This window comes from Coregonus lavaretus, assembly GCF_964263955.1.
Source record: "Coregonus lavaretus genome assembly, contig: SUPER_35_unloc_1, whole genome shotgun sequence".
Taxonomy (NCBI): domain Eukaryota; kingdom Metazoa; phylum Chordata; class Actinopteri; order Salmoniformes; family Salmonidae; genus Coregonus; species Coregonus lavaretus.
In genome coordinates this window covers 5344830-5479829 of record NW_028167181.1, presented here as the reverse complement: position 1 = coordinate 5479829, position 135000 = coordinate 5344830, and the positions used below count along the sequence as shown (strand labels likewise).

General features: G+C 43.6%; 4 protein-coding genes across 4 annotated transcripts in view; 3 read left to right on the top strand and 1 right to left on the bottom strand.

The window, feature by feature from the left end:
* cntln (centlein, centrosomal protein) overlaps window positions 1-15231 on the top strand; it is a 94416-nt gene extending 79185 nt beyond the window's left edge. The window contains exon 24 of the mRNA XM_084188483.1: window positions 14116-15231. Within this exon, the coding sequence (XP_084044609.1) occupies window positions 14116-14226 (111 nt within the window). The 3' untranslated portion in view covers window positions 14227-15231. The remainder of the gene's footprint in view (window positions 1-14115) is intronic.
* Window positions 15232-30353: 15122 nt separating this feature from the next.
* Window positions 30354-97819, top strand: sh3gl2a (SH3 domain containing GRB2 like 2a, endophilin A1). The gene is made up of 9 exons (XM_084188556.1): window positions 30354-30483; window positions 82198-82266; window positions 83907-83979; window positions 84375-84518; window positions 85138-85271; window positions 89377-89535; window positions 90732-90838; window positions 91328-91440; window positions 94796-97819. Exons 1-9 carry the CDS (start codon window positions 30439-30441, stop codon window positions 94987-94989), a joined length of 1038 nt encoding a protein of 345 aa, XP_084044682.1. The 5' UTR covers window positions 30354-30438; the 3' UTR covers window positions 94990-97819.
* A 24367-nt stretch (window positions 97820-122186) lies between these two features.
* foxe1 (forkhead box E1) lies at window positions 122187-124024 on the top strand. Its single transcript, XM_084188548.1, has one exon. The coding sequence runs from the start codon at window positions 122389-122391 to the stop codon at window positions 123469-123471; it is 1083 nt and encodes a 360-aa protein (XP_084044674.1). The 5' UTR covers window positions 122187-122388; the 3' UTR covers window positions 123472-124024.
* Window positions 124025-130001: 5977 nt separating this feature from the next.
* spag5 (sperm associated antigen 5) overlaps window positions 130002-135000 on the bottom strand; it is a 15570-nt gene continuing 10571 nt past the window's right edge. The window contains exons 14-21 of the mRNA XM_084188528.1: window positions 133800-134028; window positions 133193-133331; window positions 132596-132728; window positions 132199-132279; window positions 131864-132013; window positions 131485-131559; window positions 130557-130637; window positions 130002-130169 (exon numbers count right to left, since the gene is read on the bottom strand). Coding sequence (XP_084044654.1) covers window positions 130098-130169; window positions 130557-130637; window positions 131485-131559; window positions 131864-132013; window positions 132199-132279; window positions 132596-132728; window positions 133193-133331; window positions 133800-134028 — 960 coding nt within the window. The 3' untranslated portion in view covers window positions 130002-130097. The remainder of the gene's footprint in view (window positions 130170-130556; window positions 130638-131484; window positions 131560-131863; window positions 132014-132198; window positions 132280-132595; window positions 132729-133192; window positions 133332-133799; window positions 134029-135000) is intronic.

The window sequence follows — 135000 nt, the reverse complement described above, 5'->3', positions numbered from 1 at the left end:
TGTTTAACTATAGTGGGGACCAGAAGTCCCCACAAGAATAGTAAACGAACCAAAATTTGACCAACTGGGGACATTTTGTTAGTCCCCACGAGGTCAAATGCTATTTATAGGGGGTTAAGGTTAGAATTAGTGTTAGGATTAGGGGCTAGGGTTAGGGTTAAGGTTAGGTTTTTGGGTTAGGGTTAGGGTAAGAGTACGGGTTAGGGTTAGGGAAAATAGGATTTTGAATGGGACTGAATTGTGTGGGACTGAATTGTGTGTCCCCACAAGGTTAGCTGTACAACACTGTGTGTGTGTGTGTGTGCGTGTGCGCATGCGTTTTTTGTGCGGATCTATTGTATTTTTAGTGTTGGTGTGGTAGATGTGGTGTGTATGGGTGATGGTGTTTGAACGCTAGTGTGTTCATGTGAATACTTTAATAACACCACTCTCTACTGATAGCTACAGTACAAGCACACTTAGCTATTTCAAAGAAAAGTGTTCTGGTTATCTGCACAAGGCTAGATCTTTATTATCTTGTCACCCCTCACTACTGCCCCACACGTCCTCTCACAGACAAATGAAACATTGCATCTCATTTCCTCCTCTCTCTCTCCCCCTCTTTCCCTCTCTCTCTTTCCCCCTCTCTCGCTCCCTCTCCCTCTCTCTCGCTCTCTCTCTCTTTCTCTCCTCTCCACCGGTGGCTTTTAATGAAATAAAGCCAAATATCTCTCAGTAGAACGCCATCTTAGGCTCCTACACACACCTACCCAGCTCCACTGGTGTTCCCCTCCTCTCATAATAATTTACTAGCCAGGGGGCCCCAGCCCCACACCAGCCACTACACCCCCATGAATAACACAGCACTAAGATGTAGTGTCTGAAGATGTGCCCTGTGCCACAGGGTGTCTAGCCAATCACCAGCCCAGGGAGAATGGGGTTGAAATGGCCCAGGCCCATATTGATTTAATTGCCTTGGTTTATTTGTGGCATCCTAATTATTGACTGGAGCTGAGTTTAATGGGCCTGGCTTTATGAACACGGGGAAATGACTGCATATATGGGCTTCTGCCTCCCAAATGGCAGCCTATTCTCTATTTAGTGCACTACTTTTGGCCATTGCCCTATTGAACATAGGGAATAGGGTGTGATTTGGGATTTGTAATGGGCTTCAATCTGCAGTTTGTTTGGCCCATAATGAACTGCTCCCCGTCCTTCCCTAGATCATCTTTCTCACTCATTTTAAAGCTACATTCTGGAATTCGGAAAACAACAAAACAGAAGCCCTGTTGAATTGAAATGACCATTGAACAGAGTCCCAGATCACAGACTGTAGCTTTAACCTTCTACTCAACCCTCCCGACATCCAAAACAAAACATTGAAAAAGTCGTCGGCGCACTGCCCTTTACGATCGCCGATTGGGAGGACGCTCAGGTTTTACTAGAGGGTGGCGGAAGCTGGTGTGATATTGAGTCGTAATATTTACCCTTCAGTACCCTCGGGGGAGGTGTTTGGTTGTTATAGGCTCCGCACTGTGTCAACCCAGGGTCCATTAAGAGAAGATTAACTTAATAGCTTTACTGTAGTGTACTCTACATATCTGGGCCTGTACTTCAATCAAGGCCCCTTAGACAACAGTACTTTAACTGAGACTCAGCGATATGACGTTGCCACGAGCAGCACCGCAGATATGCAGATGAGCGCGATGCAAGACTTTGCTCTCACGCAGTCACACGGAGTATCTGCATGGGGCCGCTACACACTGCTACAACGTGATAGCTATGGGACAAAAACATCTGAGAAGTTTACGCCTCGATCACACCAACAGCGTCATTGTGCAAAATGGTACGCAGCATCATCTGGATATGTGTGCAACAAAAGTTCAACATTCACCTTCTGCTAACATTTCTGTCAAGCCGTCTACGCATACAGTTTGACGCATACGTTCGATAAATCCAACGTATGCACCACATAGAACGCACTGCAACTGCCTTTGCAACGCAATGCTGCAAGGCAAACGCAGCGTTCCATTGGAAATGAATGTACTTCTGGTGTACCAAAACGCATTGACGCTGCCGTTGTGATGGAGGCGTTAGCCTCGCGCTTCAATGCTCCTAGTTGTTGCGGAATTCGACCCAATATTCCTGTTTACTTGGTGCATGGCTGAGTCTACCTGTAAACATTGTTGTTTGTTGAGACTGTCATGTCACCCAGACTAGCGTCCTGTCCAGGGGGTGTACTTGTACATCAAGCTGCCTCACGCTACAGAAACAGGAGATAGACTAGCGTCCTTTCAAGGGGGTGTACTTGTACATCAAGCTGCCTCATGCTACAGAAACAGGAGAAACACGTCCTGTCCAGAGGGTGTACTTGTACATTGAGCTTCATCACGCTACAGAAACAGGAGATAGACTAGCGTCCAGAGGGTGTACTTTTACATCAAGCTGCCTCACGCTACAGAAACAGGAGATAGACTAGCGTCCTGTCCAGAGGGTGTACTGTACATCAAGCTGCCTCACGCTACAGAAACAGGAGATAGACTACCATCCTGTCCAGAGGGTGTACTTTTACATCAAGCTGCCTCACGCTACAGAAACAGGAGAAACGCGTCCTGTCCAGAGGGTGTACTTGTACATTAAGCTTCATCACGCTACAGAAACAGGAGATAGACTAGCATCCTGTCCAGGGGGTGTACTTGTACATCAAGCTGCCTCACACCAGAGAAACAGGAGAAACGCATCTTGTCCAGAGGGTGTACTTGTACATTAAGCTTCATCACGCTACAGAAACAGGAGACAGACTAGCGTCCTGTCCAGGGGGTGTACTGTAAATCAAGCTGCCTCACGCTAAAGAAACAGGATATAGACTAGCATCCTGTCCAGAGGGTGTACTTGTACATCAAGCTCCTCACGCTACAGAAACAGGAGATAGACTAGCATCTTGTCCAGGGGGTGTACTTGTACATCAAGCTGCCTCACACTACAGAAACAGGAGAAACGCATCCTGTCCAGAGGGTGTACTTGTACATTAAGCTTCATCACGCTACAGAAACAGGAGACAGACTAGCGTCCTGTCCAGGGGGTGTACTGTACATCAAGCTGCCTCACGCTACAGAAACAGGATATAGACTAGCATCCTGTCCAGAGGGTGTACTTTTACATCAAGCTGCCTCACGCTACAGAAACAGGAGATAGACTAGCGTCCTGTCCAGAGGGTGTACTGTACATCAAGCTGCCTCACGCTACAGAAACAGGAGATAGACTACCATCCTGTCCAGAGGGTGTACTTGTACATCAAGCTGCCTCACGCTACAGAAACAGGAGAAACGCGTCCTGTCCAGAGGGTGTACTTGTACATTAAGCTTCATCACGCTACAGAAACAGGAGATAGACTAGCATCCTGTCCAGGGGGTGTACTTGTACATCAAGCTGCCTCACACTACAGAAACAGGAGAAACGCATCTTGTCCAGAGGGTGTACTTGTACATTAAGCTTCATCACGCTACAGAAACAGGAGACAGACTAGCGTCCTGTCCAGGGGGTGTACTGTACATCAAGCTGCCTCACGCTACAGAAACAGGCTATAGACTAGCATCCTGTCCAGAGGGTGTACTTTTACATTAAGCTTCATCACGCTACAGAAACAGGAGATAGACTAGCATCCTGTCCAGGGGGTGTACTTGTACATCAAGCTGCCTCACACTACAGAAACAGGAGAAACGCATCCTGTCCAGAGGGTGTACTTGTACATTAAGCTTCATCACGCTACAGAAACAGGAGACAGACTAGCGTCCTGTCCAGGGGGTGTACTGTACATCAAGCTGCCTCACGCTACAGAAACAGGATATAGACTAGCATCCTGTCCAGAGGGTGTACTTTTACATCAAGCTGCCTCACGCTACAGAAACAGGAGATAGACTAGCGTCCTGTCCAGAGGGTGTACTTGTACATCAAGCTGCCTCACGCTACAGAAACAGGAGAAACGCGTCCTGTCCAGAGGGTGTACTTGTACATTAAGCTTCATCACGCTACAGAAACAGGAGATAGACTAGCATCCTGTCCAGAGGGTGTACTTGTACATCAAGCTGCCTCACACTACAGAAACAGGAGAAACGCATCTTGTCCAGAGGGTGTACTTGTACATTAAGCTTCATCACGCTACAGAAACAGGAGACAGACTAGCGTCCTGTCCAGGGGGTGTACTGTACATCAAGCTGCCTCACGCTACAGAAACAGGATATAGACTAGCATCCTGTCCAGAGGGTGTACTTTTACATCAAGCTGCCTCACGCTACAGAAACAGGAGATAGACTAGCGTCCTGTCCAGAGGGTGTACTGTACATCAAGCTGCCTCACGCTACAGAAACAGGAGATAGACTACCATCCTGTCCAGAGGGTGTACTTGTACATCAAGCTGCCTCACGCTACAGAAACAGGAGAAACGCGTCCTGTCCAGAGGGTGTACTTGTACATTAAGCTTCATCACGCTACAGAAACAGGAGATAGACTAGCATCCTGTCCAGGGGGTGTACTTGTACATCAAGCTGCCTCACACTACAGAAACAGGAGAAACGCATCTTGTCCAGAGGGTGTACTTGTACATTAAGCTTCATCACGCTACAGAAACAGGAGACAGACTAGCGTCCTGTCCAGGGGGTGTACTGTACATCAAGCTGCCTCACGCTACAGAAACAGGATATAGACTAGCATCCTATCCAGAGGGTGTACTTGTACATCAAGCTCCTCACGCTACAGAAACAGGAGATAGACTAGCATCTTGTCCAGGGGGTGTACTTGTACATCAAGCTGCCTCACACTACAGAAACAGGAGAAACGCATCCTGTCCAGAGGGTGTACTTGTACATTAAGCTTCATCACGCTACAGAAACAGGAGACAGACTAGTGTCCTGTCCAGGGGGTGTACTGTACATCAAGCTGCCTCACGCTACAGAAACAGGAGATAGACTAGCATCCTGTCCAGGGGGTGTACTTGTACATCAAGCTGCCTAACGCTACAGAAAACAGCAGACCGGCTCCTGCTCCTATGAACAGTTCCAGCTGACACAGGCCATGGCATGTGCAAGGCTACATACTAACATACTCAACCAACATCATTGTAACTTTTGAGTCAAGCACCGCCATGCCCAAACAACAATATTACCAACTTCTCTAACTTGTTTGTTTGTTTTCAACGCTGGCATAGCAATGGAGGATATCATCTGCAGTTATTCTGCAGTAATGACAAGGAACAGCGATGAGCTCCAGCTAGTGTTGTTCCTTCAGAAAGAAGTGACTCTAATTAAGCCTTGTTTAATGATTGGGCTAATTAAATCAGCAGTGACTGTGTTGTGTGAAGGGGGGGAATTCTCAGCCTTTGTACTGTAAATGTGTCACTGGGACTTGTTGGGGGGGGCGGGCAAGGCAGGGATTGGGGGGCCCTAGGGGAGGTGGGCGATGGGGTTTGTGTGACGAGGAGAGACCAAAGTAGACTATGACCTTCCTCTCTGTGTTTACAACTACTGTGATCACAAGCTACATAGTTTATTCATACAAAGACTCTGTACACTAATAGAGTTTGGATTGAGTTGGCCAGTCAAGATTATTCTGGAGCTGTATTACTTTATTTGCCTTAGTGATCTACACTGGCCGACATTGTTGAAGTAGGCACACAAAAGGGAATTGATGCTAAAGGGGACATTCTACATACAGTCGGCTGTTGGATAGGGCTTGGGCCTCATTGAGTAATGTTATCCTTTTATGATGGCTCATTGGATGATGTTAGCCTGTTATGATGGCTCATTGGATGAAGTTAGCCTGTTATGGTGGCTCATTGGATAATGTTATCCTGTTATGATGACTTATTGGATATTGTTGGCTTGTTATGATGGCTAATTGGATGATGTTAGCCTGTTATGGTGGCTCATTGGATAATGTTATCCTGTTATGATGACTTATTGGATATTGTTGGCTTGTTATGATGGCTCATTGGATGATGTTAGCCTCAGTGGAGGCTGCTGAGGGGAGGACGGCTCATAATAATGGCTGGAACGGAGCAAATGGAATGACATCAAACCATATGTTTGATGTTGTTGATACCATTCCACTATTCTGCTCCAGCCATTACCACGGGCCCATCCTACCCAATTAAGGTGCCACCAACCTCCTGTGGTTAGCCTGTTATAATGGCTTGTTGAGTAATGTTAGCCTGTTATAATGGCTCATTAAATAATGTTAGCCTGTTATAATGGCTCATTCCCCCCCCCCCCCCCCCCCCCCCCCCACTGGCTATAGGGTGAACGCACCAATTTGTGAGTCGCTCTGGCTAAGAGCGTCTGCTAAATGACGTTAATGTGCCCTTGAGCAAGGCACTTAACCCTAATTGCTCCTGTAAGTCGCTCTGGATAAGAGCGTCTGCTAAATGACTAAAATGTAAATGTAAAATGAGTAATGTTAGCATGTTATGATGGCTCATTGAGTTATGTTAGCCTGTTATGATGGCTTGTTGAGTTATGTTAGCCTGTTATGATGGCTCATTGAGTAATGTTAGCCTGTTATGAGGGATCATTGAGTAATGTTAGCCTGTTATGAGGGATCATTGCTGAAGAAAGTCAAACTTCTGTGAAACAGCACCATAACAGTCAAGTCATCATGATTTGTCATAGGATTACACACTTCAGTATACTGTACAGTATCGTATGTTTCTGCCAACAGGTATAAAAGGGTTTCAGCAGCGTTGCAGCATCCTTTTGTATGGATATAACCTTAGTATATTTATACCTGAATTGTGTCTGTGATGATCACCTCATTTCCACTCCTAATGAGTGAAAAACAAAGGCCTGCTGTAGCGTTCCTGAAGCGTTTAATCTGGGCTGTATTTAGGTCAGGTCTAACAACGCAGGTTGCACAGACCTGATGATGTTTCCCAACAACATATCAACTAACAAATAATAATAAATAAAGGAGAGATTTTTAATTACAGTATCTATGGCCCCAAGTGTCCAATTCCCTTTCATATCAGTCTCCCAGGGCTCTAAAGTGGAGAATAGAAAGTAACACGGCAACGAGACAGAGAAAGAGAGAGAGAACCGTAATTACCAAGGAGAAGAAGAATAGACTGCTTTGGTGATTTTTCTTATTTTTCTTCCTTTACTCACCTGAGCTGCCGATGAGTTTTTTCTTTTTTTAATCTGCATGTGACATATTCATTATCGGGATAATCAAATGCAGACTTTTTTTTAGTAGGTCTTGGGTGCTTTTGTGTGTTGTTGTTTTGTTCCTTGTTGTTTATTCCCCGTTTTGATAACTTTGATTTCAAACAAAAGTGAGCAGATCAAAGATCACAGTGTTTCCCTGTGATCATGTTAAGTAGCTCCTCTCTCATTCACTCAGCTCCTTCCTTTCCCCTCGGTGGCCTAGATTGGAGGCGGCTTATCGACCCTTTACAAGTGACGGTAAAACATATTGTACCATTTCAGTGGTGTATGGAAGTGGCCTGGAGAACAAGCACTGAATCTAAAGCATTTTTAAATCAATCAGTCCATCAATCAGTCAATCACATTTCTAAGAGGTAAAGATTTGATACATACAGATGTAGGATCTTAATTTGATCTTAATTTGATCACCCTGTTGCAAGAGAACTTTCCTGCAATGCAGCAAATAAAAAATGTGTTGTTACCGCTCCTTTTTCTCTGTCATCCCCTCCCTCTTCCCATTTCTATCTAGACAGCCACACTAACACCATGCATGTCTACCTCTACTCTCATTGGGCCTGGAAACCTGCTAACCTGTTCTGAGGGAGAACAAAAAGCGTCTGAATGATCGATCGGTTAAGGGAGGTGTTGTGTACGTAATGGCATCTAACGCACAATGGGAGCCCCGGTGTTGTACCGCGAACGGCTACCCCACCTCCAGCGGCGCCCCAGGCTCTGGAATAACAGTGTCATTTAATTGGTCTGGTAAAACCACCTTTACGTCACGCCCCTGGCCCCCTTGCATTGTCTCTCAACACACACACACGCACTCAACACACACACGCAGACTTTCAACGCGGATAGCTTAGCACGTCAGCGCTAACACACCAGGGCGTGTTAATGAAAACGTATCCAGACAATCGCTCTGGTCTGCGGGGCCTGTTGAATAGTGATGAGGGCTAGGGGGAAGGTGTCACAGGCTTTGGTTTTTCCATGTATATTTCGGGGTTGGAGGTTAGCATGTTGGGTGCACAGATTGGTGTCACCTCGTTAGTCAGTATGTGTTACACCTGTGCTGGCTTGTCATCGCGTTAGTCAGAAGCCGTTTCACCTGTGCTGGCCCAGGTGATATTTATGAGCGGCTGGCCCTGTGCTCCAGTTGTCTTGAGAGATGTGGAGGGTCAACACCTTTTGTTGGTGCTCCCTATTTGTGTTCTAAAAAAACGATCCTTTACCTGATCTTCCATGTTTTCATTTTGTTCCACTTTTTGGTTTGCTTCCTGTCTTTTAAGTTTGGTGTGGGGTTTGATTTTGTTTGCCTCTTCTTGGTCAAATTTAGGGGGCGCTCCTGGTGGATGTCTTTTCGGGCCCAGTTGTTGTTGTTCCCCAGCAAGAAACCAAAAATGGTCACTCAAACAGAAGGTGGAACTAACAAAGAGTCACTGACAGTGACCAAAACAGGTTCTAGGAGGGGCTGTGAAAAACACTCATGGGGGTGTCCACTGAAAACGTGCTAGCTGCCCCAGGGGCCCGGGCCCCTGTAAAGCAGCAGTTACATGGTAATGACAGGCCCTAACGGTCCCTCTGGTGCCATTAGAGAGAGCGTGTGTGTGTGTGTCACTCCAGGGCCTGTGTGTGCACCTGCCCCAGGTAGCAAAGTCTGTGTTTGATCTCACTGTCTGTCACAAATGTAACCCATGCGGCTGCTGAGGAACGTTCTGTGCAGAAGTACAGAGGCCCTTTTGACAGAATACAAACAGCATACAAACCAGATAGGTGACCTCTGTGAATAAGGAAGGTTGTGTTTATGTAGACTATGAGTTACACAGACTTACACCAGACTAGACTGAGGTACACTTCTCAATCAGTATGTTTACCTTTGTTACCTCCTCTCTCCCATAGCCCCGTGCTGTAGCATCTCTTAATACTATATTTGACTGTGTAGTTGTTTGTTTGCTTAGTTAGTGGCTGTACGTGTACTGTAGTTAGCTGATTAGAGCAGTGGTGAGGAGCTGAGCTGTAATTGTGACGTCTCAGCAGTGGGAGAGCAGGCTCAGAGGAGCAGGGAGACGTCTCAGCAGTGGGAGAGCAGGCTCAGAGGAGCAGGGAGACGTCTCAGCAGTGGGAGAGCAGGCTCAGAGGAGCAGGGAGACGTCTCAGCAGTGGGAGAGCAGGCTCAGAGGAGCAGGGAGACGTCTCAGCAGTGGGAGAGCAGGCTCAGAGGAGCAGAGAGACGTCTCAGCAGTGGGAGAGCAGGCTCAGAGGAGCAGGGAGACGTCTCAGCAGTGGGAGAGCAGGCTCAGAGGAGCAGGGAGACGTCTCAGCAGTGGGAGAGCAGGCTCAGAGGAGCAGAGCTCTGTTTGATGCACTCAGCACTGGGACCTTCTCCCTCTGGTCTACACAGGTGCACGCTGCACACACACACATAGAGAGACACACACATAGAGAGACACACACATAGAGAGACACACATATACACACATACACGTGCATGCATGTGCAAGGCACTTAACCCTAATTGCTCCTATAGGTCGCTCTGGATAAGAGCATTTGCTAAATGACGTAAATGTGTGAGTGAGTGAGTGAGTGACTGAGTGAGAAACAGCTTGAATGTGTAACTTGTGTATAATGCCCCCAGTAAACCACTTCAAATCACTTTCAAGATCACCTGGTTATCTGACCGTGAAGTAACGAGAACCTTTAAGCTACGGTACTTAGTGATCATCTGGTTTATAATCATATGTTTCATGGTTAAAGCATAGTACAATTTTTTATGAGTTTTAGAGCTAAGGCAGCTTCAGTCCACTACTTAAATCTGGCCACAGTGAGATTTTTTTTTTTAACTACAGGAATGAATAGGTTTCCCAGCGTTTCAGAGTGGATGCATAGAGTTGATGTGAATATTTATGTGTGATATATCTTCCTTTGATCGCCTGGGCCTGATTTCAATAAAGTCCTTGTGTCGGTTTTGAGAGGCAAGAGCAAAAACAAAATTAGCCGCAGCGCAGAGGTTAAGACTGCCCCCTCTCTCTCTCCCTCGCCCGCAGCAAGGAAACCACACACACAGTGGGAGAAACCCAAAATATTCCTCCACTGAGTGCAACTCTCATTAGTCTAAAATGTCTTCCTCTCCTTTCGTATCCAACACTGAATGTTCCCTCAGAGAGAATGCTGAGTAGCGGGACACCAGTATGTACCCTACATCGTCAAACATCTCATTTCAAAATCATGGGCATTAATATGGCATTGATGTTGGGCAATTAGGCCTGGCTCGCAGTCTGCGTTCCTATTCATCCCAAAGGTGTTCGATGGGGTTGAGGTCAGGGCTCTGTGCAGGCCAGTCAAGTTCTTCCACACCAATCTAGACAAACCATTTCTGTATGGACCTCGCTTTGTGCAAGGGGGCATTGTCATGCTGAAACAGGAAAGGGCCTTCCCCAAACTGTTGCCAAAAAGTTGGAGGCACTGAATCATCTAGAATGTAATTGTATGCCTAGCCCAACCCATGAAAAACAGCCCCAGACCATTATTCCTCCTCCACCAAACTTTACAGTTGCCACTATGCATTTGGGCAGGTAGTGTTCTCCTGGCATCCGCCAAACCCAGATTTGTCCGTCGGACTGCCAGATGGTGAAGCGTAATTCATCACTCCAGAGAACGCGATTCCACTGCTCCAGAGTCCAATGGCGGCGAGCTTTACACCACTACAGCTGACGCTTGTCATTGCGCATAATGATCTTAGGCTTGTGTGCAGCTGCTCAGCCATGGAAACCCATAACAAACAGTTATTGTGCTGACGTTGCTTCCAGAGGCAGTTTGGAACTCGTAGTGAGTGTTGCAACTGAGGACAGATAATTTTTACGCACTACATGCTTCAGCACTCGGCAGTCCCGTTGTGTGATATTGTGTGGCCTACCACTTCTCGGCTGAGCCGTTGTTGCTCCTAGACGTTTCCACTTCACAGTAACAGCCCTTACACTTGACCGGGGCAGCTCTAGCAAGGCAGAATTTGTGACGTACTGACTTGTTGGAAAGGTGGCATCCTATGACGGTGCCACGTTGAAAGTCAGAGCTCTTCAGTAAGGCCATTCTACTGCCAATGTTTGTCTATGGAGATTGCATGACTGTGTGCTCGATGTTATACACCTGTCAGCAATGGGTGTGGCTGAAATAGCCGAATCCACTAATTTGAAGGGGTGCCCACATACTTTTGTATATATAGTGTACCTCAGGACATCCTAAAATAACATACAGTGAGGGAAAAAAGTATTTGATCCCCTGCTGATTTTGTACGTTTGCCCACTGACAAAGAAATGATCAGTCTATAATTTTAATGGTAGGTTTATTTTAACAGTGAGAGACAGAATAACAACAACAAAAATCCAGAAAAACGCATGTCAAAAATGTTATAAATTGATTTGCATTTTAATGAGGGAAATAAGTATTTGACCCTCTCTCAATCAGAAAGATTTCTGGCTCCCAGGTGTCTTTTCTACAGGTAACGAGCTGAGATTAGGAGCACACTCTTAAAGGGAGTGCTCCTAATCTCAGTTTGTTACCTGTATAAAAGACACCTGTCCACAGAAGCAATCAATCAATCAGATTCCAAACTCTCCACCATGGCCAAGACCAAAGAGCTCTCCAAGGATGTCAGGGACAAGATTGTAGACCAACACAAGGCTGGAATGGGCTACAAGACCATCGCCAAGCAGCTTGGTGAGAAGGTGACAACAGTTGGTGCGATTATTCGCAAATGGAAGAAACACAAAATAACTGTCAATCTCCCTCGGCCTGGGACTTCATGCAAGATCTCACCTCGTGGAGTTGCAATGATCATGAGAACAGTGAGGAATCAGCCCAGAACTACACGGGATGATCTTGTCAATGATCTCACGGCAGCTGGGACTATAGTCACCAAGAAAACAATTGGTAACACACTACGACGTGAAGGACTGAAATCCTGCAGCGCCCACAAGGACCCCCTGCTCAAGAAAGCACAAATACAGGGCCGTCTGAAGTTTGCCAATGAACATCTGAATGATTCAGAGGAGAACTGGGTGAAAGTGTTGTGGTCAGATGAGACCAAAATCGAACTCTTTGGCATCAACTCAACTCGCCGTGTTTAGAGGAGGAGGAATGCTGCCTATGACCCCAAGAACACCATCCCCACCGTCAAACATGGAGGTGGAAACATTATGCTAAGGGAAGGACAACTTCACCACATCAAAGGGACGATGGACGGGCCATGTACCATAAAATTTTGGGTGAGAACCTCCTTCCCTCAGCCAGGGCATTGAAAATGGGTCGTGGATGGGTATTCCAGCATGACAATGACCCAAAACACACGGCCAAGGCAACAAAGGAGTGGCTCAAGAAGAATCACATTAAGGTCCTGGAGTGGCCTAGCCAGTCTCCAGACCTTAAACCCATAGAAAATCTGTGGAGGGAGCTGAAGGTTTGTGTTGCCAAACGTCAGCCTCGAAACCTTAATGACTTGGAGAAGATCTGCAAAGAGGAGTGGAACAAAATCCCTCCTGAGATGTGTGCAAACCTTGTGGCCAACTACAAGAAACGTCTGACCTCTGTGATTGCCAACAAGGGTTTTGCCACCAAGTACTAAGTCATGTTTTGCAGAGGGGTCAAATACTTATTTCCCTCATTAAAATGCAAATAAATTTATAACATTTTTGACATGCGTTTTTCTGGATATTTTTGTTATTCTGTCTCTCACTGTTCAAATAAACCTACCATTAAAATTATAGACTGATCATGTCTTTGTCAGTGGGCAAACGTACAAAATCAGCAGGGGATCAAATACTTTTTTTCCCTCACTGTAAAGTGCTCAGCTGTTCCTTTTACATTATTGAGAAAGTAATCTGTTTTTAAGAAATGCTTTGTGGAAAACACTAAACATGGACCAACCCCTCTCTACTGCCCCTCTCTGGCCCAACCCCTCTCTGCTGCTCCTCTCAGGCCCAACCCCTCTCTACTACCCCTCTCTGGCCCAACCCCTCTCTACTACCCCTCTCTGGCCCAACCCCTCTCTACTACCCCTCTCTGGCCCAACCCCTCTCTACTGCTCCTCTCTGGCCCAACCCCTCTCTACTGCTCATCTCAGGCCCAACCCCTCTCTACTGCTCATCTCAGGCCCAGCCTCTCTCTACTGCCCCTCTCTGGCCCAGCCTCTCTCTACTGCCCCTCTCTGGCCCAGCCTCTCTCTACTGCCCCTCTCTGGCCCAGCCTCTCTCTACTGCCCCTCTCTGGCCCAGCCTCTCTCTACTGCCCCTCTCTGGCCCAGCCTCTCTCTACTGCCCCTCTCTGGCCCAGCCTCTCTCTACTGCACCTCTCTGGCCCACCACCTCTCTCCTCTCTCTACTACCCCTCTCTGGCCCACCACCTCTCTCCTCTCTCTACTGCCCCTCTCTGGCCCACCTCCTCTCTCCTCTCTCTACTACCCCTCTCAGGCCCACCACCTCTCTCCTCTCTCTACTACCCCTCTCTGGCCCACCACCTCTCTCCTCTCTCTACTACCCCTCTCTGGCCCACCACCTCTCTCCTCTCTCTACTACCCCTCTCAGGCCCACCACCTCTCTCCTCTCTCTACTACCCCTCTCTGGCCCACCACCTCTCTCCTCTCTCTACTACCCCTCTCTGGCCCACCACCTCTCTCCTCTCTCTACTACCCCTCTCAGGCCCACCACCTCTCTCCTCTCTCTACTACCCCTCTCAGGCCCACCACCTCTCTCCTCTCTCTACTGTACCACAATAACTACAAAGCGGCCCTCTGAAAAGATGCCAAGTGTCAAAAAGCACACTTTTTTAACTGTTCTGTGTTTTTTTCTGTCTTCTTTCTTTCTTTCTTTCTTTCCTCTCTTTCTTTCTTTCTTTCTCTCTCTCTCTCTCTCTCTCTCTCTCTCTCCCTCCCCCTCCCCCTCTCCCTCCACAGATCCCCTCTGCTGCTCTCCTAATGGAGGTGCTGTGTGTGAAGATGAAGGAGAGGAAAGTGCTGACAGAAGCACTGGCCGCGCTCACAACACCAGTCAGCGAAATCGTCTGACTCCCACTCCGGGGCTGAGGGCTGCGGCTGGGAAAAACTGTCATCCTCTCACTCTCCTCCTCTTCTCTCTCCATCCCTCCTTCGTGCCCAGGCCTTTCTTTCTCAGTGGGGGCTGAGTTCGCCGAGTCGACCTGAAGTTACTCTGTGTGTGTGTGCGTGCGTTCGCATGCATGCGCACGTGTGTGAAGTTGCCTCCACGCCGCGCTTCCAGAACCAATATTTAGGAGAAAAGCGCTGTCGACTCACTCCGAGCCACTCGCTCACGCAGCGGTCTAGTGCCGTGCCGGGGCCCAGCCTTTGTAAATGAGCCCCCAACATCTGTGTTAGTGGTTAGCGCGCTCCATCTGCGAGACAGGGCCCTTTAGCGTCAGGCTAATTTACAGTACAGAGACAAACGCTCCCTCCCTTTCTCTCCCTTCTCCAAAAGCCATCCTGGGGTGATGATAACGTTATGCTTACGTTTTTACTTAAAGTTAGACATTAGTTTTTTATGGTTTTTTTATTTTTATATTTTCTGTAATTTATTGTGGATCTCAATGACCCCAGGGTGCTGGGAGTGGGACCTGACCCAACAGTGCAGACTCAACGAAAGAAAAAGTACACTCTTAAAGTAAGAAGCAGAGATACTCTCTCTCTTCTTAGGATATACTGGACTCTCAGAGCAAGTCCGCCACCTGCATTCCATTGACCATTTGGGCCGATTGGATTCCATTGTTCCTTTCACGTTTCAGTGACCAAATGCTCCAAATGTAAATTATATCATAAAATATGAATTTTGTGTGTTATGTTTGTTTGTTTTGTCTAGGTGTATTCTGAAATATGTTTTATTTCAGAATACTACTAGACATTTGTGTGTTCAGTTCAAACTGTACTTTGCAATAGGTAATTATGTTATATTGTTAATTGATTTGAAACTGATTTTAAATAAAAGTGTGTTGCCAATTGTTTTATTTATACACTATGGAGTCAAGATTATTGATATGTCACATTAAAGTTGTACTATGCAGAAATCTCTCTGCCATTTCCTGGTTGCTAAAACTAATTTCAGTTTATGTGACAAAATAAGCTAGTATAGTGTAGAGAATCATTGTAGCATCTAAACCGCTGTGAAATATATTTTCCAAAACCAAAACTATTGTTGTTTCAGCTGTTTGAAGCTGGTGTCCAAAAGACGCAAAAACAAAACTTCAGAACGGGAAGCATAGAACAGCGTGCACAGAACGGATCTACCGCTTCTTAGACTTGCTTTCAAGTAGAATGATAGATCTATAACTCATATTTCTGTTAATTTGATCAGGTTGCCCAAAAAGTTACATACTGCCACTTTAAAACAAATATTATTTTCTTGACGCTTCATGTGCTGCAATGTTTTCATGGCCAGAATGTACTGTTGGGTCAGCGGTTTACGTTAAGACCAAATCATTTGAATAGTTTTCATTTAACCGTTTTATATCCAGGCTAGTCTCGTTGAGATAAAAATATATTTTTAAAGCGAGACCTAGAACTGTAACTAACAGAAAGACAGTAGTGCATCCATACTATGTCCTGCCTTGTTGACAGTGATGGACCACGATGCAGTTCCTCTATTGGACGGTCGGAGGCGGGGCTCCCTGTCTCCCAGATGATTGACAGGCGACTGGCAGACCATCAGCATGGTTTCCGACGGTAACGAGCGACCCCCACTGTTGACTTCATTAACGAGGGTCTTCAGTGGGCCACAGACACACAGCCCAGTGGTAGAGGGGGAGCACCCTTGACATACCTCTCCAGACTTTTATGTTTCTCTCTTCCTCTTCTTTTATTATTCATTGTGAATATCAATCAGTGATCTGGGTCTCCTCTGTCCTTGAGCAGGAGTCTTACACCCGAGACCACCACACGTCTCCCTCTCTCGCTCTCTCTGATCATGTCTTCCTCTCCTCCTTTCTCATCCCTTTGTTTTACTTTATTCCTCCTCTCTCTTTTTTAAAAGTACAATTAACAACCTTGTGTAAAATCATCCGTTCATGAATTAACAAGAAGAAAATCTACTTTTTATCCCACCCCCCTTTCAAATATATGCTAATAATGTCGTTTCTTCCTTTATCTTTCTATAATAAAGGGTGGATTAGCCCAGGACTGTTTCTCTGGCAACTCAGGGACCAATTTAGCTGCGATCCAGGGGAGCACTAGGCCCCAGTGGTTAATTACCATTCATTAACATAGTTTGCATCTTTTCTTCTCCGTCGAATACCCAGGAGCGAGCTATTGTCAATATTTGTCCCATATAAATTTGTGCTTGGTTTCTCTCCCCAGTCACTGTCCTCTGGCGTAATGCTGCTAATGACAAACATTAATAACTCTGAGAAATCCAGTGTGCAGTGGGGATACAAGAACAGAGGAAGGAGGAGAGGGGGTACATGTAGCGTCGCACAAATTAGTATGGAGCCCCCTTTTATTCTCTCTCTCTCCATCTTTTAATGCATAGTCAACATGTTTGCTTATACCCGTGCCATCCGGCCCTGCCTGCTTGACACTCAGCATCTATTTATGTGACATATTCAAATGACTACCCAGAAACCCCTTGGGTTTAATTAACCTGGCCTTGGCTCTCTGTGCTCCCCCAACCCCCCCAGTGAAGACATTAAGAGATCCTGAATACACCCTTGCCTGCCCCTGTGCTAGCCCCCATACCACATACACGTCCGCACGCTCCCCCCATCCTTCGCTCTATAGGAATGGAGAATTAGAGCCATCCACTTGTCTTTTTTTCCCCTCCCTCTCTCTCTTTCTCTGTCTTCCTCCCCTCTTTCTCTCTCTTGTACAACTCTCATTAAGGGCAGGTCTCCGAGGGGAATTACTTTGATCAGTAGTTCCAGTTGCAAAGTTTTCCCTCTTCTTTCTCTTTCTTTTAGTCCTCCCGACGTGATCAACTCTGTGGCATTTTTTTTCTTTATTTAATCCTCCTGTCACAGTTATTTTTTGTGCAGAGCTTTCCTCTGGGGTTGCTCCTATCCTGGAGGGGGCCAGGGTCAGGAGTTGACTGGGAGGCCGATCAATGATAGGGGTGGAGGGGTGGAGAAGTGTGGTAGTGTCTCGGGGCCACCCCTGGTGTGATTCTGAAAGCCCCCATACGTCACTTGGGTGGGGAGCGCCGGGAGAGAGCAAGGGGGCCAAGGAGTACAAAGACAGAGGTGGATCTCAGCTGCCAATCGCCGCAGCCTCCAGCCCATCACAATTAGCCCTTTTCCTCCCTCTCCCCATTCTCTGCCTCCCTCTCCTCCTCTCTTCCTCCCTCTCCCCCTCTCTTCCTCCCTCTCCCCCTCTCTTCCTCCCTCTCCTCCTCTCTTCCTCTTCTCTTCCTCCCTCCCTCTCCCCCTCTCTTCCTCCCTCTCCCCCTCTCTTCCTCCCTCTCCCCCTCTTCCTCCCTCTCCTCCTCTCTTCCTCTTCTCTTCCTCCCTCCCTCTCCTCCTCTCTTCCTCCCTCTCCTCCTCTCTTCCTCCCTCTCCTCTTCTCTTCCTCCCTCTCCTCCTCTCTTCCTCCCTCTCCTCCTCTCTTCCTCTTCTCTTCTTCCCTCTCCTCCTCTCTTCCTCCCTCTCCTCCTCTCTTCCTCTTCTCTTCCTTCCTCTCCTCCTCGTTTTGACACCAGTGTAACAGGAACCAGGAGACTGAGAGAAACAGCCTCCAGTGAGTTGACTGACTTCCCCCTTTCTCCCTGACACAGTTTCTCTCAACACCAGGATATTGTCTAGCTTTGATATCACAGACTTGGCTCACTGTTTAAAGTAATAGGTGTGTCTGTGACTCTCAGCCAAATGCATTGTCAAATGTATAATGCAACGTGTTTACTGTACGGCTGATCCTCCCTTGTGAATCCTAGAGAAAATAATGTGTTGTGTTGGGTTTTCTTGCTGCCGTACGATAAAGATGTACACTGACCATCAACACTGCATTTCAAGTCTGGCTTGTCATGATCATCTAGTCTCAGATCTTAACTGTTCAGGGTCTTTCACATAAGGACATATACAAGGAAAGGAAACAAGGAAGGAGAGGGAGCAACTTTAAAACTATTGAGATGCACCCAAGCTCATATTAGGACCAGTCCCAGCAGTCTCCACAGTATCAAGTCATGTTCAATGTCACCTCTCTTTCTCTCTCTATGGTGAAGAGGAGGACAGGAGGACTGCAGCTTCCCTCTGATCCTCTGAGGAGGTGAATTAGATGTCCAGATCAGCTCTCTCTCCTCTCTCTCTCTTCTCTTTTCTCCTCTCCAGCTCAGTCAACAAAGGTAGCCCAGGACATCAGAGGCAGGGCAGTGCTGAGCAGGGCTTAGTCCTGCCCGGGAGGAGAAAGGGATGAGAGAGAAAGGAGAGGCAGAGAGAGTGAACGAGAGAGGCAGAGAGGCTCCAGTGGCTGTACTAGGAATCCTTAGAGGATAAGGCTGTGGAACATTCCCCAGCAGCAGTCGCCTATCATGCCTTTAGCTTCTTTGTATCACAGAGCATCAGAACCCAGCTCTACTCCCCAGGAGTACTAGAGGGTTTTATTTGGCCCCTCGCTTCCCACGAAAAGGGCCACATCCACGGATAATCTACCGCTTTTTATGTTGTCTCTCTTCTGTGGAGTGGATAGGAGACTTGCTCAACTGTTAGATCCGTGATGAGTTTGTGATCTCTCTACTAGAGCAGAGATACTGATCATTACGTTTCATCTGGAGAACATCATCTTGGGTATTCCCTCCTATCGGAGAGATATCAGATGGCCAATGTGGCTTCCTCTACTTGTTCCCTTTCCTTTTATTGGCTCTATGGGGTTCTATATTACTGTAGATGAAGGAGAGGAGGGGAGGAGGGGAACTGTTGAGAAGGAGATGCACCCCTGGACTGGTCTTGGTTTGGCTGGAGTCTTTCTCCGTGGGCCTCGTCGTAGTGAGTGACTCTGATAGCTACTTCACCAGTCTTTCGTTATGATATATGTACAATGGAAATATATTGCTCATGTTTTGTTTAAGGAGGATTGACTATTGAACAGTATTTTTATATTATACCATGTACAGTGCATTAGGAAAGTATTCAGACCCCTTGACTTTTTCCACATTTTGTTACGTTACAGCCTTATTCTAAAATGGATTAAGTACATGTTTTTCCTCATCAATCTACACACAATACCCCATATTGACGAAGTGAAAACAGTTTTAAAGAAATTTCTGATAAAAATTTAAATAAATAAATACCTTATTTAAAAAAGTATTCAGACCCTTTGCTATGAGACTCGAAATTGAGCTCAGGTGCATCCTGTTTCCATTTATCATCCTTGAGATGTTTCTACAACTTGATTGGAGGCCACCTGTGGTAAATTAAATTGATTTGGACATGATTTGGAAAGGCACACACCTGTCTATATAAGGTCACACAGTTGACAGTGCATGTCATAGCAAAAACCAAGCCAGGAGGTCGAAGGAATTGTCCGTAGAGCTCCGAGACAGGATTGTGTTGAGGCGCAGATCTGGGGAAGGGTACCAGTATTGAAGGTCCCCAAGAACACAGTGGCCTCCATCATTCTTAAATGAAAGAAGTTTGGAACCACCAAGACTCTTCCAAGACCTGGCCACCCGGCCAAACTGAGCAATCGGGGGAGAAGGGCCTTGGTCAGGGAGGTGACCAAGAACCCGATGGTCACTCTGACAGAGCTCCAGAGTTCCTCTGTGGAGATGGTTGTCCTTCTGGAAGGTTCTCCCATCTCTGCAGCACTCCACCAATCAGGTCTTTATAGTAGAGTGGCCAGACGGAAGCCACTCCTCAGTAAAAGGCACATGACAGCCCGCTTGGAGTTTGCCAAAAGGCACCTCAGACTCTCAGACCATGAGAAACCAGATTCTCTGGTCTGATGAAACCAAGATTGAACTCTTTGGCCTGAATGCCAAGCGTCAAGCCTGGAGGAAACCTGGCACCATCCCTACGGTGAAGCATGGTGGTGGCAGCATCATGCTGTGGGGATGTTTTTCATCGGCAGGGACTGGGAGACTAGTCAGGATCAAGGGAAAGATGAACGGAGCAAAGTACAGAGAGATCCTTGATGAAAACCTGCTCCAGAGCGCTCAGGACCTCAGACTGGGGCGAAGGTTCACCTTCCAACAGGACAACGACCCTAAGCACACAGCCAAGACAATGCAGGTGTGGCTTTGGGACAAGACTCTGAATGTCCTTGAGTTGCCAGGCCAGAGCCCAGACTTGAACCCGATCTAACATCTCTGGAGAGACCTGAATATAGCTGTGCAGCGACGCTCCCCATCCAACCTGACAGAGCTTGAGAGGATCTGCAGAGAAGAATGGGAGAAACTCTCCAAATACAGCTGTGCCAAGCTTGTAGCATCATACCCAAGAAGATTCGAGGCTGTAATCACTGCTAAAGGTGCTTCAACAAAGTACTGAGTAAAGGGTCTGAATGCTTGTGTAAATGTGATATTTCCGTTTTTTAATTTATTATAAATGTTAAAAAAACCTGAAAAACCTGTTTTTGCTTTGTCATTATGGGGTATTGTGTGTAGATTGATGAGGGGAAAAAACAACAATCCATTTTTGAATAAGGCTATAACGTAACAAAATATGGAAAAAGTAAAGGGGTCTGAATACTTTCCGAATGCGCAGTACATGTATTTCTGTCTGACTAAGCCTAACATCTGTACATGTATTTCTGTCTGACTAAGCCTAACATCTGTACATGTATTTCTGTCTGACTAAGCCTAACATTCCTGGCCTGGTTAAATCATACTGAACACTGCGTTCATTGTTTCACTTCAATGGTAAGTGCAGCATTTAGTCTGGTTTAACGAGGCTATAAGACCCCTAACCTAAACGTGTCTGTTATCTGTCTGTCTTTCAGGTGATGGCCCAAACACACACACACAATAACATGCTTGCTACTTGGTTCTTCATTGACCATAGCTGCTTGGGGCAGCAGGTGTATCCTCCAGGTTAGATCACTGGGCCAGTAACCGCAAGGTCGCTGGTTCGAATCCCGGCGCTGTGCCCTTGAGCATGGAACCAAACCCAATTGCTCCAGGGGCCCTGTGGGTGTCTCAGGGGGAGTTGGGATATGCAAAAAACACATTTCCAGGACAAATATAAGCATATATATACATGTTTTCCCTTTGTTTTCTCCCGTCTCTAGTGTAGTGAACACCTTGGTCTGGGGCTAAAGTACCTCAAAGCAGCCCTCCACCTTCACTAACTTTTCCAAGCCCTCATTAGCGAATGGCTGAAGTTATCGTTACGGGTGTAGGAGGATTACCCCCCCCACACACACACACACACACACACACCTCAGGTAATCATGGTAATGTATTCAGACCCCCATCTCCCTCTCCATCTTTCTTTCGTTCTCTGTCTCTCGCTCCCCCTCTTTCGCTCAGTGGCGTTCAAGGAGCACGAGGAGCCCAAACAACAAAGGATTGTTTGTTTGCATAACATTAGCGCCCGCACACATACACAATGGCGGGGCCGACCGCAGGAATGACTGGAGGCTTGCCGTGAACACAGGTGGAGCAGCCGAGCATCTGTGGGACCAATTAGACGAGCACAGGTACATTAGCATGTTTGAGTGGGGGGTGGTGGGGTAAGATGTATAGGCTCATATTAAACCCCACACTCGTCTTGACCAAGGTACATCAGCATGTTTGAGAGGGGTGGAACAATAAGGTGTGTAATAATGAACGTCTCTAAGTGGTTTGTGTTGGTTGTTTTAAGCCTGTTGTTGTTTTCAATAAGGTCAGTGTGACTGATGACCACTGCTCCATACAGACAAAACACACACAGCTGGTCCCTCTTGTTATTTAAGGAGATTTTACTACATCTTAACCTGATAAAATTCAGGTTAATTCAGATCTTCCCATATTAATCTATTAATTAATTAATCTATCATTTCCACCCCTTCTCTGATCATAATGAAAAGCTATTGTAATGGGGTGGAAAAGTAACCGGTTGATTCTATGGATCTGGGTTGAGGCAGAACACAGACAATTTCCAACATGTATTAAAGACAGCATAAATTTCCACCATTGTTACAGTAATTTATTTTTCCCATTTCTCAATTCAGTTCAGAAAGCTTTATTTCCATAATTCTGTAATGGGGTACCCATGGTGCTGGAGCTCAGAAGTGTCCGGTGAGAGAAAGGCAGGTCGATGTTGCCAGGATCAGAGAAGTGCAGAAGGTGTTGTATGCTGAGGCAGTGTAGAGAGTAGTAGAGGAAGGTGGGTCCAGGGTGAGGGATCCTAAGAGCCTCCCTGTGAGTAGGCTGAGGTCAACAGAGACTGATAGGAAAATCACATGTGCTTCAGTAAGGTTGGCTTCTTAGCGTTCATAGCCATGGTTAGCAACTGGGCTGGAGAAATGGAATGTGCAGAAAATAGATGTTGTGGTGTCAGCTGCAGAGCAGTACTTGGATGTACGAGATTTTACTGCAGGAGAGTTACAAGGTGTGTTGAATGACGGTGTCCCGTCCTCCCAGGCTGCCGGCCTGCTGTAGGATCAGATAGGGCCAAGTAGTGGAATAGTGGTGAGGTTTTAATGGGTTTAGGGTTAGTTGCTAGGGGCAACATTTTCTTCCCTTTTCCCCTGCCCTTTTTGCGTCACAAAGTGTAGTGAATTCACACTTCAGAACAGTAGGTGGACACAGCACACACAGTAGGTGGCGGTATTCACCTCTAACATATGTTTGCAGACCGCCATAATACCATAGAAGAAGAAGCCACACCTGTGATCAACGTTTTACCTGAGGGGTGTACTACAAAGCAGGATTATGGAGTTAGCCAGCTAACTTTGGTCAGCAGCCAGAAATAACTTTTGATTTTATGGTTAATTAAAAAAGCGAAACTTAGATATGTCTTTTAGTTTGTTAAATCAATTAGACCATGCCTATTTCAAGCTTATCTTAATACAAAATAAAATGTTATATCAGAATATTTAGACATTTTTGTAATTTAGCAGACGCTGTTATCCAGAGCGATTTACAGGAGCAATTAGGGCTCTGGGATTCAAACCTGCGACCTTTCGGTTGCTGGCCAATGCTCTAAACCGCTAGGCTACCTGCCACCCCAGGCAAGTTAGCTGGCTAACTCCATAATCATGTTTTGTAGTACACCCTCTGGTTCTACCTTGTATGTCCTTTAGCTGGCTAACTCCATAATCCTGATTTGTAGTACACCCTCTGGTTCTACCTTGTATGTCCTTTAGCTGGCTAACTCCATAATCCTGATTTGTAGTACACCCTCTGGTTCTACCTTGTATGTCCTTTAGCTGGCTAACTCCATAATCCTGATTTGTAGTACACCCTCTGGTTCTACCTTGTACAGTGGGGGAAAAAAGTATTTAGTCAGCCACCAATTGTGCAAGTTCTCCCACTTAAAAAGATGAGAGGCCTGTAATTTTCATCATAGGTACACGTCAACTATGACAGACAAATTGAGGAAAAAAAATCCAGAAAATCACATTGTAGGATTTTTTATTAATTTATTAGCAAATTATGGTGGAAAATAAGTATTTGGTCAATAACAAAAGTTTCTCAATACTTTGTTATATACCCTTTGTTATTGACCAAATACTTATTTTCCACCATAATTAGCAAATAAATTCATAAAAAATCCTACAATGTGATTTTCTGGATTTTTTTTCTCATTTTGTCTGTCATAGTTGACGTGTACATATGATGAAAATTACAGGCCTTTCTCATCTTTTTAAGTGGAAGAACTTGCACAATTGGTGGCTGACTAAATACTTTTTTCCCCCACTGTATGTCCTTTAGCTGGCTAACTCCATAATCCTGCTTTGTAGTACACCCCTCTGGTTCTACCTTGTATGTCCTTTAGCTGGCTAACTCCATAATCCTGCTTTGTAGTACACCCCTCTGGTTCTACCTTGTATGTCCTTTAGCTGGCTAACTCCATAATCCTGCTTTGTAGTACACCCCTCTGGTTCTACCTTGTATTTCCTTTAGCTGGCTAACTCCATAATCCTGCTTTGTAGTACACCCTCTGGTTCTACCTTGTATGTCCTTTAGCTGGCTAACTCCATAATCCTGCTTTGTAGTACACCCCTCTGGTTCTACCTTGTATTTCCTTTGGCTCTGTCGTTTATTTCCACATTTTCCTCCCTTAGATGATAGAGATATAGCCACTGCAGTGGTCAGTTGTGTGGAGAGAAGAAATTATCTGGCCTGGCCTGGCCTCTCTCCATCTGTCTCCATGGTACAGGTAAGATTTATGGGCTTGAGATGACAAACGGAAAGAGACCTCCACTGGACGCGCACACACACACACACTCACACACAAACAGATACACACACTGCTCACTTGGCCGTGGGATACAGCACTTTATCAGAGCTGAAGCCACTGACAAGTACTCATACAGGACAACTGCATTCAGGTGGCTGACAGATGTGGTAGATATATCACTGATTCTGTCTGTCTCTTTTAGCTATTGTTTAGTTATGTAATGTCATTTTCAGATGAAATGTATTGATGGGGCATCTATGCTTTTTACATGCTAGAAGAGTAAGGATTCAGATCGTCAGTAGTTACTAATCCTTCAATTAAAAGGCATACTACACTGAACAAAAATATAAATGCAACATGCAACAATTTCAAAGATTTTACACAGTTACAGTTCATGGAAGGAAATAAGTCAATTGAAATAAATAAATTAGGCCCTAATCTATGGATTCACATGCAGTGGCTTGCCAAAGTATTCACCCCCCTTGGCATTTTTCCTATTTTGTTGCCTTACAACCTGGAATTAAAAATGTTTTTTGGGGGGGTTGTATCATTTGATTTACACAACATGCCTACCACTTTGAAGATCCAAAATAATTTTTTTTTGTGAAACAAACAAGAAATAATACAAAAAAACAGAACTTGAGCGTGCATAACTATTCACCCCCCCAAAGTCAAAACTTTGTAGAGCCACCTTTTGCAGCAATTACAGCTGCAAGTCTCTTGGGGTATGTCTCTATAAGCTTGGCACATCTAGCCACTGGGATTTTTGCCCATTCTTCAAGGCAAAACTGCTCCAGCTCCTTCATATGAAAAATTTATGGACTCACTAACTGTAAGTCGCTCTGGATAAGAGCGTCTGCTAAAATGACTCAAATGTAAAATGTAAAGTTGGATGGGTTCCGCTTTAGCAGTATGCTTAGGGTCATTGTCCTGCTGGAAGGTGAACCTCCGTCCCAGTCTCAAATCTTTGGAAGACTGAAACAGGTTTCTCTCAAGAATTTCCCTGTATTTAGCACCATCCATCATTCCTTCAATTCTGACCAGTTTTCCAGTCCCTGTCGATGAAAAACATCCCCACAGCATGATGCTGCCACCACCATGCTTCACTGTGGGGATGGTGTTCTCAGGGTGATGAGAGGTGTTGGGTTTGCGCCAGACGTAGCGTTTTCCTTGATGGCCAAAAAGCTAAATTTTAGTCTCATCTGACCATAGTACCTTCTTCCATATGTTTGGGGAGTCTCCCACATGCCTTTTGACGAACACCAAACGTGTTTGCTTATTTTTTTCTTTAAGCAATGGCTTTTTTCTGGCCACTCTTCCGTAAAGCCCAGCTCTGTGGAGTGTACGGCTTAAAGTGGTCCTATGGACAGATACTCCAATCTCCGCTGTGGAACTTTGCAGCTCCTTCAGGGTTATCTTTGGTCTATTTGTTGCCTCTGATTAATGCCCTCCTTGCCTGGTCCGTGAGTTTTGGTGGGCGGCCCTATTGTGGTGCCATATTCTTTCAGTTTTTTTTATAATGGATTTAATGGTGCTCTTTGGGATGTTCAAAGTTTCTGATCTTTTTTTATAACCCAACCCTGATCTGTACTTCTCCACAACTTTGTCCCTGACTTGTTTGGAGAGCTCCTTGGTCTTCATGTTGCCGCTTGCTTGGTGGTGCCCCTTGCTTAGTGGTGTTGCAGACTCTGGGGCCTTTCAGAACATATATACTGAGATCATGTGACAGATCATGTGACACTTAGATTGCACACAGGTGGACTTTATTTAACTAATTATGTGACTTCTGAATGTAATTGGTTGCACCAGATCTTATTTAGGGGCTTCATAGCAAAGCGGGTGAATACATATGCACTGTCACACCCTGGCTCTGGGACTCATTATGTTGAGCCAGGGTGTGTTCATTCTATGTGTGTATTTCTATGTTGGTAATTCTGTTGTGTTTAATTCTATGTTTGCCTGAGTGACTCCCAATCAGAGGCAACGAGTGTCAGCTGTTGGCTGGTTGTCTCTGATTGGGAGCCATATTTAAACTGTATGTTTTTCCCTTTGGGTTTGTGGGTTTTTGTTCCGTGTTCGGTCATTGATACCGTGGACGTCACGAGTCGTTTCTTGTTTTGTATTCATGTTTAAACTTTAACTAATTAAAGTATGTTCGTTCATCACGCTGCGCCTTGGTCTGTTCCCTATGACGATCGTGACATGCACGCACCACTTTTCCGTTATTAATTTTATTCGAATGTTTTTTTAAATATATATATTTTTTCATTTCAGTTCACCAATTTGGACTATTTTGTGCATGTCTATTACTTGAAATCCAAATAAAAATCCATTTAAATTACAGGTTGTAATACAACAAAATAGGAAAAATGCCAAGTGGGATGAATACTTTTGCAAGGCACTGTATGCATCTGTTGGTCATAGATACCTTTAAAAAAAACTAGGGCCGTGGATCAGAAAACCAGTCAGTATCTGGTGTGACCACCATTTGCCTCATTGACCACCATGACCACCATTTGCAACATATCTCCTTTGCTGTTGATTGTGGCATGTGGAATGTTGTCCACTCCTCTTCAATGGCTGTGCAAAGTTGCTGGATATTGGCGGGAACTGGAACACGCTGTCGTACACGTCGATCCAGAGCATTCCAAACAGGCTCATTGGGTGGCATGTCTGGTGAGTATGCATGCCATGGAAGAACTGGGACATTTTCTGCTTCCAGGAATTGTGTACAGACCCAGATGTGCTTCCCTGAGAAGGTTTCAGACTGTTTGTGCAGAAATTATTTGTGCAAAATCACACTTTCATCAGCTGTCCCGGTGGCTGGTCTCAGACAATCCCGCAGGTGAAGAAGCCGGATGTGGAGGTCCTGGGCTGGCGTGGTTACACTTGGTCTGCGGTTGTGAGGCCGGTTGGACGTACTGCCAAATTCTCTAAAACGACGATGGAGGCGGCTTATGGTAAAGAAATGAACATTAAATTCTCTGGTGGACATTCCTGCAGTCAACATGCCAACTGCACACCCCCTCAAAACTTGAGACATCTGTCGCATTGTGTTGTGTGACAAAACTGCATTTTCCACCCCGATTTTCAATCTTGTCTCATCGCTGCAACTCCCCAATGGGCTCGAGAGAGGCGAAGGTGGAGTCATGCGTCCTCTGAAACATGACCCACCTAACCGCGCTCCTTAACACCCGCCAGTTTAACTCGGAAGCCAGCCGCACCAATGTGTCGGAGGAAACACTGTTCAAATGGCGACCGGGGTCAGCCCGCAGGCACCCGGCCCGCCACTAGGAGTCACTAGAGCGTGATGAGCCAAGTAAAGCCCCACTGGCCAAACCCGGACGAAGCTGAGCCAATTGTGCGCCGTCCTATGGGACTCCCGGCCACAGCCGGTTGTGGCACAGCCCGGGAATGAACCCATGTCGGTAGTAACGCCGCTGCGCCAATCAGGAGGCAAAAAAACTGCAAAGGTTTTAATGGCCTTTTATTGTCCCCTGCACAAGGTGCACCTGTGTAATGATCATGCTGTTTAATCAGCTTCTTGATATGCCACGCCTGTCAGGTGGATGGATTATCTTGGCAAAGGAGAAATGCTCACTAACAGGGATGTAAACAAATTTGTGTACCAAATTTGAGAGAATTAATATTTTTGTGCATATGGAAGTATTCTGGTATCTTTTATTTCAGCGAATGAAACATGGGACCAACACTTTACATGTTGCGTTTATATTTTGGTTCAGTATATATTACATCAATACACTACAGCTGAAAGTGACATTATATAACTAAACAATAGCTAAAAGAGAAACACAGTATCAATGATATATCAACCACGTCTAGCTACTTTGACTGGATCTGAATCCAAACTCCAGTTGCATGTCAAAGCATAGATGCCCCTTCTGCCCATTGTTCATTCGCTATAAAACCTTATTATGCTGTGGCATTCTACTGTTTGACCACAAGGTGGCACCAATACAATGTACTTTATTATTCAGGCATGTGTGTAGTTTAGCGTTTGGGCCTTACGTGCTGTGTATACCATTTGGCCACAAGGTGGCGCCAATACAGTGTTTATTTTAATGGATGCACTTTGAGTGGTTGTCCACATGACAGCGCTATTACCATAGGAAAGACTGGCATGCCGGTACTGGCATAGATGCACTACTCTGTATGCCAGTTTGGGCATAAGCCTACAGGCGAGTCGAATGTTGTGTTTCCATTTGTTGGAGGAATTAAATTGATTTGAGTCACACCGCCGCCTCCATGTTATATCACCATAATGCACTAATTACCTGCTTCTGCATTATTCACATGTAACACCATGAATCATACCCCATGTTGTTTATTAGTGTTAAACACAGTTACTCACACATATGGTTATCACACACAATATGACTCTCTCACACACACATACACACACACTGCGATCATATCCTAGGCCTAGACCTCCCACTAATCCAGAAAATGCGTCATATGGCTTCAGCTTGCGTAAATTAGCAATTAATCAGTAATAAAATGTTATTGTTGCACATTGAGGCTGTTCACCAACAACCCTAGATCTACTTGAGTTCTGTATTTATTTAGAGACAGTCAATGAACAGTGCATAAGTGTGAAGAAAGCAATGAGTAAATTGAACTGATTTTATGTAGTTATACAAGAATGTAGTCTACTAATTTCCAGGGCAGGCATATAAGCCTACTCTTTCATTTCCACCAATATCTATTTCATAAGTTACCTATCATAGGGCCTCCAGCCACACAGCTTGTGATTTTATAGCTAGATATCGGCAGTTAGCTTGGGCCCTCTCCCAGGGCTGTAATAGTGTCCATATTGGATGCATCTCAAACTGGTTGCCAAAATGCAACTATCGGCCTGCCGTCTGGCGCCGAAGGGCTGAGCTGAACAAAATGTGAAGCTTCTTCAGCTCAGTGTTAATTTAAGGACCATAGCTCGATAGGCTACTTTTTGATAGTTTGCAGCCAAGAATAATGTGATGGCCGGATGTTGCGTAGGCTAGGTGTATTACGCTATTCTATATGTGTGAACACATTTGATGTTTTAGTCGTATAAATATTGGAATTAAGTTTAGATTGAAAAGGCTCAACTTTTGAGCTCGTGTATGTTTCATGTGTATTCATTGCTGTTCTTAATCTTGACCTTTAAGACTACAGTTGGATTGTATAAGTGTGGAATCTATTTAATGTGTTAAAACTAGGAAAGGACCTTTAGCTCTGTGTCCCCAGACGTTCCTGCTAGAGCGCCCCTGTTGGTTGCTGTCCATGGTGCTAGAACCGGCTGCTGAAACTCCCAACTCATAGCTACCGCGGATACAACGTCTGATAGGCTACATGCCTTTTTAATCTGTGGTGTATATCAATGTCTTGACAAGGTTTTAATGCACATTGTTCTGTTTGGATTTCGTAGGCTATGAAAATAGGAATGAAAGGCCGATTATTGAGGGTTGGGCTCCTTTTCTCCTGGAAATAATAGGTTTAGCTTCAATTGATGTAATTCCCTTCGTGCCAATTGGTTTTTCGTACTTGTCTGCCTTGTCACGTCCCGATTTAGCGCCTATATCCCCTTATACGCCACACTCTCCTCATTTTAAAATGGCGTGATTACAGCGTGTGCCCGTTTTAACATGCCTTGTCGTGCAGTGGTAGATAGACTGGCCAACTCTGTAGCCTACGCTGGTGCTTTAAAAAAAGAGCCTGGTTACGGAGTGCAGACGTCACTGGCGTGTCGTACATGTGGGTTTGACATTCAGTAGACTCTGCTGATCACTGTTTTAGAACGACGGCCCCCGCTCAAAGGAGATTCCCAGTAGTTAAGAGCAATACAGAGGGGTTTTCCTCGGAAGCAATATCATCCCACGCAATTAGGACCCGAGATTCCTGCAAAACAATCCTACAGCAGCTCGTAATCAATCAAGAATCGTCGTGTAAAGCAGCCGCAGGAGCCATGTCTGTAGCAGGGTTTAAGAAACAGTTCCACAAAGCTACTCAGGTAAGCCGCATTGCTGATTCAAATAATACAGGATATAGTCGTGCCTGTTGGATATAGTAGCCTAATCGTGTAGATGCATTGAGAATGTCAAGGGCATTCGTAATCGCTGGTTAATGCTGTGCGAGGGTGGTGTTGAAATGATAACATAACGGTATCTGCCTCATTAGTTATGCGCAGCGTTTTTCCATGGTAGACGGTTTGTAGCCTATTCGTGGTTGCATCATGGCTAAAGCGGATTATTGTGAGGAATTTGCTGTTCCTACCCCAACTGCACTGCATGTACCCCTTCAATGGCGCTCGAATCCCCTAAAGAATTACTTATTTAAAACGACTGGCGCGACGCAGCAATGCGCCACAGGCCGCCTCTTTCTTATCACTCTGAAACATGCAGAGAGAGTGATATATTAACCTTTGACATTCTACGCAGAGAGTGATTTCAGTGCAAAAAAAACAGAATCTGAATTGTTTTCACGATAATCCCGTTGGTCTACGGTCCGTGCCTATCTGGAATCCTTGGGACGTCCCTAGCCGATTGGAAGTTGACATTTACAATGGTTTAGGTTAGGTAGGGTTTACGATTAGGGTTTAGGGTAGGGACGTCCCAAGGTTCCCGTATAGCACTGACCGTTGGTCTACATCACTGACGGTCCGTATAGCACAGATGGTCTGAAAATGTGACGATGGGTTCACCTTCTCCCCTTCACATGAAGTTCCGCCTGTACCGGGGGAAAAACTCCAGCTTGGAACAACGAATTATGTTATTATCTGTGTTTTTACCATAAGGCCGAGACCAGTGCATTATTAAATCTCTGTTATGTAACCATTAAGTGCATCCTGGTTGAAATCGTACCATAACGGTTGCGCACGTTGACCTCGCCGTCCTCTAAAACCGGGCATCTCACGACCGGCCTCTAACTGTCCTGCCAAACTGTCTAGAGTTAGGCCTACTGAATCTAAATCCTCTGCGGGGAGCTTTCTCCAACTTGCTGCCTATGCGGAAAGCCGATATCTTGTATCTGTACAATGTGTGAAGTTATGCGTAATTCATGCATAATTGTAATGTATCACGGTGGTTGAAAAGGATGGACACATCTACACACTGCAATATGGTTTCGGGGCATCCAAATCTCTCAGTGTAGTATTTTTACTGGTTTAAAAATAGACTAAAGCTAATGCTGTTTAAATCACTTTGGACAGATTTAAGACACCATTGGCGATTGAGAACTGTCTGTGCACCCGTTGGCCAGTCCCCAAAAACGCCCGGCTCACCATGGTTCAGTCCAGCCTAATTGATGTCCAGCCTAATTTAGCAGACACTCTTATCCAGAGCGATTTACAGTTAGTGAGTGCATACATTTTTCATACTGGTCCCCCGTGGGAAACGAACCCACAACCCTGGCATTGCAAGCGCCATGCTATACCAACTGAGCTACACGGGACTATAGCCCTGCACTAGCCCCGAGTGTGTCTAACTGAATGGCTTACATTTTATATTCAAGCTGGGTTAACCCCCCTGGAGAGGGTGCGGGGGTGTGCGTCGGAGTGCATGCACTCTCAGCATCAATCAGCTCTGGGCCACACGCAGCAGGAGGGCCTAGAACAGGGCTGAGTCACCCTATCACTCTGGCCATGTCTACACTTGACACTTACATGCGACTTCTGCTATCAGAATACGAAGATCGCATTGAAAAGACGTGTCTAGACGCACAAAAGTCGCTTTGTGGTCTGATTGTGTTCAGTTCTGGCTGACCACTTCAGGAGGTGGTCAGGGATGCATTGTGTGCGGATTTCTCCTCAGTCTGGACGCAATCAGGCAACCGAAAGCGCATACAGTGGGCGACGTCTTCAGCACTCCTCCCACAGAAAACGTGTGTTTTGGGACAGAGAGGCACTTTTGATTATAACGTTGGAGGAAATATGTTCCTAGCATGTAAGGAATGTGTTTGCTGGCCTTATAAATGCTAGCCAGCTAGCTAATATTGTTTGGCTTGAGTTATGCTAACCCGTTTGCAATCCCTTTAGCGTTGCTTGCTAGCTACAGAGGTTAGCTGGCTAGTTAGCTACTGCCATCAGTTGTTGTGTTATTATCATATTTTGCCTATTCCACCGTTCGTAGAATGCATACTGGCATTTGAATATAAGCGGGAAAGGGGAATCCGGACACACTGTGGACACGGTAGACATTTTAATGTAGAATTCAATTTCCATGATCAGACCTCTATGATCAGAATACTAAATCTGCATGAACTGTCAAGTCTAGACACGGCCTCTGTCCTCTTGCACACTGGCTTGCACACTGGCTTAGTACCCCCCCCCCCCCCCCCCCCCCCCCCCACACACACACACACACACACTCCATGAATTAGGCATCAGCTGACAGTCATCCTGTTATATGTGTGTGCAGTCACTTGTTAAGAGGCTGAATCATACAGGAAATTAATACTGCCAAATATTGTACAATTCACAGTATCAGATCATTGAATGTCAGCTGCTTCGATCTCAACATTCTGTTCATGTTCAACACACTTTGGACATTGATGACGTTGTGTCCCATAACTCTTACGCCCCATGCAATGTGTTACCAATGAATGATGCAAGATAATGGTTTCTAATGTATATTAAAGCAGTTTCAACCTGTCAGAGTATATGTACTACTTCCTTGGGAAACAGTGAGATGCACAAATATCCTTGTGTCATGGTTTTGGGGTAGAAGTAGCCAAGCCATGTCTGGGTAGAATAGTGATGTAGTTGTGGTCAGTCACCTGAAGGAGGGAACTGTCTGTCACTGTCACAGTGGGAAACCTTATCTCCCCCCCCATGGGGAAGATGGGTGGATGAACAGGCCTAAGGAGGGGGGAGGGGCTTATGGGTGAGGTTGGTTGGACATTGACTCGTAGAGATATAACTGGGGTGTATTCATTAGTCGGATCGGATTCCGTTGCAAAACGTTTCGAACTGTACATGCAGGTGGAGTTGGTACTCAAAACATTTCATAATGTTTGAAGGTTTACAGTGGCTTGCGAAATTATTCACCCCCCTTGGCATTTTTCCTATTTTGTTGCCTTACAACCTGGAATTAAAATTGTTTTTTGGGGGGGTTTGTATCATTTGATTTACACAACATGCCTATCACTTTGAAGATGCAAAATATTTTTTCTTGTGAAACAAACAAGAAATAATACAAAAAAACAGAAAACTTGAGCGTGCATAACTATTCACCCCCCCAAAGTCAATACTTTGTAGAGCCACCTTTTGCAGAAATTACAGCTGCAAGTCTCTTGGGGTATGTCTCTAAGCTTGGCACATCTAGCCACTGGGATTTTTGCCCATTCTTCAAGGCAAAACTGCTCCAGCTCCTTCAAGTTGGATGGGTTCCGCTGGTGTACAGCAATCTTGAAGTCATACCACAGATTCTCAATTGGATTAAGGTCTGGGCTTTCACTAGGCCATTCCAATACATTTAAATGTTTCCCCTTAAACCACTCGAGTGTTGCTTTAGCAGTATGCTTAGGGTCATTGTCATGCTGGAAGGTGAACCTCCGTGCCAGTCTCAAATCTCTGGAAGACTGAAACAGGTTTCCCTCAAGAATTTCCCTGTATTTAGTGCCATCCATCATTCCTTCAATTCTGACCAGTTTCCCAGTCCCTGCCGATGAAAAACATCCCCACAGCATGATGCTGCCACCACCATGCTTCACTGTGGGGATGGTGTTCACAGGGTGATGAGAGGTGTTGGGTTTGTGCCAGACATAGCGTTTTCCTTGATGGCCAAAAAGCTCAAATTTAGTCTCATCTGACCAGAGTACCTTCTTCCATATGTTTGGGGAGTCTCCCACATGCCTTTTGGCGAACACCAAACGTGTTTGCTTATTTTTTTCTTTAAGCAATGGCTTTTTTCTGGCCACTCTTCCGTAAAGCCCAGCTCTGTGGAGTGTATGGCTTAAAGTGGTCCTATGGACAGATACTCCAATCTCCGCTGTAGAGCTTTGCAGCTCCTTCAGGGTTATTTTTGGTCTCTTTGTTCCCTCTCTGATTAATGCCGTCCTTGCCTGGTCCGTGAGTTTTGGTGGGCGGCCCTCTCTTGGCAGGTTTGTTGTGGTGCCATATTCTTTCAATTTTTTAATAATGGATTTAATGGTGCTCCGTGGGATGTTCAAAGTTTTAGATATTTTTTATAACCCAACCCTGATCTCTACTTCTCCACAACTTTGTCCTTACCTGTTTGGAGAGCTCCTTGGTCTTCATGGTGCCGCTTGCTTGGTGGTGTTGCAGACTCTGGGGCCTTTCAGAACAGGTGTATATATACTGAGATCAAGTGACATATCATGTGACATTTAGATTGCACACAGGTGGACTTTATTTAACTAATTATGTGACTTCTGAAGGTAATTGGTTGCACCAGATCTTATTTAGGGGCTTCATAGCAAAGGGGGTAAATACATATGCACGCACCACTTTTCCGTTATTTATTTTGTAGAATTTTTAGAAATAAGTTATTTTTTTCATTTCACTTCACCAATTTGGACTATTTTGTGTATGTCCATTACATGAAATCCAAATAAAAATCCATTTAAATTACAGGTTGTAAGGCAACAAAATAGGAAAAACGCCAAGGGGGTTGAATACTTTTGCAATGCACTGTACCCATCCAGGGTCACCTTTGTGGCTTTGGCTCATAGTGGTTAAGGTCCAGTGACCTGATCTGAAATCAGTTCTAACAGCTGAAATGATCCAGAACATTATTGTACTGGATGGCCCGGAATCTCAACTGACCCGACATTGACCAGCGTTAACGCTAATGGCTAATTACCTACCAGACCCTGCCTTGCCTGTGTGATTGTGTAGCAGATGCTTTGTGGCATGTATTATTATGTTCCATTTCCCTCCTGCATGCTGTGCAATATCCCTTCTTCACTCAGGCTTTTATGGGCCAGGGCTCTGTCGGGAACAACTGCCCATAAAAAGCAGCTTGTTTCACTGAGGGATTAATTACACACATTTAAACAGTTGTACACACACACACATGCAGACACACACACATACACTGTTCACTCTCTTACGCAATCTCTCACATACACTGTACAAGGGCAACTGCAATGCAGTCCATTAATAATGGTGAGAGAGGGAAGCACGGGGCATGAAGGTTAAAGCAACCAGGTCTCCCTCACTCCATTCCTCCCTCCATCCCTTCACTGGAAATGACTTCTTTAACCAAGCCATCCATTATCTCTTCCTAGAGAAGTTTAATAAGGTGTGATAATGAGAAATAGTCTCTCCGGCTCACTGGGAAACATGGGTGTATTACGTATTTGATTTGGGAAGCAATTAGGATGACTTAGGCCTAGGATGTTTTTCTGTTTATTTCCGAATTGGTTGTGTTATTTTGAGTATTTATAGAGGAAAGTGTGTGTTACGCCATCCGTCAATTTTGCCCTGAGAGAGAGAGAGAGAGATCAGTGTTGAGGAGAACAGATGCTCTCCAAATGCCAGGCTGATATTCCCATGGTAGGATGGCCAGGCTGATATTCCCATGGTAGGATGAGAGCGGCACCATACTGGATCTTAGCCATGGCGTGAATGACTCTCACACGTCAGACTACTGCTGATCCACAGCTACCCACATGAACTAGGCTAACGTTTGTTATGGGGCAAACACATGAACTAGGCCAGGGTTTGTTATGGGGCAAACACATGACCTAGGCTAACGTTTGTTATGGGACAAACACATAATCTAAGCTAACGTTTGTTATGGGGCAAACACATTAACTATGCTAACGTTTGTTATGGGGCAAACACATGAACTAGGCTAACGTTTGTTATGGGGCAAACACATGAACTAGGCTAACGTTTGTTATGGGGCAAACACATGAACTAGGCTAACGTTTGTGATGGGGCAAACACATGAACTAGGCTAACGTTTGTGATGGGGAAAACACATGATCTAGGCTAACGTTTGTTATGGGGCAAACACATTAACTATGCTAACGTTTGTTATGGGGCAAACACATGAACTAGGCTAACGTTTGTTATGGGGCAAACACATGAACTAGGCTAACGTTTGTTATGGGGCAAACACATGAACTAGGCTAACGTTTGTTATGGGGCAAACACATGAACTGTGTGTGCAGAAGTGACAAGCCAAGTCGCTATTAATAACATTGATAATAATAATCTATTAACTTCGTCTTGATGAACAATTAACTTCTTAGATTAGCTCATTAGATGCTTAGTTACTTCAGTGCTATGCAGTGCTAGAGGCCCCACATGAGTCTTTTCCACTGCCATGTTAGATTCCAAATGAACGGTATCTACCCACTATTCTCTACCCCAGTGGTTCCCAAACTGTGGGGCGGGGCAGTGCAGGCATTCAAACATACTCTTGAAAGTTGTAATAGTAGAATGCACAAGGTGCAATTTTGAAATTGGCGTTTGTTATGGGGCAAACACATGAACTAGGCTAACGTTTGTTATGGGGCAAACACATGAACTAGGCTAACGTTTGTTATGGGGCAAACACATTAACTATGCTAACGTTTGTTATGGGGCAAACACATGAACTAGGCTAACGTTTGTTATGGGGCAAACACATGAACTAGGCTAGCGTTTGTTATGGGGCAAACACATGAACTAGGCTAACGTTTGTTATGGGGCAAACACATGAACTAGGCTAACGTTTGTTATGGGGCAAACACATTAACTAGGCTAACGTTTGTTATGGGGCAAACACATGAACTAGGCTAGCGTTTGTTATGGGGCAAACACATTAACTATGCTAACGTTTGTTATGGGGCAAACACATGAACTAGGCTAGCGTTTGTTATGGGGCAAACACATTAACTATGCTAACGTTTGTTATGGGGCAAACACATGAACTAGGCTAACGTTTGTTATGGGGCAAACACATGAACAAGGCTAACGTTTGTTATGGGGCAAACACATTAACTATGCTAACGTTTGTTATGGGGCAAACACATGAACTAGGCTAGCGTTTGTTATGGGGCAAACACATTAACTATGCTAACGTTTGTTATGGGGCAAACACATGAACTAGGCTAGCGTTTGTTATGGGGCAAACACATTAACTATGCTAACGTTTGTTATGGGGCAAACACATGAACTAGGCTAACGTTTGTTATGGGGCAAACACATGAACTAGGCTAGCGTTTGTTATGGGGCAAACACATTAACTAGGCTAACGTTTGTTATGGGGCAAACACATGAACTAGGCTAACGTTTGTTATGGGGCAAACACATGAACTAGGCTAGCGTTTGTTATGGGGCAAACACATGAACTAGGCTAACGTTTGTTATGGGGCAAACACATGAACTAGGCTAACGTTTGTTATGGGGCAAACACATGAACTAGGCTAGCGTTTGTTATGGGGCAAACACATGAACTAGGCTAACGTTTGTTATGGGGCAAACACATGAACTAGGCTAACGTTTGTTATGGGGCAAACACATGAACTAGGCTAGCGTTTGTTATGGGGCAAACACATGAACTAGGCTAACGTTTGTTATGGGGCAAACGCATGAACTAGGCTAACGTTTGTTATGGGGCAAACGCATGAACTAGGCTAACGTTTGTTATGGGGTAAACGCATGAACTAGGCTAACGTTTGTAATGGGGCAAACGCATGAACTAGGCTAACGTTTGTTATGGGGCAAACGCATGAACTAGGCTAACGTTTGTTATGGGGCAAACGCATGAACTAGGCTAACGTTTGTTATGGGGCAAACGCATGAACTAGGCTAACGTTTGTTATGGGGCAAACGCATGAACTAGGCTAACGTTTGTTATGGGGCAAACGCATGAACTAGGCTAACGTTTGTTATGGGGCAAACACATGATCTAGGCTAACGTTTGTTATGGGGCAAACGCATGAACTGTGTGTGCAGAAGTGACAAGCCAAGTCGCTATTAATAACATTGATAATAATAATCTATTAACTTCGTCTTGATGAACAATTAACTTCTTAGATTAGCTCATTAGATGCTTAGTTACTTCAGTGCTATGCAGTGCTAGAGGCCCCACATGAGTCTTTTCCACTGCCATGTTAGATTCCAAATGAACGGTATCTACCCACTATTCTCTACCCCAGTGGTTCCCAAACTGTGGGGCGGGGCAGTGCAGGCATTCAAACGTACTCTTGAAAGTTGTAATAGTAGAATGCACAAGGTGCAATTTTGAAATTGGGTAGTGCATCATCAGTTCCTCTTGTCATGTTAGTCCTTGCAGACCTTAGAGAGCTATTTATAACTTGTCAGAAATGTCCATATCAACTAGCCCGTGTCAGCTAACGTTTTTTTATGTAGGTTTTTTAGCCCATAGATATTGTTGTAATTTTGTAGTCACTCAAATATCACATGAATACACATTAGACATGGCAAAATCTGTAGAATTGCAAGAACATTTTCTTAAAAACTGCTACATTTTCTTTGCACCCCATGACAAAACATGTTTAATTGCAGAAAATAAGCTTTAAACCTGCAAAATTCTCTCCACCAACAAGAGGGGTGTGAACAGTTTGTGTCATGAACAGTACTTGTGCCCATAGAGATAGACGTGGCCCGTGCCCGTGCGGGATGTTCCCCAATGCTGGAAGGGAGTGAAAAAGTTTGGGAAACCCTGCTCAGCCCCATGTTCTTTGAAGCTAGCCAAGGGGAAACCCTCTTTTTCACCAGAACATGCCCTCCTCAGAACATTGCTTGTGACATGTTCTGTTTTTAGCCCAGGGTAGCTCCGTAGTACAGTGCATCTAATGGTGCTAGCCTGGCTGGTGTGACCCACGTGACTCACAGCACAGGGAGAGCTGTGACACACTGGTCTAGAGGCCATTTTTTCATGCAATTTTAGCTCAGAATTTGAGTGATGGGTTTGATTGGTTCTCTCAAATGTATTAAGGTTGAGACCTCTCATTGTTTGGATTTGAAAATCCAACAGTTGTAATGGAAGGGAGCGGCGCAAGACATGGAGGAGAACCAACCAATAAAATCACAGACCCCTTCATTATCAACACGTCGTGCTGACAACATCAAAGAGCCACTCCAAGCTCTGATGACTGAAGGAGGACTTTGAGAGTTAGGCTGATAGTCTGCCAACAGGTAACTAAAAATACATTCAAAAACATCTACTGCTGGGGGAGGGAGAAAGAAAGAAAGAGAGAGAGAGAGGGAAGGAGGAGAGGAGAGAGGGAGCTTAAGAAAGTGTCTGCAGGGTCTTTGGCTGTACAGAGTTTGGCTGTACGGAGATGGATGTTGTTCTAGATAAATGTCAGAAGGGAAACTCGTATCGCCGACACATTTAGCTGATTCTAATGCTGCCGACATTGGTGATTCTAAGCTATATGGCTACTGTAATCTTCTTATGCACTATTACATGACAGGTTATTCCATTGGCTAATATGGTTGGCTTTGCTACATAGGTGAGAATAGGAGTAAAATAACATGGTCTTTGTTCAATAGAGGTTAGAGTGGAGCGTTTTGAATGTTGTGTGTTAAGTCACTCTTCTTAATGCAGCAGTGTTTTTTCTCTCCACTGCTGTGTCTGATAAATGATTTAGGCCTCTTTTGCTTTCTTCTTCTGAGAGCTACTCTGGCACAGAACGCAGCATGTGTCTGTCTGTGTGTGTGTGTGTGTGTGTGTGTGTGTGTGTGTGTGTGTGTTTTCCTGAGATATGATGCTGCACTATCTCTATAGATTTCAGTAGGACTTGAGCTCACAGCGGTGGTGCTTAGAGCTACTAAACCAGGTCAATGGAAGACGTCAGACATGCTTCCCCACATAGAAATTGAATGACAGATATGAATTCTATGACCGAGGTTCTATTTCTATGCTCCCCCATCACATGGTAGTTATCAGAATAGCATAGACGACAACTTCAATATGATGATGATGATGATTAGTGATTGATAGTCATTTTGATGATGGCTTTATTACTAACTCCATATCTCCAACAAAGGACTGATAGGTGGTGTTTCTGTAACTCCTATGGACTGGTGCAAAACATGGCTGTGTTTCTCCCAGGGTGGAGTACAGGGTTTCCATTGCTCTGCTTTGTCAGCAACAGCTGTGGTACCAGCATGAAGCAACGTGTGGGTTTTTTGTTTTGGAAAGCTGTGTGTGTGTGTGTGTGTGTGTGTGTGTGTGTGTGTGTGTGTGTGTGTGTGCGCGTGCGCGTGCGTGCGCGTCCGAGACAGAGCTATCTTTACATAATATGTGGAGGTGCATTCAACCTCTTATCTATATCAGTCCAGTGTGGGTAGCTGTAACTGAATACTATCTCTCAGTTCTAGACTAGTGCTGTTATCATATTGTAGATATGGTGTCACAACAGCATGAACACACATGAGGCAAGGTTAAGTGTAAATCACAAGTGGAATTGAGAAACTGCAACGGTGGTTCTTTCCTACTTCTTCTTCTCTGTCTCTGTGTTGTTATGGAGAAAATAATAGTTTGGGCCACACAATAACCGCAGTTCTCATAATTAGCGAGAGAGAGTAGTCTATTAAAAGAGAAGTCTGTCTCTCTCTCTCTTTCTGAAGTGTGTGCAGCATTTTCAAAACCTTTCAGTCTTGCATTACTTTTGTACACTTAAGATTACTTCTGCACTAATCTTTAACTAAGTCATACACTTCAATCAATCAATCAAATGTATTTATAAAGCCCTTTTTACATCAGCAGATGTCACAAAGTGCTATACAGAACCCAGCCTAAAACCCCAAACAGCAAGCAATGCAGATGTAGAAGCACGGTGGCTAGAAAAAACTCCTAGAAAGGCAGGAACCTAGAGAGGAACCAGGCTCTGAGGGGTGGCCAGTCCTCTTCTGGCTGTGCCGGGTGGAGATTATAAGAGTACATGGCCATTAAGGCCAGATTGTTCTTCAAGATGTTGAAAAGTTCATAGATGACCTGCCGGGTCAAATAATAATCACAGTGGTTGTAGAGGGTGCCACAGGTCAGTACCTCAGGAGTAAATGTCAGTTGGCTTTTCATAGCCGAGCATTCAGAGGTAGAGAGAGACTCTCAAACAGCAGGTCCAGGACAAGGTAGCACGTCCGGTGAACAGGTCAGGTTTCCATAGCCGCAGGCAGAACAGTTGAAACTGGAGCAGCAGCACGACCAGGTGGACTGGGGACAGCCAGGAGTCATCAGGCCAGGTAGTCCTGAGGCATGGTCCTAGGGCTCAGGTCCTCTGGGAGGGGAGGGAGAGAGATATAATTAGAGGGAGCATACTTACATTCACACAGGACACCAGATAAGACAGGAGAATTACACCAGATATAACAGACTGACCCTAGCTCCCGGCACATAGACTATTGCAGCACTTACAACATGTGGCATTGTGACAGGTGTCCCTTACAGGCATTCGCTCTGCCACCTGTCACTCACATTTCCCTGCCAATCAGAAGATTGGTAGTGTCATTGTTCTTTTGCTGATTGGTGTAAAGTGGTTAATTAAAGGAAGAAGCTGAATCAAACTGAGTGCTGTTTACCATACATTTTGATGTGAGAGATGACAAAGGTATTGATTAATGTTTTAGACTTGTAATGGGGAATTATTTAATTATTACTTCCCTTGTATTTGATTTACTGTAACAAAGTACTGATGTTCTTACCTTTGACCTGTTGAACTGCCAGTATCAAATGTCTGCCAGTGTTGAATGTTATGGTTAAAGTTTGATGCCACACTGAGCCGAGAACACACTGATAATGTCTCTGACACTGTGATTCTGTAGCCGCTGATGTTGTGTCTTCCTCCCAGTCTCTCAGGCTGGTGTTTACAGAACATTTGGTGCCGTCTGATTAGAATATAAAGGGCCCGTCTCCAAGAGGCCAGCGGGATATTTTCTCTCCTTCTGTGCGGGAGGTGTCTTCCTGTTGCAACTTGTATTAAACCTAATTGATTTATGATTGATTATATCTGCGACTGCTCTTCACTTTTGTTCACCTGAAAATCCCCTTTACAGGGAGAGGAAGAAAGGGAGATAGAGAGAGAGATAATCCATCCACTGTAATAGCAATCAGTCACTGCAGCCAAGGGCACACACACACACACACACAATCATATTCCGCCTGACGTTTGTGTTTTCTGTGTGTGCCGAGTTGGAAGAGGGTACAACACCATGTACATCAACAGTGTCTGGAGGAAACACACACCATTAGTACAGTCCAAAGGCTGGCACTAGCACAGCAGACCAGGGGCACTCAGTACATGGGAATCCCCTTCAGCTCCGGAAGATTTAGCTGTGGATTCACAGGATGACCTTGGATTCCTTCTGACATTTTATTCTCATGGAATAATGTCAGAACATTACGTTTTTTTAAGCAACGACAATCATGTTTTGCGATTCATGTGTAGTATTTAGTATATATAGTATTCAGGACCACAGTATAATCCACCTGACAATAATAATGCAGCAACGTATAACATTTAGCATGGTGGCTTTGGGAGGGGTGTAGTGTCTTTGAGTTGAGGAGAGAGAGGCATTGTGGGAAGAGATGTTGGGATATGTCTATTTCAGGATGAAGGGAGAAATTCAGTATTTTAAGTAGGTCTTTGTATAGTTGGATGCAGAATGGTGCATCCGTTGTGATGGAGGATTTAGGAGTGTTCTGTATGCTGTGTGCTTGGTCAATACATGTGTATGTGTGCCTGCTTGTGTGCATCAGTGTCTGTGGGCACTGCTCTCTGTGTGTGTGTGTGGGGCAGCAGCGTTGGGCTCCCTGGATGTGGCTGCAGCCTCCCTGGGGGTCTGTAGGGCCGCAGATTGTGAGAGGAGAGGGTGAGTCATCCGGTCTGCCTCTCCTTCCTCTTTCTCCTCCTCCTGCTGCTAGTCCTGTATACTGCAGTGCAGTGCAGAACAGATCCATCTGGGAGATAAGGAAGGGAGGAAGGGAGGGAGGGAGGGAGGGTTGGGAGGGTTGGGAGGGAGGGAGAGCATGCCAAAACACTGTCGTCAGGGAAACAAAGAAGAGAACAGTAGCTGAGGGGATCAAGTCCCAAACCACACCTGATGTACCTCCACACACAGCACAATCTCTATAGTCATCTTTCACTGATTGGATTCTCACTGCAGCGCTGCCCTAATAGGCTTACATACAGACACACTGCCTAATAGTCTTACACTACAACTTCCTCATGAAGAAATCTGTATTGCTCCTGAAGCCATCTTCAATATACCTTCATCAATGAGAACTTTAAGCAACGACTAACACTTTCTCACCCATCAATCTTGGTCTATTTCCTGGCTGATTGTATTTTCTTCAGAGGTCATAGGAAGATATAGTTTTTTTTGCACCGCTGGTAAAAGTCCATTACTCAGTTTTGGATGGGTGGAGTAAATGCCATTACAGCAGTTGTATTGATTTGAGAAAAGACTATTATCGTGAGAGATGGTGGTGAGTAGCTATGAATCTCCAAAGCTGTCTTTACTTCCTGTACTGAATTTCAGTGAATACTCTTGGGTGAAAACACCCGAAGACCCAAGGATGCATGGGTATCGTTCTGTTTGGAGTGGAGAATGGTCGATTTGTCAATTGAATTGTCCTAGAATGTACTAGCCGACAAGTGTGTGTGTGTGTGTTCGTTCCTTGGTGCGTGTGTGTAGCTTAGTGGGTAAGAGCGTTGTGCCAGTAACCGAAAGGTCGCTGGTTCTAATCCCCGAGCCGACTAGGTGAAAAATCTTTCGATGTGCCCTTAAGCAAGGCACTTAACCCTAATTGCTCCTGTAAGTCGCTCTGGATAAGAGCGTCTGCTAAATGACTAAAATGTAAATGTAAATGTGTGTGTGGGGGTAGTCCAGGCCAATTTAAATGTAGTTCTGCAGTGCAGCAGAAGTGGTGCTGTACACTGGACCTTCTAATCATCCCGATACCTGAAGATATTCCTTACCCCTCCTTTTCATCTGAGCTTTATTTTCTTCTGTCAAAGTAAGAAAGTACCAGTTGTCCCCAGCACAAGGTGCACCTGTGTAATGATCGTGCTGTTTAAAAGTCCCTAGAGTCCATCTAAGTAACATAATTTTAAAAATCCCCTTCAAAATCCGTCAGTTTAAACTAGAGATATCTGCGGTGGAAAGTGACAGCTACAGCGCTGTTTGTCAGACCAGGAGGCATCCTGAAAATCGGTCTTCTCACGGAAACGTCTGTAGCATCCGAATGGTTTGGCCCACTCCATCGATAGGGGAGACGCTCACGAACACGATGGTGTTCTCTGTTTTGCTCTATGACCCCCACAAATGTCACGGGACTCGTCTAAAGTTAAACCAAACGAAATGAATGGAAGTATGGAGGTACATTGATGTTGTACCAACAAAAATAAGGGTTTAAATACTGGATGTCCAAAAAAACTAAAATGTCCTGAACGTTATTATATCTCCTAGATATAGGACAGACACTTTAAAACAATATTCCTTATGATATATTTTTTGACTGTCTTTTTTGCCATTTATGAATGTTTTATTCAATGTGTTTCTATGGGCTATAGTAGGAAAGGCCAAATTCAATATTTTATCAATTAATTTCTTTCAATAATTTCTTTCAACATAAAGGGGTCCAAAAATTCCAAATCAAATAGCTAAGTGATCCATGGTATGACCTTCTTTAAACAATTCCATATGTCAGCTTAGCTCCTCGATCAGCACTCGTACTCTGAAACGCTTTGTGAAAACAGGCCCAGTACATTACATTTACATTTACATTTTAGTCATTTAGCAGACGCTCTTATCCAGAGCGACTTACAGGAGCAATTAGGGTTAAGTGCCTTGCTCAGGGGCACATCGACAGATTTTTCACCTAGTCGGCTCGGGGATTAGAACCAGCGACCTTTCGGTTACTGGCACAACGCTCTTACCCACTAAGCTACCTGCCGCCCCATTAGGGTATGGAGTGAATTGAGCTTGTCAAATACAGAGAACAGGGGTCCTCAGAGCAGGTAGTCCACTGGGCTGCCTCTGGATCAGTATTATAAAGGTTAATATATGACATCCACAGATCCTCTCCCGATAACACTATTCCCTTAGCCCTGGGTTAGATTGGGTTAGAACGCCCCGTAGCTAGGCTACTAATGCCTAGAGAGAGACAATGAATGGTGACATGGACACTGATTAGGGTACAGCTAATTCCACTGATTAGCCTAACGTTCTAAAGTTCTTTCCGTGTTTGTGAATGACTGAACATTGAAAGGGACTCTTTAGAGGCAGTGTGTTGAGGAGGGTTTTGAACTATCCTCTCTCATCATAATGATAGTAGGCTGAAAGTGGTACAGGAGAGAGTAGTTCTATGAGCTAACAGCACAGTCACGGCCGGTCATTACGCATTCATTCCTATCTCAACTTTGTATTTCCCAGTCCCTGTCTTGGAGAGTGATGGCGCCTGGAGAATAGACTAGGCAGTTTGATAGGAGGCAGATATATCAGCTCTCTATTTCTCCTCTGTCTCCCCCCCCCCCCCCCCCCATAACATCAGTATTCAGGCCATGAAAGATGTTTTATTCAGGAGTTAGATGTTAAATATTCTGGGCATCACCTACTGCTGCTGGGAAACACAGGAATGCAGGCTGGGTCTGAGAGGGTGGACTGGGAGGGGAAAGCTCCAGAGGCTTCCAGAAGGAAGACAGGTGAGGGGAGGGAATCCTTAACATATGGTGTTCTAAAATCTGAACATTGTTATGGTATTTTGTGTTTATGGTAGGCTGTTTCATGTTAAGCATTGGCCAGGTCCAAGATGGAGCCAGTATCAGGGACGTCACAAATAGGATGGATTCAATAGGAGTCATCAGTGCTACATCTGTGGCTAGTAAGGCACACCTGCACATGGTGATAAGCCCCAGGAGAACACATACATGCACACTTACACACACACACACACTTTTGCTGTGTATTTAAACATGTGGAGCATCCAGGTCACACAGCTTTATTACCAGAATCCTATTAGAGATAGGATTTCTCCCATCTCACACACACACACATGCACAGTGTCTCTCAGTTCCTAAGGGAGACCAGACCACCCACACATGAGTTATGGATGGTGATTATAGATTGCTGTAGGTACATACAGTGCCTTCAGAAAGTATTCATACCCCTAGACTTATTCCACATTTTGTTACAGCCTGAATTCAAAATGGAATAAATTAGATTTTGTTTCTCATCCATCTACATACAATACCCCATAACGACAATACCCCATAATTATTTTGCACATTTGTTGAAAGTAAGTATTCACAGCCCTGAGTCAATACATGTTAGAATCACCTTTGGCAGCGATTACAGCTGTGAGTTTTTCTGGGTAAGTCTCTAAGAGCTTTACACACCTGGATTGTACAATATTTGCTCATTATTATTTTCAAAATTCTTCAAGCTCTGTCAAATTGGTTGTTGATCATTGCTAGACAGCCATTTTCAAGTCTTGCCATAGATGTTTCAAGCAGATTTAAGTCAAAACTGTAACTAGGCCACTCAGGAATATTCATTGTCTTCTTGTTAAGCAACTATAATGTGTTGTATTGGATTTTTCCCCCAAACATAACACTGTGTATTCAGGACAAAAAGTTAATTGCTTTGCAACATCTTTTGCATTATTACTTTACTGCCTTGTTGCAAACAGGATGCATGTTTTGGAATATTTTTATTCTTTAAAGGCTTCCTTCTTTTCACTCTGTCAATTAGGTTAGTATTGTGGAGTAACTACAATGTTGTTGATCCATTCTCAGTTTCTCCTATCGCAGCCATTAAACTCTGTAACTGTTTTAAAGTCACCATTGGCCTCATGGTGAAATCCCTGATTGGTTTCCTTCCTCTCCGGCAACTGAGTTAGGAAAGACACCTATATATTTGTAGTGACTGGGTGTATTGATACACCATCCAAAGTGTAATTAATAACTTCACCATGTTCAAAGGGATATTCAATTTCAGCTTTTTTTATGTTTACCCATCTACCAATATGTGCCCTTCTTTGCGAGGCATTGGAAAACCTCCCTGGTCTTTGTGGTTGAATATGTGTTTGGAATTCACTGCTCGACTGAGGAACCTTACAGATAATTGTATGTGTGGGGTACAGAGATGAGGTACATTCAAAAATCATGTTAAACACTATTATTGCACACAGGGTGAGTCCATGCAACTTAATATGTGACTTGTTAAGCAAATGTTTACTCCTGAACGTATTTAGGCTTGCCATAACAAAGGGGTTGAATACTTATTGACTCAAGACATTTCAGCATTAAATTTTTTATTAATTTGTAAACATTTTGAAAAACATAATTCCACTTTGACATTATGGGGGATTTTGTGTAGGCCTTTAATCCATTTCAAATTCAGGCTGTAAAACAACAAAATGTGGAATAAGTCAAGGTGTGTGAATACTTTCCGAAGGCACTGTATATGCTATACACAATTTAAGCAAGTTTGCTACAGCAGGAAAATATTCCTGCAGCAACAGGAAATGTGGATAATAATTAATGGAATTTGTGTAGGGGTTGATACATTTTTCGTTTTTCAAAATGGAAATTACAAACTTTGTCAACTTCAAATACACTACATATTTTACATTTACTGCATTGCTGGAAAGTTCTCCTGCAACAGGGTGATCGAATTCAGATCCTACATCTGTAACTATGATGGGTACTGTGTTCAACCTACTGCTCTGTCTGTCTGTGTAATTTATGGACGTGAGCGTAATTCACTGGGCATGTGTCATGGTAATATCAGTGATCTATTGTCTCATTTCTCCTCTGACATGTCAGCCCTGTCAGGGGTCAGGTATTGGACAATAGGTCATCAACCCATAGAGTATTGGTAGTTAAAAGATTTCAAGCACCTTTATTGCAGTGTAAACCCATCGTCAATGAGTAAATGTGAAGGGTGTTGGGGTTGGTTAAAAATGTTGGATCCTTGCATGTGAGTCATTGCAACTCAGTAAGAGAGAGGAAGAAGAGAGGAAGAAGGAAAGGAGAGGGGAGGGTCCTGGTCCTGGTCCTCAGCAACTGTATCACCAGGCCTCATAGAGGAGGAGAGGAGAGGAGAGAAGAGGAGAGGAGAGGAGTAGTGGAGAGAGTCCTCAGCAACTGTATGATCAGGCCTCTGTAACTGAATAACAGGGGAGATCAGCAGCAGGATAATGAATGGTGACCACAGAGACAGAGACAGGGGACCAACTCTGGGGCACTATGTGTGTGTGTAGGCTTTCATATATATGTGTGTCTGTGTGTGTGTGCAGGCTTTCATATAAGCAGTGTGTGTGTGTGTCGGCGAGCATCCGTTCATTCCCATGGACCAATCAGGTCTACCGATGACTCATAGACACCACAGTGGAGCGTGTCATTACTGTACCAGCTGACCTTAGCACTAATGAGCACTCTGCCGCACAAATCCCCCCTTGAGAAACCAGAGAGGTGTGTGTTTGGAGCGTGTGGTATGCATGCGTGTATGTAGGTGTATGCAGTATTGGAGTGTGATTGTGAGTGTGGAATGTGATTAAGCATGTGTGTGCTTGAAGTGTGTCTCTGTACACTTGGGGAAGATCAATCAATCAAATCAAATGTATTTCTAAAGCCCTTTTTACATCAGTAGATGTCACAAAGTGCTTATACAGAAACCCAGCCTAAAACCCCAAACAGCAAGCAATGCAGATGTAGAAGCACGGTGGCTAGGAAAAACACCCATGAAAGGCAGGAACCTAGGAAGAAACCTAGAGAGGAACCAGGCTCTGAGGGGTGTCCAGTCCTCTTCTGGCTGTGCCGGGTCTCAATTGCATACTCCTCACATCCTCTCTACTTTCTCAAAACCCATTGGAGGAGAAGGGAGGGACCTCTGGCTTTTTCATCCAATGGGTTTTGAGAAGGAGACAAGGAAAGAGAAGAGGACGCGAGGATTACGCAATTGAGATCTTTCCTTGGTCTCCCAGGGGTGTGTGCCACAGCCTGCAATGGCTGTGATGTATGGCGTCCATATTAGGAAGTCGTCAGTTGTCAGACTAAAGTATGGATGCTGTAGTATTGAGAAACTCTCATTGTATGGTGATAACCTGTGCCAGTCATAGAAACATACAGGGCATGAACCCTCCACACACACGCATACTTAGACACACACACACACACACACTTCCGCTGGGTTTAAGCATGTGGTACATCCAGGTCACACAGCTTTATTAGCAGAATAGGATTCCCCCCACCTCACACACAAACACACACGTTTGTTTAACTATCCTTGAGGGGACCAAACAATCAATTCTGGTCCCCATAAGGATAGTAAAACCAGAAACACACACACACACACCGTCCCACTCACTACAGAGCTGACCATGAATAGATCTGCAGGGATTATATTCAGATGAATCAAACAGCAGTGATCATACTGGAGCAGTTGGCGGTGACTCAAAGCTGCCATCACATTATCATCATGGGCCTAATCTCTGGAACGTGACACGTGTTGAAATGTTGAACGACTGAACTGCACATGCCTATTCTTTCTTCTTCCTTCCTACCTTCCTTGTTTCCTTCCTACCTTCCTTGTTTCCTTCCTACCTTCCTTGTTTCCTTCCTACCTTCCTTGCTTCCTCCCTACCTTCCTTTCTTCCTTGAAGTACGTCACAGATCTGACATGACTTAATAGGTGAAAGCCGTGTAGCTAGCGCAAATCTCTGATGTCACTAATTATACTTGTTGTCTGTTAGAGATTTTTGGCCCACTCTTGAAATCGCCATTGCAATCTAGCAACTGCATTATCTTATGTTATGGCAAGCCAGATGAGATCCATTCACATTAGTCTCCCATTAGGCATATTTGCTATTCCATACTAGTTATCCTGCAGTTTAAATCCTATCTTCCTAAATTAGCTCCATGGTTTGAGTTGTGTACACACATAAAGACTCTTCATTATCCAAAATGCACTTGCAGAAACAAACAGCTGTGCATTATGGGTAAACACTATCGAATGTTGTGCTTCCCAAAATGAATGAGGGATTAGACAGTTTAGATTAAACGAGAAAAGCCAAAGAAAGGATGTAGGTATTTTTAATCACTGTGTGAGTCACTTAGCTGGAGGGGTTTGTATCACAGCCGTCAGCTGTTGGACATGTTAGAAATGGTAATCACACAGGGGGGGGGTCAGAGACTTGAGAGTTGGTAGGCATGGCAACGCTAAGAGGAGGAAGTTGAATGTGCGGTCCCAGCAGCCTTGGGAGAGTGTGTGTGTGTGTGTGTGTGTGTGTGTGTGTGTGTGTGTGTGTGTGTGTGTGTCCGCAAGTGTGTGGACACACACACACATACACACACACACACACACTGCCCTAGTATGCCACATTCTCCCGCCTTGTACAGGAACACCTTATTATATGTTAATACATGAAATCCTCAAAGGGGCTTTCTCCAGTCATTCCTATGGATTTCCCAGTTGTGTGTTTCTGAATGACTCCTTGGGCACGCTTCCAATTCCCATCAGCCCCATCACCCTGAATGGCTTGCCTTAGAAAGGCTTTGAGAACCAGCAATTGCCTATTCCCGTTATCTCATGCAGTAGTCGTTAAATATGGATGAGTACACACATACCGTACACATACACACGTACACATCACACACACACTGGCTCAATGCTATCTAAAGCTGTCTCAATGCTATCTAAAGCTGGCACAATGATATCTGAAGCTGTCTTAATGCTATCATCTGAAGCTGTATCAATGATATCTGAAGCTGTCTTAATGCTATCTGAAGCTGTCTCAATGCTATCTGAAGCTGTCTCAATGCTATCTGAAGCTGTCTCAATGCTATCTGAAGCTGGCTCAATGCTATCTGAAGCTGGCTCAATGCTGACCGAAGCTGGCTCAATGCTATCCGAAGATGGCTCAATGCTATCCGAAGCTGTCTCAATGCTATCCGAAGCGGGCTCAATGCTATCCGAAGCTGGCTCAAAGCTATCCGACGCTGGCACAGTGCTATCCGAAGCTGTCTTAGTGCTATCCGAAGCTGTCTCAGTGCTATCCGAAGCTGGCTCAATGCTACCTGTTCAGCCTTGCTTGTTTATCGTTTGTTTATCTGTGGGACAATATTGAGACCCGATATTGAGAATACAGAGTGGTGTAATGGATGTCCGTGTGGAGAAAAAAGTATGGAATGAATTATCCTGCTCTGCGTTGATGCTATTGATATCATGTGTGGTATCACCACTGTTCATGTGTGGAGCCCTGAGGCGATTCAGCTAGGAATACACCACTGGACTGCTAGTGTAATGTAATGCAGTGGAGGCTGCTGAGGGGAGGACGGCTCATAATAATGTCTGAAATGGAGTCAATGGAATGGAATCAAACGCGTCGTTTCCTTGGGGTGAATACCATTCCATTGACTCCATTCCACACATTATTATGAGCCGTCCTCCCCTCAGCAGCCTCCACTGATGTAATGTAGCCTCTATCTCAGCCCTACAGTATGGGGTGCGTCTTAATAGTCTACAGTGGCTTCCTCTCTTCGTCTCTCCTTCAGTTGCACTGAGGTGAAGGGACTGGACAGGTGAAAGAACATTTGTGGTAGAAGTTCACCATATTGCTGTCACCTGTGCTGCGTTCTCAGAACTGCCCAGGTGAAGGAGAGGAGACTGGGGGAGACGAGGGGAGGAAGCCACTGACTATTGAGATGCAGCCCTTGTCTCTCCTACTCTGTATTCAGTTGGCTTGACAGTCTGAGCACTGATCTCTGGGTATATCATTACAATCCTGGATCTTATTTCCCTTCCAGTCACGACCTTATCAACAGAGAGGAAATTCAATGAAATATACCCTGATCTGAATGTAATGGACTCAATATCAAATATATTGACAGACATGTGAGTCTTCAAGGGGGCTTTGTAATTACTCACCGCGGGTTGAGTCATACCGATGTCAACATTAGGCATATCTGTTTTTTTTGTTGTTTTTTTATCTGCGCTCGGCTGGTGCTGTCTGATTGACAGTCTGCGGGAGTATTTGCTCAGGTCTGTGAGGATGAGGAATGGGTTTCTGCTGCAGTATTGATTTAGGCGTCCACAGCCGACTGCTTGTCTTTCCCAGCTCCCAGGCAAACCATGAATAACACTACTGCCCTTGATGGTTTGTCGCTGTAGTGAGACGTGGAGGGAACCACTCACATTTATCTTTATCAGACTGAAATGTAGCGAATGTTCCTTTGAGCTCGACTCCATTTATTTTCTTCTTGTTTTATGAGATTAATCTGGAAGGTACAGTTTTTCAATTAACATAGGCCAACTTTATAAACGCCTTTTTATTTATGCCATGAATATTAGAAATGACCGTATCAATGTACAGAGTAGAAGTGGTATATGATATCACTAAGTTAATGTGCAGTGTGCATACTGTGCAGTAACAAAGTAGCTAAGGATAAAGACTGTATGTAATGTACAGTGTGTTGTAAGAAACAAGATGGCCGCCGTCAGAAACTGTTGACCATGGGTGTAATCATTAGTGCAAACAGTTGTTTTGCAACAAAAACAAGTTTCTATTGGACACATTCAGGTAGGTCCCTCCCCGTTGTATTCTGTTTGGTTCCTAGTGAATAAAACCCATGACTTGGTGAAACCTGACACCTTCCGCAGGCTGCAGTGATTCAGAAGCCCCTAGGTAGGAAGTAACCCATGGTCCTCTGGCTGGACCCCAGCCCTCCTGACCAGCCCACCACCCCACCCTCATGGACATACTGTCATAGCATCTGTCACATACCTCTCGTTCTCCGTTCCCATCACTTTTCCTCTCTCCTCCCACGCTTTTCTCTCCCTCTTTCTCTGCTTTCTCCCCTCTCTCTCTCTCTCTCTCTCTCTCGCGCCCTGGTTATGTTTACATCACCTAGCCCTTCCTGTTCCTCCACTTCTCTTTTGCATATTTTATCACTTTCTCTCCTGCTCCCCCTCTCTCCATACCTACAGACCCTGAGATGGTTTATCACCAGCCCCCTGAGAGAGACCCTGAGAAAGAACTGCCATACAGTCAGTCTCCTCCTCTGTTCCTCTCCTCCTTTTTCTCTGCTTTCAGAGTCTAATAAATAGTCTCTCTATACTTCCTTGTACTCCTCCTGGAGCTGTACGTTATAACACCATACATACAGCCCACCACATACCGCCACCCTATAGGAAGCTGTCAGTAACAGTCAGGTTCTTGTCGTTATATTTCGCCTAATGCTACTCTTCCCTCAAGCGACGTTAGCGACTGCAGCTAGCTAAGTGGCTTCGGCTTTACATGTTCTCTCCCAGATTTACATATTTGAAACGTGGTGTAGTGTTCATGTGTCATTAAACCACCACAGAGCTGTTTCACCTTCTACTGTAGCAGATGAAAGGTACTTAGTAAAGATGGTGGTTCAAAGTGGTGCCGTTGACCTGGGGCTGTGCACTCGTTTGACTTTGCGTGTTCTAGCAGTTCATCCTGTCAGTTTGTAATGACTGTGTAGTCTGGGTGAGCGCTTCTAATAGCCTGGAATCCAAACGGATATGTTCTGTTTGTTGTTACTAGGTGAAACAGAACATATCATTTGGGATTCTAGGCTGGGGTTCTAATGGCCCACTATCGATGCCATGGATCTTTGTGACTGTGTTAGGGTAAGGTAGAGGATTTCTCCCTTGGCATCAGTAGTCCAGACCATACCGACACAGAGAGGACTGGTGATGGATTCACCTCCCAGAGAGGTCATTACTGCCTCCACAACCCCTTGAGACTGAGATGCTGGATGGTTTGTGTGTATATGTGTGCGGGACTGCACACACACACACACACACACACACACACACACAGACACACACTCCAAAGACTCATATAGACTGAGCTCTTTGACCTGAGAGAGAAATAGCTCCAGAACCATGTATTATCTTGACAATGTAAGGTTTGGTCAGGGCCAGGTTCCAGATGTTAGCAAATATGACTTTATAACCCTCTGTAGGTTCCCAGTGTCTACAGTACAATCCTCTATTCTTATGTGGCCAGCATCAGTTTGATGTTTTACAATCCTATTCAGTCAATACAATCTAGTTGTACCGAATCTGTTTTAGTCTGCCTTGTAGTGTCTGTCTGTTTGTAATGAGGGAATGAAGAGTGCAACAAGTACAAATATAAATGTATTATAGCCTTGATTTTGTTTGTATCGTAATTCATCACAAATGCTCTCTGTTGTTTCATTGGATAAATCATGAGATTGGTTACTAGGCTGTTATTTTGACATGACACTGAGGATGCACTTTTTCTTCTTGTTGGAGCTCAGGCAGAATCTATTTAGACGGGGTAATCTGGAGAGCCCTGACAGTGAGCTAGTGAGTTATAGGAGAGGCTTTTCATATTATTTTAGGATAAATGGGCCTCTCGTGGACCCAAGGATTAGGACACACACACACACACACACACACTTCAGTAAAGCTGTAAGAAATGTCTGTGTCAAAATAATTTATTTGAACGCCAAGTTATATCAAAACAGACAGAGAGCATTTACTGTTAATTCAAACATATCATTGAGATATCAACAAGATGGTGACAGAATTAGGTTAAATATTGTGAGAGTGTAGAGACAAATTTATATTAAAGCATTTTTCCCAGCAGAGTACTAATGCCAATTATCTTATGATATTAATACCAACAAGATGGTGGATGCTAGTGGATAGACTCTGTCCAGTACAGCATGCCTGAAGCCCCCAAGTCGTAAGCAGAATCACCACTGACAAGCTGTCAGCCACTGTGTTAACACCCTAATAACATCCTCACAACATGCTAACAACATTATAATAACATTAGACAACCCCTCAAGGACAATCCATCTCCCTGTGTGGTGTCATGTCATAGGAAGTCAAGGCCATCTACAGTCAAATCCCTTTCATTATCCCATGTCATTATCCCATGTCATTATCCCTCTCATTCCTTTTCTCTTTTGAAATGGAGATTCCGGCTCAGGCTGGGGCTCGGGCTCGTGATGCATTGTTGGCACGACAACGATGCTGGAAAGGGGAGGGGGTGAGTCACTGGTCGTCGTGGCAGCAGCAGTAATCTGGATGATGGAGCCTCTGCACTCCTCTGAGTCGTGACACATTTCTGTCCTCGTTTTTGGCTCTCTCCTCTCTCTCGCTCTCTCCACCCTCATGATGAGAGGCTTTCTAACCAGGATGAAAGCCTTGGCCCCTCCTCACTAAATTCGGCGGCTGCAGAATAGTTGTTGCCCAGAGCCGTTAATTTACATATGGTCCTCTGTAGCTCAGCTGGTAGAGCACGGCGCTTGTAACGCCAAGGTAGTGGGTTCGATCCCCGGGACCACCCATACACAAAAATGTATGCACGCATGACTGTAAGTCGCTTTGGATAAAAGCGTCTGCTAAATGGCATATTATTTATTATTATTATTACATAACTCACAAGGGCCCTTCTCGGGGGGGAGGGGGGGGGGGGGGGGGAGGGAGGGAGAGAGAGAGAGAGATCCTACAAGAAACATGGTATAAAAGAGACGGACCCACTGGTTGCCCTCTAGGTTACAGAGCTGGTAATCCCATCCACCAAACTACCAGCTGTGAAACAGGGGGGGTATGCTAATTTGGTATAGAGCATACCTAACTCCCTCTATTAATTTAATCAAAACAGGAACATTTTACATTTGGCTAGAAATTCAAAAGGAAATTATCTCAACAGAGAAAAATGTCCTCCTGTGTGCTACCTATATCCCCCCCCCCACTAGAATCCCCATACTTTAATGAAGACAGCTTCTCCATCCTGGAGGGGGGAATCAATCATTTCCAGACCCAGGGACATGTACTAGTCTGTGGCGACTTAAATGCCAGAACCTGACACCCTCAGCACACAGGGGGACAAACACCTACCTGGAGGTGACAGCATTCCCTCCCCCATATGCCCCCCTAGGCACAACTACGACAACATAACCAACAAAAACGGGTCACAACTCCTGCAGCTCTGTCGCACGCTGGGTATGTACATAGTCAATGGTAGGCTTCGAGGGGACTCCTATGGTATATACACCTATAGCTCATCTATTGGTAGTAGTACTGTAGATGACTTTATCACTGACCTCAACCCAGAGTCTCTCAGAGTGTTCACAGTTAGCCCACTGACACCCCTATCAGACCACAGCAAAATCACAGTCTACTTGAACAGAGCAATACTCAATTATGAGGCGCCAAAGGAACTGAATAATATTAAGAAATACTATAGATGGAAGGGAAGTAGTGTCGAAACAAATTCAATCCCTTTTAGACAACTTCCTGGACAAAACGTTCCACTGTAATAGTGAAGGTGTAAACTTGGCAGTAGAAAACCTAAACAGTATATTTGACCTCTCAGCTTCCCTATCAAATCCAAAAATCTCTAACAGAAAACTGAAGAAAAGTAACAACAATGACAAATGGTTTGATGAAAAATGCAAAAACCTAAGAAAGAAATTGAGAAACCTATCCAACCAAAAACATAGAGACCTAGAAAACCTGAGCCTATGCCTTCACTATGGTGAATCACTAAAACAATACAGAAATACACTACGGAAAAAGAAGGAACAGCATGTCAGAAATCAGCTCAATGTAATTGAAGAATCCATAGATTCTAACCCAGGGGTGTCAAACTCATTTTAGCTCAGGGGCCACATGGAGGAAAATCTATTCCCAAGTGGGCCGGACCGGAAAAATCATGGTATATATAACTTAAAAACAACAACTTCAGATTGTTTTCTTTGTTTTAATACGATCAACATACAACATAAAGCTGGAGCCTGAGGACAGTGTGTCCAAAATAGTACAAGCACAACATCACTATTAATCATAAAACACGTCAAGTTTATTTGAAAATTCTAAAGAAAAAGAACACACAAACACACAATGCCTCAGTGATTAACAGAACTGTTTCACAGATCACAGAACTATATCAGGGTGTCATTTCTCAGGCAGAAATGTAGATAAAAATAATGAAATCCTGTTCCCCAAACAAGTGCAAGAACCACAGAGTCAAGAATAGGTTAAATATACAAATAAAATAAAATCAATTAAAAACAATAGCACATCAACATAAAAACATATAAACATAAAGCTGGAGCCTGAGGAAAGTGTCCAAAAGCACAACATCACTATTAATCATAAAACACCTCAAGTTATTTGAAAGTTCTGAGGACAAAGAACACACAAACACACAATGCCTCAGTGATTCACAGAAGTATATCACAGATCACAGAACTATATCAGGGTGTCATTTCTCAGGCAGAAATGTAGATAAAAATAATGAAATCCTGTTCCCCAAACAAGTGCAAGAACCACAGAGTCAAGAATAGGTTAAATATACAAATAAAATAAAATCAATTAAAAACAATAGCACATCAACATAAAAACATATAAACATAAATCTGAAAGCGTTGCTCAAACTCCCGTAACAGTCCCGTTATTTTATCTTTGAACCGCTTCATGTCTGCCACATGTTGGGTCGCGCACACATTTTTCAGACAGGGGAAGTGAGCTGCATCACCACCGGCAAGTTGCGTCTCCCACAATGACAGCTTCAACTTGAAAGAACGTATGCTGTCATAATACTGCGTGACAACTTTGTTGCGCCCTTGCAGCTGTTTGTTCAAGTTATTCAGGTGCTCTGTAACATCCACCATAAATGCAAGGTCCTGCATCCATTCTGCGGAATGAAATTCTAACACTGGTTTGCCCTTTTCTTCCATGAACTGTTCAATTTCTTCTCGTAAATCAAAGAAACGCCTCAGCACCTCGGCTTAACCATCTTACCTCAGTGTGGTATGGCAGGCCATAGATGTGGTCTTTCTCTCTGAGAAGGCTGTCAAACTGACGGTGATTCAGGCTTCTGGATCGGATGAAATTAATAGTTTGGATGACCACCTTCATGACGTTATCCATCTTTAATGACTTGCAACACAAAGCCTCCTGGTGCAAAATACAGTGAAAAGTCAAAAAATCACGTCCTCCATTTGCAGATTGCACTTTCTCTCTGAACTTTGTCACAACGCCTGCTTTTTTCCCGATCATTGAGGGCGCACCATCTGTAGCCAGGCTGACAGCGCGGGACCAGTCCACTCCGACCCTGTCCAGCGCGCCGACGAGTGCGGTAAAAATATCAGCTGCTGTCGTTCTATCTGTCATCGGCACCAACTCCACCAACTCCTCGGTGACGGTCAATGTGTCATCAACTCCGCGGATGAAAATGGCCAGTTGTACAACATCTGTAATGTCCGTGCTTTCATCAATTGCAACCGAAAACGCAATTAATGACTTTACTTTTTGCTTCAACTGGCTGTCCAAATCCACTGAAAGATCGGAAATCCTGTCTGCAACTGTGTTTCTTGTCAGGCTGATATTTGCAAAAGCCTGCCGCTTTTCAGGGCACACAATCTCCGCTGCCTTCATCATGCATGTTTTTACAAATTCACCCTCACTAAATGGTTTTGAAGCCACTGCGATTTCATTAGCAATGAGGTAGCTAGCTTTCACTGCAGCGTCACTGATGTCTCGGCTGTGAGTAAACACAGACTGCTGTTTCTTCAGACCCGCCAACAGTTCATTCACCTTCTCTCATCTCCGCTGTCCTTGAAAGTTGTCATATTTGTCGGCATGAAGACTCACATAGTGGCGACGAAGGTTATATTCTTTCAGCACTGCAACATCCTCTGAACACACCAAACATACAGCTTTCCCATTCAATTCTATAGGATGACAATTTTTCTTGGAACACTCTGCACTCTGCGTCCACTTTTCTCTTTTTTGACAGAGACATATTGGGGCAATGAGGGTGCCAAAGCACATAATGTTAAAAGTAGAAGCCGTAATAAATATCGCGGGCAAAACAAAGTAGCTCATTGGCTGCACGTGCTTGACCTACTTGCTTTGCCCCGGTATAAACAGTTTGCTTGCTTAACACAATTGCTATTGCGCCATCCAGTGGACGCAATTGGAACAGCAGTTTATTTTATTGAAAAATTGCAGCGCATTTTTATACTTTATACCGGGCCGGACGTTTGACACCCCTGCTCTAACCACTTCTGGGAAAATTGGAAAACACTAAACAAACAACAACACGAAGAGCTATCTGTCCAAAACAGAGATGTATGGGTAAACCACTTCTCCAATCTTTTTGGCCCTTTAACAAACAGCATAAAAATATACATGATCAAATACATTGGATTAATAATTGGATTATCCAATTGTATTGAATGAACTACAGGACAAAATACAAACCCTCCAACCCAAAAAGGCCTGTGGTGTTGATGCTATCCTCAATGAAATGATAAAATATACAGACCACAAATTCCAATTGGCTATACTTAAACTCTTTTACATCATCCTTAGCTCTGGCATCTTCCCCAATATTTGGAACCAAGGACTGATCACCCCAATCCACAAAAGTGGAGACAGATTTGACCCCAATAATTACTGTGGGATATGCGTCAACAGCAACCTTGGGAAAATCCTCTGCATTATCATTAACTGCAGACTAGTTCATTTCCTCAGTGAAAACAATGTACTAAGCAAATGTCAAATTGGCTTTTTACCAAATTACCGTACGACAGACCACGTATTCACCTTGCACACCCTAATTGACAAACAAACAAACCAAAACAAAGGCAAAGTCTTCTCATGCTTTGTTAATTTCAAAAAAGCGTTTGACTCAATTTGGCATGAGGGTCTGCTATACAAATTGATGGAAAGTGGGGTTGGGGGAAAAACATACGGCATTATAAAATCCATGTACACAAACAACAAGTGTGAGGTTAAAATTAGCAAAACACACACATTTCTTTCCACAGGGCCGTGGGGTGAGACAGGGATGCAGTTTAAGCCCCACCCTCTTTAACATATATATCAACGAGTTGGCGAGGGCACTAGAACAGTCTGCAGCACCCGGCCTCACCCTACTAGAATCTGAAGTCAAATGTCTACTGTTTGCTGATGATCTGGTGCTTCTGTCAACAACCAAGAAGGGCCTACAGCAGCACCTAGATCTTCTGCATAGATTCTGTCAGACATGGCCCCTCAGTAAGACAAAAATAATGGTGTTCCAAAAAAGGTCCAGTTGCCAGGACCACAAATACAAATTCCATCTAGACACCGTTGCCCTAGAGCACACAAAAAACTATACATACCTCAGCCTAAACATCAGCGCCACAGGTAACTTCCACAAAGCTGTGAACGATCTGAGAGACAAGGCAAGAAGGGCCTTCTATGCCATCAAAAGGAACATACAATTTGACATACCAATTAGGATCTGGCAAAAAATACTTGAATCAGTTATAGAACAAATTGTCCTTTATGGTTGTGAGGTCTGGGGTCCGCTCACCAACCAAGAACTCACAAAATGGGACGAACACCAAATTAATAATAATAATAATAATAATACCAAATTGAGACTCTGCATGCAGAATTCTGCAAAAATATCCTTTGTGTACAACGAAAACCAACAAATAATGCATGCAGAACAGAATTAGGCCGATACCCGCTAATTATCAAAATCCAGAAAAGAACCATTAAATTCTATAACCACTTAAAAGGAAGCAATTCCCAAACCTTCCATAACAAACTTGGAGAAGAGTCCCATAAGCAAGCTGGTCCTGTGGCTCTGTTCACAAACACAAACAGACCCCACAGAGCCCCAGGACAGCAACACAATTAGACCCAACCAAATCATGAGAAAAAAAAAGAGAATTACTTGACACATTGGAAAGAATTAACAAAAAAACAGAGCAAACTAGAATGCTATTTGGCCCTAAACAGAGAGTACACAGTGGCAGAATACCTGACCACTGTGACTGACCCAAACTTAAGGAAAGCTTTGACTATGTACAGACTCAGTGAGCATAGCCTTGCTATTGAGAAAGGCCGCCGTAGGCAGACCTGGCTCTCAAGAGAAGACAGGCTATGTGCACACTGCCCACAAAATGAGGTGGAAACTGAGCTGCACTTCCTAACCTCCTGCCAAATGTATGACCATATTAGAAACACACATTTCCCTCAGATTACACAGATCCAAATAGAATTCGAAAACAAACCCAATTTTGATAAAATCCCTTATCTACTGGGTGAAATACCACAGTGTGCCCTCACAGCAGCACGATTTTTGATACCTGTTGCAACAAGAAAAGGGCAACCAGTGAAGAACAAACACCATTGTAAATACAACCCATATTTATGTTTACTTATTTTCCCATTTGTACTTTAACTATTTGCACATTGTTACAACACTGTATATAGACATAATATGACATTTGAAATGTCTTTATTCTTTTGGAAGTTCTGAGTGTAATGTTTACTGTTCATTTTTATTGTTTATTTCACTTTTGTTTACTATCTACTTCACTTGCTTTGGCAATGTTAACACACGTTTCCCATGTCGAGAGAGAGAGAGAGAGAGAAGGAAGAGCGACAGCGTGATAAAGAGGGGGAGAGACGTAGCTGTTGAGAGAGGAGGAGAAAGAGAGGAATGTGGAGGATGTGATGGAGAGAATATGACAGAGGTAGTGGGTGTAGAGACGGATAGAAATGGAGAAAGGGAGGGTTATTGTTCGGTTATTCACACCTTTAGCTACCATTTCCCCTAGAACAGTGACTGAATGGGAGAGGACTGGAACGTTCTAATGAGATGTGTGGCTGTGGAATGACAATACCTCTGTTATCATTCTCTTCATGTGTAGATGTGTATGTACAGCCTGTTGTTCCATTTATTTAGACAGTCCAGTTAGTAAGACCTGGTTATGGGCGATAGGACATTGAAGAAAGGTGTCGTGATAATTTTTCGGCATCTGTTGGGTGTAATTCGTTGTATGTATACAGTGGGGGAAAAAAGTATTTAATCAGCCACCAATTGTGCAAGTTCTCCCACTTAAAAAGATGAGAGAGGCCTGTAATTTTCATCATAGGTGCACGTCAACTATGACAGACAAAATGAGAAAAAATTATCCAGAAAATCACATTGTAGGATTTTTTATGAATTTATTTGCAAATTATGGTGGAAAATAAGTATTTGGTCACCTACAAACAAGCAAGATTTCTGGCTCTCACAGACCTGTAACTTCTTCTTTAAGAGGCTCCTCTGTCCTCCACTCGTTACCTGTATTAATGGCACCTGTTTGAACTTGTTATCAGTATAAAAGACACCTGTCCACAACCTCAAACAGTCACACTCCAAACTCCACTATGGCCAAGACCAAAGAGCTGTCAAAGGACACCAGAAACAAAATTGTTGACCTGCACCAGGCTGGGAAGACTGAATCTGCAATAGGTAAGCAGCTTGGTTTGAAGAAATCAACTGTGGGAGCAATTATTAGGAAATGGAAGACATACAAGACCACTGATAATCTCCCTCGATCTGGGGCTCCACGCAAGATCTCACCCCGTGGGGTCAAAATGATCACAAGAACGGTGAGCAAAAATCCCAGAACCACACGGGGGGACCTAGTGAATGACCTGCAGAGAGCTGGGACCAAAGTAACAAAGCTTACCATCAGTAACACACTACGCCGCCAGGGACTCAAATCCTGCAGTGCCAGACGTGTCCCCCTGCTTAAGCCAGTACATATCCAGGCCCGTCTGAAGTTTGCTAGAGTGCATTTGGATGATCCAGAAGAGGATTGGGAGAATGTCATATGGTCAGATGAAACCAAAATAGAACTTTTTGGTAAAAACTCAACTCGTCGTGTTTGGAGGACAAAGAATGCTGAGTTGCATCCAAAGAACACCATACCTACTGTGAAGCATGGGGGTGGAAACATCATGCTTTGGGACTGTTTTTCTGCAAAGGGACCAGGACGACTGATCCGTGTAAAGGAAAGAATGAATGGGGCCATGTATCGTGAGATTTTGAGTGAAAACCTCCTTCCATCAGCAAGGGCATTGAATATGAAACGTGGCTGGGTCTTTCAGCATGACAATGATCCCAAACACACCGCCCGGGCAACGAAGGAGTGGCTTCGTAAGAAGCATTTCAAGGTCCTGGAGTGGCCTAGCCAGTCTCCAGATCTCAACCCCATAGGAAATCTTTGGAGGGAGTTGAAAGTCTGTGTTGCCCAGTGACAGCCCCAAAACATCACTGCTCTAGAGGAGATCTGCATGGAGGAATGGGCCAAAATACCAGCAACAGTGTGTGAAAACCTTGTGAAGACTTACAGAAAACGTTTGACCTGTGTCATTGCCAACAAAGGGTATATAACAAAGTATTGAGAAACTTTTGTTATTGACCAAATACTTATTTTCCACCATAATTAGCTAATAAATTCATTAAAAATCCTACAATGTGATTTTCTGGAGAAAAAAAATCTCATTTTGTCTGTCATAGTTGACGTGCACCTATGATGAAAATTACAGGCCTCTCTAGGGGTGTAACGATTCGTTTTAACAACGATTCGATTTGTATCACGATTCGTGGTTGTCGATACGATTCAAGGACGATATTGGTTCATTTAGAACGATACGATCCGAAACGATTCAGTGACTTGAAATCGATTCAGTAACCTTTTAGCCAAAAATTCAACCAGTGTGACTGAAATAAATACCTGGATACTGGACAGTGCAGGTGAAGTTTCCTAGATTCCTGTTTCTTGTAAGGACCGCAATGGTGGCTTGATAATTTCTCGCTCGTCGGCTTCTCCTCTGTCGTCCGCCATGCTATGTTTTGTTGTCTTTGCGCCTTTGCGCTGCTGCTGGCGCGGGGCGATGACGTCACGGATAGGCAGACTGAATCGAGTAATGTTTAAAGCCTTTATCATTAAAAGTGCTAAGAAAAAACATCCATATAAAGTCTGACGTGCTTAAATCCAATGGGTTATTTCCTAGTATCGATACAATCGATTTAAACTATGTTAGATTGATATATGTTGTCCAAAAGGCCAACTCGCCGAGCACAGATCGATGTAGTTGGATCATAGGAATATAAATCGATACATCGATGTAGTAGATGGATCGTTACACCCCTAGGCCTCTCTCATCTTTTTAAGTGGGAGAACTTGCACAATTGGTGGCTGACTAAATACTTTTTTCCCCCCACTGTATTTGATACATACATTTTATTATGAATACATTGCTAGCTGATTGAATGACACGAGTACAGCAGTGATAGAAAATGGCAATGCCTTGTTGCATGCCAGGGTAGTGTGCTGCACTGTTAATCGCATGTGATGAAGTTTATGGTTAGTCCACTGTAAGTAATATAAGTAATACCACAGTGGTACGGTAGTCAGTGTACACTAATAGTAGATACAGTGTTTATTGTGCAGGAAGGTCAGGCCAGAGACGTACAATATGACCCCAGAGGAATGAGGAAGAAGTTACCGAGTGATTTCTCACAAAGCATCATGGGTTATGCGCTGCGAGTCTCATGCATGCAGGATTAGAATTCTCTCTCTCTCGCGCTCTCTCTCTCTCTCTCTCTCTCTCTCTCTCTCTCTTTCGGTCTCTTTCTCTATCTCTCTATCTAGCTCTCCCTCTCTCTCTCTCTGATAGGGGGATGAGGATGGAGGTAGTTGTTCTTCTTATGTCTGGATTCCCCCTCTAGGTTACACACACACAATCCAATCAAAGTTTATTTGTTGAATACACAGTTTAGCAGATGTTATAGCGGGTGCAGCGACATGCTTGTGTTACCAGCTCTTAACAGTGCAGCAAAAATGTCCACAAATAATAATCAAAAACATGAAATCACGAATGTAATAAGAACAAATCAATCTCCCTCGCATTAAGCACCTTAACATCCATGGACATAACATAGACCAGGGGTGTCAAACGTCCGGCCCGCGGGCCGGATCAGGCCCGCAAACGGGTTTAATCCGGCCCACGAGATGATTAAAAAAAAAAAAAAAAAAAAATATGTAATAATAATTTTGTAAAGTATAAAAATGCGCTGCAATTTTTCTATAAAATAAACTGCTGTTCCAATTGCGTCCACTGGATGGCGCAATAGCAATTGTGTTAAGCAAGCAAACTGTTTATACAGGGGCAAAGCAAGTAGGTCAAGCACGTGCAGCCAATGAGCTACTTTGTTTTGCCCGCGATATTTATTACGGCTTCTACTTTTAACATTATGTGCTTTGGCACCCTCATTGCCCCAATATGTCTCTGTCAAAAAAGAGAAAAGTGGACGCAGAGTGCAGAGTGTTACAAGAAAAATGGTCATCCTATAGAATTGAATGGGAAAGCTGTATGTTTGGTGTGTTCAGAGCATGTTGCAGTGCTGAAAGAATATAACCTTCGTTGCCACTATGTGAGTCTTCATGCCGACAAATATGACAACTTTCAAGGACAGCGGAGATGAGAGAAGGTGAATGAACTGTTGGCGGGTCTGAAGAAACAGCAGTCTGTGTTTACTCACAGCCGAGACATCAGTGACGCTGCAGTGAAAGCTAGCTACCTCATTGCTAATGAAATCGCAGTGGCTTCAAAACCATTTAGTGAGGGTGAATTTGTAAAAACATGCATGATGAAGGCAGCGGAGATTGTGTGCCCTGAAAAGCGGCAGGCTTTTGCAAATATCAGCCTGACAAGAAACACAGTTGCAGACAGGATTTCCGATCTTTCAGTGGATTTGGACAGCCAGTTGAAGCAAAAAGTAAAGTCATTTATTGCGTTTTCGGTTGCAATTGATGAAAGCACGGACATTACAGATGTTGCACAATTGGCCATTTTCATCCGCGGAGTTGATGACACATTGACCGTCACCGAGGAGTTCGTGGAGTTGGTGCCGATGACAGATACAACGACAGCAGCTGATATTTTTACCGCACTCGTCGGCGCGCTGGACAGGGTCGGAGTGGACTGGTCCCGCGCTGTCAGCCTGGCTACAGATGGTGCGCCCTCAATGAACGGGAAAAAAGCAGGCGTTGTGACAAAGTTCAGAGAGAAAGTGCAATCTGCAAATGGAGGACGTGATTTTTTGACTTTTCACTGTATTTTGCACCAGGAGGCTTTGTGTTGCAAGTCATTAAAGATGGATAACGTCATGAAGGTGGTCATCCAAACTGTTAATTTCATCCGATCCAGAAGCCTGAATCACCGTCAGTTTGACAGCCTTCTCAGAGAGAAAGACCACATCTATGGCCTGCCATACCACACTGAGGTAAGATGGTTAAGCCGAGGTGCTGAGGCGTTTCTTTGATTTACGAGAAGAAATTGAACAGTTCATGGAAGAAAAGGGCAAACCAGTGTTAGAATTTCATTCCGCAGAATGGATGCAGGACCTTGCATTTATGGTGGATGTTACAGAGCACCTGAATAACTTGAACAAACAGCTGCAAGGACGCAACAAAGTTGTCACGCAGTATTATGACAGCATACGTTCTTTCAAGTTGAAGCTGTCATTGTGGGAGACGCAACTTGCCGGTGGTGATGCAGCTCACTTCCCCTGTCTGAAAAATGTGTGCGCGACCCAACATGTGGCAGACATGAAGCGGTTCAAAGATAAAATAACGGGACTGTTACGGGAGTTTGAGCAACGCTTTCAGATTTATGTTTATATGTTTTTATGTTGATGTGCTATTGTTTTTAATTGTTTTTATTTTATTTGTATATTTAACCTATTCTTGACTCTGTGGTTCTTGCACTTGTTTGGGGAACAGGATTTCATTATTTTTATCTACATTTCTGCCTGAGAAATGACACCCTGATATAGTTCTGTGATCTGTGATATACTTCTGTGAATCACTGAGGCATTGTGTGTTTGTGTGTTCTTTGTCCTCAGAACTTTCAAATAACTTGAGGTGTTTTATGATTAATAGTGATGTTGTGCTTTTGGACACTGTCCTCAGGCTCCAGCTTTATGTTTATGTTTTTATGTTGATGTGCTATTGTTTTTAATTGATTTTATTTTATTTGTATATTTAACCTATTCTTGACTCTGTGGTTCTTGCACTTGTTTGGGGAACAGGATTTCATTATTTTTATCTACATTTCTGCCTGAGAAATGACACCCTGATATAGTTCTGTGATCTGTGAAACAGTTCTGTTAATCACTGAGGCATTGTGTGTTTGTTTGTTCTTTGTCCTCAGAACTTTCAAATAACTTGAGGTGTTTTATGATTAATAGTTATGTTGTGCTTTTGGACACTGTCCTCAGGCTCCAGCTTTATGTTTATATGTTTTTATGTTGATGTGCTATTGTTTTTAATTGATTTTATTTTATTTGTATATTTAACCTATTCTTGACTCTGTGGTTCTTGCACTTGTTTGGAGAACAGGATTGCATTATTTTTATCTACATTTCTGCCTGAGAAATGACACCCTGATATAGTTCTGTGATCTGTGAAACAGTTCTGTTAATCACTGAGGCATTGTGTGTTTGTGTGTTCTTTTTCTTTAGAATTTTCAAATAAACTTGACGTGTTTTATGATTAATAGTGATGTTGTGCTTGTACTATTTTGGACACACTGTCCTCAGGCTCCAGCTTTATGTTGTATGTTGATCGTATTAAAACAAAGAAAACAATCTGAAGTTGTTGTTTTTAAGTTATATATACCATGATTTTTCCGGTCCGGCCCACTTGGGAATAGATTTTCCTCCATGTGGCCCTTGAGCTAAAATGAGTTTGACACCCCTGACATAGACATTCTCAGTCTGCGTACAGTCATCACTTACGCACATATGCACACTTTTGTACTCAGACACACACACACACACAGCGCCAGCTGGTGCTCTTCCCCTCCCGTGTCAATCCAGCGGCTCATGGATGGGGAGGAATGGGCTCGTATCTCTTCACCAAGTGCTCCGACTCATCCTCCCACTGTTACATAAGAGCCATGCAAAGGCTTACAAATCAGATTAGAGCAGCTAGGGGCCCTATACACAACAAACACACACACACAGGGGTTGGTGACGCAGCACAGCCTGCCAGGGCCTGGGGCCCGGACATGGGTTCGGACATGGGGGTTGTCCTCCTCTGTGTGGATGCTCCATTCAACATTATGTATGGAGTCTCTCTCACTCAGATCTATAGAAAGACTGATACTATACCCCTGTGCTGGAAGGCACTGCTTTACCGAGAGGTAAATATAGGTTTGTATTGGGATTAGGGATTTTGACTCTAAAGACTTGTTTTTGTAGACTGACTTAAATGGCACCCTATTCCCTATATAGTGCACTACTTTTGACCTGAACCATATGTTCCCTGGTCAAAAGTACTACACGATATATCGCATATGGTGCCATGTACGATGCAGCCTTAGATGATTATGTCCATTGGGTGGGATTGGAGGCTGTTGATGAGTGTTGATCGGTTGTCTGTGGTCTTGTCCACGTCACAGGCTGCCGCTGTATTGTCTCTGCTGCAATTGGCAGGCTTTGTTATCATGATTTTCCTGGAGCGAGAGCGTCTGTTGTCGAAACAAAGGAAAGACAATAGGAGTATAGATGTGTTTTTCCGCTGCATTGAAATTGCATTAATATCAGTCTAAATTTAGATGGAGCTCTTGTTTAAATTGTAATTGCTTGTCTCGTTCTCTCAATTCAGCATATGTCTGTGTTAATAGATTATTCTCTTGACTCCAGTCTAAGTGTGCATCCCAACTGACACCCTGTTCCCTTTTATAGTGCACTACTTTTGACCAGAGCCCATGGGGAATAGGGTGCCATTTGGGATGCAGCCTAAGTGAATGTACTTTGGTTTCTGCTGAGTCACTGTACAGTACGGTCCAGCAGAGAGGAGAGCTGCATTGTAGCGTGAGAAGAGAGCTACCTGCTCTCCCCACCAAAGTGTTGATGAGGACACACAGGCCCCCAACGACCTTGAGAGGGGGAAGGAGGGAGAGAGAGCGAGAAGGAGAGATAGAAGGAAGTGAGGGAGGAGGAGTAGGAGAGAGAGGGAGGAGGAGGGAGAGGGGAAGAGACAGTGGGGGAGAGAGGGACTGGGAGAGACAGAGGGAGGAGAAGGGAGAGAGAGAAATCTTTTCTGGGCATTGTTATGCAAGTGTTTTCCTAACCACAACATTTGGCAAAGTCACATACCCCTCTCTCAAACCGTCTCCCCACTCCACCCTCCGACTATGCCCTCCCTCTCAACCGTCTGGACAGAGAGCGAGAGACTGAGGGAGAGAGAGGGAGGAAGAAAGAGGGAAATATTTTGAAGCTTATGCTGCTCGACAGTGGAATGAGAGAGTAGTCGAAGGAAGGGAGGAATAACCTCCTCCTCCTACTCCATGATTACACATCGGGAGATCCCCAGCCTCCTGTATTCTCCCCCACAGAGGAAGGAGGGATGAAAAGGAGGGGTTCATTTGAGAGGAAGTGTCAGTTAGGTCTGTGTCCAGCCCAGCACCCAGCTGCTGGCGGGGACGCCTCCAGTCTGTTTTTAACCTCCTAATCTGGCCTGTTGGAGTTTTTAATCCCTGCCCACTGACGGACGTATTTAAAACAGGGGCCTCAATGTGCCCAGGCCGGATTAGAACCAGGGAGGAGAGGATCCACTGTGATGGAGGGAGAGAGGGAGGAGAGGAGAGATAGAGGAGAGGGAGGGAGTGTGGAGCAGCAGCAGTGGCCTTTCCACGTGTGGTTCACATGGGGCTCCATGTGACGCTGGCGGCCCCGATGCTACCTAACGCTAAAGCTAACGTTATATATCACAGTAACACCCACTAATGATGCGTAGCGTGTTATTTTGGAACACTGCTGAGAGGACAGAGGGGATGGATGGATGGCTAGGGGGAGATTGGGTCTGGGCTCCAGTGGGGGCTATCTTTGAGGATTGTCATTGATCCCTGTCACCCTGCCCAGAGATTTACACCAAGGGGGAGAGAGAGGGAGGGAGAGAGAGGAGAGGAGGTTATTTCAGGCAGAGCTGCTACCCAGAGTACGAGCCAAAGTAATTACACCACATATTCCAATTAGATTATTGAACACACACACAAACCATATCCTACATTCAGTGATATTGATATAACTACACATCTTCATACTGTCCATGTGGAATAGTGCATGTGTGCTTATATATATATATATATAAACGCAACAATTTCAACGATTTTACTGAGTTACAGTTCATATAAGGAAATCAGTCAATTGAAATGAATTCATTAGGCCCTAATCTATGGATTTCACATGACTGGGCAGGGGCACAGCCACGGGTGGGCCTGGGAGGGTATAGGCCCACCCACTGGGGAGCCAGGCCCAGCCAATCAGAATGAGTTCTTCACCACAAAAGGGCTTTAATACAGACAGAAATACTCCTCAGTTTCATCAGCTGTCCGGGTGGCTGGTCTCAGACGATCCCGCAGGTAAAGAAGCCAGATGTGGAGGTCCTGGGCTGGCATGGTTACACGTGGTATGAAAAAAAAAAATGTATGCACTCACTAACTGTAAGTCGCTCTGGATAAGAGCGTCTGCTAAATGACTAAAATGTAATGTAAATGAATGTATGTGGGTAGGTTAGTGTCTAATGGTTAAGGTTATAATTTGGAGTAGGGAATCTGATCCTAGATCTGTGGGTAGTGTTGGATTCTAGCTTGAAATATACTTATTAATGTAACCATACCAGAACTTAGTGATAACTTTACATGTATAAAAAATGTATATGTTAGGGGTCAAGGAAGGGTAAAGAGGAACTAGGTTTGTGGAAAGTTACTGAGTGAGAAAAGGGGAGCTGCAGAAAGTTCATATTCAAAAAATATTATTATAGAATATGAATGTTCCTAAGGAGGGAGGCAAAGCGCAACAATCTAGTTTCAGTTCTTGATAAAGCAAGCCAATGGCTGCGGAACCAGGAGGAAAGTGGAACTCAACTCGAGATAAGGTCAACAGTTGAAGAGAGAAGATACTGATGGAAGGGGGGCCACAGGGGCCCGCACAGAAGAACATCTGATTACCATCCTATCTCACACATAAACACACATTTCCACGCCCATGAGGGTCCTAGACTTAGACAGGGCCATCACAATTTTTTACATTTTAGTCATTTAGCAGACGCTCTTATCCAGAGTGAATACATTTATTTATTTATTTAATACTGGCCCCCCATGGGAATCAAACCCACAACCCTGGTGTTGCAAACGCCATGCTCTATCAACTGAGCTACATCCCTGCCGGCCATTCCCTCCCCTACCCTGGACAACGCTGGGCCAATTGTGCGCCGCCCATGAGTCTCCCGGTCGCGGCTGGCTGCGACAGAGCCTGGATTCGAACCTGGATCTCTAGTGGCACAGTTAGCACTGCGATGCAGTGCCTTAGACCACTGCGCCACTCAGGAGCGAATACCTGTAAGAGGAAGCTACTGTGTTTCTGCCTAACAACAGGAGGAGTGTCTATCTTAGACATGCAAGGAGATGACTCCGCCTAGTTGGAAGGTATAAAGATGTGTTTGTGTGACTTGTATGTTGTGTTTGCAGCAGAAGCACCCAGTGGGTTGAATAAACTTGGTTTTAGCTTTTTCTAGTCATCCGTGAGTTTTTACTCTGTTTATTCAGAACCTAACAGTTGGTTAGTGTCTAATGGTTAAAGTTAGAATTGGGAGTAGGGAATCTGATCCTAGATCTGTGGTTAAGGGTAGCTTCCACCACTTCTGTTGGATTGACTGGTAGTGTGAGAGCACACACCAAACATCTTCTTACTGTGAATGAGGATTTCTTCCAGGAGGACTCTCTTCACACCTATTGATGGACTTATAGGCAGGACACTGGGCCTGAAGGAAAGCCTTGAGCTTAACACTCTCACATCATGGTCAATGGTGACCAGGCCAGCAGCCTTTCTAGTAATCTGACTGACTGGATGTGTATTTATAGAAGAGGAAGTGGAAGTGCTGAAGCGCTTCAGAAGGGAGACAGTCTCAGTGGACACAGTATAATGAATGGCTGAGTGCTCTCTCTCTCTCTTATCTGATATGTTATTTAATTCACACAGTGGAAGAATGGAGCTTGATCCACTCGGAATGGGTTGACCGTTGTTTTGGTTTATATGGGTGTTAATAATAATAATAATATTACATGAAGGAAGGCTTTTAAAACAAAACAAAGGATCTTGTCAAACTACAAAATACTTTTGTCAAACGATTAAATGGGATTTTGTTGTTGGAATGTTGTTTCACCTTGAAAAGGAAGAGAGAGTGATGTGGGAAAAAAAGAAAGAGGGTGTTGATGCCTGAAGGAAAGGTCCCTCCCTCCCTCCCTCCCTCTGTCACCCATTGTAGCGGGTGACAGTTATAAAGGTCACAGGAGTTGGAGGGGGCACGTAATGTCACCACTCTGTGGGCTAATTACTATTGATTCCTCCTGTAGGCTGTTTTGAGTCTCTGAGGCTTTGAGTTTTTTGGGGGGCAAATTAGTCCCTCTAACCCAGGGGTGTCAAACTCATTTTAGCTCAGGGGCCACATGGAGGAAAATCTATTCCCAAGTGGGCCGGACCAGAAAAATCATGGTATATATAACTTAAAACCTTCAGATTGTTTTCTTTGTTTTAATACGATCAACATACAACATAAAGCTGGAGCCTGAGGACAGTGTGTCCAAAATAGTACAAGCACAACATCACTATTAATCATAAAACACGTCAAGGTTATTTGAAAATTCTAAAGAAAAAGAACACACAAACACACAATGCCTCACTGATTAACAGAACTGTTTCACAGATCACAGAACTATATCAGGGTGTCATTTCTCAGGCAGAAATGTAGATAAAAATAATGAAATCCTGTTCCCCAAACAAGTGCAAGAACCACAGAGTCAAGAATAGGTTAAATATACAAATAAAATAAAAACAATTAAAAACAATAGCACATCAACATAAAAACATATAAACATAAAGCTGGAGCCTGAGGACAGTGTCCAAAAGCACAACATCACTATTAATCATAAAACACCTCAAGTTATTTGAAAGTTCTGAGGACAAAGAACACACAAACACACAATGCCTCAGTGATTCACAGAAGTATATCACAGAACTATATCAGGGTGTCATTTCTCAGGCAGAAATGTAGATAAAAAATAATGAAATCCTGTTCCCCAAACAAGTGCAAGAACCACAGAGTCAAGAATAGGTTAAATATACAAATAAAATAAAATCAATTAAAAACAATAGCACATCAACATAAAAACATATAAACATAAATCTGAAAGCGTTGCTCAAACTCCCGTAACAGTCCCGTTATTTTATCTTTGAACCGCTTCATGTCTGCCACATGTTGGGTCGCGCACACATTTTTCAGACAGGGGAAGTGAGCTGCATCACCACCGGCAAGTTGCGTCTCCCACAATGACAGCTTCAACTTGAAAGAACGTATGCTGTCATAATACTGCGTGACAACTTTGTTGCGCCCTTGCAGCTGTTTGTTCAAGTTATTCAGGTGCTCTGTAACATCCACCATAAATGCAAGGTCCGGCATCCATTCTGCGGAATGAAATTCTAACACTGGTTTGCCCTTTTCTTCCATGAACTGTTCAATTTCTTCTCGTAAATCAAAGAAACGCCTCAGCACAGCACCTCGGCTTAACCATCTTACCTCAGTGTGGTATAGCAGGCCATAGATGTGGTCTTTCTCTCTGAGAAGGCTGTCAAACTGACGGTGATTCAGGCTTCTGGATCGGATGAAATTAACAGTTTGGATGACCACCTTCATGACGTTATCCATCTTTAATGACTTGCAACACAAAGCCTCCTGGTGCAAAATACAGTGAAAAGTCAAAAAATCACGTCCTCCATTTGCAGATTGCACTTTCTCTCTGAACTTTGTCACAACGCCTGCTTTTTTCCCGATCATTGAGGGCGCACCATCTGTAGCCAGGCTGACAGCGCGGGACCAGTCCACTCCGACCCTGTCCAGCGCGCCGACGAGTGCGGTAAAAATATCAGCTGCTGTCGTTGTATCTGTCATCGGCACCAACTCCACGAACTCCTCGGTGACGGTCAATGTGTCATCAACTCCGCGGATGAAAATGGCCAGTTGTGCAACATCTGTAATGTCCGTGCTTTCATCAATTGCAACCGAAAACGCAATAAATGACTTTACTTTTTGCTTCAACTGGCTGTCCAAATCCACTGAAAGATCGGAAATCCTGTCTGCAACTGTGTTTCTTGTCAGGCTGATATTTGCAAAAGCCTGCCGCTTTTCAGGGCACACAATCTCCGCTGCCTTCATCATGCATGTTTTTACAAATTCACCCTCACTAAATGGTTTTGAAGCCACTGCGATTTCATTAGCAATGAGGTAGCTAGCTTTCACTGCAGCGTCACTGATGTCTCGGCTGTGAGTAAACACAGACTGCTGTTTCTTCAGACCCGCCAACAGTTCATTCACCTTCTCTCATCTCCGCTGTCCTTGAAAGTTGTCATATTTGTCGACATGAAGACTCACATAGTGGCGACGAAGGTTATATTCTTTCAGCATAAATAGGATGACCATTTTTCTTGGAACACTCTGCACTCTGCGTCCACTTTTCTCTTATTTGACAGAGACATATTGGGGCAATGAGGGTGCCAAAGCACATAATGTTAAAAGTAGAAGCCGTAATAAATATCGCGGGCAAAACAAAGTAGCTCATTGGCTGCACGTGCTTGACCTACTTGCTCTGCCCCGGTATAAACAGTTTGCTTGCTTAACACAATTGCTATTGGAACAGCAGTTTATTTTATTGAAAAATTGCAGCGCATTTTTATACTTTACAAAATTATTATTATTTATTTTTTTATCATCTCGCGGGCCGGATTAAACCCGTTTGCGGGCCTGATCCGGCCCGCGGGCCTGACGTTTGACACCCCTGCTCTAACCTCTAGTGGACTAATGGTGCTTTTTGGTGCTGACAGTGAGGTAAATACTCTTTAATTGTTTACTCTTTAATACTCTTTAATTGTTTAGGTTATAAGCATTTTTTGTATACAACCATTGTTCATATAATTTTGTAGACCTTTATGTAACCATGGAAGTCACACTGAGATTACCATCTCTTTTTCAAGGTAAGAAAAACAGCAATTCATATGAACGAATCATAATAATAATAATAATTCATACTTAATTAATCATTCGTTCAACCATAATTTATTAACTACAAAGATCCCAAAGCACACAATGTACACTGAACAAAAATATAAACGCAACATTTAATGTGTTGATCCCAGAAATGTTTAATACGCACAAAAACATTTTTCTCAATTTTTTGGTGCACAAATTTGTTTACATAATAATAATAATAATAATAATATGCCATTTAGCAGACGCTTTTATCCAAAGCGATTACAGTCATGTGTGCATACACTTTTTACGTATTTTTTACATCCCTGTAAGTGAGCATTTCTCCTTTGCCAAGATAATCCATCCACCTGACAGGTGTGGCATATCAAGAAGCTGATTAAACAGCATGATCATTACACAGCTGCACCTTGTGCTGGGGACAATAAAAGGCCACTCTAAAATGTGCAGTTTTGTCACAAAACACAATGCCACAGATGTCTCAAGATCTGAGGGAGCGTGCAGTTGGCATGCTGACTGCAGGAAGGTCCACCAGAGCTGTTGCCAGAGAATTGAATGTTCATTTTTCTACCATAAGCCGCCTCCAATGTAGTTTTAGAGAATTTGGCAGTAGGTCCAACCGGCCTCACAACCACAGACCATGTGTAACCACCCCAGCCCAGGACCTCCACATCCGGCTTCTTCACCTGCGGGATCGTCTGAGACCAGCCACCCGGACAGCTGATGAAACTGTGGGTTTGCACAACCAAATAATTTCTGTCTCAGGGAAGCTCATCTTCGTGCTCGTCATCCTCATTAGGGTCTTGACCTGACTGCAGTTCGGTGTCGTAACCGACTTCAGTGGGCAAATGCTCACCTTCGATGGCCACTGGCACACTGGAGAAGTGTGTACTTCACGGATGAATCCCGGTTTCAACTGTACCGGGCAGATGGCGTCGTGTGGGCGAGCGGTTTGCTGATGCCAACATTGGGAACAGAGTGCCCCATGGTTGCGGTGGGGTTATGGTATGGGCAGACATAAGCTACGGACCATGAATAGAATTGCATTTTATCGATGGCAATTTGAATGCACAGAGATACCGTGACGAGATCAAGAGGCCCATTGTTGTGTCATTCATCTGCCACCATCACCTCATGTTTCAGCATGATGATGCATGGCCCCATGTCGCAAGGATCTGTACACAATTCCTGGAAGCTGAAAATGTCCCAGTTCTTCCATGGCCTGCATACTCACAAGACATGTCACCCATTGAGCATGTTTGGGATGCTCTGGATCGACGTGTACGACAGCGTGTTCCAGTTCCCGCCAATATCCAGCAACTTTGCAAAGCTGTTGAAGAGAAGTGGGACTACATTCCACAAGCCACAATCAACAGCCTGATCAATTCTATGCGAAGAAGATGTGTCATGCTGCATAAGGCAAATGGTGGTCACACCAGATACTGACTGGTTTTCTGATCTACGCTCCTACCTTTTTTAAAAGTATCTGTGACCAGCAGATGCATATCTGTGTCCCAGTCATGTGAAATCCATAGATTAGGGCCTAATGATAATTTACTTCAATTGACTGATTTCCTTATATGAACTGTAACTCAGTAAAATATTTGAAATTGTTGCGTTTTATGTTTTTGTTCGGTGTAGCTTCAACTAAAAATCCCTGCTAGAAAAATAACCTCCCTGCCTTTCATCACCCGAGCGCACAATCAAATGAAATGGAATGTTGAGGAGAAAGTGGTATGATTTATTTGTGAAGGGAGATATATTGATATGGGTTTGTCCCTGAGCTTTCAGTGATTACGTTACTGTGTGGGCTCACTCATGTGTTACAGTACAGTGCAGCCGTCCAAGTTCTACAGCAGTGAGGGACTATGGGAACAATACTATAAATCCTCAACAGCATAGTAGCTACCCAGTACCATATTCATCAACTGCAATTTGGAATAAAACCCATTTAAATACTGCAGGTGAATCAGTCAAGTGAAGGAAAATTCTCCATCTGCAGCTGATGTTAAAGAATTGGACCGGTGTAAATAAATTCCCAGCAGCACTCATTCTCAAGTGGATTCCACCGAGCCTGTGTTGTCAGATCAATACAGGTGAGGGAGAGGAAGCCTATTTAGACTACTGAGATGCACCCCTAGGGGCTGGTTTCCCGGACACACATTAAGCCTAGTCCTAGACTAAAAATCATGTTCAATGGAAACTCTCAATTGAAATATTGTACCTTTTTAGTCTAGGACTAGGCTTAATCGGTGTCTGAGAATCTGGACGCTAATCTAATTTAGCATCGGATGGCACTGCCCTGGTCAGAAGGTATACAAGGTCATGCCAGTCTAGCTCACCTCTTGGAAACCAGCATTCTAAAAAAAAAACATATAGTCCAATGTCACCCTGGTTTCCCACTTGTTCTAACTCTCTCTATACATGAAGACAAGGTGACTTTGGGAAGCATAAGCACAGGTTGGTGTCACTAGCTGGCACAGCCACAAAATCATACAATCTGATATTAAACCTAATTCTAACCTTAACACACTGCTAACCCTAAATTTAGGGTTTTTTCAAAAACGATTTTTTTGTTTTAAGAAATGTTTACAATATAGCCAATTTTTACATTGCAACTGGCCTATCTAAGGGGAAATCACTCAGTTCTGCCTCCAGGACAAGACTCATGACAGTAAACGTCAACCTACAGCATAAGCGTGAAATGAACACGAGAGCCAATGACTTAATGCTGTCAGTTATGCGAATAGTGGCCTTGAAGCAGTTAGGTGGAGATGCAAGCAGTGACGTCACTAGTGACTGCAGTGTTGTGGATAGGATTTCACACAGTGAGCACACAGAATAGGCACAAGTATACAGAATTGACTCACGGGACCCCAGGGCATAACAGCATGACAGAGAATAGCTTTCACAGAAATCTCTGTGCATTGTTGTTCTCAACGGAGCACAAGACGCACAATATTCATAATAGTCACCTGGTGGGTGAATCCTAGCAATGCCTGACTAAGTGAAAGAGGAAGTTAGGATTCACCTCGATATTTACAGAAACTCTGCCAAGTCAAGTATGGTTGGTTCAATGGAGGACACCCCGGCTCAAACGTCACCTGATAAATCCTCCCCCTTTGTGTTACATCATCACTGTGGGTCAAACAGTTGGATGTAACAGTCCCATTACACGGAGCGCTGATTTTCTTTCCTGGAAAACAATCCCTTTAAGACCAAGCACAGCTCTGGGGGTAGTAGCTCCCCAGATTATCTACAGGGGTCAAATAGGGTCATCTGCGTCAACAAGCTCCACTTCATTCCATTTGTTGGTGTTCTTACTGTATGTCCCTCACCCCAACATGCCCTCTCCTTTCCTCTAATTCTCTGATCCTCTATTCCTCTATTTTCCCTGTTCTCCATCTCTGGATCTCTTTTCGTACTGCTAACACTACCTATTTTTGTTTTGTTTGTTTCTCTCCTATCTCTCTAATTATCCCGTCTCTCAATTCAATTTCAATTTAAGGGCTTTATTGGCATGGGAAACGTATGTTAACATTGCCAAAGCAAGTGAAGTAGATAGTAAACAAATGTGAAATAACCAATAAATATTAACAGTAAACATTACACTCAGAAGTTCCAAAAGAATAAAGACATTTCAAATGTCATATTATGTATATATACAGTGTTTTCTCTCTCGCGCGCTCTCTCTCCCTTTTTCTCTCTCTCCATCTCTCTCCATCTCTCTCTTTCACCCCCCCCCCTCTCTTTAAATCACTCTCTCTGCTCTCAGGGTCACTCCAGCCGTCCCCTATCCTCTCCAAGTGCTATTTTGGGTCAGGGCCACATGCACACCATCCTCCATTTTGGCTCTGTCCTAGAGCAGATACTCAATTCTACAGTGTAGATCAGGAAACTGCTGTAGTGAAGGGGACACAAGCAGACAGTATACACAGTTTCTCCAGCTCACTGACATAGAAACATTCCACTCATCCTCATTCATGTCTCTGTATCTCCTTAGAGAATCAATGTGTAGAGAGAGTTAGAACAATTGGTTCTGCTTGATTTAGTCGCTTTTTATCTAATTAGGTTCTAACGGTCAGACTTCCTGCTTTGCCAGGCAGAACCCCTATTGTGCCAGTCACTGTTAGCTAAAGCTATGCTCCATTTCCTGTGTCTCCTCTCCCCTGGATCTTATTAATAAACACTAAATGATACACACACCATCGTCATATGCCTATCTCTATTAAGCGTCTGTCAATGTGCGCTCCCAATGTGTGCTTAATTTATATTTCACACGTCTCAACGTGATGTTTCTATCGAGAAAAATATTTGATTATCTTCCTGTGTGTGTGTATGTGTGCGCGTGCGCCCCCAGCCCCCAGCTGGGGAAGCGATGAAGGCTGAAATGTGCAGGCTGGGGGATTATTGGGTAGTCACAGCACTGAGCTGGCAGACAATCCATACACAGACACCATATCTATACAGCAGATGATGTAGATAAGGAGGAATGTATTAAGATATAGAGTTACTTCACCTATTTATAGTCCTGTGGAGAAATGCAAGTGGCATCTCTCTCTCTCTCTCACACTTCTCTCTCTCTCTCTCTCTCTCTCTCTCTCTCTCTCTCTCTCTCTCTCTCTCTCTCTCTCTCTCTCTCTCTCTCTCTCTCTCTCTCTCTCTCTCTCTCTCTCTCTCTCTCTCTCTCTCTCTCTCTCTCTCTCTCTCTCTCTGTCAAAAACAACTTTTCTATCTGAAAAGCCCTAAACTTGTTGTGACCATGATTGAATTGGTGATGTTCTGTAAATCTTGTTGTAGGATTGTCGTAGTAATGAAACATGAGATTGGTACATTATGTCTGTCTAGCCTTGAACGCACGCACGCACACACATACACACACACACACACACACAAAACCTCTATGCCCTGTTATGGAGGGCTTAATGTTCTGATGCCCTCCCTGTCTGTACCCTGCTCTAAGCCTCCGTGATGTGACACTGCAGCATATTATCACATATCATTGACCTCCATTTTAGGACTCACATCGTCACAAGGCTGGCATCACTGTCAGCATCACTGTCAGCATCACTGTCCTCTATCCAGAGGGGATGATGACACAACCGCACTGCGAAAGAGTCAGAGGCGCTCTCTCACTAGCTCTCTCTCTCTCTCTCTCTCTCTCTCTCCCTCCCTCCCTCTCTCTCCTGGGTTTGGCCTTTGATCATCATGGATATGTGTCTGGTATTCCAGGAAGTAGCAGCAGGAGAGGGAGAGAGAGAGAGAAGGCGATGGGGGAGAGTTTTGGGAGCAGGAGACACATAGCCAACGAGCCGAACCAGGCAGGTGCCTGTCTCCATGGCAACAACCGGCAACCGTCTCATGGAGGATTTAAAGAATTCTGAGTGATGTTATGTAGAAACTGATGACAGGAGAAGGTCTTTGCTTACTTACTCCGTCTCTTTATGTGTGCTCTGCAGAGCAGGATGAATTTAGGGTTGTTTTAACCACCTCATCATGAGTAGAATAAAAAAAGGATTTATTTAAAAGGATTTTTAGAGCCCTTGTGCCTACAATGAATTAGTCCCTTACGTAATACGTAAAAGTCATATCACCATATCTCTCTAGTAATCTTTCTATCTTGTTAGTAATTTCCCATCTTGTATGATACAGTCTCATAGGAGCACTGCAAATTCCCATTCTCCTAAACAACCTTGCTCACAGGAATTCATCCTTCAGTCACGACTACGGAAAGAATGCATTAATACCAACACTGTCATCTCTACCAGAAATCCCCAAAGTTTGTATTTTTGTGAGAGAAAAAACATCCCTTCACAGTCTGAATACCAATGTTGTTATTTCTTTGAAAAAAACACTTTGACTCAAGTCAAGGCTTTGGCAGTTTCTGCTCTATTCTGACGTCTCCTTAATTCCCTCTCATCTCTCATCCTGCCCTCTGTGAGCGACTCGTCTGGCCTGGATGTGTCAGATTGTAGGCCTCCTGGGCACCAAGTTACGTCAAAGGCTGTAGCTGTGGTGACTGAGTTTATATCACAAAGCCTTGAATAAGACAGCTCCTCTAACGAGATGGCCTTTTTGGTGTGTCTGTGTGTACGTGTGTGTACGTGTGTACGTGTGTGTGTGTGTGTGTGTGTGTGTGTGTGTGTGTGTGTGTGTGTGTGTGTACGTGTGTGTGTGTGTGTGTAACTGTAAACTGACAAGGTTGATCTGATATGTCTCTCTTTGTGGTGTCATCTTAATTAGAATATGAACAGGGGTCACGACCTTAGTGTTAGTGTACACTGATGACAGAGCAGACATGAGACAGTAACAACATGCAAGACACTGGCTCATATAGACGCAACACAAAACAACAGGAGAGAAATAACATGAGGGAAAATAACTAGCTAGGAGAGAGATTTCTGTTAAAATAGTTCAATGTCTGGAATTTATTCACTGCATGTTTTGAGTGGCTGGCTGATGACAAATGTAGCTGAAATTGAAACAAATATACTTTTGTCCAGCACTTGAATAAAAAGGCTTGAATAATAATTCAATTTGTTGTGAATTGAATTGTACACCCTGGGGATTTTTCCATTTCAGTGTCCAACGTGGAAGCTATATTGAATGAAATAAAATGAATTTGCCATATATTCTGGTTTTGGTATCTTTTAAATTGTATTATGCCTTTGTTACGTTCAACTATCGTTTTTCTTGAGGTGCAAAATCTTTTAAATGTTATGGACCTGTTTGTGTGTCTTCTTGCAGAGGGTGAGTAAATGTTATGGACCTGTTTGTGTGTCTTCTTGCAGAGGGTGAGTAAATGTTATGGACCTGTTTTTGTGTCTTCTTGCAGAGGGTGAGTGAGAAGGTTGGGGGAGCAGAAGGGACTAAACATGATGATGACTTCACTGAAATGGAAAAGGCAAGAATCCTCTCTTTCTCTTTCTGTCTCTCTAAGAATCCTCTCTTTCTCTTTCTGTCTCTGTAAGAATCCTCTCTTTCTCTTTCTGTCTCTGTAAGAATCCTCTCTTTCTCTTTCTGTCTCTGTAAGAATCCTCTCTTTCTCTTTCTGTCTCTGTAAGAATCCTCTCTTTCTCTTTCTGTCTCTCTAAGAATCCTCTCTTTCTCTTTCTGTCTCTCTAAGAATCCTCTCTTTCTCTTTCTGTCTCTCTAAGGATCCTCTCTTTCTCTTTCTGTCTCTCTAAGAATCCTCTCTTTCTCTTTCTGTCTCTCTAAGAATCCTCTCTTTCTCTTTCTGTCTCTCTAAGAATCCTCTCTTTCTCTTTCTGTCTCTCTAAGAATCCTCTCTTTCTTCTTCAATATTACAAACAATGTTGTGATGAATGAGCCCATTCTCCCAAGCCTTGTTCAGTTGTGTTAGAAACTATATCCTCACCGCTCCATTCTCTATTCACTCCAAGGGGTTATCCCCCTAGTCCTATTGTATGACATTGTGCTGTGCATTTTCTATAATAGAGAGAAGTGTTTCTCAATTTAAATGCCTTAGAAAAATTCCTAAGAAATTTATTCTAGAAAGAGGGGAATTTAAGTGTGCGTTGAGACCATGTCATAGCCATCCATCCATAATTCTGTAGTGTAGGGTCTTATTCTAGACAGCTGGGGAGGCTGAGTAGTGTATAGCAGAGTCATCTATTTAAATATATGGCTCTGGTGTATAGGACTGTGACGTCTGTGTTGAAGAAGGCAGAGAGCTGGCATATCTGACCAGCATCAAGTGGGAATACAAAAGCAATCTTCACCAGCTGTCAGCTTTGCATGGTGTCTCTCCCTCCACCACCACACTACAGAGTAAAACCCCTCCATGTTCTATCCAGGCATGTTGTCTCTCCCTCCACCACCACACTACAGAGTAAATCCCCTCCATGTTCTATCCAGGCATGTTGTCTCTCCCTCCACCACCACACTACAGAGTAAAGCCCCTCCATGTTCTATCCAGGCATGTTGTCTCTCCCTCCACCACCACACTACAGAGTAAAGCCCCTCCATGTTCTATCCAGGCATGGTGTCTCTCCCTCCACCACCACACTACAGAGTAAATCCACTCCATGTTCTATCCAGGCATGTTGTCTCTCCCTCCACCACCACACTACAGAGTAAATCCCCTCCATGTTCTATCCAGGCATGGTGTCTCTCCCTCCACCACCACACTACAGAGTAAAGCCCCTCCATGTTCTATCCAGGCATGTTGTCTCTCCCTCCACCACCACACTACAGAGTAAAGCCCCTCCATGTTCTATCCAGGCATGTTGTCTCTCCCTCCACCACCACACTACAGAGTAAATCCCCTCCATGTTCTATCCAGGCATGGTGTCTCTCCCTCCACCACCACACTACAGAGTAAAGCCCCTCCATGTTCTATCCAGGCATGTTGTACAACATGACAGCCTCAAAGGAACCAATGCCCTCCTCCTCCTCCAGTGTTTTCTCTCATTCTCTCCATCTTTTCTCCTTCTTCTTCTCTCTTCCTCCCCTACACCCCCCTCTCTCTCTCTCCCTCCCTCCCTCTCCTCCTCTCTATCCATCTATCTGTGTGGGTTATAGAAGGTGGACACCACCAGCAGGGCGGTGTTGGACATTATGACCAAGACCACTGAGTATCTACAGCCCAACCCAGGTGAGAGACACTTACCATGTCTGGTCTCAGATGGCACCCTATCCCCTATGTAGTGCACTACTTTTGACCAGAGCCCTATGGAACCTGGTCAAAGTAGGGCACTATATAGGGAATAGGGTGCCATTTGGGACACAGACACATCATTTCCTATGGACCAACATCCACCCAACCAAAACATTACATTAGAATACATTTTACTCAATCACACAGTGTTTTGGTCAACCCTTTTTATAGATTTTTATTTAATTTAATCAATTATACACATGACAATACATCATAATCAAGCGCATTTAAAAAAAAAATAACTTGTACGGCAAGTTTGATTGATTAATTGATTGGGTGATTGAGTGATTGATTTATTGATTCATTCATTCATTCATTGTTTGCGTGTACAGCCTCCAGAGCCAAGATGACCATGATCAACTCCATGTCTAAGATACGTGGCCAGGAAAAGGGTCTGGGCTATATCCAGACAGAGACCATCCTGGGAGAGTCCATGCAGAAGTTTGGCAGGGAGCTCGGGGAAGAGTCCAACTTTGGTAAGTCACAATGGCTGTGTCAGAATACCCGTACTTGCGTTCTAAATAGGAGGCTTATGGGTATGCCGAAATATAACGTTTTATTGCATGTGAAATTTCGAAAATGTTGTATGGTTTAAATGCCAGGATTTTATACTCTTTTAGTCTTTTCATCTAGTAGAATTCGCTGCACACTATTGAAGAGAATCATCTTTTCACCCGTGTGTTTGACAACAGCTCATAATCAGAATAGGGGACTCGCTCTACAAAAATGAACGAATGGCAGCGAACAAGATCGAATGCGCATTAGATAACTCCTCAGTATGGATGAGTAGTATGTTGATATTTGTTGCTTACTACATACCTTTTTACTAAACAGTACATTCTAAATAGTAGTAGTACTATTAGCACCCAGTATGTAGTTTTAGTAAGTAGTAGGCAAGACAGATTTCGATCACAGCCATTGTCTATTTATAATGGTGCTGGTCGCTAGCCTGCCCCCAGATTTTTTTGTGCTGTCTTGCCAGCTCTTATGACCAAACAGACATTGGACCGGGCTAGCTTAGCACTCATACACAACATTGACGATGTTGTTATATTAGGAGTTCATGTTGTTATATTATGCCCCTGTCTGTTCCAGGCCTGGCTCTGATCGATGCTGGGGAGTCCATGCGTGAGCTGGGGGAGGTGAAGGACGCTCTAGACATGGAGGTCAAGCAGAACTTCCTGGACCCGCTGCAGACCCTCCACGACAAAGACCTCAAGGAGATTGCGGTAAGACCGGATTTATTCATTTTATTTTATATTTTATGTAGCATTGAGACCTAGACAGGGGTGAAAGTAAGGCGGTCCGGTACGCCTTACCGGCAAAATAAATAGTGGGGGTACGGTTTACCGGTAAAATGTGAGCCTATCACAATTAATACAACATGCCCAAAAAACTATAGGCTATTACACAATGATTTAACATTAATCCATGTCAGCCACATGAAACATTAGTGAAATGACTGGAAACCAGGTGGTATATGCTCCAAATTGCGTTGTGGTTTGAGGAGAACATTTACATTTTGTCAAGGCGGAGATGAGTGGCCGAGGCGAGTGTGGACAACAGTAGATGCATCAATTCAGGCTACAAGTGTAGGCCTAATGACAATCGCAGAATGTAATTACAATACATGTAGGTGTTCTGTAGCAGATGTCTCGTTCCATTCATCAAATTGTGGATGCATGTGCACTGTTGGGGTTTGGATGCTGGAATTATTTTCTGAGTGGACGAATGTGCGCGGGGAGCGCCTTTGTTAAGTGGTTGTTTGACAGTCAGATGAAAACATCATGATTGGTTGTGTTTATGCCACAATTAAAAGGCATATAGTGAGGGAAAAAAGTATTTGATCCCCTGCTGATTTTGTACGTTTGCCCACTGACAAAGAAATGATCAGTCTATAATTTTAATGGTAGGTTTATTTGAACAGTGAGAGACAGAATAACAACAAAAAAATCCAGAAAAATGCATGTCAAAAATGTTATAAATTGATTTGCATTTTAATGAGGGAAATAAGTATTTGACCCCGTCTCAATCAGAAAGATTTCTGGCTCCCAGGTGTCTTTTATACAGGTAACGAGCTGAGATTAGGAGCACACACTTAAAGGGAGTGCTCCTAATCTCAGCTTGTTACCTGTATAAAAGACACCTGTCCACAGAAGCAATCAATCAATCAGATTCCAAACTCTCCACCATGGCCAAGACCAAAAAGCTCTCCAAGGATGTCAGGGACAAGATTGTAGACCTACACAAGGCTGGAATGGGCTACAAGACCATCGCCAAGCAGCTTGGTGAGAAGGTGACAACAGTTGGTGCGATTATTCGCAAATGGAAGAAACACAAAAGAACTGTCAATCTCCCTCGGCCTGGGGCTCCATGCAAGATCTCACCTCGTGGAGTTGCAATGATCATGAGAACGGTGAGGAATCAGCCCAGAATTACACAGGAGGATTTTGTCAATGATCTCAAGGTAGCTGGGACCATAGTCACCAAGAAAACAATTGGTAACACACTACGCCGTGAAGGACTGAAATCCTGCAGCGCCCGCAAGGTCCCCCTGCTCAAGAAAGCACATATACAGGGCCGTCTGAAGTTTGCCAATGAACATCTGAATGATTCAGAGGAGAACTGGGTGAAAGTGGTGTGGTCAGATGAGACCAAAATGGAGCTCTTTGGCATCAACTCAACTCGCCGTGTTTGGAGGAGGAGGAATGCTGCCTATGACCCCAAGAACACCATCCCCACCGTCAAATATGGAGGTGGAAACATTATGCTTTGGGGGTGTTTTTCTGCTAAGGGGACAGGACAACTTCACCGCATCAATGGGACGATGGACGGGGCCATGTACCGTCAAATCTTGGGTGAGAACCTCCTTCCCTCAGCCAGGGCATTGAAAATGGGTCGTGGATGGGCATTCCAGCATGACAATGACCCAAAACACACGGCCAAGGCAACAAAGGAGTGGCTCAAGAAGAAGCACATTAAGGTCCTGGAGTGGCCTAGCCAGTCTCCAGACCTTAATCCCATAGAAAATCTGTAGAGGCAGCTGAAGGTTCGAGTTGCCAAACGTCAGCCTTGAAACCTTAATGACTTGGAGAAAATCTGCAAAGAGGAGTGGAACAAAATCCCTCCTGAGATGTGTGCAAACCTGGTGGCCAACTACAAGAAACGTCTGACCTCTGTGATTGCCAACAAGGGTTTTGCCACCAAGTACTAAGTCATGTTTTGCAGAGGGGTCAAATACTTATTTCCCTCATTAAAATGCAAATCATTTTATAACATTATTGACATGCGTGTTTCTGGATTTTTGTTGTTGTTATTCTGTCTCTCACTGTTCAAATAAACCTACCATTAAAATTATAGACTGATCATGTCTTTGTCAGTGGGCAAACGTACAAAATCAGCAGGGGATCAAATACTTTTTTCCCTCACTGTAGGTGGTGTGTCCATAAGGCGAGGGGAAGCTTTCCCTAAAGTACATTTTAAGTAGCTAAATAAAATCAAAAAGCTGTGGATTGTTTTAAATCGCATAGCCCACAGTCGGAAGGGCCCGCAATTTGGGCAAATACCAAATAGATGATTGTTGAGTTGCGACTGTCAGTGAAAAGCAGAGAGACCCAGCCAGGTATACCGCAATATTTAAAAATACAATCACGGAAAAACTGTTTGGAAAGCAAATGGCTATTGCTGTAAAGAGATGACAATGAAAATACATGAATCTTTTTTTTTGTTATCAAAATTCTTCACTTAATTGAGCGAACAGTAGCCTATCATATTGCCACTAGCAGAGAACATTGGCCATATCCCCGGTGAGTGTGCATATTCACTGTCTTTGTCATTGGGTCAGTGCCACTATTGTTTGTTTTTGGACAATAATTTCCTCCTCCAGGTTAGATGGACATCATATTGTATTTGTGTCTCACTTTCTCGCCGATTAGATGGATCAGACAACGTCGTTTTTATTGATCTGCTTGTCAGTGTCAGCAAAGTAGGCTACCCTGTAATTTTTGTAGTATTAAAAAAAAAAAATGTTCGCGCACTTGGGTGTCTCGTACTGGTAAGAAATTAAATCTACTTTCACCCCTGGACCCAGGTCTCTTTTTTGAGTGAGTACTGCATATAAAAAAAGGCCTACATACAAAATACAAGGATAACACAGACAGTGTGCTCGCATGACATCACAAGACAGACATAATAATACAACAGCAAAACAGACATAACACAATCATAATAACATATCAAGCTAGACACAACACCATAATAACAACATAGCAAGACAGACATCACGAAAACATGTTGCGGGACCGATGTACCGTCATTCTTCTATGTCATTAATTAGACATATTGGAAGTCATTGCATACATTACAACATACAGCTCAAATCCTAGTCACGTCGAAAGCAGACCAGGAAAACGTTAATAAAAAAATGTAACGGTAATGCCAACGTTGCATCTTTATATGCACATAAATAAGTGGAGTAACGATCACTTCAATTAGACATTGACATCAGGGGGATAACTCCTAGCGCTCAGTCAATGTTTACTGCCCTGGAGGGATAGGTAGCGTATTTACTCTACTCTCTGGTTGGAGTTGCCCAATGCAATTACATCCGTCTCCCTGCCAGACCACAGAATCAATACTCAGCTAATAAAGTTCAGATGCTCGGAGAGCTTCATTTGGACTTTTTTGTCCTAAGGGCAGAGGAAAAATCAACTCTGGCATACTAAAAGTTTATAATTAACTCTGAATAATCATTGCCTGAAGGTGTCTGATAAGGCACAACCTTCACTTCTGATTATGTTGCTGGCATAAGCCTGTCGGATCCTAGGTTGGGGTTTGTTTCAGGACTAGGCCATGAGTTGACTCACACCCCTGAGCAGAACTGAGTCAAGCTGAGCTGTACCAGCACAGTACGGTTCGGGTTGGCGCGATAGTGTGAAAAGGGTGTCTAACCATTTGGAGTGATCCCTGTCTAACCATTTGGAGTGATCCCTATCTAACCATTTGGAGTGATCCCTATCTAACCATTTGGAGTGATCCCTATCTAACCATTTGGAGTGATCCCTATCTAACCATTTGGAGTGATCCCTATCTAACCATTTGGAGTGATCCCTATCTAACCATTTGGAGTGATTCCTATCAAACAATTTGGAGTGATCCCTATCTAACCATTTGGAGTGATCCCTATCTAACCATTTGGAGTGATCCCTATCTAACCATTTGGAGTGATTCCGATCTAACCATTTGGAGTGATCCCTATCTAACCTGTCACTCTTGACATCCTTTATTTCCTTCTTTCTTTCCTTCCTTCCATCTTTTTCCTTCCTCTCCTCGCAGCATCACCTGAAGAAACTGGAAGGCCGCCGCCTGGACTTCGACTACAAGAAGAAGCGTCAGGGCAAGGTGACGGACGACGAGATCAAACAGGCTCTGGAGAAGTTTGACGATACCAAGGAGATCGCTGAGCTCAGCATGTTCAACCTGTTGGAGAGTGATGTAAGGAATATGTTTCTACCGTTCCTCCTCCTCCCATGCAGTGTGTTTCTACCATTCTTCCTACTCTTCCTTCTCACACGGTGTGTGTGTGTGTGTGTGTGTCTGTGTGTGTGTGTGTGTGTGTGTTATGACCCACCATTGACACATGAGCACCATGTTTTTCCTCCTGTACTGTAGGTTCAGTGTGAAGTGGTGAACTAGTTAGTAAATGGAAGTATACTGTCTACCTGTGGGTCAAAGCACTAAATACCTCTATTCCTAGTAGTAGCAGTAGTAGTAGCAGTAGTAGTAGTAGTAGTAGCAGTAGTAGTAGTAGTAGTAGTAGCAGCCGTAGTAGCAGCAATAGCAGTAGTAGTAGCCGTAGTAGTAGTAGTAGTAGTAGCCGTAGTAGTAGTAGTAGTAGCCGTAGTAGCAGTAGTAGTAGTAGTAGTAGTAGTAGTAGCGATAGTAGTAGTAGTAGCAGTAGTAGTAGCAGTAGTAGTAGTAGTAGCCGCAGTAGTAGTAGTAGTAGCAGCAATAGCAGTAGTAGTAGTTGTATTAGTAGTAGTAGCAGTAGTAACAGTAATAGCAATAGTAGTCATGTCTTTACACTGCGTCTTCTGTCCACCACTGAGCACATGTACAAGTTTGATGTTCAATAGTTGTATTTTTTCTCAGCGAACTGTCTGTCTATTATCTAGTCTCTGTCCTCTTCTCTCCTTCCCTGTCTCTAGTCCAAGTCACTTCCCCCTCTGGCCAGCTGCAACCACGGCAACGGAGGGGGTCGTGATCCAAAGCTCTTGTCAGTGGAAGACCATCACAGGCTGACTTTGACTCACTGTCTGCATGTAACCTTGTATTGTGTGGACTGGAGGTTCTCATCAAGGCAGCATCAGGGAACCTAGAGCCTCAGAAATCAGATTAATAATACTTCTATAAATGGATAAATAATTTGAATAACAGTTGAGCTCTATGTTCTATAATGGTTTCTCCACCCATCTATCGATCCATCCAGTCTTTCTTGACCTTGTGTTATCATATCCTAGTATCTGTAAGTTAGCCAGAAAAGGTGGCTGTGTTCTGTGTTGACCTTGCAGTATCGTACTGTAGTTTCTGTATCTTAGCCAGACCAGTGAGTCCGGATGTATACTGTGGGACTTCGGCCACGCCGCCCATATGTAACAGTCGTCCCGTTGGGCCTTTTGTGTTTGCGTCAGCAGATTGAACAGGTGAGCCAGCTAGCCGCACTGGTCCAAGCCCAGGTGGAGTACCATCGGCAGTGTGCCGAGATCCTCACCCAGCTGCAGTCCAAGATGGAGGACCGGTCAGTATTTATAATAATATATATATCATTATATATCATTATAATCAGTGTGTCTGTCTCCATGACCGGTCAGTACCGGATGGAGGTGCAGAGTAGGGAGTATTTTTGCGAAATTACCAAATTTAACCCAAAGTTCCCAGGTTTTTTATTTTGAAATCCTGGCTGGAGAAAAACCTGTGGATGTTGGGAAAGTTTCTGGAGTTTTCGCAACCCTAGTAGAGAGTAGGGGGACAATACCATACCATGCCAATCATCTTCGGATCAAGAATTGAAATGCCAGATTATTCCTTTCCTGAATTCTCTGAATTCGCCAGAAGTGAGATGGAATTGATCCCAATAACCCTTGACCCCAACCCTTAAGTATGCCGTAGAAATAGAATGAATAGATTCTATTCATTCTTTCAATGAGCGACACAGAGGGGTGGTGGGGAATTGGGATCAGTACCCTCTTTACTATATGGGCTTGTTTCTGCAATGTATTATCCATAGGATAAGGGATTCCTCCAACAAGCCCAAGAAAGAGTTCATACCTAAGCCGCGTCAGTCCCTGGACCTCTCTAGTGAGAACCACAATGGAGCCATCCAAGGATCCAGGTCCCCAGGTGAGACTCCACTCCTACCATTAAACCAGACATCCCTCTCTCTATTTCTCTCTCTCTCTCTCTCTCTCTCTCTCTCTCTCTCTCTTTCTCTCTCTCTCTCTTTCTCTCTCTCTCTCTTCTCTCTCTCTCTCTCTCTCTCTCTCTCTCTCTCTCTCTCTCTCTCTCTCTCTCTCTCTCTCCATCACTAAGTGTTATGAAATGTAATGCCATGTAGTATTTTAAACTGTATGTAACTGTCTTATGTTGCTGGACCCCAGGAAGAGTAGCTGCTGCCTTGGCAGGAACTAATGGGGATCCATAATAAATACAAATACGATCCATCCGTCTCTCTCTCTCCCTCTCCCTCCATCACTATCAATTTCTCTCTCTTTTCTTTCTCTTTTCCTTATGTCTATTTCTGTCTCTCTGTCTGTGTCGTCCCATCGTCTATCAATCTCTCCATCTCTCCATCCATCCTCCTATCAGGCAAGTGAAAATAAAGACCTGTCTACTCTTTCTTCTTTTTGGTTCTGTTTTTCCATCCAGCAGCAAGGTCTCCAGGTGAGCTAAGTCATCTGTCCGTTCGCCTGTCCATCTATCGCTGTCTGGCTGGCTAATCACCTTCATCTTTCCATCTCTTCATTTCTCATTCTCTTCATCTCTCCATAGCTTCATTTCTCCAACACTCCATTTCTCCATCCATCCACTTCCCAAATGCTATAAATCACATGTATTTATTCTACCTCTATTGCTTGCTTCTTCTTCCTTTTGCTTTTTAATTCCTCTCCTCTTTGCAGCAAGGTCTCCAGGTAAACCAAGAGCGAATCCTGGAGAGATACTAAAATATCTCTCTGTCACTCTGTCTATTTCTGTCACTCTATCACTGTTTGTCCCTCTGTCTGTCTTTCTGTCTGTCCGTCTCTCCGTCCATCTGTCTGGTGATTGTCCAAGCCATCTCTTCATTGCCATAATCCACCCATCCATCCATCCCTTTATCCAACTATATCAATTGCAGTTAAACATAAATACCTCTATTCTTCTCTTTCTCCCACATGTGCTCTCTCTCTCTCTCTCTCTCTCTCTCTCTCTCTCTCTCTCTCTCTCTCTCTCTCTCTCTCTCTCTCTCTTCCTCTTTGCAGCAAGATCTCCAGGTGAGCCTAGAGTGAATCCTGGAGAGATACGATAGAATATCTCTACTGTATCACTCTGTCTGTGTGTCTATATGAACTGTCTGTGTGTCTATATGAACTGTCTGTGTGTCTATATGAACTGTCTGTGTGTCTATATGAACTGTCTGTGTGTCTATATGAACTGTCTGTGTGTCTATATGAACTGTCTGTCTCTACGCTTTTCTTTCTGTCAGTCTATCCCTCTTTCTTGGACTGTCTTTCTGGCTCCAGTCTGTTTCCTGATTTCTCTCCGGTCTCTGTCTTTGTTTTTATTCCAGGTTTATGTCAGTTTTCCAGCCTTTGTTTCTGTCGGTCTGCCTTTCTGTCGGTCTTCCTTTCTGTCGGTCTGCCTTTCTGTCGGTCTGCCTTTCTGTCGGTCTGCCTTTCTGTCGGTCTGCCTTTCTGTCTGCGCGTTTGTCTTTTCGAGATGTTTATCAATCAATTGACAACACAAACCAACATTTTGACACCTTTCTCTCCTCTGATTTCCCTAGTCTCCCTTTGTTTCTGTCTGTCTTTCTGTCTGTTAGTGTTGCACGATATACCAAAACTTTGATACTTTTTTGATACTAGAACATGAAAAACGGTTCGGTACTAGAATTTCTGTTACTTTCGGTACTTTTGTCAAATGTGTCTCACGGATCAAGCACGTCTATCAGCACAGCCGACCCCTTATTCTAGCGCGCACCGTGCCTGCTCCACTTACTCATTGCCAGCCTGCACTGGGAGTTTTCAGTTCATCGTTCGCCGGTAGGGCGTCCTGCATGCTCAAATGAACTAAATGTGTCAAAAGATTCAACATTTTGACTGAATGAGTCGAAAAGATCAGTCAGTAAAATGAGCTGAACTTCGCATCCCTAACGGACTGTGCTCTGATATGCTGCCCCTCTCTTTTGCCTCGTGAATGACATCATTACTGGTTAAAGAGAGAGCGCACATTTTATAAAAGAAGCTACTTCTATAGAAATGTTGTTGATCAGTACAATAAAACAAGTCCCAAATGGAAGGGGAACATATTGTTTTTCAGCCAAACAAGCTCAATAACTCAATGCATGCACACACTCCTATTGAATATGCATTCACCTGTATTGTGAATAGGCCTAGGCTATATCTTGATTTACCCAGTTTATCAATAGAGATTTACCATTTCAAATAAATTATTACCATTATGTTATTATGTGTATATAGATAGATTGATAAAAACAAAGTCAAGTTGATTGTATAATTGATTCATTAATGTATACATGGATGTCTCTGGAAAAGGTTGACTTAAAACAATTCAAATGTAATGATATTTACATTTTAGTCATTTAGCAGACGCTCTTATCCAGAGCGACTTACAGGAGCAATTAGGGTTAAGTGCCTTGCTCAAGGGCACATTGACAGATTTTTCACCTAGTCGGCTCGGGGATTAGAACCAGCGACCTCTCGGTTACTGGCACAACGCTCTTAACCACTGAGCTACCTGCCGCCCCAAAAGAACTCAAAAGATGCCCAACGATTGAACAGAGCAGTAGCTGAGTTGATCAGTCTGGATCAAGTGTCATTCTGTGGCTTTGGCTAATATGCCTTCTTGTTTTTGCCATGGTATCATTTTGGTATCGTTTTGGTATCGAGTATCGTGATGGTATCGAGTATCGTGATACAGTACTAAACCTGGTATCGAATTCTGGTATCGTGACAACACTACTGTCTGTTCAATATGTCTATCAATCGATCACCGAAATACACATTCATTTTTATGCCTTTCTCTTTTCTTTGCCTTGTCTCCCCCTCCCTCTCTTGTTCTTCCCTGTCTCCCTCCATCCCCCCTTTCAGCAAGGTCTCCAGGTAAGCTCTTTACTCCGGAGATACTCTTACATCTTTTTTTAAATATGGGAATAATCCTAACTTCTATTTAAGTTGAATTTTCACTTAGTTGAATTAACTTCATTTTCGCTCATCCATTGATGTCAATTGGAGTCTAAGTGAACATTTGACCTTGTGGAAGTTAGGATTCACCACCATCTTTCTATCTATACCATACACCTCTCCAGCCACACATTTTAACTCTGCTTTCTCTTCTCTCCATCTATCCCTTTCCATCGGGCCACCGCTCAATCTCTTTCTCTCTCTCGCTCTGTTCATCTCTCTCACCCTCTCTCTCCATCCCTCCCTCTTTCTTTCTCTCTCTCTCACCATCTCTCCATCCCTCTCTCTCTCTCCAGCTCCCCTGGACCAGCCATCCTGTAGGGCGCTGTATGACTTCGACCCCGAGAACGAGGGCGAGCTGGGTTTCAAAGAGGGGGACATCATCACCCTCACCAACAAGATCGACGACAACTGGTACGAGGGCATGATCCACGGCAGCTCTGGATTCTTCCCCGTCAACTACGTGGATATCCTGGTGCCCCTGCCCTAAGGTCGTTGCCATGGCAACGGCCAATCAGCAGCAGCAGTTTTCCCAGGCGACCAATCCTAATCCTTGCATCCCCAGCTCCCGCCACCCCCAAACATTCCCGTAAACACACCCTTTTACTCCGCTAAAAAGGAGATCTAACTACGACGAAGATATGAGGACGAAATCGGCTGTGGCGAGATCAACAACAGCATGGTGTCACGGCAACGAGTGCTAACGAAACAGACTTTTGAAAAATATATATGGAAAAATAAGCAATGATGCCGTTTTGAATGCCATCGTGGACATTTACCATCAAACCAATGCTATAAAATGCTATGGTTGTTTTTTCTTTTGTTTCCAAAAAGAGTTTTTCTCGGTTTTATCCTTAGAAGTTTTTTTACTTCAGGAGCTTCTACAGTCCCCTCAATCCTTGTCTTTCCTGGCTTCGTCTAGGTTTACATTGGCTGTGTCTTTCAAAATGGCCGTTACTATCCTTCTCTGTACTTTGTGGAAACTTCTAGACTAACATAATTTTCTCATCGTCACATATTGTAGGCTACTATTACTGGGCGGTTATCTGGTCCGTTAGATCACGTTTAGGTCACGTTTCACACTTTGTTAGACACTGTAGGTCAGGCATGTTTTAGTGTTTTATCTTATCAGATTAACTTCTTCTAAGTACGTTCAAGCTAAATATATGTTCGATTATTCCTGTTTGAAAAGGGTAGCCTTCTGTTTGCATGCATGGATAGTTTCCTAGAGAGACCATATCCATTTCATGCTAAACAACAGATTTATGTTTCCGACGGATCCCCTCGCTTTTGTCTCGTAATGGTTGAGGGCTTGGTCAAAGGGATGGTTGGTCAAGCAAACTTTCACCCCTCTCAATCAGTGCGCTAAGGAGAGGATATCTTTGATGTGTCTTTTCATACAGACCTAAACTGAGAGTGAGGTATGTAAGAATTCAAAGTGTGATTTAATAAAGACACCAAAGTTACACCAAACTGGCCACCTCTGCCTCTTGCAGGAGTGTAGGCCTACAGTAGAGCTGAGTGGTGTCAATGGCAGATCTACCCGATTTTCTATCCGAGGGTGTAGTTCGTTTGCGATCTACAGTACATTGTTTCGTTGGCATTCTATATCACACAAGTCCTCTGTGTGATTTAGGTATGTCTCATGATTACATCTACTGTATTTGAGCCAATGGTTATCAATTGGCGAGGAATATTTACGGAAACAAAATACTCAATTGTGTAGTTCAATTGTTTTTTAAGTGGCGTATAAGCAAAAATTGGAACCGTTTCCATGATATGAAATAACGTTTAAAAAATATTCTCAATGTGTATTTTACCAATGACGTGGAAATATTTGTGAAAAAATGGTTGATGTATTGCGCTATAACTTATAGGAGTTTTCCGCTTATTGGAGTTAGCCTTATTCTCTTCAACCGTTGGCAAAGTTGTTTTCACTGTATCAGAATGTCCGTTAGTCAGTCATCAATAGAGTGTAGCTGTCTATAAGTCATGGAATCCGATAGGACTAGCTTTAGCTGACAGTGCTTACAGACAAATACTGTATTACGAGGACAATGGAATACACTAGCAATGCTGTCTCAATCAGAAAAGGGAACATTTTATAAAAAGTGAACATGGTGGCATATTTAATTTAAGGATACTAACATCAATAACCAGATGCAAAGTACCCAACCCCTTACACTTTGTCAGGGGATCCTTAGTCCCTATCCCTTGTTGATTGTCCTTCCCTAGTCATATCCCAGGAATGAATGGCAGCACATGTAAGAATACACAATACAAGTTACCAAAGCAACATAGACTGTTGCATATAATAATAGTAATAATAATAATAATCATCATCATCATCATTTGGTGGGTACAAGTGTGTATTAATACGCATGTGTGAATTGGAAATGTGTATTTTTGCATATCCCACTCTCCCTGAGACCCTCAGAGAGTGGGGTCAAGGCCAGGATCTACTAAAGCAATTGAATACTACTGTACACTCCAAGTTCTGGCCTCTGGGTCTGTCTAGGTTTTCTCCAGCATTTTGAGGACTTCATTCTCAGTGGTTTTCCCTTCTGCAAATCCAATGTGAAACTGTATGTGTGTAACAGACAGGGCAATAAGGGTTTCACCCATTTGATCACTGTTGGGTGGGTGGGTGTGGTTTGGTTGGGAGGAGGTTGGTATGTGTGTTGTGCAGGAGGAAGGGGTTGTATTCGACACAGGTGGTTTGGCCTACTGTGGTTTGTATCTATGAAGTGTACATTTCTATTTTTTCTGTCAGTATTATTTTTCATTCATTGAAATCCTCCTGGATGTCTCTGATAAAGGACCGATACAGTATAGCGCAATGATACTATTGTTGAAGCTGAACCAACCGAAAACCCATCTATAGCGTTCATTTTTGTAAGGGAAGCACAACTTGAAACGGTCTCGTTTGTCGGCAGAATAAGCAGATTCAGTTTGGAACTGGCTGTGCGTTCAAGTTTTTTTAAAGGCTATATATTTCCTTCATTTTATTTTCTTGATCTTTTTTTAAACCATTATCGTGTGTATCTTTGCCCTCAATGAGGACTGTACAGCTTTTCAGTGTTTTGTTTTCACCTTGTGTGTGTGTATAGTAGCGCATCTACGGTATCGTATTTTATTTTTGTAACTGTGATAAAGTATATGCATATATAGATACACAGTAATTATATAGAACTATTGTGATGGGAGGGATTCTTTGTGCTGCACAGAATTGTTTTTGGTTTCATCCCTTGCACCGGATTACAAGACAATATTGATATACCTTGATGTTAAAAATTACAATAAAAATCTCTCAATGTAACTTATTCAAATAAACACCAAGGTTAGTGTGTTTTTTTTGTTGTCTCTCTGATTGGGAGGAGCAGGATGGCAGAGAGGAAGTTGGTCTGGAAGGAATGTCTCTTCTCGTGCCCTTTCTCCCCACGGTCTCAGAACCCAATGAGAACGCGAGAATCTCTGAAGGATATTCTCCTCCAATGCGTTTTGAGAAGGCGGCAAGGAGAGAAGATCTATGTAAGAAAGACCTTGAGCAAGAGCAATAACGATTGCAACCTCCTCTAGTGCCACCAGGTGGTGTGGTGACGGCCCAGTCCTGAGGAAAGCATCAAAGAAGAGGATAGAGCTGTGGCCAAGGTTAACAAAGCCTCACACATACTTTAACAGCTGATTACCACTAGATGGTGCAGATAACCATCAAAATGATGTATAGATTTCACTTATAGTGTTCATGTGTGTAAGTGTAAAATGTGGGTGGTTACTTGGTGGAGTAAAGCTGTTACATTAGATGATGTGATGGGCAAGAAATACAATTACAAAATACCATAAAGATCAATGTATCAAAATAAACTATAAATTACTTGTATTTTGAAATGTATTTAATTAAAATACATATATTTTGGATTTTAAAATACAGAAATAAATGTGCAAGTAGGCGGCCCGAACAGTAACTGTTACAGAAACGTTTTACTTGCTATGACTGTGATGTATTGTTTATCTACCTTAATGCACTGACTGTAAGTCACTCTGGATAAGAGTGTCTGCTAAATGACCAAAATGTAAAGGTGTATGTGAAAATGAACATATGAAAATGAACAACAAAGTACATTGGGTATTATTATTGGCCTTGTTTTGGAGTCTAAATGGGATCCAGCTTAATCTAATTCTCCTAACCTGCTAGTTAATTCTCCTAACCTGTTGCGTAAGTTTTCCTAAACCTGCTACGAAAAGTCAATTTTGACAAAAACTGTATCCCTTCTAGACAAAACCTTGTTTTTATATTTAGTTCATTTAGCAGACGCTCTTATCACACCATAGTGCCAGCAGACTTCTGATACCAATGCAGGGTGAAAGGGGGCCACAAAATGGTGAACCGCTATAAAAAATGGTATAGAAAAGTATTTTGTTATAAAATACATTGGAGTGTAGTTCAGCCCAGTGTAATACAATTAACTAAATACTCAGAAGTAATTGAAATACTGCCCATCTCTGCTTAGAGGTAGTAGGTTGGAGGTGGGTGTTACACATGGATTGTGACCCACACAGTTGCCAGTTTGAATCCCGATTGCAACTTGTTTTCCAATCTTACCCAACTTCTAATCTATTCACTTTGGGGCCAATTCCGATTTAGGAAATGAACGCCTTTCCTTCGCACTTCTCAATAGTTGGTATTCAGACTTATCTTATGCAGATGCTTAACGGGCATTGGAGGCGTGGTTCCCTTGCAGGCGCTGAATACATTTAATTAAACCGCTGAAAACCCTCCCACTCGCTGGCCAATAGATTTTCTCTTGGAGCTTTCATTCAATACGTTTTTCAGTAAGCAATCCCTTTAAATACGGTGTACCTTTAATTAGAATTTTGTTGACAGACTCACTAGAATACAATGGGTTCAGAATATAGGGATCAATAAAAGAAAGCCATCTAAATATATGTTGTTTCAGCACCAACTGGTAGATTTAAAAATACTCTGATCTTGTAGATTATTTAGGCACATTTTAGGGTTTTTAATGTATAAAAAAAAAGTTTGGAGAGCCTTTACCCACTAAATATATTGATAAATCAAAAATACAGTGGTTTGATTCATCCTGAAAGTTGTCATATTCATGTTCAAACCATTAAATATTGGAAGGTGGAAAAAGTGTACAATAAGGGTTGAACAATAAATCTATAAATCTACTTTAATCCTCACTAATCATGGAACTGTATGACAACGGTCCAGTCGTCATGAATCGGGCGCCAGGTTCCAGGTTTAACCTGCTCCATTCCATTATGATTCAAATAGGTTACGTGTCCCAAATTATCGCACAACATTAGCCTAGTATGATCCACTAACGCTAACAACCCTCAGGAACAACTACAGGGACTTGAGAAAGGATAGAAAGGTAAACGGAATTGAACGATGAAAACTAACACTAAAGTGACAGTTATAAATGTATGTTAGTATTACTGATGGTGGCTCCTGGTAGTGGCTAATATTTAACATGATACAGATTGTAAAGTAAAACAGAAAGTCCCGGGCATATAATTAAAACATTCTAAAGCACATACATCAACTCAGCAGGTTCAGCCCTACATAAGCCTATAGCTTGGGTCTCAATTTTCATCCACGTAAATTATGAGTGCACACAATGGAAATTCTGAATAACAGCACAGCTATACTTCACTGTGTAAAAGGGGCCGCAATACATGTCATGTTGATATGATTTTCAGTTTGCTTTACATTAGTCTCCAGGGATCATAAGGAAAAATCCTCTAAAACAATTGCTATATGTATTTACAATCCCCTTTTCCAAACAAATTTCTCATTTACTAGCTTATCAATTTATAAATTACAGTGCATGGAGAATGCTGTTATTTCTATAGGGGAAAATAAATATGCTTTTTCCACTTGGAACTGGCAGGTTCGCCCAACCTTATAGTTTCCTCTCATCTAAAGGTGGTAGAATTATGAGGGAATTAAGGCCTGGATTCAATCAGATCAAGCGTTAACTGGCGATAGCAGAAACCTGCATAGTTCAAGGTCAGAATACGCATAGAGAAAAAGTGCATAAAAAGGGAAATCCATTCCATTTATGAGTTGCTTAAATCGGGTCGAAATCGCCCCTTTTCTAACTTTGACTGAACAGACTGTGACCTCCCTGCTGGTGCAGCAGCCTAGCCACTATAATTGGGACCAGAGGGTCACAGGTTCCAATCTTGCCGATGCCCTTTTTAAAAAGGTATATTTATGTTACCTTTCCCTAGAAAGCAATTACCTCCCTCAACTTTTGTTAGAAGGGCTGGCTGGAGGATATTGGGTATTTGGCTTACACCTTTGGTGGTAATTGACATTGACACCTGCAGACAGAGTGAATCTCAATTGTATTTCCTTTATTCCCCACATCCTCATCTCCTTCTCAAAGCCTATTGGAGCAGAAGATTGCATGCAGAAGGGAGGCAGACAAGGTTGCGCTTTACCAAAAAGTGCTTTAATGAAGATTATACATTCACAGGTGGAAACTAAACGCAAATCACACTGTCAGCAAAATAATCTCAAAACACAAAAGCATAAATTACATTTCAAACAAACACAAATATTACTCCAGTCAAAGTTCTTCAGACAATGGCTCCTTTTCAGTCTGGCCTCTTCTGGCCCTGAGGTTGACTAGTGCTTAATGAAGGAGATATTATCTCAATGAGAACAACCTGTAGGAATAAAACATTATATACAACACATTTAATAGGTTTTTGTTGCTAACAAACCACACCAGTGTCAGCTCTTAATCACCTTCAGCTATGCCTGGGGAAGGAAGGGGTTACGGGTATTATGGGACATGTAGTCTTTATAATGGTGGCCATCTTGGAGAGTTGCACCACAAAATGTCACACAATCCATCCCTAGAGGAATAAAAGTACAGTAGATTTTAGCATTGACGTACCTGTATAAATAAAGGTTAAATAGAAATACAATAACAAACAGCTGGGAAGGGTTGTCTTCTGGAGGTGTCAGAACCCAGGTTGTCTTCTGGAGGGATCCGGCCTCAGGTTGGTTGTCTTCTGGAGGGATCAGGCCTCAGGTTGTCTTCTGGAGTAATCAGGCCTCTGGTTGTATTCTGAAGGTGTCAGGCCTCAGGTTGTCTTCTGGAGGTGTCATGCATCAGGTTGTCTTCTGGAGTAATCAGGTCTCAGGTAGTCTTCTGGAGGTGTCAGACCTCCGGTTGGTTGTCTTCTGGAGGTTTCAGACCCCAGGTTGGTTTGTCTTCTGGAGGTTTCAGAACCCAGGTTGGTTGTCTTCTGGAGGTGTCAGGCCTCAGGTTGTCTTCTGGAGGGATCAGGCCTCAGGTTGTCTTCTGGAGGGATCAGGCCTCAGGTTGTCTTCTGGAGGTGTCAGACCTCAGGTTGTCTTCTGGAGGTGTCAGACCTCAGGTTGTCTTCTGGAGGGATCAGGCCTCAGGTTGTCTTCTGGAGGTGTCAGACCTCAGGTTGTCTTCTGGAGGGATCAGGCCTCAGGGCAAAGTGATATGGGATACCTGACAGAATGAAAAAGTTGGGAAAGATCAGAGACTTGTCACTAACACCACATTAAACACACATAGAACTCCATAATATGTTTTCACAGTAACATGTGTAGGCTACTCCTGTTGTTTTCTGTTGAAGCCAGTTGCTCAGTTTAAGGCCACAGCCAATCACAGACAAGGTCAGTGACAGGGGAGCAACATTTGAGCTTGTTTGATCTACAGTGTATTGGCATATGTGTTTGGGGGGTTATAGCAACCAGATGATTGACAGTTGTCGTTGTAGTGTGTGGCATCGCTATGGTCCCCACCCACAGTCTGTCATCAGTCCGCCAGGCTCTCCCTCTTCTACTTTCCATCTTGAAGTTTCCAGCTCTCCATATCACTCAAGCAAATACACCCCCTCTCCACCCACAAACACACACACATACACATACATGTACATGTAGCTACCCAGACACACATGCACTTGTGCACACACACACACACACAAACTGCCTTGACACAGTAGGCTTACCCTACAGCACTGAGTCACCTTGCTCTAGTCTTTCAGTGTCACTGAAGCACATCACCAACACACACACACACCTCTCAGTGTGTGCTGGCCCTCTGCCAGGTGTTCTGTCAGTCTGTCACAGAGCTGATCACAGCAAATATAGACACAGCCTGGTACTGTGGCACACCACTGTTTGACCTGATCTGCAAACACTGATACACAGTGGGCAACGGCCTAACCAACACCGTTGTCATATTGGAGTGGGGGCTTATCCAAGCAGGAATGTCAACATGTAGCCTGTTGTATGTTTGTCTAGAGGTTTGCTTGGACACAGGTGGAGGATTTGTTAGGTATGTATATGGACTATGTTTGTACACTCACCTACCGTTTAATATTAAAAGATCTCAGTTCTATTGCTCAACTGTATTCTATCAGAGTTGTTCCATTCATCTAGTCTAATGGATCCTACTCATGTATGAGTCGTGAGTAGGATCCAAGAGCAACTGAACTGACCAGAAAAAAGGTCCTAGGTACAGGCATCACCGGAGGTTGGTGGCACCTTAATTGGGGAGCACGGGCTCATCGTAATGCCTGGAACGGAATCAATTGAATGGTATCGAACTCAAACACATGGTTTCCATTCCAGCCGTCCTCCCCTCAGAAGCCTCCTGTGATAGGCTTAGTTTTCCCTGGCTCACACACATCTCCCCCGAGTCCTCACAAAGAGCTTTCCCACACACACACATTTCTCACATAAACACACAGACTCCACAAGCACACACACACACACCCTCTCACTCTCCCAGGTAGTAATGACGCTAGCCCCACCACCCCACCACCATCCAAGCTGGGGAGGGGGGCACAGACAGACAGGCAATCCAGTAAAAAGCATTCCATTAGTCCTCCAGGTGGGTGGCCCAGGCCCCGCTATTGGACCAATCGCCGTAGAGACAGCTCAGCTCGCTTTGTAAGAGGCCTGGCTCTTCTGCAGTTGCCTCTACCCAATGCAGCTCGTCAGTGGATGTCGATGACACTCAACAGGGCCTGCTGTTGAAAACCGTGACGAGAGATGAGATATGACGGCTTGGGGTATTTAAATGTCAGACAATATGTCACAATTACTGAACGCATTCCATCGGGTCTTCAGAATTTTTTTTATTTCACATGAGCCTCATTAAATGTTTACAGGCAACCTACTCGTTCAAATAATGATGATTTACCTCAAAAGACCATGGGAAACCAGGAAACTAATTCAGATGTTTAATGCATCCCTTGATGTATATGTAGTGTCGGCCATTTTGTAAAAGAAAGCTAAAACTGCCAAACAACCACAGTATTGACCTTACATCTGTTGAACTCGCTTAAATACTACACTGAACAAAAATATAAAACTGCAACATGTAAAGTCTTGGTCCAATGTTTGATGAGCTGAAATAAAAAAATAGAAATAATTTCTCTCAAATTTGGTGCACAAATGTGTTTACATCCCTGTTAGTGAGCATTTCTCCTTTGCCAAGATCATCCATCCACCTGACATGTGTGGCATATCAAGAAGCTGATTAAACAGCATGATCATTACCCAGGTGCTGGGGAGAATAAAATACCACTTTAAAATGTGCAGTTTTGTCACACAACACAATGCCACAGATGTCTCAAGTTTTGAGGGAGTGTGCAATTGGAAAGCTGACTGCAGGAAGGTCCACCAGAGCTTTTGCCAGAGAACTGAATTGTTAATTTCTCTACCATAAGCTGCATTTAAGAGAATTTGGCAGTACGTCTAACCGGCCTCACAACCGCAGACCACGTGTAACCACGCCAGTCCAGGACCTCCACATCCGGTATCTTCACCTGCGGGATTAATAAAGCCCTTTTGTTGGGAAAACTATTTCTGATTGGCTTGGCGACAAAACAGCACTCATTTTAATGATCAAAAACGGCTGGAAAATAACGGAGTGGGCCTTTAAGAGGCAAGATGATGGTGGCCCAGCCAGCTACGGCAAGCATAGGCTGGCACGGCGGCGGCGCTATAACCCTTCATCATATTTGGCATCTGAATCACACACAGTGGTGAAATGTATGAGTGGCAGCCTGCTTTTCACACTGTGCAACCCCAGACCACAGTAGACCACAAAACTGCTGTCCAACATTTTTCTACATGCTCAATAATGCCCCCCATCAGCCACACACATGCACATCACACACACACGCAAGCACACACACCAGTATGAGTCAAAAGCCATTCTCTTGTTCAAGCGAGGTAAAATGAGGGAGGGGGAGGGGCCCGAAGACAGGAGAGTTAGCCAGAGAAAAGGGAAATAAGTGTAAGAGAGAGAGAGAGAGAGAGACAGAGAGACAGAGCGAGAGCGAGAGAGATGTACAGACTTCTCTCAAGAGAAGACAGGCTATGTGCACACTGCCCACAAAATGAGGTGGAAACCGTGCTGCACTTCCTAACCTCCTGCCAAATATATGACCATATTAGAGAAACATACAGTAATTCCCTGAGATTACACAGACCCACAAAAATTCGAAAACAAATCCAATTTTGATAAGCTCCCTTATCTATTGGGTGAAATACCAGTGTGCCATCACAGCAGCAAGATGTATGACCTGTCGCCACAACAAAAAGTCAACCAGTGAAGAACAAACACCATTGTAAATACAACCCATATTTATGTTTATTTATTTTCCCTTTTGTACTTTAACTATTTGCACATAATATGACATTTGAAATGTCTTTATTCTTTTGGAACTTTTGTGAGTGTAATGTTTACTGTTTCACTTTTGTTTATTATCTATTTCACTCGCTTTGGCAATGTAAACATATGTTTCCCATGCCAATAAAGCCCTTAAATTGAATTGAACTGAAAGAGAGAAAGAGAGAGAGAGAGAGAGAGAGAGAGAGAGCTAGACTAACCAAGATATAGAGAAAAAATACTCTACCTTTCTAAGGCAGCTGTCAATGGGGGAGTGTGCCAGTGTGTGTCGTTACATGTTTTCCTCCGGCGTTGGTACATAGTTTCTCTATTCAGCGTGGAAGGCCCGGCTCTCAACACCAGACAGGCCAGGCTTATACCCCGTCTGTCAGCTACCGCTCACACAGCCAGTGAGTGGAGATGACAAATGAGGCGGTAAGAAGAGAGGCTACAGGGAAGAGAGAGGACGGGAGAAAAGGAGGGAGAGAGAGAGAGAGAGAGAGCGAGGGAGAGAAGAGAGAGCGAGAGAAGAGAGAGCGAAAGAGAAAGAGAGAGAGAGAGAGAGAGAGAGAGAGAGAGACTGTGGGTGTTATAAAAGGCCTTGGCAGCTGGTTCTCATGAGAGAGTTGAGGTGTTTGTGTGTGTGTCTGTCTGTCTGTCTGTGTGTGTGTGTGTGTGTGTGTGTGTGTGTGTGTGTATGTGTGTGTCTGTTTGTCTGTCTGTCTGTGTGTGTGTGTCTTCGCACGTGTGCATGCTCTGTGGCTGTGTGTTCTCACACGTGTGTTCCGTGTCTGTATGCTAACCACACCATGGGTTTCTGACGCCATGCTACGCCTGGCAGCTCTTCAAGATGGTGGACGTTCCCCGGCTGGTGTTTCCGGACCGGGATTCAGATCCCAACATGTATCCTGTCTCCCTGTGATGCCATCAGTCAGGCTTACACAGGAATCTGGGGAGGGGGACAGAACGGGAGGATGGGGGGAGGGAGGAGGAAAGAGGGACCCTGAGGTGCTGTCCTATAGAGGAAAGACCACTGAACATCTTTCACCCAAAACCCAAGAAAACACAAAAACCTCATACTATACTGTGGTTGTAATAAGAATATAAATATACAGTACCAGTCAAAAGTTTGGACACACCTACTCATTCAAGGGTTTTTCTTTATTTTTACTATTTTCTACATTGTAGAATAATAGTGAAGACATCAAAACTATGAAATAACACATATGGAAACATGTAGTAACCAAAAAAAGTGTTAAACAAATCAAAATATATTTTAGATTTTAGATTCTTCAAAGTAGCCACCCTTCGCATTGATGACAGCTTTGCACACTCTTGGCATTCTCTCAACCAGCTTCATGAGGTAGTCACCTGGAATGCATTTCAATTAACAGGTGTGCCTTGTTAAAAGTTAATTTGTGGAATTTCTTTCTTAATGTGTTTGAGCCAATCAGTTGTGTTGTGACAAGGTAGGGGTGGTATACAGAAGATAGCCCTATTTGGTAAAAGACCAAGTCCATATTATGGCAAGAACAGCTCAAATAAGCAAAGAGAAACGACAATCCATCATTACTTTAAGACATGAAGGTCAGTCAATACGGAACATTTCAAGAACTTTGAAAGTTTCTTCAAATGCAGTCGCAAAAACCATCAAGCGCTATGATGAAACTGGCTCTCATGAGAACCGCCACAGGAAAGGAAGACTCAGAGTTAACTCTTTCAAGACTGTCAGTGTCATGATCGTCTACGAGAGAGGAGGACCAAAGCGCAGCGTTGGTAGCGAACATATTGATTTTAATGTAATACACGAGAATACAAAACAAAACACGATCATGAAGTCCTCAGTGACAACGACTGAACATAGAACAAAAACCCACAAACACAAGGTGAAAACACACAGTTTAAATATGGCTCCCAATCAGAGATAACGAGCCGACAGCTGACACTCGTTACCACTGATTGGGAGTCACACGACCAAAGAAGGAAACCACCACATAGACAACCCAACCAAACAGAACACAACGAAACGAACACACCCTGGCTCAACATACAAAGTCCCGGAGCCAGAGCGTGACAGTACCCCCCCCTAAAGGCGCGGACTGCGACCGCGCCTCAAAGAACCCAAATAGGGGAGGGCTGGGTGGGTGTTGCTCCTCGGAGGCGGCTCCGGCTCTGGCTCCGGGCTTGACCACCATCCTACATCCATCCCCCCGTAATGGCCCCGGTCCGATCCAACCCAGCTGGCTGGATCCGGACTGATGACGCGCACCCCTAACTTGGCGCGTGAGGCAGGGACGGACCGGACCTGGCTGACGATACGCATCCTCGGCTTGGTGCGTGGAGCCGGAACGGACCTCCTCAGGCTGACGACTCGCCTCCCTGGCTTGGTGCGCGTAGCAGGCATAGGCTGAACCATGTTGACGACTCGCCCCCTTGGTTTGGTGCGAGTAGCCGGAACGAGCTGACCCAGGTTGACGACTCGCACCCTTAGCCTGGTGCGAGTGGCAGGAACAGTCCGGGTTGGGCCGGCGACGCACCCCTTTGGCTTGGTGCGTAGAGCAGGGACAGGCCGGGCTGGGCTGGCGACGCACCCCTTTGGCTTGGTGCGTAGAGCAGGGACAGGCCGGGCTGGGCTGGCGACGCACCCCTTTGGCTTGGTGCGTAGAGCAGGAACGGGCAGAGCCGGGCTGACGAGACGCACCACAGGCTTGATGCGGAGAGCAGGCACGGGCCGTGCCGGACTGACGACGCACACCACTGGCTTGGTGCGGGAAGCTTGGATGGACCGGACTGTACTAGGGACACACACCACTGGCCCTACACCGGGATCTGGAACGGGCCGGACCGGACTGGCAACACACGCCAGTACCTCTCGCCGTGCCTCTACTTCCTCCATCCCCTCTTCGACCAGTGGCCGCCGTAACTCGGCGGCCTTCTCCAGCAACCCACTGGGCCGCTCTATCGCGGCCTCCTGCTGGTCCGACGTCGTGAGCCCCCCCCTAAAATTTTTTGGGCCGTCTCTCCTACCCGTGGACCAGGTCTCCATATCCCTCGCCAGCCTCTCGCCCTTCTGCCATAGTGTCAAGCCCTTCTCCTCCTCACTCGGCTTGACCCAGTCCAGGAGGCGAAGGAGATCTGTGAGGGATCTCCCTGGCGACGGCTCCTGGACACGCTGCTTGGTCCCATCTTGGTGGGTTTTTCTGTCACGATCGTCTACGAGAGAGGAGGACCAAAGCGCAGCGTTGGTAGCGAACATATTGATTTTAATGTAATACACGAGAATACAAAACAAAACACGATCATGAAGTCCTCAGTGACAACGACTGAACATAGAACAAAAACCCACAAACACAAGGTGAAAACACACAGTTTAAATATGGCTCCCAATCAGAGATAACGAGCCGACAGCTGACACTCGTTACCACTGATTGGGAGTCACACGACCAAAGAAGGAAACCACCACATAGACAACCCAACCAAACAGAACACAACGAAACGAACACACCCTGGCTCAACATACAAAGTCCCGGAGCCAGAGCGTGACAGTCAGACTGTTCAAGACTGTCAGTAAAGCATTCCAGGTGAAGCTGGTTGAGAGAATGCCAAGAGTGTGGAAAGCTGTCATCAACGCAAAGGGTGGCTACTTTGAAGAATCTAAAATCTAAAATATATTTTGATTTGTTTAACACTTTTTTGGTTACTACATGATTCCGTATGTGTTATTTCATAGTTTTGATGTCTTCGCTATTATTCTACAATGTAGAAAATAATAGAAAATAAAGAAAAACCATTGAATGAGTAGGTGTGTCCAAACTTTTGACTGGTACTGTACATCCATACGAATTAGATTTCCATTGGCAGACCGCATTTCCATACATGCAGACTTAGTCCCCTTATTTGGACTATTTATTTTAAAATGACAAATCCTTCAGTTTACAAATCTGGTCTGTAAAAAGGTGATGTAAAAAGAGCATTATAAATACATTTGATTTATTGAAAGGTATTTAAATACAATAAAAGCTACACATTTCCAAGTTCACACAAGTTAGATGTCTAGTTGGTGGAAGGGCAGGACAAACAGAGTCTCAAACAGAGCTCTCATGGTGCTGGGTTAAAGGCCGCCGCACGGCATGCAAAGTAGCTCAGTGGGAGACCAAATACACAACTCAATTCAAATACAGCCAGTCGCAAACACACATAAAGTGGCCAGCCAGACACACGGAGAATCAGGTTATCACACCATTATGACGTGTATCAGCCATCCTTTTATATAGAGTCGTGTCTAATATGCTAAGTAGCCACACCTGTGGTCAATCAAGCTAATTCACCTAATTAACCAATCAGCTGAGGGGTGTGGTGAAAGAACAATTCAGGGCTGCGTTCAGCAAGCCACAACGTTGAGGAACGTTCACACATAGAAATATATAACGTAGAATGGACATACCTATCTTACATTGACTTTATAAATTATACAAAACACACATGGGCCATGCGTACAAACTCTAGGCTTAAGGCCTATAATGATCACTCATCTTAGGTCTTTGAAGGTTTGAAAATGTCAACATTTCAGTTTTGCAAACATAGCCATCATGTTCATATTTGAAAACGTATTACTACTACCTTTCTATTTGTATGTATCTAGCTCCACACAGGTCGACAGATCACTTCCCATAGACCAGGGTTCTTCAATTCCGGTCCTGGAGGGCCGAAACACCTCTGTTTTTCATCCTCTGCTTCTAATCAGGGGCTAATTCAGACCTGGGACACCAGGTGAATGCAATTAACTACCAGGTAGAAATAAAAAACAGAAGTGTTTCGGCCCTCCAGGACCAGAATTAAAGAACCCTGCCATAGACGGTTTGGCCGACAAAGTCATGAAAATGATGCACGCGTCGATGGAGCCAGAAGCCGTGCGTTGTTATGATTCTCAACAGTCAGATAGCTAGCAGCATTGACAAGAAGCTGCCATGTAGGGAATCGTTTCAGCTAGTTTTGTCTTGTTCTTGATACCATGTCTTGTTTTGAGGTGTTTTCACTGATTTCACTTCAATGCTAATATGGCTAAAATTCTCTAGCTAGCCAACCAACAACTGTAACGATGTATTTAAGACAACAAATGCTCATTGTGCAAACATATGTACACTATCAGTCAAAAGTTTGGACACACCTACTCATTCAAGGGACCTGGCCTCCACAATCACCAGACCTTAACCATTTGAGATGGTTTAGGATGTGTCGGACGGCAGAGTGAAGGAAAAGCAGCCAACAAGTGCTCAGCATATGTGGGAACCCCTTCAAGACTGTTGGAAAATTATTCCAGGTGAAGCTGGTTGAGAGAATGATGTGCAAAGCTGTCATCAAGACAAAGGGTGGCTATTTGAAGAATCTAAAATATATTTTGATTTGTTTAACACTTGTTTGGTTACTACATGATTCCATATGTATTATTTCATAGCTTTGATGTCTTCACTATTATTCTACAATGTAAAAAATAGTAGAAAATAAAGAAAAACCCTTGAATGAGTAGGTGTGTCCAAACCTTTGACTGGTACTGTACATTCATACAAATTAGATTTCCATTGGCAGACCGCATTTCCATACATGCAGATTTAGTCCCCTTATTTGGACTATTTATTTTAAAATGACAAATCCTTCAGTTTACAAATCTGGTACTGTATGTTGTCAATAAACATTTGGAGACTAAATATAGTTTACATTTTGTCAACAATCTAAGCCAAGCCTGTTTTGCCCCATAGTTGTGCAAGCGTCGGTTTTGCTGCTAAACAATCAACCGGTCTATAAGGCCCTTGGCTTGAATAACAAGTTTAGACTAGATTTCAAAGGTACAGCAGCACAGAACTTGTCAAGCTACAGTGAAGTCACTTAAGCCTTGTTCAAATTGGCAGTTTGAAGTGACTAAAACCCTATTTATTTGCGTATCTGATTCGAATCTGTTCTTTTTCCTCTAGTCTGAAAAGCCAAAAAGCACATGGAAGTAAATATTTCAAGCCACATTTCAAACCACCTTCATAGGTGGTTTGTAGTCATATTCAAATCTGATTCCCGACCATGTGACTTGTGTCTGAACGGTCAAATCTGATTTATTTGCCCTCAAGTGGTTTTTAGACTGTTATTCAGCATATCTTGTTGCTTGCTAGCTACTCTGTTGACAGTTTGATAATAACATTATTTTTTATTATGTGGTAGCTAACTAGCTTGTTAATTGTTTACAAACAAATGAGTGAATGTGCTAGAAAGCTAAACAGCTACCTAGCTAGCTAGTTGACTGCTGTGGCTAGCTAAAAAGTACTTGTTTTGAAAGTTGGATCATGTTATCCTTTAAAAGTGTTCTTACCCTATGATTTTGAACATTCAAAGCAACTGGGAAACGTCCATGGCAGGCATTGTTGTCGCCTTAGCTTGCTACAGAACTTCCTAGTGAAAGGAAACACAAGCACCACCACCAATCAGCCTACACATTTTTTTACATTTTAGTCATTTAGCAGACGCTCTTATCCAGAGCGACTTACTGTTAGTGCATACACCATTTTATATTTATCATACTGGCCCCCCGTGGGAATCAAACCCACAACCCTGGCGTTGCAAACGCCATGCTCTACCAACTGAGCTACATCCCTGCCGGCCATTCCCTCCCCTACCCTGGACGACGCTGGGCCAATTGTGCGCCACCCCATGGGTCTCCCGGTCGCGGCCGGCTACGACAGAGCCTGGATTCGAACCAGGATCTCTAGTGGCACAGCTAGCACTGCGATGCAGTGCCGTAGACCACTGCGCCACTCATTACTATGACAACTATCGAAGCCTTTTCAGCAAATGACTGCTGTCTGAACACACACAAATCTGATCTGGTCACTTGCTGTTTGGACAGTCAGTAGTCCAAAACGGATTTGAAAAGCAAAACTGATTTGAGCATTAAGGCCTGCAGTGTGAACAAGGCTTTAGTGTTTCGGGGCTGAGCCCAGCAATGAGTTTCAGTGAGAAAGTACAGGGACGTTTCCCCTCAGAGCTAGCTAGTAGAACCAGTCCTCTGCTGGGTCCCATTCTCCTACAGTAATCCCACAGGGAGTCACACCCATAGAGAAGCATTGTGCTGTGGTGAAAGCTCCCTCTATGCATGACCGATCCGTCGGATCGAACACACACACACATCCAGAGTATCAGACACGCACATACACACACACACACACATGGTTTCCCCCGGCCCTTCATGTCCAACACAACCATAGGAACCAGAGAAAGGAAAGGTTACTTTAGTTGTCAGGTTATTCAAATACAGCAGGTCGAGCATCTGAGTACTTACCTCAAGCCCCCAACCAACCAAAACACCACAACATCTTAGCAGGCAGAGCCACATGTAAAGCTGGAGGTGAATCCTTCCTGGGTCAGAGGTCTGCATTGTGACTTGTGGAGTGGTGACCCATAATGACACGCTGACAGACAATACGGGAACTCCTCAGTTGTTCATTTTGTGTCAAAAAGTGACGATTATGTTTGTAACATCTTCCACCTTAACTGAGTCCTGAAGACCTGAATCAGCTACCTGAACTAATGCCTAGGCTTTAGCTCAGCGGGCCAATACAGTGTTATGGTGTGCAGAAATGTGAAACCCAGTCGGTCACAGTTGCACTCCTGTGGTTTGCATATATGGCAATAGTTTGATTATATAAGTTGATATAAAGACACTATCAAAGGAAACCGCAATCTAAATAGTCCATATACTCCCATATAAAACCACACAAAGAACTGGAAGGTAACCAATGGAGTAGCCAGACATAAACTCCAATATGTATCAATAGAAAAAGGAAAATACACCTGCAAGCAAAGAGAAATGAGTTGCTGCCTGTTGAGGGAGATTATCGACATTGTTGGGTCACTTCCGACTGTATGTGTGTGTGTTTCCTCCACAATGGGCTCACCTTTTCACCCCTGGTGCAGATATCCTTGCCAGACACAAGCCCAAGGCACCTCCAACCATTTAAGAAAGGCCCCATAGTAGTCGTCTTACAAAGTGCCTGTGGAATCTGCAATTATGTCGTGTATATATGATGTCAATGTAACAGATATCTATGAAACAATATACCTTCTATCTGTGTGTTTTAAATGGGTTAATCTATGTTTGGAAAGAGTCACATTCAATTAATTCAAAATAACACAGGATTCAAATCGTGGTGTAATTAGCCGCGTTACTCCTCTAGCAGTGATCTTCAGGGCAACTTACCCACAATGAGAATAAAATGTAGCATACGAGTGCCTGAATGCCTGCACACAAGATGTGGCTTGTGTTGGCTCTTTGCCTTAAGTACAGGTAATCCACAAGTGTCAGTGATTGAGGAGGTTCAAATCCCACAGCAACAGACGTGCAGGTGGCACTGGAAAGAAACGTCATACCAGCAGCTTTTTTAAGACCTATTTCCTTTCAAATACTTACCGTTCGGCATGCAGAGCTACAGACCAGAGCAAGCTCTCGCTGCCAAACCGAGCGGCAGAGGGATTTGAGACTGACAAGCTGCTAATGCATAACACACACATTTGAAGACGCACGCACACACAAGCAAATACACATATACACAGGTCATGTTTTTGCCACTGTAGACTGTTTTGCAGTGCATCCTGTTTGAATGGTCATGGCGAACTCCCAGCCAAGTCACAGAGATCAGCCAGGTCACCCTGGCACAAGTCAGTATTCAACGTCCATCCATGTCTGAGGACGTCAGGAGATTACATGGAAACCGGCCTCTAGGGGCAACAGTGAGCGCTGTTACCTTCAAGTAGGTTTGGGTTTTGCTAGGATGTTGTGGACAGGGATGGTGGATGGGTATAAGCATCTGCCTCTGATTCCAAAGGTTGTTTTAAGCCTATCCCATACCTTAAGCCTTACCTTAACCATTCTGAGTTAATGCCTAACCTTAAGATTTCGGAGTTAATGCCTAAAGTTAACCCTAACCTTAATAATGTGGAGTTAATGTCTAAACTTAACCATAAACACTTTGAAATTTGACGTTTGCAACAACATCGAAATTTGACGTTTGAGAAACATGGATGAATGTCTAATTCGGACATGAGACTGTGAGAGCTAGTTGCAGAGATAGCTGCATCAGTCCTGTTGAGAGTTTGATGATGTATCTAGATTCTACACATTATGACTCACAACATGTCTTCCCCCCCAAAAAATGTGTTTTGTTGTCACAAACACCAGATAGACACCAGATAGGTGCAGTGAAACATGCAACAATGGGATTTGATGCCTGACCTTAGATCAGATTATAATAATGTTTTATTACCACAATAAATGGCTTTATGTAACCTCAGGCTACCTTAGAGTCCATTCTGGGATCAGTATAAAGATGCAGTAGATATCATACTCCAATGGTTGATCTCGAGGAACTCTTACCTCAAAAGCTACAGTAAATATTTTGGCAGTGTCTCTTGTCAAGTGTGTTGCTATCAAAACACAAGTCTTGCTGCGAGGAAGCCTCTGAAGTAATGACAGACAACAGCAGTAAACCAACTCAGGTCCAAGAAGACTGAAAATGAATCCCTACTTTGGCAAAGTCAAAGAAAGAAAGGCTAGAAGAAGCCATTGCAAGAGAAATAAGCTACAGGTGTAAGATCTTAATTTGAACCGTATTGTTGCAGCAGAATAATCCTGCAGCAACAGGATTTGAACATTTGGTCCATAATGTTGCTTGATCGGTGGTTAGGCTATTAGATGGTCAAAATTAGGCTACATGAGAAGTGCAATACTGTTAATATGACCGTGTGTTAGTGCGAGTTTTCAGTGAATTTATATAAATCAAGCTCATCTGCATTTCCTGTGGTGCAGGAAAATTCTCACCAACAAAATAGTGATCAAATTAGGATCCTACATCTGCATAGCCTACCTATAATGTGAATAAACATGGAGGTTCGTTATCACTGCTATTTACTCTTTTATGAAGATAATTATGAGTGGTTTACTGTGACTGAGAATTGGTATTAGTTTGCACAAAAACACCTGTTGATTAAAAGTTTACATATCATTGAATGAGTGTTATATTTCTCATTGCACATATCTGTTTTTCTAAGCAGTACTTACCAGTGGGGCTTATTATACAAATATGTTGTGATATCAAATAATTGAACAACTTCAACATCGGATCATCATGACAGACTTGTGAATACGGAGCCAGAGTCCTTTCCTCAGTCTGTAGGGCTTTAAAGACATGTCAAGGTTTGACAGCTGTGAAAACACAGCACTCAGAGCTAAATGGAAACCTGATGAATACCTGTATCTTCCTGCTTAGGAATTGTGGGGATTTGAGTAGTGGTTGAAAAGCTTGTCAGGAACTGACATACAAAGATATAATTGCACACAACCGGAGAGTTGCAACACTTTTGACCAAAGAACCAATTACGGGTTGTATTAGTAGTTAATACCGTTGTAATTAAACTGTTTGACATATGTTAAGTTGTGGTGATAAGAGATGATGTCTTATCACCAAGCAGCTGAAGTATTTGTTTGGTAACATCTTACGAAATATTAAGCATATCATTTGAGGTGTTTGAAGGACCCATGTATTGCCTGAAGTGCTAACCCACTGGGCAAAAACTGGTTGAATCAACGTTGTTTCCACGTAATTGTACTTCTACGAAAAATAAGGCAGAGACTCAATTTCTTGGGAAGACACTCTTGAACTCAGAGAGAGAGAGAGAGAGAGAGAGAGAGAGAGAGGGAGAGAGAGAGAGAGTGAGAGAGAGAGAGAGAGAAAGAGAGAGAGAGAGAGAGAGAGAGAGAGAGAGAGAGAGAGAGAGAGACCTAACTAAGAGAAAGGCAAGAAGGAATGTATGTTTTTTTATTATTAGGACGGTGACAGAGTGCAAGCAGAACTCCAGCTAAATGTCTCTCCTTCCTCCCCCTCTCCTCCCCTCTCTCCATCCCCTCCGTCTGCTCTGCCCTGTCAGAAACCCAGACGATGTAGAGATAAATCCGTCCTAATGAACTAGAACAAAATAAGGAGTGCGTTACAGCTTCTCTGGTGCTAAACACTTACATGTGTCTCTATTGTGAAACATGGGCCTCCATTCAGGTGCAGGTAAGGGGGAAAATGCTGATGTGAGGCTGGGGAGCCCGAGCTAGTCGCTGCGGTTGTAGCAGGCTGAGGCATTAACAAGGTGTTGACACACATGGATCCAAACAGAGGCGTCAGTGATGCACAGACTGACATCTGCAATCAGGCATGGCATTAATTGTAGGCTACGCCATGAGATAGTTAAAGAGAGCTGGATATGCTATCTCTATAGGGTCAGAGTTGAACTCAGAGAGAGAGAGAGAGAGAGAGAGAGAGAGAGAGAGAGAGAGAGAGAGAGAGAGAGAGAGAGAGAGAGAGAGAGAGAGAGAGAGAGAGAGAGAGAGAGAGAGAGAGAGAGAGAGAGAGAGAGAGAGAGAGAGAGAGAGAGAGAGAGAGAGAGACCTAACTAAGAGAAAGGCAAGTAGGAATGTATGTTTTTTTATTATTAGGACGGTGACAGAGTGCAAGCAGAACTCCAGCTATACAGAAATGTAATCACACTACAATCACACTTGTCATGGGAGAGCAACATTGCATAAAAGTCTTCATATTAGGTGAGACTGTCATAGTGGCAATAGCCTCTATCCCTGGCTGTATTTTCTGTCCCAGGGATACTCACACAGTGAATTAACGGCGGTGGCGTGCCCTGGGCTGCACGCAGCTTCAGTTATGTAAACTGACCCAGGCTGGGAGCCAGTCAACCGTCCACCGGACTTTGCATTAAGACCAGGCCCCATCCAGCTGCAATGCAAACAAGACTGAAGCCCTACTGCTCCTGGGTGTACTGGTTGTGTCAGCACGCAAACACACACAGGGTGAACAACAGACACGTGGAAACACACACACTGTATGCAGAGTACGCATCCATAATCAGATCAAATACACACACAAATACACATATGCACAGAGATGACAGATACAAATAGTTAACTCATAAAAAAAAAAACAAGATAGCCATAAGTGACACATACCTGGAATAAGTGGAATAAATTGCCTAGTCAGGAATTAGCCTAATATTTAAATCTAAACTTTTTTTAAATAAAACGTTTAAATATTAGGCTAATTCCTGACTAGGAAATGTATTCAATTTATGTATTACCTTTTAATGAAGTAACATCAGAACTGGTGTCTGCTGGTGTATTTTTAGTTATCTTGTTTTTTATTGTGCATAATATGCTGCGACCCCAATCAAAAACTATTTAATAACTCCAAATAACAAAAACGTAGCTATAGGTTGTTGTAACATTTAAACGTAAAACACGTTTTTCTTTTTTTTGGCGCTGCATGGATGTCTTGTAGTTGAATAGCCAGCCTAGGCTATTTCTGTAATAAGCCTACATGTTTCTCCGTTCCATGGTGTTTTTTTGCAGGTTTAATTTTTTGGTTGTTCATTGTCATACTTTAAAAACGTGTGTACTATTTGGCCTGCGGGGCCTTGTGTTTGACACATATACGCTAGCCCATTGGCCACGTTATGACTTGTGATCATTGCTCTTGCTCGTTTTATTGTATTGACATTCCCAGAGTTACAGTCATCCGTTTTTGTTCCAAATATTGAAACAGTACATCCCTAATGGGTGGAGGCAGCAAACAATGTACCTGTCCAGCTAGGATTTACAACCTGATAGCAATACCTTTTGGACTACCAAGAAATGTATTGGTGAATTATATTAATAATGCATTGAACTGCATCCATCTATTCTACCAACAATGCCTTACTGTACATCACGGAATTTTGAGTCAAATAGGACCTATTTTTAAACCTTTTATAAAGTTGGTTTTGAAGCATAAACTGGGAATTTTATATTTTTGACTGATGTGAGTGTTTGTTTCATATCTGCAAAGCAGGTTTAAAAATACTGTCAGTTCCACTTTAAGCTGGCATATCATTCAGAAAGTTCACCTCATTGATCACATGAGAACTCTCTCCTCCACCTCTCCACTCCCTCCTCCAGCCTCAGGGACCCTAACCACCATGGAGACCAGACTGAAGAGGTCCTCACCCCGTCCCCGACCATAGCCATTGTTCCCAACCAGTAGCGTGCCAAACACCAACCCCAAATAACCAACCTGCACATGGCCAGCAAATGGTTAAAGCAAAGCGCTGACATTCAAATTGCTTGATTTGTTTCTCTTTGTTTGCAGAGAGCCGTTTCTCCCGGTCGGCTGGAGTGCTAGTATAGAGAGAGCGCCGTGTGCTCTTCATTTGCCTTGCCTGGTTGCTGCGACGCAGCACAGCTGCACAGATTCATTCCACAACCAGACAGTAGTCATATACCTCCCTGGGTGGCAGTGATGCGCAACTGGACGCAGATGGTAGACGGATGGCGGCCACAACCTCTCAGAGTTGCACCAATGCGTAGCTACAGGCCTCTTTGCTGTGGGGTCCTTTATGTCTCCACTCATGCTGAACTAAAGCACTCTTCAAATTTGACATGAGGAATAGGTTTGAAACTAAAGTGTGTTTTTAAAATAAGTATTTGCATATAAATAGATTGTGAATAGGCTAACCAGTGAATATAATGTTATTAAAACAGTAAAACCATCAAATAAAGCTTTTGAACTTCTTAACATAGGGATGTGAGTCAGTTTTATCTAGTTTGTTCAAGCAAGCAAGCAAGCAGGAAAAACAAACTTGTACTGTATTCAAGTTTTAAAAAGGCTTCTAAAATGTGTAATTTCCACTTTAAAATGTCAGACTTGATTTGCCTAGTTTTGATATTGTCAATTGAGAATCACTCACTAAAACCTCACCTTGTATTTCCTGATCATGCCCCTGTCATTTAGTTGAATCATTCAAACATGAGTAGCCTAGGTTTCAGCTTTCAGATGTAATACAAAGTGTTGATACTACTAAGTCCTATCATAATTCTCAATCATAAACAACGAGATAAAACAAGATTTTAATCAAATATTAAAACAACTGGGGCTATTCTACCCTACCAAGCAAAAAGACAGTCACTGCTCATTTGGTCGAAAATGAGTTAATGTCATTTTTTGCTACAGTAAATACATGCTTAATCATGTGGACAAGTATCCTGCCTCTATTGTATTGTGTTTTTGAGAAAATGGGGGTCATGTTAGCAGTAACTGCATAAGGTTACTGTGAAACCAAGGTAAATAAAAGCCATTTTTTCTCAGTTCCACGCTATGAGCAGTTACTGCCTTTTTGCTTGGTAGGGCAGTATTGTGCGTGAGGACCAAGTGATGAGGCGTTCATAAACTATGGCAAATATGAGCTTTGACTCATCCCCCACAGTGAATGTCTGTTAAATTAGCCACCCCTATTGTTCACGACCGTGGAGCATGAGGTACAGGCTTATGCAGATACTGTTTAACCAGTTCAAGGCATCTAGCACTATCTATACTAGCTCATAGATCAAACACATCCATTAGGTATGACAATTTACCTTTTTGAATTTCTAAAACATGAAGATCTTTATACTAAACACAACATTATTGAAAGTTAGTGCTGGGCAAACCCAGGCTGTCAGCCATCTTTGAATGTATTTTCCAAATGTTAAAGCCCATTACAATTTAAAATAGTCCATTATGCATAGAGTACAGAATACATTTGCATAATAAAAAACACCAGATCTTTCCAAAATTTGCCTCATACCACCAAACAATTATCTCCCTATCTATGAATGGCTATGACTGACACACGCAAACAGCCCAACAGGCAGTGAGTGGATGGTGTATTTGCATGTCACGATCTCCTCTCACTCAGGAGCTGGGTATCCAGACAGGGGTGTCAGCTGGCTTTGCATGCACTATAAACACACACACATGTTTTACATACAGCTTCAATGGAGGACCCTGGGGCCAGTGTTTGGCATCTCACAACTTGCCTTAGATTATCAATAAACGTGCAGTGCTTTTTATAATCCAACTCCTGTTTCTATCATTGCAGACAATAGCAACAATAAGCAATGTTTATCAGATGATCATGGAATATTTATGACACCAGCTGGCCTATTTTTTTACCCAGAAAGCATCACTCACATACGGTAGATAGATAAACACTTGTTGTTAAAACTGACACAGCTTTTGAATATTGAGTTAAACATTGTACCATGTACAGTCCATTCTCCATATAAACAGTAGAAAAGCCAAAGGCCAAATAAAAAAGTTTTCTTCAATAGACCAGTCATTTCACTTGAGGCTCACAAGGGCTTAATTGAAAAAGTAGATATCAATCTCAATATGACTTCCCTAGTGAAATAAAATACAAATATTATATATTCAATAGAATTACATAATATTGAACCCATCAATGTGCAGGTTATGAATGTCTGTCATCACAGGAGCCTTGCCTCAATGCTGACACGGGGCCAAGAAGCGGCCATTGTGAGATGCCACGGATAACTCCTTCGGGCGCTAGGGATTACCTGGAGATGACAGCTATGTGGAGTCTTACGGAAACCCAGGGCGTATTCACCTCTGTGGTGATGACACCTCATGGTGTAAGGCCCTTAGCTCCAGAGCCTCCAGACCAGGGGACCCACGGCCCCAGCCCACCCCAGGAGGCAGGGCCTTTCATCGGGCTGTTGTCTGGGGGAAGCCTCCCTCCCGCCACCTCTCTGGGTCTGCCACTAGCACTTTGTGTAACTCTGTTAGTGTTGAGTGCTGGGAGAGCGCAGCAGGGGGTTTCCCATTCTGTTTGCTTAAAAGCTTGAGTTAGTTAAACCTGGCACTCTGGAGTAGACTGCGACTCATAGTCACACACCACAAGGGCTGTTGAGAGGAGTGAGTGAGGTACTGTTGGCGCTGGACAAAATGTTTTGTCATCAAGTTGATAACAAGCGTATCTAACAGCGCGTGTATTTCAGTGAAGTAAAATGACAATCAATATTACTGTCATTTTGTACAAACACACAAAGACTTCTAAAAGCTCTACCACACAAACAAACGAAGATTAGTGAAATCATCTTCAAATACTGATACACTCTGCCATATATTCAGGACAATGAATTAACAACAATATACTTTTTTTTTTTTATTACTTGGAATGATGATTTATGTTTGTACCTCACTCTCAGGTTGTGTCCAGGAGTGTGCTGCCTTGCTTTGCATGTATAAAATCACAGGGCAGGTTCTTTCTGGACAACATTTACATCTCTTAACACAGCTGGGCCCGGCTAACCACTGGGCCAAAACAAACAAGGAAACGCAGAAGAACAACAATCCCTAGGTTAAATCACCACTAAAGAGGCATTTTAGTGTTAAACATCAAAACAACAAGGGTCCATTTTGGACCTTTTAAAATCAACTTGAGGTTTAATTTTAGAGCTGTATTTGAATGCTTGGCGGGAAAGACAGTTGAGTTTTTTATTCATTGGTCACAGGGTTTGAAAAGTACCTGAATAGAACATATCGGACAGCTGTAGTACAATACTGTGATGATCAGATTCATTTATTTACTGAAGTCCGGTTAAATTGGAATTAACTAAAAACAGAGAATATACTTTTTTTTAAATGTTTTCGTAATTTCCGTCATTTACTATCTATCTTACAATACATGTTACTGAAATGTCAGTGCTACTCTACGTCCAATATTTACAGGGAAAAAAAACATTTCTAAATATACACTTTTTAAAAACTGTCAGTGGCATTACATACATTTAAAACACATGAACAATAAACCCTTATCCATTTTTCTGAGGTGAGTCAGTCCCTGGGTGGGGGTGTGGCTCAGGTGCACTGCAGAGGAGGTAGTCGAGACCTCAGGTAATTCACTGTCTCTCACACACACAACTGGAAGAACGTGTTTACAGTCGCTGTATTCTCTCATCTCTACCTGACGAGACTATCCTGGATCTATAGAAAACTGGGAACGCAAAACATCTTTATTTGTGGAACTGCTGATTTGGGGTTTTTGATTTGAGTTTTTGAGGACTGTGAGTTTTGAAGAATGAATGTTGCAACCTGTCAAATATACAACATTCCTTTCTAGTAACTATTTTATTGCTCTTCTCTCTCCGAGTCTGCTACTGTTCCTGTCCATGACATACTGCAGCCGAGTTACTCAATGACAACTTTTAGACAACCTTAGAACGACGTAGACCATTAAGTTAGTCCGTTCTGTTTTTTTACATTTACTCACTACACTCAACCATGCCGGTGGTCAAAGTGGAGAAAGACTCTCTTTCCGAGATCTCCCTGCCTGCTCCCAACCCACCTGATACGACCACGACAGTGTCGGACGAACCGTCAAGGGGCCGCCGCAGGAAGAGACCCCTCCAGCGAGGGAAGCCCCCATACAGCTACATCGCCCTCATCTCCATGGCGATCGCCAACACACCCAACCATAAGCTGACCCTGGGCGGCATCTACAAGTTCATAACCGAGCGGTTCCCCTTCTACCGAGACAACTCCAAGAAGTGGCAGAACTCCATCCGTCACAACCTGACCCTCAATGACTGCTTCATCAAGATCCCTAGGGAGCCAGGGAGGCCCGGGAAGGGTAACTACTGGGCCCTGGACCCCAACGCAGAGGACATGTTCGAGAGCGGCAGCTTCCTCAGGCGCAGGAAAAGGTTCAAGCGCTGCGACTTTACAACCTACACGTCGTATGTACATGAGCCCCCCGTCTTCTCGCCTGTCCAGATCACTCGCTCGGCCTACACCAGCTCCGTCTACGGCTCCAATATGGCGGTGAGTTCCCCGTATGGCCAGCATGGTCAGCTACCCTCTGCCTACTACCCATCGTCCTCGCCCCCCGGGTTCAGTCCTCACGGCCAGTCCCACTCCCGCATGTTCAGCATCAACACAATCATAGGGCACCCCTCCGGGGGCCAAGGGCCTGAGATGATGCAGCAGCCCAGCCGGAGCTTCAGTCCAGAGGGAGGCCCCGCTGGGGGCCCCAGCCACTGTAACCTTGGAGCCCCAGCCTTCCAGGCTCAATCATGTGGAGGGGCCATGCTGTCCCGCTCCTCGGCCCATGTGGGGTTCCCCTACTCGGGGCCCAACGGACACCACCACCACCCACCTCAGGTCTCCTACAGCCAGGGACACAGCCAGGGGTATGGAGGGTCAGGGCGTCTCCACTCCCACTCCTCACCCCATATGACTGGAGACTCTGTGGAGCCTTATGGGAGAGTGTCCCCGGGACAGTTGGGCCAGTATAATGGCACTGGAGCCTACCTAAGACACCCCACGTACTCAGGGAACATGGACAGGTTCGTGTCTGCCATCTGAGGAACTGTCTTCAAAGAATTATGCATTGGGTTGGTTTTTGGAAAGAACAGTTCCAATGGACTTCTCAGTTTCAGTTGTCGGCTATGCGAGAGACACTGGTGTTAGCATGAAGGCATGACTGAAAAGGAAAAGACTAAAGGACATAAAAGGAACAGGATTCTTCCATCATGTTTTGGTGTGTAATTGTGACATTAATTCATGTGCATGTTTTGAGATATAAAATGTCATTAATTCAGTAACTGTGACAAATATGATATGGACTGCACGCTCAAGTATCAAGTGCAATGATCAGGACACTACATTGTTAAATGTACATCGCACCATAATGTGTATACAGTTGAGATTTGAATTTAAAGGTTAAAGTTGGTGTCTGGAAAAAAAAAGCGTGAATGAGGCTTTGCAGTTCGTCTTCTTTACTGTGGTGAAAATCTGTGGTTGCAAAAACTCAATGTGTGCAGGGTCTTTTTTTATGTAATTGTCTAAATATATTTGTAATGGAATTCAAACTGTTTGTGTAAACTATTGTGTTTCATTTTGTGGATTTGATAAAGATTTTTTGAAAAAGATTGCTTAAGAACTATTTTGTGCCAATTCTTTATAAAGAATCATAGTATAGTTGAATTGTATTAATTTAAACAAAACAACATAATTACTACAAAGATAAAATACATGTATTAGGTTACATTTATCATTGAATAAAATATGCTGATGCCTGTAGTGCAAGTTGTGACAAAAGGAGTTTCAATGGTAGAAATCAAAACTCTTGATTTGGATACACTTTAGTACATTCATAATTGTTGTAATTAAAGTGCAACAATTGGAAATGGTCATTCAAGGAGCTATGGGAATGTTTCATATTTGTATTATTCATATGTACAGGTCAGGATACACAAAATGAAATGCTTACTTGCGGGTTCCTTCTCAACAATGCAACAACAATAAGAAATAATAAAAGATAAGAACATGATCATAAAGTAAATGGCTCAGTAGAATAAAATAGCAGAAGTATAATTATAGAACGTGTCACTGAAAAGTCCATAATTCTGTAGATTTACAGATAAAGGAATGTAATAGAAATACATAGAGCAAAGGTACAAGAGCTCTTCAACGCACACACTTCATGCTTCATGACGTTAACAAAAAGACTGCTTCCTTCATTCCTTACCAGAAACAGACACTTAAGATATTTCAGACTGCATCTTTTGTGCAGCCCATTCCTTCCCTCCATCATTTCAGCTCAGTTGGACATGAAGTGTGTCTGGAGCCATAGAATTATCAGTCACTGTGAACGGCAGGCACAAGTATCATGTACAGATGTAGGATTTTAACTTGATCACTCTGTTGCACGAGAACTAAAACTTGTAGTGTAGTTGAGGTTTAAAAAGGCTTCTGAAGTTTGTAATATCCACTTTGAAATATCAGACTTGAAAAAAAAATTGTTTTATCAACCCCTGCAAAAATATCCATTAATTACAATCCACATAATTCACATTTCCTGTTGCTGCAGGATTATTTTCTTGCTCTAGCAACCTGGCTCAAATTAGGATCCTACATCTGTAGCGCACAGCCTGGCCTAATCTTCACTAAAGGACAAGCAATCAGCAAATGAATTCACTTGGAACCTGATACTTTAACTCAATACACTACGTGTTCAGTGGTATCAGGAAAAATATGTGGCTCAGACAGTATTGTATTGGGCTCCCGAGTGGCGCAGTGGTCTAAGGCACTGCATCTCAGTGCTTGAGGCGTCACTACAGACCCCCTGGTTCGATTCCAGGCTGTATCACAACCGGCCGTGATTGGGAGTCCCATAGGGCGGCGCACAATTGGCCCAGCATCGTCTGGGTTTGGCTGGTGTAGGCCATCATTGTAAATAAGAATTTGTTCTTAATTGACTTGCCTAGTTAAATAAATAAAAAATTGTCTAAATATACTTTACATTTACATTTTTGTCATTTAGCAGACGCTCTTATCCAGAGCGACTTACAGGAGCAATTAGGGTTAAGTGCCTTGCTCAAGGGCACATCGACAGATTTTTCACCTAGTCGGCTCGGGGATTAGAACCAGCAACCTTTCGGTTACTGGCACAACACTCTTAACCACTAAGCTACCTGCCGCCCTACTTTAGGACACTCAGGATAAAACTACTTCGAAGGAAAAGGCTGTTTTATGCCGTCGTTTCAGATCAGCTATGTTTACCTGACTAACACGGGGACACCTTTTTTTTAAAGTACCGTGCCTTCAGAAAGTATTCATACCCCTTAACTTATTCCACAGTTGGTTGTGTTACAGCCTGAATTCAAAATACCCCATAATTATAATGTTTTTAGACATTTTTGCAAACTTATTGAAAATGAAAAACCAAACAATATCTCAATTACATAAGTAGTCACACCCCTGAGTCAACACATGTTAGAATCACCTTTGGCAGCGATTACAGCTGTGAGTCTTTCTGGGTAAGTCTCTAAGAGATTTGCACACCTGGATTGTACAATATTTGCACATTATTCTTTTAAAATTCTTCAAGCGCTGTCAAGTTGGTTGTTGATCATTGCTAGACAGCCATTTTCAAGTCTTGCCATAGATTTCCAAGCCGATATGTCAAAACTGTAACTAGGCCACTCAGGAACATTCAATGCTGTCTTGGTAAGCAACTCCAGTGTATATTTGGCCTTGTATTTTAGGTTATTGTCCTGCTGAAAGGAGAATTTGTCTCCCAGTGTCTGTTGGAAAGCAGACTGAACCAGGTATTCTTCTAGGATTTTGCTTGTGCTTAGCTCTTTTCCGTTTCTTTTTATCCTAACAAAACGCCCTAGTCCTTGCAGATGACAAGCATACCCATAACATAATGCAGCAACCACCATGCTTGAAAATATGAAGAGTGGTACTCAGTGATGTGTTGTTGGATTTGCCACAAACATAACGCTTTGAATTCAGGACATAAAGTACAGTTCTTTGCCACATTTTTAGGGGTTTTAATTTATTTAACTTATTGCAAACAGGATGCATGTTTTGGAATATTTTTATTCTTTACAGGCTTCCTTCTTTTCACTCTGTCATTTAGGTTTGTATTGTGGAGTACCTACAATGTGGTTGATCCAGCCTCAGTTTTCTCATGTCACAGCCATTAAACTCTGTAACTGTTTTAAAGTCACCATTGGCCTCATGGTGAAATCCCTGAGCGGTCTCCTTCCTCTCCTGCAACTGAGTTAGGAAGGACACCTGTATCTTTGTAGTGACTGGGCGTACTGATACAACATCCAAAGTGTAATTAATAACTTCACCATGCTCAAAGCGATAGTTAATGTCTGCATTTTTACCCATCTACCAATATGTGCCCTTCTTTGCAAATAACATATGAAAACATCCCTGGTGATTGTGGTTGAATCCATGTTTGAAACTCACTGCTCGACTGAGGGACCTTACAGATAATTCTATGTATGGGGTACAGAGATGAGGTAGTCATTTAAAAAAATCATGTTAAACACTGCACACATGCAACTTATTTGACTTAAGCAAATATTTACTCCTGAACTTATTTAAGCTTGCCATAACAAAGGTCTTGAATACTTATTGACTCAAGACATTTCAGCTTGTCATTTTTAATTAATTTGTAAATATGTCTAAAAACATAATTCCACTTTGCCATTATGCGGTATTGTGTGTAGGCCAGTGAAACATCTCAATTTAATCAATTTTAAATTCAGACTAACAACAACATTTGGAAAAAGTCAAGGAGTGTGAATACTTTCTGAAGGCTCTGTACATACATGTAGATGTTGATAAACACTGGCTATATTCATCATGCATTAAATGAATCTAAATGGGTGAAGTTATACCAAATAATTCTGCAGATAAAAGTTTAATGAAAGTGATCAAATATCAAGTCCTTTTTACAAGACAAAATGTCATGATATGCAGACAATACAAATCCTAATCTCCTACTGGTAATCAAATATGAAGTCATCATCACAAATCCACCTGGATAGACTGTGGGATACGTTCCTTGGAGCAGCCGCCAACTCACGCCGCAGGTATTTGTTCCAGCTAATTGAGAACAGTGTCGGACAGCACATGGTTTGGAGAGACGGTGTATATAAAGAGAAAATTAGAGAAGTATTGAAAAGCAGCCAAGCAGAAATGGAGAGGAGCACGGCAGACAGAAAATGATTTAGATTACATTTCATCTAAAATCACATTCTTTCAGGTGCCGAGCGTGTGTGTGTGTGTGCAAGCTACCTTGTGATAAATTACAGCATTTTTTGGCCTCTCAAGAAAGAACATCCATTTCAAAGATGGGACCACAGTGCAACATCAAGAAAAGGACCTACTTGTCAAATATGATTTGACTTGTCGAAAGACTTACGAAACCGTTGTAATATATCAAAGATTTTGCCAACCACCAATTAGGCTATAACTGCATGCTCTGTCAACACTTAACAAGGAGGCCTCTGTAGTTGTCAGTGGGCTGACAGACAAATGATAAATAATTGAAAATGATTCCTTTGGAAATGTTTGTTTTTTTACACCCAAACTGAATTCCACTTTACATCGTCGAACACAAATAAGTCTTCTACCACTAATAATCCAGTAATATATAAAAGTGAGTGTAACATATTGATGTAAAGCCATCCTTGTGCTGGTAAACTGTACATAATAAATATGTGTGACTGTACTTTTGTGGAAACCCAAATACATTTCAAACCAATCCCATTCTGTTTGAGTTTTGATTTCTTTTAACTCACCTAGTGGAGAGAGGTTGGAATCATTTCATTGAGTGTTCAAAGTCTATCAAACCAGAACGTTCTGTAATATTAAGATACAGTGGGGAAAAAAAGTATTTAGTCAGCCACCAATTGTGCAAGTTCTCCCACTTAAAAAGATGAGAGAGGCCTGTAATTTTCATCATAGGTACACGTCAACTATGACAGACAAAATGAGGAAAAAAAATCCAGAAAATCACATTGTAGGATTTTTAATGAATTTATTTGCAAATTATGGTGGAAAATAAGTATTTGGTCAATAACAAAAGTTTCTCAATACTTTGTTATATACCCTTTGTTGGCAATGACACAGGTCAAACGTTTTCTGTAAGTCTTCACAAGGTTTTCACACACTGTTGCTGGTATTTTGGCCCATTCCTCCATGCAGATCTCCTCTAGAGCAGTGATGTTTTGGGGCTGTCGCTGGGCAACACAGACTTTCAACTCCCTCCAAAGATTTCCTATGGGGTTGAGATCTGGAGACTGGCTAGGCCACTCCAGGACCTTGAAATGCTTCTTACGAAGCCACTCCTTCGTTGCCCGGGCGGTGTGTTTGGGATCATTGTCATGCTGAAAGACCCAGCCACGTTTCATCTTCAATGCCCTTGCTGAAGGAAGGAGGTTTTCACTCAAAATCTCACGATACATGGCCCCATTCATTCTTTCCTTTACACGGATCAGTCGTCCTGGTCCCTTTGCAGAAAAACAGCCCCAAAGCATGATGTTTCCACCCCCATGCGTCACAGTAGGTATGGTGTTCTTTGGATGCAACTCAGCATTCTTTGTCCTCCAAACACGACGAGTTGAGTTTTTACCAAAAAGTTCTATTTTGGTTTCATCTGACCATATGACATTCTCCCAATCCTCTTCTGGATCATCCAAATGCACTCTAGCAAACTTCAGACGGGCCTGGACATGTTCTGGCTTAAGCAGGGGGACACGTCTGGCACTGCAGGATTTGAGTCCCTGGCGGCGTAGTGTGTTACTGATGGTAGGCTTTGTTACTTTGGTCCCAGCTCTCTGCAGGTCATTCACTAGGTCCCCCCGTGTGGTTCTGGGATTTTTGCTCACCGTTCTTGTGATCATTTTGACCCCACGGGGTGAGATCTTGCGTGGAGCCCCAGATCGAGGGAGATTATCAGTGGTCTTGTATGTCTTCCATTTCCTAATAATTGCTCCCACAGTTTATTTCTTCAAACCAAGCTGCTTACCTATTGCAGATTCAGTCTTCCCAGCCTGGTGCAGGTCTACAATTTTGTTTCTGGTGTCCTTTGACAGCTCTTTGGTCTTGGCCATAGTGGAGTTTGGAGTGTGACTGTTTGAGGTTGTGGACAGGTGTCTTTTATACTGATAACAAGTTCAAACAGGTGCCATTAATACAGGTAACGAGTGGAGGACAGAGGAGCCTCTTAAAGAATAAGTTACAGGTCTGTGAGAGCCAGAAATCTTGCTTGTTTGTAGGTGACCAAATACTTATTTTCCACCATAATTTGCAAATAAATTCATAAAAAATCCTACAATGTGATTTTCTGGAATTTCTTCTCTCAATTTGTCTGTCATAGTTGACGTGTACCTATGATGAAAATTACAGGCCTCTCTCATCTTTTTAAGTGGGAGAACTTGCACAATTGGTGGCTGACTAAATACTTTTTTCTCCCACTGTAACTTAATTTGGTACTGTTTGGAACTGCAGAAGAGTTTGGCTGTACATTGTAATGCTGTAAACGTTTACAATACAGTTAACATAAATCAAATCCATCAAAAGTAGTCAGTGTTACCAGATTATTTTATTTATACAAATAGGTTTAAGAAAACATTTAAAAAACAGAACTGATTAAAAACTGTACAGTGAATAATATGATATTAACCAAGATATTCCACTAGAGTCTTGAGTTCCTTGCAGTTCTTGACAACGTCAGGAACAGAAGACAAAGTCTGTAGAGAAAGAAGGAAAAAGTGTCTCAAGTCTAATGCCAAACTATCAATATACACAAAGTAACACAGATATGAATATGACAATTTCTATTAAAGGTAGACTCAGCAGAATGACGTTGCCACAAGCAGCACTGCAGATATTGAGATGAGCGAGATGCAAGACTTCGCTCTCACACAGTAGCTGCGCATGTGCACGGAGTCGCATCATGCTTTTACAACTTGGTAGCCACGGGACCAAAACAGCGGAGAAGTGGAGCCTCGTGCTTCAACGCTCTTCGTTATTGCGGAAATGTACCCACTGTGCTGTTTACTTTCTGCATCTACGTCATATCGCTGAATCTACCTTTAAAATTTCAAACAGAAAAATGTATATCCCTGGCCTCTCACCTTTCTGACTGTCTCAATCATATCGTCAAGGACTCGAAGTTCCTTCTCCACTTTCTTCTGGTTGGTGTCGTGGATCAGTTGCTGCAGAGACACAGAAGAATATTGAAGATGGTGACTTGTGCATTGGATACCACTTCAAATCAAATGTTATTTGCCACATGCGCCGAATACAACAGGTGTAAACCTTACAGTGAAATGCTTACTTACAAGCCCTTAACCAATTATGCAGTTTAAATGTAAAAAAAAGTAATACAAAAAAGTGTTAAGTAAAAAATAGATCAAGTAAAAAATTAAAATAGCAAATAATTAAAGAGCAGCAGTAAAATAACATAACACTAGGGAGGCTATATACAGGGGGTAGCGGTACAAAGTCAATGTGCGGGGCACCGGTTAGTCGAGGTAATATGTACACGTGGGTAGAGTTAAAGTGAGTATGCATAGGTAATAAACAGAGTAGCAGTGTAAAAGGATACATATGGCGGTTGTGACTGGTACGCTGTACATATTCAGCACTTTCCTTAAAGCTGGAATCCTTAGCTGCAACATCCATTTTTGGACTTATAAATTAATTATACACACCCATTGATTCTTGAAGAATATAACTTATAAATTCCTCGAGTTTAGTTCAACTGTCATACCCCATCAGAACCCAAAATAGAAGCTTGTTTTACTCCAACGGTTTGTAAACAATGTAAACAAACACTTTATAGCCTCAAAACATAGTTAAAACTATAATTTCGATATCATAGATGGTCACTCCTTCCATCCATAGCTCTGCCTATGAATTTGAGAGTGGTTACATTTCTCTAGTCCCATCCCTCAAATTATTACCAAATCAGAGGCGGGGTGACGCTTTGTTATCGTTTCAATTAAGGATTGTAACTTTAAGCATTGTAGTAACTTGTGTACAGATGGTATAGACACTTACATGTCTCTTGGCTCTCTCCAGAAGCTTTCCTCTTCCTTCCTCTGCTTCCAACAGAGTCCTCTTTAGTCTTTCCACCTGTGGAGGAGACAGCGTTTAAGGTCCTACTGCGTGTCAAAGACAACTAGTGTTGGAGGGAGAGGATTGCTTGGTCTTTCAAGGCTGCAGGGTCGGTGTGAGGGGATGTGTGTGAGATGTCATGGTGGCCGATGTAAAACAACCCAGGGCTGGGTCATGTAAGGCACTGTGGAGCATTCAGATGGAAACATATTTGTGCAGAACAGCCAGTGTCTAGGTTTGGGGACAGCAGGGACATGGACACCATAGGACAGCCCTAGCAGTTCTTAAAGGGATAATAGTCAACCTATGGTCTGGATTGTACCTCTTTCAGTAGGCGGATCTTGTCGTCCATGGAATGCATGCTGTGTGCCGATTGGTTGCCGGTGTTTCTTAGCTCGTCCCTCAGAGCCTGGGACTCCACCTGTGATTGGTGCAGAGCGCGGTGCAGTTCCGCCACCTCCCTACGCAGCTCCTACAGAGCACAAATACAGAACACAGCAGCAACGTTACATAGGCTACATGGAAGCACATCATGGCATATAGATGACAATTTACCAGGATAAAACGTTGCCTATGAACTGAACTTTTAGGAAGACGTAATAAAGTGAATGTAGCCAACCAAGTATTTTTTTGTAAAAAACCTATACAGTCCCTTACTTTGTTCTCAGTTTTGTGCATGTAAAGAAACTCCCTGGCCTCGTTCACTTCACTGCAGATCCTCTTCATAGTGTCAATCTCCTGGTAAAACAGAACAAATGACCTGGGTTCAGCCTCAGTCATACACAGAACTCACACGGACCACTATTCACCAAAATACCATGTCAGTCAAGTAATCAGACATGATATGTCTCATGTCCTGTAGCCAAGAAAGTAATAAGAAATGTCTAGATTTTGCAGTCAAATAATCTATAATGCACAAGTAGAACATTGATTGGCAGCACTTTGCCAATATGCTCACAAATACAGGATTTAAGGCAGGTGAACGGTTAAATGTAACTAAAACTTGAGTTTTTTTAGTTGTAAGGTCTGATCTGAGAGCAGTGTAGTGTCTCACCTGGGCCTTGTTCTGCAGAGCCACCTGGTCCCGGTCTAGCTGGGTCTGGAGACGGCTCAGCTGGCCCCTCAGCTCGGACACCTCAGCCCTGTGTCTGTGGGCCTGAGCCTGCTGCTCCCCCTGCAGCCCACAACTTGTATAGCAACACAATTATAGGTTATGTTTACTCAGCGTTTCCCAAACGCTGTCCATCAAAGCTTGATGATTAGTTGATTATTTGAATCAGCTGTGTAGTGCTAGGGCAAAATGCAAACCCCTTGGGGTCCCGAGGACAGAGTTTGGGAAACCCTGGGTTTCCTCCTAATGTGATGGAAGTTGACTTAGGGCAGTGTTTCCCTACTTGTCCTCCAGTACCCCCAACAGCACACCGGATTCAACTTGTCAACTAATCATCAAGCCCTCAACGAGTTCAGGTGTGTTTGTCCGGGGCTATAACAAAAATGTGCCGTTTGGGAAACACTGACTTAGGGAGACCAGAAAGGTAAATAAAACACACAATAAAATAATGTAATGCTTAATTAAAGGAGAAATTGTAAGCGTCACATCTCAACACAAAATAAATGCCTTACACACACACACACACGTCACAGTGCTTACATGGTGTTGTTCAGTGCCTCCTGCTCGGTGTCCTTGCTCTGTCGTAGCTGTGTGATGGCAGAGCTGAGCTCAGAGACGGTGTTAGCCAGGTCTGCCAGCAGCTCCACCACGCTACTCTGCTCCTCCTCTGGAGGCACCACTAGAGACCAGGAAGGGAAGGGAAGGCATTTAATGACTGGGCCCTGGACACATCAATACAGACAAACAACTGGGTTGTGTTCAGTAGGTACTAAACATTTTGAAACAGTGAAACAGGGGAGGTGCTACATGATCTTGTCCAATATGAACACAGATTTTAGTTTTTGTTGTAAAGTTTTGCTACAGTGTACCCTACTGAACAAAACCCAGATACTTCACTGAAAACAGTAACCTGGGGCTAACAGTAACCTGGGGCTAACAGTAACCTGGGGCTAACAGTAACCTGGGGCTAACAGTAACCTGGGGCTAACAGTAACCTGGGGCTAACAGTAACCTGGGGCTAACAGTAACCTGGGGCTAACAGTAACCTGGGGCTAACAGTAACCTGGGGCTAACAGTAACCTGGGGCTAACAGTAACCTGGGGCTAACAGTAAGGGGGAACGCATGGAGATGCGATGGAGGCCTCACCTTGACACTTCTTAGGTGTTGGGGCGAGGCGGGTGAAGGCACTGATCTCGCTGCCCAACCCTTCAGCTTGTGGCTCCTCTGTCATGTCTAAGGGGGGCTGTGTGTCGTTGGCCTGTGCCAGGTCAGTGGTGATGGCTACCATGATGCTGTCCACGAAGGAGGTTGAGGGATGACGCGCAAAGTGGAGGGAGGGCTGGGACACCTCGTCTTTACCACAGGCCTCTGGCTTCTGAAATAACACCACACACCAGGACAGAGTGGGTCTTCTACGGACTAGTACAGGGTGTGTGCAATGTGTAAACATCGTTGGTCAGCTGTCTCAGTGTGTGGTGTACCAGGGTGTGTGTGATTACCTTGGTGGTCAGAGCAGTGTGAACATCGTTGGTCAGTTGTCTCAGTGTGTGGTGTACCAGGGTGTGTGTGATTACCTTTGTGGTCAGAGCAGTGTGAACATCGTTGGTCAGCGGTCTCAGTGTGTGGTGTACCAGGGTGTGTGTGATTACCTTGGTGGTCAGAGCAGTGTGAACATCGTTGGTCAGCGGTCTCAGTGTGTGGTGTACCAGGGTGTGTGTGATTACCTTGGTGGTCAGAGCAGTGTGAACATCGTTGGTCAGTTGTCTCAGTGTGTGGTGTACCAGGGTGTGTGTGATTACCTTGGTGGTCAGAGCAGTGTGAACATCGTTGGTCAGCGGTCTCAGTGTGTGGTGTACCAGGGTGTGTGTGATTACCTTGGTGGTCAGAGCAGTGTGAACATCGTTGGTCAGCGGTCTCAGTGTGTGGTGTACCAGGGTGTGTGTGATTACCTTGGTGGTCAGAGCAGTGTGAACATCGTTGGTCAGCGGTCTCAGTGTGTGGTTTAACAGGGTGTGTGTGATTACCTTGGTGGTCAGAGCAGTGTGAACATCGTTGGTCAGCGGTCTCAGTGTGTGATGTAACAGGGTGTGTGTGATTACCTTGGTAGTCAGAGCAGTGTGAACATCGTTGGTCAGTCGTCTCAGTGTGTGGTGTACCAGGGTGTGTGTGATTACCTTGGTGGTCAGAGCAGTGTGAACATCGTTGGTCAGTTGTCTCAGTGTGTGGTGTACCAGGGTGTGTGTGATTACCTTGGTGGTCAGAGCAGTGTGAACATCGTTGGTCAGTCGTCTCAGTGTGTGGTGTACCAGGGTGTGTGTGATTACCTTGGTGGTCAGAGCAGTGTGAA

What these genes read in the sequence shown, in the direction of transcription:
- sh3gl2a (XM_084188556.1), top strand. Translation starts at nt 30,439, where the DNA reads ATGTCTGTAGCAGGGTTTAAGAAACAGTTCCACAAAGCTACTCAG. An exon ending in TCAACCTGTTGGAGAGTGAT is followed by an intron (nt 89,536 to 90,731) that starts GTAAGGAATATG and finishes TGTTTGCGTCAG; the next exon opens with CAGATTGAACAGGTGAGCCA. An exon ending in CAGTCCAAGATGGAGGACCG is followed by an intron (nt 90,839 to 91,327) that starts GTCAGTATTTAT and finishes TATTATCCATAG; the next exon opens with GATAAGGGATTCCTCCAACA.
- foxe1 (XM_084188548.1), top strand. Translation starts at nt 122,389, where the DNA reads ATGCCGGTGGTCAAAGTGGAGAAAGACTCTCTTTCCGAGATCTCCCTG.